Source organism: Poecilia mexicana, unplaced genomic scaffold, assembly GCF_051168715.1.
Source record: "Poecilia mexicana isolate PSO_F unplaced genomic scaffold, ASM5116871v1 scaffold_5, whole genome shotgun sequence".
NCBI classification, from domain to species: Eukaryota; Metazoa; Chordata; class Actinopteri; order Cyprinodontiformes; family Poeciliidae; genus Poecilia; species Poecilia mexicana.
The window spans coordinates 20,179,044-20,323,222 of NW_028263374.1; the positions used below are offsets into that span (position 1 = coordinate 20,179,044).

Genomic DNA, 144,179 nt, shown 5'->3' on the forward strand with positions numbered 1-144,179 from the left:
AACGCTGCACATATGCACGAGCATGTACACTGTTTCTACACGAATACACATGATTATGAGACATACAGAGTAGAGCAAAATGTTCCCACCCGCATGTGTCACGTTGTATCTGTGTGAATGTCATCATTTGTGGTCTTCACACACTGCTGTGTGATTTAATATAAAACAGACATATCAAAGGACGGACAGAACCACCCTAGCAAATTGCATTGATTCAGTCGTGGTTCTTGATGTACGCTTTTCACTCGAAAGCAAAATTAAATTGACTTCAAGCAGGTTTTAAGCAGGTATGAACCTTGGTGCCTTTGAGTCATGCTTGGTCATTTTCACACTAATTAAACAGCAGAAAGGTAAGAAACCCTGTCTGAATATTTGGAGCAGAGGTTCCTATAGAAATGTTACAACACTGACTTTAACTAGATTGGCTAAGTGTTGATTTCTACCACGTGTGACAAACATCCTGGTGGTGATGACTGTAGATTGGAGCAATGTGCACCCTTATCAATATTTTGGATTACTATTTATTTGCTGGCTACTGCAGAGGATGGGAAGGGTGGCAGAGAGGAAAGCAGATGGCTGGAGTGTCCCCAGATTTATGGGGAATCTCGACAGATTTATGAACCATTAACTTTGTACTTCTGTAACTCTCTCCTTTGCAACTTGTAAGTCAGTCTTTGGTATTCAAAGTCTCCCTGAAACACATTAAAATTATTATTACTAAATTATGGCATGATTTGTGGTGTCTATAGATATGAAACACTGAAAAGAACAAGGAATCAACTACAAGCAGTAATAGTGACTGTTATTCCTGCCAGAAAGGATCATTTTATGGATCTGGGCAGGATGGCTTTTGTGGGAGTTACAGCTGTTTGCATGTCAAATTTAACGTCATAAGTTTACAACATATAATAACAAGACAAAAGTCTTGAAATGATATAGTTTCATATATATTTAAATACAAAAATGTTTTACACATGGTTTTACATGTAGTTCTCTAAAATGTAATATTTTTAAAATTCCTTTTGTCTCCAGTTTGATCTTGTCTGCACAGGTCTCTCTGGAGTTTGCTTGTACAGTTTTGTTCAAACATTTATGTTTGGTTTGTTGGTGATTTCTAAATGAACCTATGCCTGAGTTGGAGCATAGATGGTGTTTATCTGAGTATTGTGTCTCCACTTAATGTTGAACCAAGAAAAAAAAAAAATCTTGTTTGCAGGAACTTCTAGCTCTAAATGTGTTTGGTAACTGCCTTGGTAAATCTTACATTTTTGGAAAGCTGTGAAGGAAAACCAATATTTCTATGGTTTGTCAGCTACACTTACTTTTTATTTGTATTAACAATACTGGGAAGCAGACTTTCACAGACACTTTGGTACCTTTTGACCTAACAATTTCCTGTCCAGCTCTCACCTCTCTACCCTCATCAGCAACAGGAAAGCTTTATGTCACCAAATCAGTCAGATCCTCAACCTTCCCATTTCTATTTCTGTGCCACTCTTATTATTTGCTGCTGATCCTAAAATCCTTTGACCTGACTTTTGATACAGAAACCCTACAGGTCATAATTCCAACGTGGCAGAAAGGGATTCACTAAAAACACATAATGTGTAGCCGAGTAAAACATGTTATTTATGCTACATTGTTTTATTCTTGTTTCTTTTGTTTGATTGTTTTTGAGGAGAGACACTTCTTGCATTCAGCATTTAGACACGAGACTTGAATTGATTATTTCTCTCCCATGTTAAAATGCATGTTTGTGGTAGATCAGAGAGCAGAGACACTATTTTTACTGCCGTCTTTCACCGTCTCAGCATAGGACAGAATGTACAATAATTTTACCTGAAGGTGAAGCCTCTTCAGGCAGGTAGTTTGCAATTTGCTGCCCCCTACTGAAAAATAACCTCAGGTGTCAGATCATCTTCGAAGCTTAAACTGGCTTTTTGTGAAGGTTTTGTTACACCAAAGAAGCAAAAAAACAAATTGACTGATGAGCCAAGAAGGTATATATTAAATGTTCTTTATTGCATTCTCAGCCAATGTTTGAAACATTCATGTAAAGGATTGATTAAAACATAATATTGATCTAAAATGAATAAAATTAGCATAGCACATTGTAGTGCACTGTGGATCTAATAAAAGGGTGGTTTAATATTAATAATGCCACACAGGAACAGGATTTTTTATTTTTTTTGCACTTTCATTCTTCTTTCTCATTCTGTATTTAACGACTAGGGGGAAAGAATGGGCTTGCTAAGATCTTTGGGCAAGAGTGACTTTTGGCCGCTGCATGTTGAATTTTTCTGTGGCAGCTTTGTCCTGAAGCGCTGCCCCAGAACACTGTGCATGACTCAACTAATCTGCTCTGCATAAGAATAATGAGAGCAAGAAAGCTCCATCTCTGCAGTCTCTACTTATCGGCCTTTTCTGTCCGATCTCTAACATCTCCAACCATCTAGACTGTAAAATTGTATCTGTTATTACAGTGTCATTGCTGCCTTAATGTCATGGAATGTGTCTACTTGTCTTTCATCATATCTGCTTTCTTCTTTCTTTCTGTTTTGCTTCCCAAGTGTCATTAAAGCACATTATTCATTCTCCTTCATGCATAAGAGCATCTGTTTGTGTGTCAGCCTATCATAATCAGCCTCTTTGTGGAAGACTACAAGTTGAAACTGACCCTTTAGATTCACTAAATATGAAGCTTTGGAGAGACACTTATTATTTTTCTGTTTGGTGTTTTGTTTTCAATGTCTACATTTTATTTCTGTATCTTGTAACTTAATTGAACTGTTCTCACAATGAATGCAACCGATTGCAAAGTTTTCTGTTAACTGGCAAAAGGACAATAATGCTGTGAGAAAGACCCGGACTTGGAGTTAAAACTCTGACCGAGATAAAAAGCAGATGAAGAAAATCTTAAATGCGCTCAACCTCACTTCCCTTCTTATTCTGCTTTCTGTCAGATGTGAGTGCATGTCTTAAACTTTTACAAAATCCTGCTTTAATATGACAAATATCCTGTAAAACTCAAAGCAAATAAATTTAGAGAAGGCAATAAAAGGCTGGTTGATATTGCAATTGTTAGGGCCTCATGCTCATCAGAACGAGAAGGCGTTCTGTGTCCTAAATAAGTGTCTTTTTTGCTTATTAGCAACTGCAAAAAAAGCCTTGTGTCAAGATGCCGGTTGGAGTTTTTAAGTGAGTGCCGTGGTCCAAAGTGATTGCTTTTCTGAGTTGGACTTTCTGGCATGCTTTGTAAGTAAGTAACAGCTAAAGGTCACAAACTGATAGACCTTATCCTTCTGGATTTACAGAGCATGGTTCCATCAATCAAGCCAAGTCAACCAGTTGGTACATAGATGGGATGTTTTGTTTCTGAAATGGCACGCTAGCTTTATGCTACATGTGAGAGGATGTACACCTTCCCGCTCTTGTCTCACCGGTAAGCAGAGTGTTGTCCCCAGAGTTTTCTGTTATGTTTTTTGGGGAAAATATGGGGGTGGAGGGAATCAATTGTGAGGTTTTTCTCTTTTTTTTCAGCAGTAATTTTCACCTTATATTTCCCCACATTGTTTCTTTTGCTTGGCAGAAAGTTCCGTTTTGGCCTCATCTGTCCCCTACATGGCTTGTGGGAGACTGAATTAGGACTTCTGGTGGTTTTCTAAAAACAATGGCTTTTTTCTTGCTGCTTTTCCATGAAGACCATATGTGCAGAGAGCAAATGGTTGTCCGGTCCAAAATTACCACAGGCTTTTTGGCCGCTTCTGTGTTTGCCAGTGTAGGTGGGTGAATTATTCTTGATAGATTTTCATTTGTGGTACAATCTTTCTTTTTTTGGATAATGGGTTCAACTGTGGTTTAGGGGATGTTCAAAGTCTGGGGTATAAATAAATCATGCTTTAAAGATCTCCACAGTTTTATAACCTACCTGACGTGTTCTTTGTTTTATTTAAGTTTTTTGCTCATCAATGTTTTCTAACCAAACTGTTAAATTTACACTGAGATTAAGTTACACAGAGGTGGTCTCTGCTTACTAATTGGTTTTGAAATGATCTGGTTGAAGTGGATTTTATTGAGGGGTGTAACATTAAAAGAAAGAAAAGTTAAATACAAGTGGACATCATTCTTTTTCAGATTTGTGTTTGTTGAGAAAAACAATCAAAACAATGCATCGCTTTTGTACCACTTCACAATTGTACGCTGCTTTCTAATGTATGATATAAAATCCTAATTAAAGATATATTTAAGTTTTTGTTTGTAGTTGGAAACAATCCAAGATATAAATGCTTTTCCAAGGCAGTTCAGTTTTTTACTAGGCACAAAGTTCTCTTAGAATAACAATTTCAGCTCCTCTGCCAATGACAGCTGATCAACACTGTAATTATTTTCTAAATCCCTTCTTCCCTTCACAATTTTTGCTCAGCTTTGAACAGTGTCACATTCCTAATCACTACACTAACAGGGAGGAAAATCAAGGCTACTGATTTTTCTTGCAACACTTTTCATCAAGTTTCTCAGTCTGCTTATCTTTTGGGGAGGGGATCCGTTTGAGCCCCTTATTGGACCCCGTCTTTTCAGCACTTGAGAGAAACAGATTTGCAGTTTAAAAAGCAATATGGAGACATTCAAAATAATTTTTATTTAAACGCAGTTTCCTTTGACGTTACACCCAGAAAGGTCACAATGTCTTCTTAAAAGTTGCAAAACCACAACGTGGCACAACGACAAAATATGTCCAACATATTGTGTGTTGAATCAGCTGCAGATGGCAACTCCACATAAACTAAACTAATGCCTTTTTCTGATGAATGCAGGCATAACTGCAGGCACTGCCTCACTTAAACACTACATACGTCTTATGGGTCCAGAAGAACAATGACAAATTCATGACCATATACTGATTCCAAACTTTGCTGGTTTGGATTCCATAAAATCTTGTTTCTAACAATGAAAAATTCCCTCAAACAAACTGAATTGACTCCTCAGTCATTGTCGGATTTTGAGAGACAGGAAAACCAAAAGTCTAAACAATAGAAATAGTCAGTAGAAGTGTTGATGTGAACATTATTTTTTTGTAAACTCCTCTTTCATCAACAAGGTCATCTTTTTAGAAACATTAGCTTTGTAAAAGCAGTAGCATCAGATTTTATGAAGAGGTCAGGATTTGTTGAAAAAAAGTAATTGAGAGAAAACAGTAATCTGTCAATACAATCAAAAGTACTTTCTTAATCCTAAAGGGAAATTAAATGTTGTTGTGACACATATTACTCAAGGTTATTCAAAGACTTATTGTAGATGCCAACGTTGGTGGGCAGAAAGAATCTCCTGTAGCAGTCTGTATTACTGCGGTTCTGAAGAAGCCTCTGACTGAAACAAATCTGTTGTTGTCAAGCAACCTCATGAAGAAGATGCTCAGGCTTATGTGTAATTTCTTAGATTTTATGAAGAATCCTTCTTTGCATTTTAATCTGCAGATTTCCCACATTCGTTCTCAGAACAAAACCACAACCAAGTCCTTGAAGAGATTTCACTCTCCGTAACAAACGTATAGAAGATATGCAGCATCTTACTGCAAACAGTGAAGGATCAAATCTTTCAGAATAAGTACAATCAGTTCTGTCCCTTCCATATTTTAATTGAACTGTAAGCAAAACTCATGAGGGTGAATGGCTGACATTTTAACATGCAAAAAGTTATGAAACAAAGTCATTTTGACAATTTTAGGGAAATATTCATCCTATGCTCTAGGTACTCCTGGTAAACATTTGTAAACTTTGATTTTAGAACATAATCAAAATCCAGACAATTTTAAAAGGTAGCTGAGACTGCAGCATTTCTTGTTGCTTAATAATAAATTAATATCACGTGTATGCAAGTATAACATAACCAACAGGGACTTACCTGAAACTACTTGTTATAAAGTTCAGAAAGAACAAAAGATTAGAACGCTAGTCAGGAAGACTTCTAACTTCAAACTTTGTTCCCAAAGATAAATTCCCAAAATACCAGTGGAAACATGCAAATAGCTGGTCAGCAATTATAAGAAGAGTGCCTCTAGCATCAGTGGGAAGGGTATAAATAATTTTGATGTGCCATTTTTCTCAATAAAATATAATTTTATTTTTTTTTCCTGATAATCCTTTGATATTTATTTTGAAAAATAAACATCTTGGTTGAATAAAAATACATTTAAATCAAAATCTCCCAGTGGTATGAATAGTTATGGACTTAACCGTGCATGCCAAAATGTGGCTCATGTCTTACCAACACAAATGTAAACATGCTAACTGCTGCTGGAACATTTTGGCAACAGACAATAATCATGTAAATAATGACGATTTAAAACATTGAAAAACAGTTCTTGTGCACTGTTCAGTAAGGCAGATGATCCATGAGGCTGTGGGCTTTTTTCCAAAAGCCAGAGGAGCCTTGCCAGAGTGCAGGGCAATTTAAACTCCTTGAAATACCAGAGAACATTTTAAGTAAAAATATTTCAGAATACTGAACAGTAGTCGTCATGGGCTCACAGAAACAAACAAAAACTCATATTTTATTAAAGTTTTTTTTGTTTGTTTGTTAGATTTTTTTTTGCCTTAGAGCTATCTAAAACAGATTTTGGATAACACTGAAAAAAATGAGTCATAAGAACGGAAGACAAATAAAAAGCTGCAATCATGAGTCAATTTTTTTCATATTTATTTTTAAAAATGAGTAAGCAGACAGTTCGTGTGTCCAGTGAATACCAAAAGGTGTGTAGAGCAGTGCTGAACAGTATTTAACACTTTTTTAATATACCTCTATTACAGATTCTTTTGAGCATATCAAAAGTTGAAATATTGTCTTTTTATTATAGCAATTCATTTTAAACACTTTCCAACAGACAGGAAGTAAACCATTGACTACAGCAGTGCGATTAGTGTTAAGCAGCACGCTAGGATTTTGGATGCACACAACTACTACCTTGCAGAAACATGAGTGAAGAGGTGATAAAGTTAAAATGCACCAGCAGCTAACGGGCTGATTAGTTGCTAGAGAGAATGTGACTGCTAAGAGGAGGCGCTTCAAACATTTAACACTTCCTCTGCTTCTTTTAGCTTCTTCTCGATCACAAACTTCCTCCTCTCGCAAACTCCTGAATTCTTCACCTACTTTTTTTTTTTTTGCCTCCCCCTAAACATTATGAGCTTTAATTTCCTCAGATGCTCTCCTCTGGTAGCATTTTCATCAGAAAACACAAGAAAGACAGAAAGTGAAAGAAATTTAAGTGCGTGTAGGATATTTGACTGATTTAGACAATGAGACCAGCTCACTGTCTCCCACCACAGATGACTAGATCAATTCTTTCACCTTCACTGTGGCTCAGACAGAAAAAATAAAAATAAAAATTAAACCATGAGGTTCTCAGTTTCAAACGAAAGGTCAGAGAATTGCAACAGAATCAATAGAATTAATATTGCCGAGGCATAAATGTGTAATAAAATGCAAAGTATTATATTTCATTCATACAAGACTGGTGTAATTTTTCAAGCCAGCCGTGCGATGAAAGGGAGCAAAAAATAAGCAGAGTAGATGAAAGGAGAAAACACTGAAAGAGGCAGAAAGGAAGAGGCAGAGGCTGAAAAGGGAGAACAGTGGGGAAAAAAAAGAGCAAAAAAGATGAGACTGAAAATAAAGGGGACAGATGAGGTCTGAAATGCTCATCTGATGCGTGTCCATCTTCTTCTCTACAGGCGGAGCAGGAAATAAAAATGCAGGGTTGAAGGCACATCTATCTGTCAGTCTCTGTTAGTCTCAGCATAATTACTGTGAAATGACAGATATCTATGACTTTAAGGAGGGCGGCTAGAGGAGAAAGAGGCGTGTTTTTGACTCAGCCGGCGAGTCACAAACATCTATTTGTAGCCATGTGAACAAATGTAGTGTAAACCTCAAAATAAAAGATTTTTAAACCAAGGAAATTGTTTTGTCTTTCTGTAATACCGCAACACTCCAAATGGTGGACATTTATGTAGAAGTTTAGTTTCTTCTTTGTTTTCATGCTGGTCTACAACACCTAAAGTTTAAAAAAAAAAAAACGTCCTCACAGTCTTAGATCTTATATTTCAATGGTAAATTATTACTTGCAGGGGTATGGAGCCCCCCCTCATGTAGCTTGAGCATGAATATGCATTCAGAACGGCCCCTCCAGCTGCTACATCTCAGTCTCATTTGGGTACCTTTTACCTAATAGGATCTCAGCAATTTGCCAGTGATTGTAGAGAGCAAGCCTTATAGAACACGCTGCTATCGTCCTAAAGGCACAGACATAAGTGAGACCATTACTGACAGTTACCAGGACAGGATTTCACCATTTAGCACACAAAATCAACACGTCTTTAAATGTTAATGGCTAAAAATGAGGAAACAGCTGCTTAAGCTTGAAAGTTAAGACAATAATTGTGTTATTTAAAAGCTGTGCAAAACAGAAGCAGACTACATATGAGCATCAACATTTCTTAGACTCGTTTCTTTACAAAACAAAAACGGCACTCTGAGTCGTTTGTTTCCATTTTTTTGTCTTGTGTGGTGGCCTGTAATGCTGTGACGGTTTTCATTTTTGTTTGACTGGTCCTTTAAGACAGCTGGCAGCTCGGGTCAATTAGAAATGCGTCTCCTTCTCTGAGATGGTGGATATTTTGCCATCTGTTTTAAGTTTGGCATCATTGACAGCGTAAGGACTGAGGGCAGCGAGCTTGCCTCTCATTTTTAGGTCAGGGCTGGGAGTGGTCAGCTTCTTCATTCTCTGCAAAGAGTCAGAAAGAAAGATGTGTTAACTTTATACGCCACGATGATCACGACATAAAGAGTTGCTCCGGTTGAAGTTACAAATATACAGAGGTTCCTCTGGGCTTTCACGGTATTTTTTAGGGTTTTCACACAACATGGCAGCTTTTGAACTTTACTCCTAGAATGCCCATGTCTGGCTCACAGATGCTGCAGAAGTGTGGAAGTCTGCTGAGCTAATCAAAGATCACTCTCAGTAGACTTGGTTTGATTGTGGACCAATATTGCAACATTTATTTAGTAACATTTTCAGCTGGTCCGGTTTGCTGTCACACTGGAATGTGTCAAACAATCCAGAGTAATTGAAAAACTTGTTCTCCCCCTTCACCTGTGGTGGCGCTGCACCAAGAACCACTGAAGAAGACATGAACACAACTTCTTTCTTCACAAAATGTAAACACAAATGGAGCCGTGTCAGATTTTAGAGGATGTGGGACTTCTCTTCTGTCTTTGGTAAAAGACCACAAGCCATTTCTCTCTCTTGCATTATATTCTTCCATTTGTTTTGGTTGTATTTACCCAGAATTCCATACATTCTAGTCCACTTCCTACTTTTGGTCTGCTTGGCATCGACATGCATATGCAACTGAACTGCGACCTAGGTATTGAGGTCGCAGTTCAGTTGCATATGCATGTCGATGCCAAGCAGACCTGCATGGCACGTCTGCTTGGCAGACCAGAGTTTGCTTTTTGGTCCACTTGAGTTGATTTAAACATTCACCTCCCCAAGCAAACCAGACTCTCTAGGCAAGCACACTAAAGTTTGATTAACATGGACTAATGTGACTACACCCTTAAAGTGCATTGATTATAATATGTTACAGTACCTATTTATCTTTGGTAGAACAACAGGTATAGCTGTTATTCTGACACAAATTTATATATTTATTAAGAAAAGACAATTTTTATGTATTAGAAAAAGATACAAACAAAAGTCCCACCCCTTCACATGTGGTATCATTGAAAAGCCCTAAATGTCCTCTCCAGATACCAAAAGGAATTAATTCAGTAGAATGCAGGGGGTGGGAGATATTCAAGTTTAGAAATGTCCTCTACAGAGGACAAAAATTAACTACTGGTAGTCAGGAGGATATAGTAAATGTATTGGAAGCCATCTAGATAAGGCAAATATCTACGAATTTGCCTTAATAAATTCATCTTTTATTGTAATAGCAAGATTTTCCACATAAAAAAATAAGAAAAATCCAACCCCTTTTAGAGTACATTTGTTCAGGATGGAATAATTTTACTTATTTGCTTTTTTAAGTTGAACAGATCTTCCAGGGACATCTCGTATAGTGTAAATATGACATTAAACAAAAATCCACTGTGAGCCCCTGACTATTAAACTAGAAGAGAATCCAAGTATGTTTTGCCTATGCTCAATGAGCAGGATGTTAGTAGAGAGTACAGCATCATCAAGTCTCCAAAGAGTCATTAGACCCCATCTATATGCCAACCAGCTGTTCAGAATAATCTGCCGAAAACGTTCTGGAAGGTTATTTTGATGTTCTAATATCAAAATATTACTAGGTGGACTTTTCCTGAATTTCACTTTATTTTGTTTAGCACAAAATATATGGAAAAAACACTTCATGCCTACTTTTAAAGTATAGTGGAGGGACTGTGATGTTGTCGACCTCTGCCAGAAAACTGAATGTAGGTTTTTTTATTCAGCAAAATAATGACATAAAAGACACACATTGTCAAATCAACACAGAAATGTTTCACCAGATGAAAAAAAATCAATCTATCAAACCAATTTTAGTCCTCTGACTAATCTCCTATGGAAGATTGTACTACAGAGGACATATAACTATGGACAACTCTAAAAAGATTGTTAAAAAATAAACTATCACAGATCCCTCATCTCCAGCCTCGTGGTATGTTATAGAAAATAGCAAAGTCCATTGGCCGTAAAAGGTTTTATGAAGTATCAACACCATGTGTAACTACAGCAGTGCTATAAGTGATTTTATTACAAACAGTTACTGCAATAAAATATTATTTCATTTTAGGGGTTTTACACATCTCCGTCAGTGGTGCCAATAAATAGGGTCAACGTGACAAATGTAATAATAATAAAGGAGAACAGTGATTGTCCTTTCTTGCTAAGATTTCTTTACCTCAGAAAAGGTCCCAGGAGTTTTCCAGATCATCCAGATAATGCCCAGTGGGATACACACCATGGAGGACATAGCCATGAACCAGCCGATACCGTAGCCCCAGTCAGGATAGATATACACGTTGTTGTATTTCAAAGGCTTGTATTTAATCAGGAAGAACAGGAAAATTCCCTGCATCAACAAGAAACACATTGTTTGCAAATCATATTGAAAACACGGTTTTAAATGACAAGGAACTACTTTCTGTGTTTAAATACTTTTAATGTAATGGCACACGTAGTTCTTGGTTAGTCACTGGTGGATTTGGGTATAGATTAATAGGAGACAGGAAGAAAAAAGGGGGCACAGAAGTTACTGGATAAAACAAGTTAGACATAACAGTAGATTTAAAAATGTTACATACATTTATTTAATAAATTCACTAATTAAGGGATTAGTAAAAATATCAGACTATTGGTAACAATAGACAAATTGCAAACAGTTAACATATTTTTAAGCACTACTGATGTATTTTTTTTTATTTTATTATCATTTTTATTTTTAAAATAACTGTACGCTTTTTGAAACTAACGCTCCATGCGAACCAAGCTATGAAAAAACAAATCTAAGTCATTTGCCACTTGTGTGCTCATCTCTGCGTCGTCTGCTCTTATTCATGCTCTTACTCACAGCACAGATGCCCGGGGTCAGGATCATCCAGCACCATTTGATCAAGACGAAAGGTTTGTATCCAATCATGTCCTCAATATTTAGGTAGAATCTGTCGCCTCCTGCAAGAAAACAAGTCTCACTCAGGAGATTCTGCATGCATCATCAAAATAACGACATGACTGATGCCTCTTGACAGCTCAACGTTGTGTAAGGCTACGTTTCTGACTTGATGTGAGCAAAATGTTTTTTGAAAGTTAACATCAAGAGAGCCAGAGGCGTTTTGTGATGTTCTGTGTAACAGCAAACTTATTTAGCTGAATTTTATGTCATGAATTATACAATTCATAACAACAATAATGTTCATGTACCAAAGAATTTCTACATGCATACTTTCCTTTTAGTCATTACATAATGTCCATACAGTATTAGATAACTTTATATAAGACAAACTTTAGCAGCAAGTCAATATATATATATTTTTTATTTTTCTTACATCCTAATAACCTGATTTATAATTTTATCATAATAAATGTATGCTGCATGTATTTCTGTGCATTCTCCAGCAGAGGGCAGAAAAACAACATTCTTCCAGTAAGGAGAGTGAAACTTGCTTTGCTCAAGTCTGTAACAACCATCAAAAACCCAAACTCGGCAACATGAGTCAGTGGTAATACAAAAAAAAAAAACTAGTTGTATTTCAGCTTTAAAATCTCATCTTACCATACACCCAGCCGATACATATGGACTCGAATATGGCCACAAACAGCAAACACATCCCGCTGGCTGCATATGCATCAAACAGCTGGAAGACGTACATTCCTCCCTAACGGAAGGAGACAGGTGTCAGCTTTTCACACGAACATCAGCTGGGCGAAACACATAGAGGGATTCTTACCTCCGTACACATGATGAGTCCTATGAAGAAAGAGACTATGGACATGCAGAGAATCAGCAGCTCTCTGCGGTAACCCTTTCTGAAGGTCTCTGGGTACATGTCCACAACGGCTGTCACTAAACTCTCCACACACACAAACTGAAAAACAAACAAATCAACAAATACATTCACAGACACAGTTGATTCAACTCAGTTTATTTTGTGGCACAATGTATATTGTGTTAAGTATATGATGATGTAAGGGTATTAATAAGTAATACCATAAAAAACATGACATAATGTACAGATAACATACATAATAAACACAGCAAATTAAAGTGTGACTTATTTAAAGTAATTGTTGAAACATTAAGTGATACAACTTTTACTTGTAAAGCATAACAAGGTGGGAAGACTCAAAGAAATAAACAATTATAAAGCTGAAGAGCTGAACATTGTGGCAGTTTACGCTGGCCTGGGTCATTTTCTTTCAATAAATCTATCTAGTTATTTCAAGTTCTTTCATTAAAAATAATTTGCATTTAAAGCTGACATAAACTAATTAAATTTAAATGAAAAAGGAGAAACAATTTGCTTTCAGCTTTTCTCTGGTCGGATGGAGCCACCAGTTATTGATGCTTCTCCCTAAAAACCTAATTATACTAAAAAATATAAAAAAAAGATACATGATGTCAAAATTAGCCTGAAAGCATTGTTTTTCCTCAGAGTTCAAGTTTTAAACTATGTAATCTCTATGATTATTATACATTGTCTTATTTGTTCAAAGTGAGGTTTAATTTGGTTTGTACAATCCTCCAATCACAAGATTTATTCTCACCTGACTATCCAAGCCAAGGAAGATCAGCATCATGAAGAAGAGACAAGCCCAAAGTGGAGACAGAGGCATCATAGTCACAGCTTTGGGGTATGCAATGAAAGCAAGACCAGGACCTGAAACAAAAACAAAAAGATGATTCACTGTTACCTGGTTTCAGGACACAGTGAAAGTTTTGCTTAAGTTTTCATTCTATTGTATCTGATTTTGTTTGTAGGTTTGACAGCCTTTTCGCACTTTTGATTGAGACATTGGAGTTGGATGTCATTTATCCATCTATTTTTTTACACCCTTGTCCCTTTGTGGGGTCGGTTGCTGGTGCCTATCTCCAGCTAACGTTCCGGGCGAGAGGCGGGGTCACCCTGGACAGGTTGCCAATCTGTCACAGGGCAACACAGAGACAGACCTAGGGACAATTTAGACAGACCAATTAACCTGACAATCTTGTTTTTGGACTGTGGGAGGAAGCTGGAGTACCCGGAGAAAACTCACGCATGCACAGGGAGAACATGCAAACTCCATGCAGAAAGACCGGGGCCGGGAATCGAACCCAGAACCTTCTTGCTGCAAGAAGGTTCTGGGTTGACATCTGGGATGTCATTCATGTTTTCTCTAATTACTAAACAAATGTTCAATGTTTGACCATATCAGGACAGGATCGTTACTTTTACCATGACTTTACTACATTTATTTATCTATTCTGCATCTATTTTTTATTTTAAATTTGAGTATCAAGTGACTGTCAATGCTCACTGAGTGTCCCTCAGACAATTATTTAATAAATTAATCAAAAAACAAGCAATCAGCTGAAACCTCTGGGAAGTTGAATCTTTATTAGTGGGATTTTGCATTAGGCACTGTTGACATTCAAATCCTCTGATTGAGAGTGAGAGGGTGACAGCAATTGGAGGACCCGGGAGTGGGGTAATGGGGGGGTGGGGCGCTCATGCCACCCCCCACAAGTTGCTGCCCTGGGCTTTTGCCCATATCAGAAACCACAACTGATTCCTTGTATGACCTCAGGAAATTAAGATTGTCTTCACATCTGGAAGTCCGGTAGACACAGTTCCTTTAGTGACCAAAGTTTCAACATTAGTTACATTTTCGGCTGGTGCAGTTCGCTTTCACACTGCGCTGTGAAACAAACCAAACCCTTTGAGCAACTTGTTCCCCCTCTCTCCTGTTGTGGCACTGCACCAAGAACCACATAAGTTAGTGACACAAAAGCATCAGAAGATATGATGGCAACTTCTTTTTTCCCAAAATGCAAACAAAAATCGAGTGGCGTCAGATTTTAGCGGTTGTAGGATTTCTCTTTTGTCTTTAGCAAAAGATCATGAGCCATTTCTCCAGCTAGCCCTAGATTCCCACATTTGCTTTGGTTGTATTTACCCAGCATGCACTGCACAGTAGTCTGTTTGCTGTTTTTGGTGTCTGCTTTGTGTTCACATATGCATTCAAATCCCGCCAGCGTTCATTTCAACCAAATTGAGGCAGACCAGAATATGCTTTTTTGGCTCACATCAGAGCTCACTTACACATCCACCACTCCCCAAATGAACCAGATTTTCTAGGCAAATGGACAAGAGTTTGATTAAAGTGGACAAACAGGCCTGGTGTAAATGCACCCTAAGTCAGAAGTGCATAATGTGTCTCCTCTAAAAGCCTAATTCATTGGTTGAGCGACAGAAATAGGAGGATCAACATTATGTTGTTTGGGAATTATTTTCGGACAGTTGTGTAAATAAAGTCTTATCTGAAGCATTAAGTTCATCCTAGATGTATTTTAAGATAAACGTCTCAATTCTTCTCTGCTCCGTCACGTTCTCTAAATTATTCATGATGAGTTGAATAAACCATGATGCAGCATTTTAAACACTTAAGTGAGGAGTAATGAGTTATATAACCATGGAGGGTTAATCTAGTTTAGCACAATATCATATATGAGCATCAAGACTCACTTTGAGGTTTACCATATCTACAGATTCACATCATTTTTTCTGAAAGTTTGATATCCTGTTGTTATTTTTGAAGTATCATTTTACTTTATGCTCTCTCACCAGATTCAGCCACAGCCTCGATGGGAACATTTTGTTCATAGGCCATGAAACCCAAAACAGAGAAGATGGCAAAACCTGCCACGAAGCTGGTACCGCTGTTCAGACAACACAGCATGATGCAATCCCTGAGGAGTAGAGCGAAGACAGACAGAAGAGGTGATAAAACGATTAGCAAAAGAAGTACACTTTTTGTTTTTCCACTCAGTGCCTTTTACTCTATGTTTACACACATATTATTACCTGTAGCAGTTGTTGTTGTAGGAATTGTAACTTCCAAGAGCAGTGAGACAGCCCAGGCAGATGGCATAGGAGAAGAAAATTTGGGTTCCTGCGTCCACCCACACCTGTTAGTAATATCAAAGGTAAAGAAACAGCATAAATGTAAAATGAACACATTGAGAAATGTTTCACTTGGGTAAAAATATAGTCCTCTTAACACCTGATGCCTAATATAGACGGACATAAATCCACCTGCTTTTCTGCAAAAATGCTAGACATAACTAAGGAAAATAATATATACGTAAATAGCCTAGGTACACAAGAAAGAATCAAATAATTTATTGTTGAGTCTGAAAATTAATTCTGGAATCAAACCTCAACCTTTAAATATTACACATTAATCTACTCAAATTACAGGTTCAAACTGAAAGACAGTGAGGATAAATTCAAGACCAATACATAATCTGCAAGCACAGATTATATATTCTGCTAGGAGAGAATGAAGGGAAGAGGCTAAGAGGGTTGACACACATTTTTATTCACATCTTTTTGGTTCTATAACAAACATATCTTCCTGTAGCTCTTAACCTATTTATTTTGGAAAGTCCAAGTTTTAACCGTCTGAATGAAAACTTCATATGATATTCTACTTTACATTCTAGATTCTGCATCCTCCAGGCCTGCAATGAGTCAAAATGTAACCATTCAACTCCAGCAGTCAAAAGAAAGAACATTACATTTATGACACAGCAAACTTTTCTCTCAGCTTTATATATGAAAGTGTCATTGATATCATATAATGTGATTTCAGTTTGCTACAGATACCACAGGTCAAGATTTTGTTATAGAAGAGCTTTGATGTGAATTTAGCAACAACACAATGGAGAGCAGGAAAGAAGCAAGCACATGTAAATAAGCAGCCAAAGACCAGGACGCAAATAACATGACATGATAAACAATATCCTCAAGCAACGTTTATTATGATTCACGGTGGTTTAACAACTTATTTTAGAGAACTTTTATTTACTAAAAAATGAATATGAATTAGGTTATATTGGAACAGTATATTTAGCTCAGAGCGCTGAACAATGAAGCGATTAATTCAGTTTTAATAGGTGTGAGCTGAATTCAGACCTGCCACGTCTTGTCTGAATATAAACAGCATAACAGATTTAAACTTTCAGAAACCACTGCTTTCATTGCCTGTTATTTTACTAGTCTATTGCATAGTTTAATGACAATATTAAGTCCCTCGGCACATAAAGGACGACCACGTTTCTTTCTATGATCCATTTATAAATTATTTAAACACAAAATTAAGACGTTACTGTATTACTCCCTAGGAAAAGATTTTAATTAAATAGTTTCTAGAAATATTTGACAGCTTTTTTTACCCTTCCTTTTTTGTTGCAGCAGTGACTATAATGAAATACTTAATTTTTTTCTTTCTTTTTGATGGACACAGAGGAGCAGTTGCATAAATCATGGATTAAGATTCTGAAGGAAGTCAAAATCTTTCAGTGGCTAAAAATACACGAGTCACTTCATTATTACCCTCTTCCATTGTTCTCTATGGGGAGCCTGAAGTTGAAGAGCAACAGTGAAAGTTTAAAATTGTATTAAATATGTTTCATCTCTGGATGAAATCTTACTATATAAAGCTAAATGAATAATGGAGAAATAGGATGATTTTGTTAAGACTTTAAAATGTTATTTTGAAATGTCTTTATTGCCCAATTCCACTATAAAAGTTAAAAAAAATAAGGGCTGCACAGTGGCACAGTTGGTAGAGCTGTTGCTTTGCAGCAAGAAGGTTCTGGGTTCAATTCCTGGCCCCGGTCCTTCTGCATGGAGTCTGCATGTTCTCCCTGTGCATGTGTGGGTTTTCTCCGGGTACTCCAGTTTCCTCCCACAGTCCAAAAACATGACTGTCAGGTTAATTGGCCTCTCCAAATTGCCCCTAGGTGTGTATGCATGGTTGTTTGTCTCTGTGTTGCCCTCTGACAGACTGGCGACCTGTCCAAGGTGACCCTGCCTCTCGCCCAGAACAATAGCTGGAGATAGGCACCAGCAACCCTCCCGACCCCACTGAGGGACAAGTGTGTGAAGAAAATGGATGGAAGTAAAAAAAAATAACTTTTTGATAAATAAGTTTTATTTTGGCTAAAATAAAAGTAAATTGTGTCTTAATAAAATGTAACTGACCACCTGAGGTGAGCAGGAGATAAAAAAAATCATCTTTGGAGAATGAAAAGTCAAAATCAAAAGCTGGTTCACGCACCAACTAATTTTGAGTTTGGCAAACTGTCATTTTTTTTTTTTTTTTTGAAATTAAAATCTTAAACTAATATAAACTGAGTCATACAGACCTATATATTCACATAATTGTTACACGATGTTCAAATATCAGATTCATAAAAATACTATTTGCAACTCATTTTAAAAGCTTTAATATAATGCACATAATTTTTTCTACTTTGGCACCACATTTTGTTTTTAATGCTTGTGTGGACATCAAATTTGGCCCATCAAAAACACAAAAATGTACATATGTAAAACAGTTTGGTAAACCTAAACATTTGCGTTGGTGAAACTCATTCTTGGAGCAGCGCGGGACCCAGGACCCACAGGATAGCATGGGGTGCTAGCAAATTCAAACTTAATGCAGCATGACTCTTTGAAAACTCTCTCACATCACCATTCAGCGACTAATCTCATTTCCCCACAGAAAAACAATTAACAAACGCAAGGTCTTTGCTCCCTCCTGGGAGTAACCAGGGTAACTTCTGTGACCTCACAAACACAGGACTGTTCCTGTGGAAGAACGGGCTTTTCTCTCCTAATGTTCATTAATGTTCCCTTTAGTTCACCCTCGGCTGATGGCTGCACAGCGAAGGGAAACCTTAAAGGCCCAGGCTCAGAGCGGATCACTTGTTGATGTTGTGCCTAATTTGGCATTCTTGTGTTTGGTTATGTTGAGACTATGGCTCCAGGAAACTATTCCTGATGGTTCAATGGTGCATAGTAAAGAATGAAATACAAGAAAGATGATCAATGAATGAACTGGAGAGGTCTTAAAGTATATCTAAGAAAACACTTTTAAAGTTAAACAAAATGTTGGTTCAGATTCTCAGTCATGCATTTTGAGATAATCCAGCTTTCTGTTCGTATAACTGGTTGAGAACAAAACATCTGGACCATTGGCGGTCAGTCCTGCTCCCCTCTGTTAAGCAAATTCACACTTCATGCTCTTCTGCATTCATTGCTTTTAAGCAATCAGTCCCTCAGTATTACTGACTGCTGAGTAACATCCACTATCAGGCTGTTCTTTGCAGACACAGTTCCCTTTTCCAATATTGGCATCACTGGTAAAGATTTATCAAATTCTTTCTAAATTGAGTTTCTACTTAAACAGCATTATCTAGAACTTAAAAAAAATGTATTCTTTAACAGGGAATTTAGGAGATTTTATCATCATATCATTCAGTATGCAAGATAAATACAACTCCAGTTTTAAACTTTCTAAGTATTACCCTAACTGTAGATATGGGTGAGTTAAGGCGAGTATTTATTTCCTTTCAGCAATTTACTGATTTATAAAGCATAGCATGTTTGCCATATTTAAATAGCATGTTTTGTTTTGGGGGTTTTTCCGAGTTTGAAGACGAGCTGGTATAAATAGATCTCTGTCACATCACATTCATACCACAGAGAAAAAAGGAAGTCATGCATTAATAATTCAAATTTTTTGACAATCAACTTAAAGTATAGTATAAATTGCTAATTTCATTCAGTTACACCATAACTTGTATGATATTTACACAATGTATATACAAATATTACAAACCACTGCTAAAATGCCAGCTTCACTTATGCATTTTTATGATGACAAAACAATCAATAACCTGGTTGTAAAAGTACTTAACTCTCATGTTGATGTAAGAGATAAAATATATACATTCACAAGGTCTGGCAGTAGTACTAATTTTGTTTAACTGTCTCCTTTGGTGACCCTAATACTTTGAAGAAGCTCCTTTTGTTTTGCATTTCAGCATTGAATAAAATCTTTTGCAGAAGCCTCTCAGCATCCCACACCAGATTGGCAACATTTGCCTACTTTGATCTCTTAAAGTTCTCCAAATCTATTTGATTACGAGGGCGTCTCTTATCCAACACCCTCCGTAATATTATGACAACTAAATTCTGGCAACTTAATTTGAAAACTTTAATCTTCCTCTCATAAAGTCCTTTGTTACTTTTTAATGAAAACTCACAGTGACAGTGCAGAGAAAAATACCCTTCAGGTTAGCTTTCTGATTTCAACTCTTCATGATTTCAACCACTGACAAACACTTTTGTTCCATCTAGAGATAATTATGCCAAAACATGATGGTACTTTAACCCCATAACTGTCTGATAAAGCAGTCAGGCAAAAGCCACTCTTTAATAAAAAACACTGGAGTTTGCCTAAATTCACCTGAATGACTCTCAAACTATGAAAAACAAGGTTTTCTGGTCTAATCAGGTAAAGACTGAACTCTTTGGTGTGAATCCAAGATATCATGACTTTATAAGGGGGTATTTTTAAGTAGAATTTTGAAGAACAATATTAATTTAATACAATTTGGAATAAGACTGTAACAAAACAAAATGTGGGAAAAGTTAAGTGGTTGTGAATATATGCTCTGTGTGAAGAAGTTATTTTCTCTAATGAATTTGGTTGTTTTTAAGTTGAATTGTGTTGTGTATCCGCCACATCAGATGTGGAAAACGATGCAGGAGTGAGTGAGACAAAAAAAAAAAAAAAAGAGTATGAAATGTGTAGAGAAGATGCTAAAGGTCTGAAAGGAAGGGATATTGGATAGAATAGATTAGAGGAAGCGACACCCATCCACACACACATTTCACGTTGCCTTGTAAACAGAACAGAGCACTGATTGTCCCACAGGAAGCTAATATAACTTAAGGTCAAAACTAATGTCCTCCACCCAACAGGAGTCCATTTTATCGCTTGCCCATCACTCTTAATAGCTGTTTGAATTCTCTCTTTTTTCCTCCAGCACCTTTCATCTATATCACTTTTTATATATAGATACGTCCCTCATATTGTACAAAATCTGGACACCTAAAAAAAAAAAAAAAAAAAGAGTTGGTAAGTCAAATTGATCTAAATACATTTATATCTCTACTACGTTAAATTATCTAAAGGGTTTTATTTTTGCTTTTGCTTTCTGTTGTATTTTAGGTTTTAGCACAACATAAATAAACACAAACAATAGTTCAGTGTTTATAAAACACAACAACATGGTGCAGCATAACATCCAAATCTAGAATTACGCCTTGAAATAAAATGTCCATAACACCTTTTCTTGGCAGGAAGTTGTGGTGGAACAGATGGGTTTATCTGAAAGCACATTTTCACATAGACTGCATACTCTGGTAATTATCAGGCAGACACTTTTCCTCGTTATCACATAAATTTAACTCTCCACATGATGTGTCTGCCAGAGTGTGGAGTGGAAAACAAGTGCTTGGATGAAATCAAGTCGAAAACTAAAAATGAAATTGCTAAATTAGAGCCTTAAAGTTTCCTGCCAGGCTGTGATTTGTCAACTTGTTCTCACTCTCAAATCAACATATGAAGGCTTGGTGAGGATTTTTATGAAGCCGCTTTAATGCCACAGACTTTACTTAAAGTTCAATATTTTTGTTTTACTTTGGCTGGATTAAGTATTGACCTACCTAACATGTATTGTTTAATTTAATTACAACTGATGTTAGTTTTATCCCAGAATAAATAAGATTAATGGAATATCCCCACAATGATCAGGATTTGCATGATTGTTCCAACACGCCTGGTTTGTAGGAAACTGGGAAAACCTTGCCAAGCATGTTTTGACATGGCACTTTCTTGGGTATTTTAGTATTAAAAGATTAAGTTAATTGTACAGAACATATAGAAATTATTCATATTTTGTTATGTTACAGCCTTAATCCAATTTTTATTAAATTAGTCTGTTTTCTCAAAATGTTCCAATTTTTTCTCAGAGAGATCAGAAAATGGCTGACAGTCGTTTCCCATCCGGAGAAGAACTGCAGAGAAGAACGGGCCAGACCACCTAAAGGTATAAGCTTTTGGCTTGCAAAACCCCCCAAAAATATTCATATTTTTGGTCTACTTCCTAGTGTAAATATCGTCGTACACTTCAAATAAGACAAAATTAATTAACAAATAACTTTACAGATTGTGAAGCCGTACAGTGAAAACTAAAAGGACATTTCCCATTCTTATGGTAATGGTTTTTGAAAGTTTGGCATGTTAAGAGGATAGACAACAGAAAATGTTAGAGCAGCTACCATTAATTAACACTTTAATATTCATAGAACTGCTTGGGATCTGTTAATTTATTTTAAAAATATGTTTAATATAATTGCTAATTATTGTGGTGAGTGTGTTTTCTAGCTTTAAGTACTGCAGTTGGTTATGATTATTAGACAGGGGTTGTAAGCTGAGAATGCTATGATCTACTTCTCTAATCTGCAGTTGTCAAGATTCAGATTATCAACCAGAATTAAAGCAGTTTGCAAACAGACAGTTGTGAAAATGCTCCAGGGAACTATAATTCTTAGTTAAATGGGAGTTTAAGTTAAATTATCGATTTTGGAATGTAGACTCCAAAAAGGTGTATTCAAGTAAAACTCAATAAAATTACAACAATCTTATTCACCTCCCTGTACTGTCTTCCCACTATAGCCTATTATGTTTTTGACGTTGTCATGACTCAATATCCTGTTCCTGAGTACTCTGTTGCCAAGGAAACAAAACAATCTGCCTTGTCAAACCAGGTCAATGAGACTGAGACTGCGTGCATCATTCTGTGTCTCTTTGAATCATTCATTATTTGTTATCAACACCATGAAATTTCAGACCAACGTATCCCATAAAACTGCAACTCTCACAGAAACTGGTAGCACAAATATCAACAAATGTTTGCAAAGATATTGGGAAACATTATTGTGGCTACTGCTTTGAAATTGTTTAACTAATCACCTTTGGGATAAGGTTATTAACATTTAAAAGTCAAGACAATTGATTTAAACTATCAAAGTTTGAGAGATTTTGCTTTTCCAGGCTTTTACAATGATGCCAATTGATCTAAAACCTTGAATGCTGGTTTCTATGAGGATCAGAGACTAATACCGACTGACTTCTTCTAAACATAAAGATCTGAGTGACCATAGTAGCATGAAAGCTGACATTAACACATAGTTCAACATATTAAATATAAAAAAGAACCCCTACATGTACAGTCATATTCAATAAATTACAATATTACTGAACATTTAATTCATTTCAGTAACTCAGTTCACAAAGTGAAATATTGTTCACTCTAAGACTGATGTCTTCAAGCCTTTATTTCTTTAAATTTTGATAATTTTCTGCTTTAAGCTAAATAAAACATAACATTTAAGATTAGTATATAACATCAGACCAATAAAATAACATTTTAACACATAACTGTGGGATTAATGTACAGAATGTTGATATCTACTTTCAATCTCATAAAAGAGCCTCACCAGAACACACATTCAAACTTATTGAAAATTACTGTAGTTTAGTTGTATTCTTGTAAGTTTTTGTGAGTTTAAAAATAAAACAAAAGCAAATTATCAAATAGGAACACACCGCACCACATTTAATTTATCTTTTTCCAGTAGGATCAGCTTGGTGTAAATGTTCTAGTACAAACTTTCGCTGGCATTATTTTCTGAGAAAGCAGATGAGTGGAGAGAATCGACGCCTACCTGAGGGTCAGAGAGACGTGAAATGTCCGGGTAGAGGTAGAACTTGATGCCATCAAAAGCTCCAGGCAGTGTGACTCCCCTGATCAGGAGGATCAGCAGCATGACATACGGAAACGTAGCTGTTACATACACAACCTGCAGAAGCACATATGCACATCTGTTAACTGGGTATGTCAGATTACAGAGAGGAACAATAACTACAGACCAGTGTAATAGTTTTTCAACAAAACTTAACATGGTTTGCACATATTGTCATGTAGGGCTGGACAATATGTCCTATATCTCCTATTCTTTGTGGCAAATCAAATGCAACTGAGTAGAGATCTCTATAGCAACAATGGTTATCTACAACTAATTTACCATCAAAAGTGACTGAGATTTCAGTTATAGAAGTTGGATTAATCAGTTCTAGATAAAGAATCAATGATCAGGTCTGCATGGTCTGATCACTGGTCAATGAAAATATTTTAAAAATGTACAGTGCATCTTAAAAAATCCATACCATGTATTATGTTAGGCCATATCTCCTGGCCCTTACTGATGCACACTTCAAATTAAACTGAAGCGGAACAAAACAATTGGCCTGCTCCACGCAAAACATCAGAATATTGTTCTGGAGATTATTGCAGTGTTGCAAGATCATCTTTGAAATGACAAAATATGACTTTTTAGATACACCATAACAACTGCAAATGCACAATAATATAATATAATATGCGTTAACCAGTAGTGAAACTTAGATTGGATACACAGTGCTCTCATCATCACTCTTTAAACTCCACCACTCACTCCACTCTCTATCTGCCCGGTTTCAAAAAACAATGACACATGCATCTAGTGACACCATTCATACAGTAGCAAGTCCTTGCTCACCCCAAACCCGGCTCTGTTTTTTATCAAACCATTCAGGTTTTGCAGAACTGTGCTCAACATCTCAAGACTCTCCCCAACAAAGACTGTGGGCTCTTGGGAGGCAGAGGCGAGCAACATACATCCCCTGGCTTTCTGGCACCGAGTCAAAGTCCAATTGAGGACAGAACAGGACAGAGCAGAGCTGGGCCAGGATCCTTGAAAGAAAAGAGGGCTCCTCTGGCCCCCGTCTCTTTAACAGGAGGAGCCCAGAGGAGTGATCCTGGCAGTGTGGGAAAATGTGCAGCTCTTTGAAGCTCGCGCAGAAGTGCATGAGTGCTCACACACAAATGGATATTCATTCATTTAAAAAAGGAAAGGAAGAAGAGTGAACATACTACAAACATGCACTAATGTGCACAGCAGCTCCTGGACACTGTGGTCACATTCTGTACCGGGTGCAGCATTTTCATGAATGACTACTCCTTTTTTTTACGCTTCTGGGAGGAGGAAATGGACTTCATTCATTGAGTAAAGCTCTTAACCAACTCCACAGAAGTTCAGTCCACTTTACCAGCATGAGGCTGTGATTTACTCACTTGTTCAGAAAGACAGAAGACAAGGCATTCTACTTCACTAAATATCCTGAACATCCTTAACTCGAAAAAATTATTAAACCTTTTAAATAAACCTGATCAAACCTTAGTTTGAACAGTGAGTATACATGAGGATTAATCCAAGACAGGCCAGCAGGGAGGGTGTGGGAAAATGTGTCCCCCTTTGCAGCATTACCTTCCTTTAATTTGTCACATAAAATGATTACACTTCCTAAACCTTCTCCCCCTGGATGTCTTTATCTTTCTGGCGATGAAAAGGACAATATTCGGTCTCTCCATGAACTTTTGAAGCACTGCTTGCTCTCTCCCGCTCACCACGGGTAAACATCTAAGCCACCACAAATTTCCTGGTCAAACCTCGCTGTAAATCTAACAGCAGGGCTTAAATGTGAGAATGGCTGGCAAATGCGACCAACAAAAGCAAACAGCTTAGCAGAGTGTTGAGTGAATGAGCTGGAGGGTCCGTAGGAAAGAAAGCAACTCTCTCTCTCTCTCTCTCTCTCTTTTTCTCTCTCTCTCCTGCAACAAGCAAGCTGTGGTTAATTTCTCATTGCGCGAGAGGGAGATAGAGGGAGGCTGAGGATGTACTCTGCATGCTCCTCATGAACGATCCCTTCTCCTCTAGTAAATACAGGAATCAATCTTGGACCGGCTGCTGAAGCCCGGCCATGAAGAACCATTCACCCCTCTTACTTCACAGCCAACAAAAGACACTTTATGGAGTTATAGGCCTCACAACTTAGTTGTCTTTTTTCACCCCTCCATCATGTATCATGTGAACGCATTAATTTTTCTGTACACACCTCTTCTCTTTTCGTCTGGCTCTATCTTCGTCCTCATTCTGGCTCAGTGAATCTGTGAATTTGTATTAAGGGCCGCTAAGCTCTCATAGGAGGGTGTAGAGTCCTTACTGTCCGTCAACGAGACTGCCAGAAGAGACTCAAGGAAATTTAAATGGAAATTGGGACGGGAGGGAAAGAAGTAGGTCTAGCACACGCCTTTTTGTTTCGCGTTTGCAGAAGAAAACTCATCTGGCCTCCTGTTGGAGACTTGTTTTAAGAACAAAAGAGAAAAACCTTTCTATGCATCATCCCAACACCATCAGAATAAGAATGATTAATTTATTTTTAGAAGTTACGATATTAACTGTCTTTTTTTAAACATTTCATGTAACAAACCAACTGGAATGGAAATGATTAAAGCTACTTACTTTAATTCAAAAGTATAGTTTCAGCCCCCTTTACTTTGATACTCAAAATAAAATTAATTACCACAACTGCATTCAGAAGTCACTTAAGTAGTAAATAAAGTCCAACTCTGTACCCGGTCTCTCCCCCAATGGCTGCTAGAAATAGGCATCATGGATGGACGGATGGGTGGATGAATGAACAAATGGATGGATGAATGGGTGGATAACAGAACTTTGTTTAATGCAAACAGCAAACAATCATAGAAGCAGTCAAGAGGTCCATGGTAACTCTGAGAAGGACAGTTACCATGGACTCACAATTCAAGGTGGGGAAATCTGTCACTATGGTAACTATTAGTTCAGCACGTTGCACATCTGGCCTCAATGGAAGAGTGGAAAGAAGAGAGCCATTAGAAGTCACATGGCTTGTGACAATTAGCAGATTGTCACAAGCCATGTGACTTTTCAGAAGGACAATTATCCAAGCCTACAGTCGGAGCTAAAACATGAGTATGCCTTCTGTAGAATGACCTAGTCAAAGTCTGGACCAAAAACCCCACTCAGAATATGTTGTTATAATATTCAAAAATGCTCTTCATCCACCCTGGGGGAACAAATAAGAATAAATAATGCTCTGTGATCTACAATTGGTCTCAGACTGGAGATGAGTGAGATTGTGGTGGAGGGAAGGAGTCCGAAGAAACATCCTGGTCAGACTGGACCTGCCCCTCCACCACACTGGACAGACAGTGGAGCAACCTTCTCCAAAATACTTTTACAGCTCTGCTGTCAAACAGACAAATACAGAAAATCTTTTCTGCACATGTTCTAATTATGGCTTCATACTGCCCATCATCATTGCTTCATCTGCAGAAATGTGTGTATTAAAAATATAGATCTTTTGGATAACATTATTTTACCATATGGAAATTTATATTTTATGTATTTCCGCCTTTCTTACGTTGAGTAAATTGACTGCATGTCATGCTGCTGCTCAAAAATTGCCCAATCCTGTGATCAATAAATTACATCTTATCTTGTCTCAACGTTACAAAATTCATGTGCTATGAATACGTTTGCAATGCACTGAAGGAACGTCCTTTCCAACCAGCTTCCCAATTCTCACAGTAAGGCACAACAGTAAACATACAATGCTTAATCCTACCTTGCCAGTTGACTTGGGTCCCTTCCAGATGCAGAAGTAGCAGATGAACCAGGCCAGAGCCAGACACATGGCCAGCTCCCAGCGCATCCCTCCCATGTGCTCAATACCATCTGATATCTTCAGGACTCTCCGTCTGATTTGGCCCAAAAACACACAGAAAAGTATTAGTTTACAACAAATATTTATCATTTGTAAGGAATGAAAATTAGTAAGACACGTTCAGTTTAGAAGCCCACTGAATTTATTGGAATTAGAGAATGATCACTTTACACACACATTGGATTATTTGCACACGGCAATGCAAATTCTGACATTTTGTTTGTATTATGCAAAAAAAGTGTGAGAACTGGGTTCAGTGTGAGAACTGAACCCAGAAAGAAAAGTCACCAACAACATTTCAGAGAGATTAGCGTTGATGCATTTAGCTGTGCTAAATAAGTAAGAACTCCGAAGGAAGATGATGAAAAATAAATAAATGTGTGCAGCAGCAGAGTAAAAATAGCAAAACCATTTCTTCTGCTGGCCAGCCACATTCCCTGGGCACATAAGTGTGTGAATCTATAATAACAACAACTATAACCACTTTTGCTCTAAGGTCGACAACATCAAGGCTCATGTTTGAAAATATGAAGACAAATCTGGAAGGGCTGACTTGTTTATCCTCAGAAAAAAACAAATCTTGAACATAAAATTAAAAAATGTGTGATTGTTGAAAAGGGTTTTACAGTTCTTCCACTGCCAGCTCCTTCTAAACACATCTCATCTCTGTCTGTCGCTAAGAGACCGTGCATGAAATAAACATTTCTTGAATAAGCTTGTTAAGAATTCAGAGACCAACTCTGAAGGGATTTACCTGCAGCAAAGAAACTCTGTCTTTACTCTGAGACTGAGGACAGAAACATCAGTAAAGACATCAGTGGACTGCAATTTTACTACTACCACTGCAATCTTGGCAATTTCAGGACAATCCAGGAACTATTTTCCTCATCATTGGTATCCTATTTCGCTTGATGATAAGGATCAAGAGGTGACAAGTGCCTATTCTCCCAACAAAAAAACACCTTAATCTATCCGTGGCTCCTCTGCACCCCAAAGAGTGTTTCTACAAACTGTTTTTTGTTTTTTTTTGTTGGTAGAAAAACAAAACAAACAAAAACAAAAAAAATCACCCTGGCTGTGATGCAGGAGAACCACTAAAATCTATCGATAAACATACAAACACGATATTTGCCAGAGTTTATAAAACCTAAATTTCTTGATAAAAACTCCAATGTGGAGAAGATGCTGAGCTCAGCATCCTTAGTACTTAGCAGAAGATTAAGAATACATGAATGGGACAAGACAAAGGGAAAAACAAAATCAAAATCAATTTAGTTCAGGATTTTTAATGTCATTCCAGCAGTATTTAATTATTATGTCTTCATTTATTACAAATTCAGATTATTTTGGCCCCTAAAGCTAAAGCTAACATATAATCAGAGAGCAGCCAAGACCAAAGTGGACTTCACCATGTAAACAACTTTAATCCTAAAAAAAACTCACAACAGCTCATCCGAATAGTCCTTTACGAACCTTTAAACCATTGTCACATCTAAATTGGCCTTTTTTCAAAACAGAAGACAACAACTATTTACATGGGAAAGGAAGTAAAAGGGGGCAAACCATCAGTAGCTTTTCTTTGTGAAACAGATTGACAACAGATGTTATAACATATTTCCATTCATAGTGATTGATATAAAAATCAATAAATAATAGCCATTTAGATTGCTTTTTATTAACAAGCACTCTGCTGCTTGTAAATATAGCGCATTGTGCTACTTAACCTGTTCAGTTTAACACAACTACTGATAAAAAATATGTGTTACATGAGCACTTGGTTCATCTGAGATGGGTTACTCCTATGAGATGGAAGCTAAAGGTCCAAAGCGCATGCATGTTTGACATCATGCTAAGATCACAGCGCCAAATAGTGGCCTGGCATGACAACTACAGCAGATTCAATGTGTCTTTGCAGTCTCATCAAACTTGCAATTTTTCCACAATCGACATCGAAAAATACCATCAGTTTCCAGACAGTGGTCTCAGGTAAACGTCAGCTAAATTAAATGACTAAAGGGCAGCACAAATCTTTGTTGATGCAGGGCATGAACTAAGCGTAATGTCGTATATCAAGAAGCCAGCACCTTCCACGCCTTCAGTAGAGAATGGGAAAAATAATTAAAAAAGAGAAAACATAATAACTGTTTACAGCACCTCTCTAGCCAGAGAGCTGCTATGGACAAGGCTATGAGTCCATGAGTCTTTTACTGATACTTCTTCATGGCATTAGTCATGGGCTGACACTTTATGCTTTTCCTATCAACATCCGGCCTGCTGGGCGTCACTAACGAATATGAACCAAACTTGATAAGCTACAGAGAAAAAAACTAAATTTGTGTCGAAATATGCCAAATGATGTGGGTGCAAAAAAATGAGCATGCCATCTCCAGCGACATGTTGTTTGCAGTGGTGAGTCAAGAGTGTGTTTCCTGTTTGCTGAAGCTCAACCCAGCAACTGCACTGACGGAGGATGAGAAGCAGGAGTCTGTGCCACAAAGCCACACGTCCCTGCCAAAATCTGTGCCACCAAGTTCACCCTCAGGGCTTCTGACCAGCCATTGATCATCCTGACATGTTCTTGGTGGAAACCCATAAAACTGATCCAACACCCTCAGCCCCCACCCCCACCCTCTGTTTTGGTCAGCCAACAGGATAAGATTTGTGTAAATTTGCTAAAGCGGGTGCTTGGATGTATATTAATGACTTTACAGTTTTTTTTATCTCAATGATGATAGCTGGTTGATGTAGAAGTTCAACAAGATAGAAAGAAAATCTAAGTAAACGTATAAAAACTGCTTTCTTAACCTAAGAAATTCCATTGATAACAAATAATTTTGTATTTATGAGCACAGAGGCTGCATAAATACAACAATAATGTGCTAAAACTAAACTGAAAACATTTATGCTAATAAACAAAATGCTAGTGCACCTTGGCACAAGTTTAATAAAATTTGATAACTTCTACCAACATGACGGTTTACTCTGTGGCCTCTTATTTCTAGGATTAACTTAAAGCTACTAAATGTTTTCAAAATTGTTATGAGACTCAGTTTTCTTTTGTTTGAGTGACAATCATCCAAATATGTTTTTTTACATATTGATTTTTAAAGGGTTTTGTGCCTTGGCGTCAAATTAACCTAGTCATGTGTACAAAGCTTCTAGCAGTGGTACAGGAAGTGTGGTCAAATCTATGCACTAACAAACCATGATCTGCTGCCACACTCATGGCTCTAACAGGGAGACAGCTGGCCCACCATAGCCTGCTGGCACAGAAATATGAAAAAGGCTGACTAATTATTAGGGGTGAGGTTAGGAAGGGAGGGGGTCAATGACACAGCTTGGAGCTGTCAGAATCTCAGCTTTTTAACAATATGGCAGATCAGAGAAAAACATGACCTAGTGAGCATTTCTCATCCAGATAGAAGCATTTGGTTCAACAAATGGTGAAAATCTCAGTGGTATAATCCATGCTGTGATGTAGTTCTGTACATATAAGCGGGAGGAAAATGAAAAATAAAGTCTACTCACTCCCAAAACTCAATGACTGGAGACGTTGCATTGGGGTTGGTGATGTTGGTGGCGTTTTCCCCATAGTAATCAACACAGTTTTCTGCAAACACAGCGACATGTTTTCATTTCAATGGCATCAAGTGCACGTGCACAGCAGAATTTAACACAATGGTCTTTTCTGTTTAAATTAGAAGAGATTTGTTTGTCATTATAAGACAATGTTTTCCCCTAACCACCTACCTGTGTTCCAGTAATGGCCACAGCCAGCCCACGGCAGCTCAGTCGTGAAACAGTTAAAGAGGTAGAAAATGGCCCAGGCTAGGATTACTATGTAGTACACATTGAGATGGGCTTCAATCACCTGTGTTGCATAGCCGATACCTGGAAAAGCAAAAGTAAATCAAGAAGCTTGGTGAACCACTTTCTCTCTCTCCTACTTTATCTTTGCTAATTAAATCTCAGTGTAAACAGATAAATCCAGGGATTTCTTACCCTCAAACAACGGGCAAACTTTCCTCCAGCATGTGATGCCACCTTCGCTTGTGAACTGACCCAAGGCCGTCTCCAGGAAAAATACAGGAATACCGCAGCACACGAAGAAGATGACGTACGGCACAAAGAAGGCACCTTCACGCACACAAATAAATGTACCTTACGATTTCAGGAGATGCAAAAGTATTATACAACATAAGTCTAAAGGTTAATTCTCAAATCTTGTACTGAATTATGTGAAGGGTTTAATGCAGGGATCTATTCCTATTCAAATAAAGAGATGAAAGTACTCATTACGATGCCAAGCTTGGAATGCATGGTGACCTTTTCAGACATGAAGTTGCACCCTGCTGTTCAGTCTAATGAGGCAACCTGCCTCTTTTATTGATATGTGTGCAAAATAACTGCAGTGCCTTACAAAAGTAGTCAGGCATCTTTTTCAAGCAATGACACTTAACGTACAAAGTATCAACCAAAAACTTGAATGTGTTTTATTAGGACTTTATGAAGAGCAACACGTGACATAACTGTGAAGTGAAGGAAATACAAGACGTGGCTTTTCATGGCTTCTGTTCTACGCTTTGCTTCATACAAAGGGTCTGGACCCTCAGCTGCATGCCTTCAGCAAACAGTTGTTTGCTCTGGTATATTTTGCTCTGGTAAGTTTTAATTTTACCTTTTGCCAGTGATGTATGTAATGAACCAATTCAAAGCTAAGAAGTCTGCTGGAAATTGCCTGCGCTGTAAAAAACAATCCCCCAATACGAAGAGAGAAGAGTTGCTGTGAACATGGCGGCTGTTAATGTTAATTCAATATTTGTAAGCGTGACCAACACACACTGAACAGCTTTGTTCACTTCCACTTGTGTTATTCCTAAATCTACAGGCAGACTATAATTCTAAAACTGCGCAGAAAATCGATGGCATTGTTCCCACAACTTCTCACTCTGTTCGCTGATCGGCCTGGTAGAAAATATACCAGAGACATAAAGTTCAAAGGGAGAAAATCCAGACGGAGATGAGAGGAGATGACAATCGAGCCGAGTTACACAGAAAGGCTACAGCCAGGCTAGATATTAGTAGTACTCTTCATCAATCTACCGTTTACGAAAGGGACAATCCATTAAATGTCCGGATTGGCATTTGCAACATGACACTCGGTAAACATATAGAAGAAAATGCTTTTTTCAGACAGCCAACTATCGTCCTGGTGGCAGCATCATACTGTTGGGTTAAAATCTCACTCTTTATATGAGTTGTGAGAGACATACTCCGCAGACTTAATGTAACTGCAGCGAAAAACAGAGTTTTAAATCAACTCAGGCGAGCTAAATATAAGGACATGCACACACACACACACACACACTTTTTGAATTTTAAAATATTTGAAAAACTTTTTCAAACCACTTCTTGTGCTCAACTTTCTGTTGGTCTTTCATTTAAAGTCCATAAAAAACACATTCAAGTTTAAGGTTGGAAGAGGCATGAATACTGTTGTAAGGCATCTCACTGTATCTCACAGTTCCACCACTTTGGAGACTCAAAAGCCATGTTCATCCTACAGCCACAGAGATAAAGCTAAGCTTTTATCGCTTGCCTCCTCCGTTCTTGTAGCAGAGGTAAGGGAACCTCCAAACATTGCCCAACCCAATGATCTCTCCAGCCACAGACAGGATGAACTCGATCTTGTTGTTCCACATGCCCCTCTCGTTGTACTCGTCATTGTCGAGGCTGGAACTGGACCCGTCCGGGTCTCTGCCATCCTCTGGTTTACCGTTTATAACAGGCCCGCTCTTCTCAGCTGTCATGACGCTCGGGCAGCCCGCTGAGAAGTAAAACCGACAAGGACTGAACAAAGGTGATGTAAGAATGTTAACAGGATTCTGAATCATAACATGGGAAATTCCTCGAAAGTCTGTATGGAGCAAAACTGCAAATATGATGCAGAGACATTCTGGTGAAAGTTTGAACAAAGTCATAGCAGTCTATTTATCAGAATGCACAAATTTAAGAGCATATAAAACTCTGACTGCAGAATCACACATAATAGAAATGTTAAAATCTTATATATGTTTAAGAAAAATAACAGGAAACAACAATGTACTAACCCTCTTGCTTTTATGGCACTTTTTTAGTCACAAAAAACGGAATAAAGTGTGTAAAACCAGCTATAGGTTTGGAGAAATCAGCTAAAAACATTGCAGTATCTCCATTCTTTGTATCCTGGAGGTGTTAAAATATTAAAACATGCAGCGAAAGAAGAAATACTCACCAATCTCCTATGGAACAGTGGCAAACCTTTTGGCTCCCGCGATGATGCGCACTAACAATCGCCTTTACAAACACGCAGGATGAATAAAGCCCAATCAGGGGGGTGCAGAGTGGAGAGAGGGCACAAAAGAATAAAAAGGAAAACAATCTGAACCCGCAGCTGAATGAGATGGATTTGTTAAGTCTCACGTCTATATAAAGGAAGATCCCAGAGGCAGCGGAGTGACGGTACACAACTTGCACAAGGCGATGGATAACCTGCGACTGCGCTCCCACCCAGCGGGCTGTGCGCTCTCAGGCGCCTCTACTTGGATAAAAGCCATTTGGTAACGAGTCCAGCTCTCACAGCGCAGGGAGAGCAGGACGCAAGGAGGCAGACAGAACGTGGAGACAAAAGTTCAGAGGCATCTTCTTTATGACGGCTACAACACAGAAAGGGCCATTAAATAATGAATGCCAACATGTATTTTACAAAATAAAAAGCATAAGATTAAGGGGGCTCAGGTTGGGAGAGGCAGACCAGCTCTCAGCCAATCAAATGTGGAACAGAGTGTGCGGAACAATCTGGGACCTGTTACAAATGCTGAAATATAACCAAACTTCACGAGTATTGTGTAAAATAAGGATCACACTTAATAAAAACAGTATTTTTTCATCTGAGTGTGTCATCTGTTGTCCAATAAGTACATTACAATTGTTTAAAATGCATTCAAGCCTTAAGGGAAGGGAATTTGAGTTCTAGTAACTGGGTCTTTTAAAATCTGTTAAAATAAGTTAGCATACAGTGGCCACAATGTGGCTTTTTGGGTTTCAGTGAGAAACCCTCTTTGCCCTTCTTGCCTTTAGTATCAATCATTTTAAAACTAAATGCACCTTTTGTCTGCAAAGTTTCATACTTAGAGAAGTGTTTTCCTTAGTTTCTTAATTTAGATATATAGGGTGTCCAGTTTAAGTCCTATTTTATCAGGGGGAGCTGTTCTGTCCTTCTCTGCTTACAAAATACAACCATGGAAATGAATCAGCTCTGTTCGATCGGTCCTTCAGTGTTTTATGTGTCTGCTCCTCCCTCCTGGGCCCAGCTGGTAGCAGCAGGTGGCTATCCTTACTGAGTGTGTTTCTCCTGGAAGTTTCCTATAGTTAGGAGGGAGTTGTTCCTCTTCACTGTCTCCACAGGCTTCCTCAGTAGAAGGGACTGCTGCAAAGCCAAACACTTAATGCAATGAAACAGGTTATCTTAGCCCTTTACCAATTGATATTTAATGAACCAGTAATTTTGACTATATTGTTTAAATATTAGGATCACATTGGACTGTATGTAGTTGGAACATTCTGCACTTTCTGTGTCTGTTTTTGTTATTTTTTCATAGCAATAAAAATAAGACATTTAAATAATTCCTACTGCTTGATTTTTATCTCTTTCAATGCTGTAAATATTCAGCAAAGACTGAATTGAATTAAACTGACTGGACAGTTCATAGCACTGTTGTTGCCTTGCAGCAAAAAGATCCTAGGTTTCAATCTGAGCCTTTCTGTATTCCATGTGCATGTTATCCAGTAGGAGTTAGTGTGTGTTGGTCCTGTGTTGCAACCTGCAACTCCCCAAAATCACTCACTCACTGAGCTCCATAGATACCAGTTTGCAGGTATAAAAAATGGATGAATGCCATTTTTCTCTTGGATCATAAAAACTATTGATAGACTTTTATTTTTAGATGAGTCTGAATTTTTTCTACATCTTCTTCCAACTGATCCCATGACCTGTTAAGACTGTTTTGCATTATGAGCTCCATTTATTTCTATTACAGTATGACAAGGAACTATGCTGTAATCAAACCAATACCAAGCCTGCATCATGAATATATTTGAGTTAAAGTTGGATTTACATTTGCTCAGTTAAATTACACGTTGCTTTCTTGCTGTAAGCTCACTACCAACAAAATTAATTTATGCTTACTAAACACCTACTGAAATCGACACATTTCATCTAATAAATGCAATTAGATTTTTTTTTTTACTTTTCTAGACCACTTTGTCAACACAAGGCAGGTTTTTATGAAACATGAAATTGCAGAAACAATAAGTAATACTGGAAGAATGTCAATATATAGCTTTCTTTTTTTTTATTTGAGGTGATTGTTGGTGTAAGCCTGGTGGGAAGTCACCCCTAATCTTCAAAGAATCACTGACTTTGTTTGATTTATGGATTGTTGTCAACAGTCTGGTTTTCTTTGTCAGAGTGGTTACTCCTCAGGTTTTGCTCCCAGCATACCAACTCAGGACTCTTTGTCTTCTCCTGAAGTCACCCTACACACAAACGCTCAATTTAAACAGAGTTCTGCAAAAACATTCTCATCAGTCGGTAATGATGAATGATTCACCCGTCATAAAGTCCTAAAAACCCATGCTGTTGGGAAATAATAACTTCCCTTTGGGCTTAAAATGGAAGGCTACAGAGTTTGTTCATACACAAGTTGACTGCTCGGTTTCCAGGCGTGATAGACGGATGCAGTAGGAACTCCCCTGCATCTAAAAGCCTGACCTAGTCTCTAAGAATTTGTTCACGTAAGGGTCACTCGTCATTAGAAGCTTTAAGGAAGTGCCCTGCATAAAAAGTATGGCCACCCAAAGTGGCTGGCAAGTACTCACTGTGCTTTTCAACCAGACCAATGTCAAAGCTCACAACAATATCAGAAGGCGAGTTCTTAAGAATGACAGCTAACTATGTGCAGGTACGCTGCTACAAGAAGTAGTGTTCTGATTTGTGAAATTATTCAAATAAAATCAACACTGAACAGCAAACTGTGACACTATAATCCAGAAAATAACTTCTGTATTTTCCTGAAATAATAATAATAATAATAATAATAATAATAATAATGATAATAATAATAATAATAATAATAATGTAATGGGACAATCAAAAGAAAAAGAAAACTGTGAATCTTCAAATGTCTGGTTCATCCTTGGGTACAATCCTATACAAGAATGGGTTGAAAGGCCACTCAGCGAAGAATTCATATGTGCAAATCACATTAAAAAAAACACATTGCCGTTTGAAAATGCACTCAGAGACAAAATTCAAAATCTTTGAAGACATGTCTTGTCTGATGAAACTAAAATTCAAGTATTTCGTGGAAATGACTCTCATTACATCTGGAGGAAGAACACAGATGAAGATTGCTCAGTTGAGAACACCATTCCAACATCATGCTGTGTGGGTGCTTTGCAGCAGGAGGGACTGGTGCACTTCACAAAATAGATGGCATCAAAATGAAAGAACAGCATGTGGGAATATTGCAACACTTTAAGTCTTGGCCAGGAATTTAAAGACTGAGCACAAATGGGTCTTCTAAACGGACAACTCCAAGCTTGCAGCCAGATTTGTTAAAAAGTGCCTTAAGAAGAACAAACGTAGTGTCTTATAGTGGTCATCAAAAAGCATGGTCTTTGTGCCGCAGAAAACCTAGAACTGAAAAAAGGCAGCCTGCAAACTCACTTGAACTAGTTCAGCCGGTGGAATAAATTAATTTCCAAGCAAAGTATCATGAGAAAATTGAGGAAACTAATTGGACAACTGGATAACAAGAATAACTGCATTAATCCTAACTGACCTCTAACAGGAAGTGTTTACTCTGATTTAATTTTTGTCAGTGAGTAAAAAAAAAGCTTTGTGACTTTACATGTAGAGTATGTAAATACATCTTGCATCTTTTCTAGTGAGGTACCGCCAACAGGTAGCAACTGGCAGAACCTAAGCTCATCATGTTGGCTCCCTTACCCTGCAGTAGCAGTTTCAAGCTAGTTTCCCTTGTGTGCTGCATTTTATCATGTTCTACTTTGTTTTTACCAGGTAAACTGCTTCAAGTTCCTCCTTGAACTCCTGCAGAAAGAAAACCTCTGCACCAAGTCAACTACATGCTTGGCACAGAGGCTAGTTACCTGGAACCTTACCCATTGTTTGGCAGTTCCTTCTTTCTGGACAAAATCCTCCACACCTGTCTGCACGCCCACCTATGCTCCCCCATGGTACATCTGAAACCTCTCAAATCCTTGATCTTAATCCAGCTTCTTCTCAGCCTCTGATGCCATTCTGAAACCAGAGACGAAGCACAGTCAAGAAGCTGTTCTTTAGTTGTGAAGTTTATTAAATCACTTCCTTGGTGAACAAAGTGATTGGGAACATAATTGTATCTTGCAAGTCCTAAGCAAAACTGAACTACAACCACAAAACAACATTTATTCGATTAGAATTCATCTGATAAAAAGTAGAAGAACAATGATAGAAAGATCTAACATGTGGGATGTACATCTACTCTGATAACTCAAAATAAAATCTTGTCTTGTAAGAGAAAACGCCGTTTATGACAGTGACATAAATCATGCGGCATGATTTTAGGCGATGTCGGCGATTTAATCAACACATCAGGAGGGAGAAGCTATGGGTCTGTTTCTAAGCTAGCTATTTCCAACTATTGTAAATACCGCCGTCTGTGAGCCCCAAATAGGTATGTTACATTCACAGACAAATTAGCTTCACTAGAACAAGTAGAAGCCACGAATAAACTGGAAAACCATTTCAGCTGCTCTGTTCAATCCTCCCGTCCTTCACTTCAGACGTCTGTTACAGAGTCTCGAATAATGCAAAGGGTCAATATCCGGTAATTTCGCGCATGCGCACAACGCAGGAGGGCAAAAAGGCTCTTCTTTTCCATGCCATCCATAGCCACAATTCCTTTCAGTAAATGGAACCTGGAGATGGATGTAGCCACAGCAAAGGCAAAAACTAACGCAGAAAATCATTAAAGACCAAATCAAAACCATTTTTTCTCGCTCTCTGTGTGGGCTACTCCGTGAATTCGTCGCCATAGCAACTGACAAAAACTCACATGTTGTATGTTTCAGGTTTCAACACCATCACTCAAGCATTTCCCACACAAAGAACAGAACATTCAGTCTGTTAAGTTTTTAGGCTTGATGTTCATTTTGCTGTTATCAATAAGTGATCGTTGCGGTAGATTAGCTACTGCTGCCGCTATTAGCTAATCTAACACAGCTGTCGTTGATTAGTGTAAACACTTCTATGTGATCTGTCAGAGTTGGTGTGTAGGTCGCCTTTTCTTATTTTGTAACTGAACCGAATTCTACATCGCATCTACATCTTATGGTTGTCAAAGTCGAATAAGAATGTATTCTGATCTGAACTCTTTCCATCTCCCTCGCTATTTTTATTTTTTCTTTAATTCAAACTTTTTACTGACTTTGTTATTTAGTTGTCACAGTGTAGCAATGCACTGCGTGCATTGAAGATTTAGACGTTTTATTGACAACTTAACAGATAACACCAATGTCAGCGAGCAGCTTTTTGCCTCCAGGCAGGGAGATGGGAGAGTGATGTCACGCTGCAAGGGGTCCATATCATCCAAGTACCTTCAAAGATCCAATGTGAATGGTGACGTTGTGTAGCATTGATCTCTGATAGCAGTCGGTCTTTTAAATTTGAAGAGTCCTCTGACTGAAGGCAGCTGCTGCATGATAGCTTTACGACTGTCATGACATGCCAACAGCTCAACTCGTTGACACCATCAGTTACTGAAAAGCTCTGCTAGTCCTGCTCATTTGCTTTAGCCGCCCCTCTTTAAATCCCTGTGTAGTCCTATGGTTAGAAAGTTGAGCAGAGAGATGGTTTGAACTTCCTGATATGTCCTGCTCTGCATCCAGGAAGCCTCCATTTCAACACCTCTGGGATTTTGGGACATGGTTCAGGTATTTGAGCTTTTGAGGTGCAAATCAGCTGCTGCCTGTTGGAAAAACAATGCCTTGTTCCCTTGGTGATGCATGACAACATCTTGGTATCTGTACATAACATCTTACACCAGTCAATGGAGTGCACAATAACTTCAGTGCGCTCCACTATGTTTGCTTCCAACACTTGGTCAGCGATGGCTCTGAGATCATGGATTCCACTGGGGTGAAAACCACAGAAACAACAGCAAGAACAAGCTGATTGACAGGACCTGGTCAGCTCTGTACATTGGAGCAACATAGAAAAAGGTTCAGATTCAACATGCAGATGCTCTTTTCATTGAACATCATTCTATTGGACAACAATGGACCGAATAGCTTGGTAAATTTCCATTTGGTGTATTTATTTAAAAGTGAAGTCACTTCTACAGAAAAACACAAGCTGACTGATAAAAGACAAAGTCAAAAACGCAGCTGTTTAACATGCTGTGACGCCAACCTTCTGCTGCCAAGTGTATGAACCTCAGTCTCAACAGAGACACCCCCACATCTTCATATCAACAGCAATTTGTTTGAGCAATTCAACTGGACGCCCCCAGAACATTTCAACATGGGTCACATCACTGAGAAGGCTTTGGACTGCATTCGTGCAGAGTTTTAGCGAACAAAAAGATTCAGTGAGGGAAAGTGAGGAGAAAAGGAGCGAGGGGAAATACCAGACAAAGAGCTCACTGCAAAAGATCCCAAACTCAGGTTCAACAAACTGCCTGCAGCCAATCCACTGCAACCATTCACCTCCCCGTCCCTTTCATCTGCACGTGACGGTGTGCAACAAAACTTATGAGTCCCACAGAAGCATTAGAGGGACAACAGGAAGAGTTTAAAGCAATAACCGTAATTTAGCAAAAGTTATAAACATATCAGCAGACCCTCCCTGTGAGAGTCTTTGCTTGGCAACAGAAGAGTGTTGAGCGGTGACCAACCAGGCCACCCAGTAGTGAGCGAGTCTTATTAGCAGAACACCCGGCCACACGCCAACGGAGCTGAGGGGGATCATTTTACTATGCTGAATATTAAAAGTGTTGGCAACATGTGCAGTTTAATAAAGCAGCCTACTTTGTACAAGAAGAGAATCTGACAAAGCAAAGCAAGAACTTCAGACGCCCACTTTGCCTGGCTTTAGCTGTGGAACAAGAAGTTCTAGTAACAGCCCACTGTAAGCTTGGAAGATATGTTTTTATTCCTTAAAAGTATTGTGAACTTCTAAGCCACGCTTTTTTTCTGAAGCCATTTTAACCAATTTGTTGCCAGACATGGGCCAGCTTTGGGCACCAAGGGGTAAAAAAGTTTTAAACAGAGATTACTTTTAACTATTTTCTATAGAAACTCAGAAAATAAGAGGCTGGAGAAGCTGCAGTTGACCCTTTGCATGTGACTTCACACTCTTCAGAAAGTGGTCCATATCGCTATGATGGAGGTAAAAATGACTTTACGTGTTAACTTTGTAAATGTGGTCACAAAAACATACAGTTGGTTGCCTAAAATTGCTTTTACTTAGTTGATTTTACAGTAAAAATGGTCATAGGGTGTTGTGCAGTCGGCTGCACAAACAGACAACGATGCAAGAAAACGGCCTACTATCATGTAGCCTACCATGTTGCAACTAGACCTATGGACGCACTTAAATCTCCGATGCAGGGGGAATTGCTGTTTATGATATTGTTGTATAAATCACGTAGTGTGATTTCAGACAAAGTTTGGTGATTTAATCAAATCAACAAACATCATGAGGGAGAAATTATGGGTCGGTTTCTCAGCTATCTTATTCCAACTTTTGCATATAGAGTCTACTTGTTTGTCACAGAAGCTTTTCTTTGAGCCCCAACCAGGGGCTACTTCTACAGATAAATTATCTTGACTTGAATAAGTAGAACCTGTGGCTATACTGACAAAAACAACTTGGGAAAACAATAGCAATCATTCTGTTCGATACTCATCTCTCACTTCAGACACCCGTTGGATACTCTAACACTACACACCACATATTTATGCGAAAGTCTTTTTCTGTAGTGTATGTCCTGCTTTATTGATAAATTTTGCACTTGTAAAGCTCCTCCAATGCAGAATAAATGTGATCCTCATATGCCAAAGCCTGATCAGCATCAAGGCAATTACGGTATTTCAGTCTGATCCTGCACATTCCTCATGAGTGATGGATGGTAATAAACCAGATATGCAATTACATATTCAGCCATTCCTGCTTCTGTCTCCCTCTCCGCTCACCTGCCAGGCGACCACGTGATGCATGAAGCCCTTAGCGCATCACTGACAGCAGTGGACCATGGGTAATGAAGACAAACTGCACATATCAAATCAATAGCTGGTGGTCTCTTTCTTTCTGTTCTGGTTTTCTCTTTCATCTATCACCCTCCTCCTCCTCTTCAACTCATTCTTACCTCAAGATGAGATGTTGATCAGTCTCCCCCCGTCATTGTGTGAATTTGCCATCTCACGTATCGCCACCTGACATCTCAGTATTGACAGAATGAACAGGAGAATGGAGCAATTATACCAGTGAGGTTTGGAGGTGGAGCAGTAATCACAGGCCTGTCCAGCTGCTGTAATTGAGGAGCTGAGTATGATTATGGGTCTGAGAGAGATAAATATGACATCGTCTGTCATCAGGTTGTGTCAGGATTTGTGTGTTAACATTACCAGCCCAGGAATCTTGTGTCATAGACAAATATGACCTGTAAACTTTGAAAATATAACAAAAAGTGATTTACAAAACATCATTAATGTCTGTGATTGGAGCCCAGGAGGTTTATATTCCAAAAAAACTCATTTGTCAGTAATTAAACTATGGTATCATGATCTGGTCAGAAGACTGAATTTATCAGCTCATGGAGCAATGTAGTAACATTATAAATACTGTAAAAACAAACTACTAGCATGCTAAGAGTGGTTTAAGGCAGGGTCTGCAACCTGTGGACCTTTGGACCTTCCACAGTTTTAATAATTTTGTCAACAAAAACAAAAAAACAATTCATGTATTTAAATAAAGATTTTAAAAACAAATCTTTTAGAAGTTTTTCTTGATTTTTCAGATGGAATAACTGTTCTAAATATCCACAAAAGTGTTAGGATTTGAGGTTTCTGTGTTTGTTTTGGGTTTTTCTGTGTTTATTGTGATCCTGTTCCCCGTGAGTCTCTGTGATGTCCTGTCTGTCCTGTCTTGATTGATCCCAGCTGTGTCTAGTTCCTGATTACCTTCCCCGTGTATTTAGTCCCTCCTCTTGTCTGTGTTCCTTGTCGGATCCTTGTCGTCTAATGTCAGTTGTTGTCTGTGTCGGCTCTCCAGTAGAACTGTTTAAGTCCTGGTTAGCTTGCTCCATGTTCAGTCTTTCATCAGTTGCTACCGGTATTTAGCTGTGTGCTAATCTCTCTGCCGTGCCGCCTGTGTTGGACTGTTTTTGGGCCTTCAGCATTAAACTCATCATCATCTTCATCACAACCTGGCTTTCTGCGTTCATCCTCACCACCACTATCACCTCCACCCCATGACAAAAAGAATGATTCCAAAACAACTTTTTAGTGTCATAAGGTTGGACACTATGTGTTTCTTTGGAATCAAATTTGTAGGGTAAGATCGTGTAATAAAATCTAAATTTTGACTTTCATTTCAAGCGCTCACAGTGTACCATTAGCAATAAAAAGATATACATTAGCAGAAATAAAGGATTTTTTAACAGCAGATCCTGGTTTAGAGAGTCGGAGTAAGATGAATGGTCAGAATTCTGTTTTCAAGTTTCTATTTAAATCTTAGCTGTTGCCTTCATGCTGACATTAATTAGGAATGTGGTAAGACCTTTCTTTAATTAGGATCAGCTTTATCTTGGTCCAAGAGTCTGCAACTCCAGCAGTCAAGTGCCCCTGTCCTGCAACTTTTGGATGCATTCCTGCTCCAATACACCTTGATCAAATAAAAAAAAAATATCACCAGACTTTTGGAAAACTTGCTGACATGACAAAGAGGTAATTCAGCCTTTGATTCAAGTGTGTTGGAGAGTGGATGCATCCAAAAGTTGCAGGACACTGAGACTGGAAGACTGGAGTTACAGACCCCTTAGTCTAATTTCTCTCTCTCTCCATTGCATCACAACTGACAGCTTTACTTAATATGTTCCTACAACTTGTTTGACACAGAAGCTTTGCAATTCACAGGGGACGCGAAAGTTGGCTCAATATTTTGCCACAGACGACCCCTGCTGGCCAAGATACTTTATTGCAACCCACTGCAGATTCAACTAACTTATAGCGAAACTTTGTTTCCTCAAATGGTACATTATGTTCGGTTAATATGAATCAATGATCATAAACAATATAAGTTCACAAATACAACTTACAGTTGAATTTTTTTTTTTTTAATTTTTGATGTTTAAGGTTCAGTCATGCTTGGATGTTTGGAAAGATTTGAGAATATTTGCAGACCTGAGGCCTGTTTTGAAGACACCAAGTCACCACATGTCACCTTTTTTGTGAATCAACCAACAACATAGCCACTGGTGCGATGAATGCAACGTGTGTGTGTGTTTTCCCATGTCAATCCCACAGTCCTGTTCCCTTCAACAGGAACCATAGTCTCCCCTTATCCCATTAAGACAATTGCCAGCACTGGCATTCAAGCATGTGCCTTGTGGGTGCCTGCATGTGTGCATGAAACCACACACATATGGACCAATGCACACAACTATACCAACCCGTACACACACCGGGCAGCACACGAGTAATTTCAAAATCAGTCCTTTCAGAGAAAAACAGAGTAAAAAGGAAAAAAAAAGAAAAGAAGAAGAAGAAGAAACGAGAGCCTCCAAAACCTCCACCAGTGTTGGCGGATTGTAAAGGACTGTCAGTTACTGCAGCCTTCTATTAGGCCAAAGGGAAGCAGCAGGATTCAACTGGGGGCCCAACGAAGGGCTTTTCTTCCTGGAAATCGGCCCTCGCACATGGACCTGAATGCACTGTGTCGCTAATCTTCTGAGCTGTGGGAGCCCACTCGATATTCACAGACTGTGCCACCCCAGCAGAGACTGCCACGCATGCTGATGCAGCTGCACCCACTGTGAAGCTGATGCTCAGATGAACACAGGGTTAACATCAACGTTTTAGGAGAAAGGAAAACAGATTTATTTAAAAATTTACTTTAAAAACACAAATTTTAATCCTAATTACTGAATACAGGCAACTGAGTGAAGTTTTGATCGGTTTCTTTTAAATTATTCCTTGAGTTCAACAAGTTCAAGTGCAAGTTCAATTGAAAATTTAATTGATTCAATTGAAAAAGCTTTTAAGCTTGCATTCAGACTGATATATTTCAAACATTTATTTATGTTCCATTTGCAATTTCTGTTTACAGCTAATCGAAACAAAATTCAGTTTCTTTGAATTTAAAATTTTACATTAAAACAACTGGAGAAAAAAATGATTCTTAGTAAAGAAATGTGCTATGGTGTAGTAACCCACAAAAGAAGATTGCTAGAAGAGCTGGTTGTTCACATAGCAATGTGTCCAACTATAACAACACAAGGTTGAGTGGAAGAAAGAACTGTGGTTGAAAAGGTGCAGTTGAACAGGAAAAACTACAGATTATCAGGCAAAATACATTAAAGAGTTTGGGACAGATCCACAAGACATGGACTGCAGCTGGAATTTGAGCTTTTAGAGTCAGCACACCCAGATGTTTCAAGCCAAGGACTTAAAGTGTCCCAATTCTTACATCAAATTATTCCGAAACCAGAGACAATGACATGATTCTCTACTTTGGTGCAAAGAAAAATGACTGGACTGTTACTCAGTGGTGCAGAGGCATTTTTTTAGGATGAAAATAAATGTTGAATTTGATTTTGAATATAACTTAAACTGCTTGAGGTTCACTGTGAAGGTTCTGCAATCCTTCGCTGATCAGTTTTTAGCTGATCTAATTTTTCTACAGGACTTGACAATCTTTTTGCCGCTGTGTGTATTTGTAGGAACTCAAGATACTAAAAATATATCCTGCTGTCAATATGATGACTGCTGACTGGTCATATGCATGTAAGGTAAACCAAACATTAAAACAGCATGGAAGCAGTTCAACATCTCTGTCAACCATAGTGGACAGCCATACACAAAGTGGAACAACTTCAAGAATCAAGATTACAGTAATGTGGACTGTGTTAAATATGGCTGATGAAGTGCTGCCCTCCAGTGGACACATAGTGACATAAGCGTCATTATCGGATTACATGTGCGGGGCTTCCTTTGGTACAATATGTGAAAATATATTTTCTTTAGTCACATTAACACGAGACAGAGTAAAAGCAAGGCAAACGGTTAGAAAAATTATAAATTTTATCTGAATTTGAATCTTAATAAAGAGTGACATACGTAGTTCTTTTTCTCCTTGGCCCAGGTAAGACACCCTTAATGTTTCTGTTTCATAAGTGGATAAATGTGAGGTTTGTAGCTCATGTGGATGTTCAATCTGTGCTTGGCTTCCTCCTCGTTCACACGAAATAATTTACTTCACTTTGTCCATGAAGCTTCCTATTTAAAGCAATTATCTTTTGTCTCTCTTTTAATAAATCCCTCCACTGTCCTTTTTAAACAATTTAAGTTTTGCTTCTGTCATGAAGGACCCACAAAAAGCATTTTATTAGCGGAATATCGACAAAGAAACATTTGTAATGGAACCACAGCTGGTGTGTTACTCTAAGTTTGTGTTTGATTGGCTGGCCAATTTCTGACCTGTTCTTCCTGGAAATGGACTCTTCTCCACTGAGATGGAGTCAGTGAACAACTCTGAGGAAAGCTCTCTCACTGGATCCAGGAAAAGAGTCGATTGCACACTTCACCAGGTTTTATGTACTCCATTTGACAGCATCAGAATTTTATTCATTTATTCTTATCAACAGTTTACCTCTCAGATCATTAAACACATCAATATGCTGAACTGATGGCTCATCTAAACGTGGCTGACTTGTTGAAGAATGTGGATGCATTAACTACTTATATGCTGCCAAGAGGGAACAGTGTTTCTGCAAAAGTTAAAACTGCAATGAGTTGGACCTTAAGTTATTCTCTGGATAACTTTGCCAGCAATAGGCAGTTGTCTATTGCTGGCAAAGCTAACTGGGGACAAAAGTAATTCGAGAACTGACGACTTTTCCATTCCCAACTTTTTCGCTCGTGTTCAAAGTTAGGTTTCATTCTAAATCAAGGCATAAAATCCTTTCTTTGGCCTCTCAGAAAGAGATTAGATTTTGGTAATCGTGTTTTTAGTTATTATTGCTTCAGGTGCATGTTTTATAGTTGTTCTTTTATCCATAGTGTGGATTACAATTAGTATTGTTTTGATTAGTTTCTGTTAGTGTTTCATTTATGTGGTTTTTGTTTTGTTAGTATTGAACAGATAAGTTTGCCTGATAATAAAAAAAAAAAAAAAATCTTGAGCTTACCGCTTTATCAGATTTGTTTCTAATGTAAAATTAAAAAAATGTTGAGAAACAAACAGAAACCTCCTCGTTCTCAGTAAAATATATGCAGCTTCCAGAAAAGAAAATTTTCAGATTAAATATGATGTTATGACTGAATGTGTAGGAATCCTAATATAATCTAATACAGATATAAATTCATCACACTTCTCTAATTTCAACTTCAGATGCACCTCTGATGTGCTCATTTCTAATCTTGCCCATTCTGAGCACTTAAACTATGTGTGATCTGCAAAGTAACAAGCGAGGAGAACAGGTAAGATTTCAGACGACACTTCTTTTGTTCCTTCAGATGCTGCTGTGCTGCCTCGTCGTCATTAGAGTTTCACAAATAATTAACTTGCAACCGTAAAACACCTGAGATGCTTTTAAATTAAACCAACAAACAGCAAAAACAAAGTCAGAGTGAGGCGCGACAAAATCAGAACAGGACATGTGACACGGGGCGAGGACACACCATGCTGGTCATGCTGCTCTGGGAAATTTATTAAATGAGTTTTCTTTTTTTTTTCTTTTTCATTACCGTTATTAGTAATATGATGATTATGTTTTCACTAGTGCTCCTGTAAGTAGAGTGATAAATGGGTCAGTCAAGCAGCAGGAGTCACAGTCCATCATCATAGTCATCACCACTATAAAATCCTTTTCATCGTATTCTAAGAATTCTCAGCATCATTTTTACTTTTCGTCAGGCTAGAAAATAATTTACATCACATTATTTTTACTGACTTTTGAAACCACAAACATTCCAGCAACACACTCTACAACTGAGGGGATTAACAATCAGAAAAGCATGACTTTTTGCATAGTATTAAATGAACAAAGACATTGAGTTCTTTATTTACAATTATTGTATAGATAAAAAAAATATCATAGAAACAAGATGAACACTTAATTCACTTACCCATGAATGGCTAAGTATGCCAAAAAGCTATCTGTTGGCATTTCTCTTTTTCTTTGTTCCACAAACTGCATGCTGCTAAATACAGTACATCGAGGCAGGTGAGTATATTGCAAAAAAGTATCATTGATATCATCGTCATCATCATGGTGGGTGTCATCATAAACATAATGACAGGTTGTTACAACACATTATGATTTGGATGTGTCTCTGACAGGAGCGGTGATTGATTACAAACAGCCAAAGTGCCGCGTCATCAGTATGACTCATTGAGTTGCATGATGTAATCAGGAGGAGTTCATGTTTTCAACATTTCTGTCCTCAGTGGACCCATAACTCTATTTACAAGAATCAGTTTAACTTCAGTTTCTTAAAGCTGAAAGTCCTCCTCGATGTAAAAATGGTTCGAGAGTGTTGGCTTAAGTCTTTTTTTTTTATATACGGAAAATGCTATATCTATGTTTTTTTTTTATTTGTTTCATTTATCGCTTGTAATTTTTACAGACAAAAAAAAAAAAAAAAAAAAAAAAAAAAGTGGCAAACACCAGAAAAAATAGCAAAATAAATTAAGAACTTCTAAGGTAAATATCAGAACCCAGACTGTTTTCTTTCAAATTAAATAAGACCGATTTTATTCAGATGTTTTTCGACATGCCTGAGCTGACCAGTAAAGCTTGTGCACCCTCTTCAGATAAACGGATTGGCTGAACAATGACAGAGGAGGAGGATGCAAAAACAAAAACAAACAAAAGAAGATAAAGCTGCTCAGAGAAATGATTGTTTACGTCGTCTACAGAATACTTTTTAATTTATGTTAAAAACGAAAAAAATAAAATACAATTCTTCAAGTTGCATAATGAGCCTACTTTATGACATCATGCTTGCCACTGACTTCGGTTAGGTAGAGTAATAATACTAGAGGCTAGTTAAGTGGCCTTGTCCTTCTGAGTGCAAAAATATGGAAAAATGTGCCTTCTGTATGCGACTTCTGATAATGTCTGATTGGTCAAAGTACAATAAATAGTTTACAACTAGTGAGTACAGTTGAGATGCTAAGAGTACTGTATATTCTGTGACGGCAGGAAGACAAGCTTGGTTAAAACACACAAAAGCACATCTAGTTACACCACAGACGTTTTCATTCATAACCAGATAGTGCAGGAAATCTTTTTATGTATATAGATAGAAAAAGAGTCAAAGCAACATTCCATTTTTGTTGTTATTAGTTTTGTTTTTTTTGTCAGTTTTTCCTTTTTCTTTAGATGTTAAAAATGCCAACAGCATTTAGGGGCTGCTTGTGTCTAGATGAAAAGAAACTTAAAAAAAAAAAAAAAAAAAAAATCAAAAATAAATTAGAAAATATCAGCACAATATATTGCAAGTTTGAAACAAATTTCTAAAAATGACTGGATTGCAGCCTTTTGATGGTCACATACATCTTTAAAACATCAAGTCCTTTGAACAAGCAGGTTTACCTAGACGACAGTTAAATAAAAAGGTCCTGATATCAACCTTTTACACAAGCACTGACTCCAGGTCAGCATTAAAGCAAAGCAAAAATAAAACATAATTAATAATAATAATAATTAAAAAAAATCTAATCAAATCAAATATCCTCCTCTGTCATAAAAAGGAGGCCTTCGTTAGGAAACACCAAAGGCAAGCCGCTCTTATTTGATCCCAACAATCATAAAGAGTAATACTAAGATTCCACATGTACTGTACTATGCATCCCATTATATTTTGGTTTCTTCTCGTTGTTTATCCTCTAAAAATATCTACATTATTTGACAATATAGCAGGCAAGTTTCAGCACATGGTTTTTCCCGTAATAACACAGCAACAAAATTCTGAGCTCACCTCCTCTAAGAAACCAGGAAATTCATCTCTACGAGGTTGTAAACAATTACATTCTGTTTAAGACATAAATAAGTCAAAGTAATTTAAGCCATTGAAGCGGAAACAAGGCAACATGCCAACAAACAAAGATAAACTCTCTCTAAATAGATTTTATGAATTTATATGTATAGAATATATCCCACAAATGCTATCACCATCATATTATTATTAATATTTTGCATTTCTCTTTTTCATCAGGTGCAAAACTACTGTGCAAGTTCAGCCCTACCACCTCGATACACATTTCTGCTTATGGATTATGTCATTTAAAAAATAAAATAAAAAATTTAAGAGTCCGGTACATGTTCATGCCACACAGAGGAGGGAGGGAGGACTCAGAGAAGCTTTCTTTACATGTGTAGTCCGCTGCGATGCTCAGCCCATCAGAACCAAACAACTCCGATAAAATGAAAACCCTTTTTAAATAAAACTTGGGTAATGTACATTCATGCAGGATCAATAAGAATAATAACAAGAATAATCAGACTCAGAATAATAACAACGGTTTTTAATTTAATTTAAACTATTACTGTATCTCTGTTAACAATGTTATTATTGAAGAGAAGGAGTTTAAGGAGAGTATAAAGTCTGTTTGCACTCTGCACTCCTCGGCAGTCTCCCTCCTCCTCGTCCTCCCCCAGGTGTCGCTGCGGACACAGTTCATACGCAACGTGCAGTCAGCTGCGCGTTTATACAGTACATGCTAACCGGTACAAGCATAGTGTCATACACACCATCAAGGCTGCCACCATACACATGCAACCACAAAAGCAGGATGGCTGTGTAGGTCGTGTAGCTTTGCGGAGCTTTTTGGATTGTGTTTTTCTTTTTATTCTTGTCATTTCACAAAGATTCGCCCGATGTTGAACGGAGGCGAGAGCATTATTGGCTTTAGCTTGCAAGGGGGGAGATGGACCAGATCTGTGTCGGTGGTGAAACACGGTGCGCTGGGTGGAGGGGAAAGGCGAGGACTGAGTGGCCATGTGTCAAGTAGTGGTAGAAGTAACAAATAACGGGAGAGCCGGACGAGGCGCTCCGGGACCATGAGGGAACAACGTGAGTGGTCAGAGCGGCGTTCAGGACGGGGGTTAGAGGCTGGTCTCCAGGCTGTGGAGAGGGCTGGCGGGGCTGGAGGAGGCGGCAGATTTACTGATGTCGATGGTAAGGTTGATGCCACTATCAATGGCGTTGTTGTTCTTGTTAGGAGACGAAGGCTGGCTGGAGTACTTCGTCCTCCTCCGGGCCGAATCATCATCTGTGTCGTCGATGAGGGGGATGCTGGGCGTGGAGTCGTCTATCCTAAACTCGGGGTGTGTCATGAAGTTGTGTATGGATGTTCTGGAGTCGGGTTTTTCCAGGCCTTCATAGAGGGAGCTACGGAATGCATTCACAACTCGAATCTGTTGTGTGAGAAGATCAAAAAAAAGGAAGGGGAAGAAACCATGAGCGGTGATGCTACAGATCAAACAAAAAGAGCTGCAGGGAACCTCGTAATGAGAGAATAGGTGAAAAAAGAACAGACAAACAAGAAAAAAATATTTATTTTTAAGAATATAAGGTGGAAGAGAAAAAAGTGAAAGAGAAACAAGAGAGAAGGCAACCGGAGTCTGTTTTCTGCTTGCACAAGATGACTACAGGTCACAAGTCACTTAATTTTGGCGTGCACTAAGAAAAACTGTGAGGAACATAATCATAAAGAACACAAGGAAATCAGACATTTCCAGAAAAACAAAAGCAACACAAACGCTCGTTGTAAGTATACGCTTTAGTCCAATGTGCTGTATACCTAGAAACAAGCCACATTAATAAATGGAATGCTTACAGAAAAAATTGAAGGACAATACCACATGCAGTTTTGAAGAAATCTGGTGGACGAGGTCAGTAAGAAAGAAGTTGGTTATATCAGAGAAATCCAATGAGGCGGTTTAAAAACTTCTTGAGGGGCAGAGGGGGGTAGGGGGCACCAGACCGCCGTCTGGCTGAATATCCACACAGACTCTGAATGAGACACACAAAACACTCAAATATAGCACAGCGTAGCAGAGGCATTGTCCCAAATGGAGTGAGTCAAATCTGCATGAGGTTGGCTCAACCTAAGCATTGCAGTGAAAATAAAACTCACACCAACAAAACACATCCCAGAAATAAAATAGTGGCATTTAGACGACAAGCAAACACCGTAGATTAAAATATTATGAACACACACACAAGATGTAAACACAAAGTACATGCAACAGTGACAAAACTGGACACTGGCACAAGAAAAGCCGACATCAAACGAAAGGAGGTGAATAATGAAAATAAGTTTCATTGTCAGAGGTCTGACGGTTGAAGCATGTTTCTCACTCCATGCATAGCTGAGTAAACACTCAAGTATAAGCCCGGCTGTGTGCGAGTGTTTAGTGAATCACATGTTCCTGTTTCCGAGAAATAACTTGCAACATGGCGACCTTGAAACCATACAGAAACTGAGCTCTGAACAATCCGAAAAGGTAACATGTCCACTTAGTTACATCAGACATTTTTGGCGTTGGTATAAAACAAAGGGAATAACTGATTGTAAATTATTATTTCTAAGTAAACGTAGATCGGCATTACATTTTCTAAAATTTAAACAAGTTTCTTAAGTTGAATTTTATAATCCCCTTCCACCTGTAAAGGTTACCAGTACCAATTCCGATTCATCTTTTTGTCAATCTTAGGCTGATCTGACATGTGGTTGCAGGTGAAGTCCCAGCAGGATTTAGAATAAAGCAGAAGCATGGAGGGCAGAGAGCCTTTTTGCTGGATTGCTAGACTCAAACTTTAATATCATCCAACGGTGCCAAGTTGCCACTAGGCAGAGTTGAACCTATTTGCTGCACTTTTGCGATGAGCTCTGGAGGAGTCGAGATTTTTATTTTGTTTTATTTTTTGGCACTTTCACAGTTATTTTAAAGTGTTTTAAATGTTCCTCTGAATATCACAAAGTTTAGGAAAGCAGTTGTTTTCTTACATATTCCCTGGTTACTACCTACACTGCATGTTCTATTTTAAATTTTGACTATGAGTGTCACTCAAAGTTTGAGCCACAGGGCTAGGAGGATGTTGTGAATTACTAATTAAAAGTTTTTTTTCCATCTAAAAGGTGAATTATAAAAATCCTTAGCTGTACCAGTAGGTGTGACCCAAGTCATTTTGTTTTCAGAGTTTTTCAAAGTGACAAAAGAAAGTGATTCTATGTATGTATACCAGGGCTAACAATAAGTGTAGGATCCTTTATGTGAATTTAAGTTGTGGTCTGAAGGAAAAACTAACTTCATTGAGGAATTTTAAAATATTTTAACATGAAATGCAGAAGACATGATATGTAGCAGATGTGTTGCCACCTTTAAATAATAAATTGGAAAGAGAATTCAGGTTTGTGAAATTTCTCTTTTAGAAATTTTAGCATATTAGACCTGCAAATTACAGCACAGTGATAGCAGTGGTAGTAACTTCTTGCCTCGAAGTTTGAGAGTCATGTGGGTTCTGGAAATTAGCGCTATTACATGTAATATACAATAACACTGCTGCAATTATGGCTTAGTGGGTGCAAGAAGATGCAAAAGCTAAAATAAAAAGTAATAATGAGAGGGATCTTTTTGAATAAGTTTGGGCCAGGAAATATGTCCTGTCACAAACTTGTCATAACTTGTCATAACCCTGTCATAACCCTGTCATAACCCTGTCATAACCTTCCAACTCTCCAAAAATGGAGAGTTGGAAGGTTATCTATTTTGGTGCTTCTGCTGGGAACCTGTCTGATAATATGGCAACATGACAATCAACCACAGCAGGATTATTAAGGAGAAGAACAAACTGGCTTACAGACAAAATCTGCAAGCAGCTTTCTGTTTTATCCAGCAAATAAGGAATAAGGAATAATTTCTCATTCTGGTGGTTTTAAGTTAAACCTATTCTTTTATTTATATATGCATATGAGTTTCACTTTAAAGTGTCAATTACGCTCAGACATGGCTCAAAGCTGAAAATAGAGATGATCACAGATCTTCGGATCTTATATCTTGAGCTAAGAAGAAACATTTTTCTGAAAGCATTCGAGGTAATAAAAAGGACATCCTTAACCACACATGCAGCCGCTTCCTCAGCGTTTATTGAGTTAATAAGATATATAATACACAATACAATTTTGATTTGTCTCGAGTTGTTGTTATCTGCCACTTATGTGGCAGATAAAACAACATTGCCACTTATACTTGAATGTTCTCCCAGTCCCTTTGAGAGTTGATTGGAATTAGTTAATATTAACGTCCGTCGAGACATAAAAACGAGAGGAGTGACAGATGTGATGAAGTATGGAGGATGAGCAGAGGGAGACAAACTCACAACCTGAAATGTCACGCCGTGGGTATCACTCTTAGTCCTGTGCTCCTAGCACTCTGGGGAAACAAACACACATTGACCAATGAGAGGACAGTACAGCCAACCATGGGAGGAGATATCAAGATGAATTTGAAATCCAGTGTGAACATCAAAAAGACAGAATAAGAGAGAAAATGAAAAAAGCAGCAAGAGAGAAAAGGACAAATCTTCAGAGATGCCAACGTCACAATGGAGGCATTGGTGGCATAATGTCTAGTAATTTAAGTTTAAAAAAAAGAGCTTGATGAGGACTGGATGGCACCCCTGAAGCAAAGAGAGCAGACAAGCAGACTGACAGAGTTCTGACTCACGGCCAGTAGTGGGAGGAGCAGTAGCAGCAGTAGTGCTTGTAGGAGAGGAAAGGGCATTGGACAAGGACACGTGACTAGGACTAGAAACATTGGTTACATCCTGGTTCTGGCTGGTGGTGGATGACTGGCGTCTCAGAGCCCCAGCCCCCTGAAAGGAGGTGCCGCTCTTGAAGGTGTTGACTACTTCAATCTGTGGAAGAAGAGCGGGACAGGAGAGGACAAATGGCTGCTCAGAGTGACACGAACTGAATGGTAACACATGCTGGCTGGTTGGGTAAAGGGAGTACAACTTTGCAGTCATGACACATAAGGGTGGGGGGAGGTAAAGGTCAGGGTGGAGTATCCCCACAACCAAGTGGTGAATAGGAATAAAAGGCCATCTTACAGATAGAACAACATGTACCTGTCATGGTGGTCATGAACATACAGGACTGTAGAAGTTGTGATTCTTCCAACATCTGCTGCCAGAACCAGACTGTGTTATGACCTTTAAAATGGTCTGGATTAACAGTTCTCCAGGCTTTCTGAAGACTTAAGTTGCTTTTTCACGCATTTTTCAGTCTTTGTAACATTTTAGTTTGTTTATTCTTTCACTTAACAGTGATCTATTAATCACTGAGGCAGAATAAGGCTCCGAAGCTATGAACCTGTGTTGTGTCTAGACATTTTGGTCAATTTAGTGAGAATGGGATCTTAGGTGGGAAGGTAGAGGACTTTGTGAAAGGTGGCCACACTTTGTTCCCAATTCTTTAGCTGAATCTATGAAGGACATAAAAAATAATTCAGTTGTGAAATATAATAATATAAAAAGTTGTTTTTTGCTATGAGAAAGAAACTTTGCTTAAAGTAGATGATCAATTGAAGGATTATGCATACCGTCGCTCCTGTGTCCGAATGTTTAGTTTAATTTCAGATTCAGATTTGAGATTTCAGATACTGGACATTAGCTGTAGATCCTTTTTAAAAGCCTGACATGTCTTTTGTCTTTCGCTTGCCCACTTTGTAGGCTATGAACACGTACAAAGGCTGCGGACAAAATAAGTGAAAAAGCAGACAAGTCTAAAACAACTGTGAAAGAACAACATAAAAACAGCGTGAACTATTGATTTTTGATCAAATAAAATTTAGACAAGTCAAGTGCAATTTGATCTATAGATTTTTGTGTAAACAAACGTTTGTCTCAAGTGAACATGCTATGGCATAACTTCACACTAGTGACACATCGGTGAGACGAAATCAAGTGTAACACAAAAGCAGAATAGAGTTAGCTATCACAGTGAAACCGGTGTTAGAGAGCATCACAATGACAACAGTTCAATGATTATTTTCTGTTCCTCCGATGGTCCACAGTGCTTCCATCCACCCAGGAAAAGTTGGATCTTGATGTTCCTAAATTTGTTATCTTGAGACAAAATGACTTTAACGTTGTGCCATTTATGTCTTAAATATTATGCAGAAATATAGAAGAAACTGGATCTTTGACGCTGACCAATAAAGCATCTAGAATCATGCTATTCTGCTATTAGCCCCTTGAAAACAAAAACTATTGGCACATTTGTTTCTGAAAATAAGTGCCAAGGGGAAGGATGAATAAAGTAAAAGGAAGCAAATTTGTTTTGTCTTTTCAGGTATCAAGTCACACGAAATCCTGAAGTGAAATAAAAATCTTACCTGAGTCTGGATGCGGTTTAAACCTCTGAACCAAAGTATTTGACCTCTCCGTAACTCCCTCTCTGCGTGGTCAATCTCCTCATTCTCTTCGTTTACGTCTTCCTCTGGCAGCTCATCTTTGTGAGTCAACTGGCCCGCCCGACGCAGGAAACGCAGGTGGCTGTTGGGTATGGTGGCAATCACCTGCACAACAAAATAGGAGAGCATTTTTTTTTTTAAGTTAAATCCAAAAACTGAAGCAAAAGGCAAAGAATAAGCAGTGCATGAACAGTAGGCCATCATTCATTTGAGTTACCTGTCCCCAGACCAGTTCTCCCAGCCCCAGAAAAACACACCACAACCACTTTTCCAGGCTCAGAGGCTGACAGCTGAATGGCTTTCCTCCAAACTGCACAATCACAATCTGCACAAAATATTGCACAGTATGAAAAATAAAAAATGACTTTCCAGACACCTCAATATGTGAAATATCCTTAGTTGATAAATAAAACATTCACCAGTAGAATAAAAAAATATATTGCAGCAGTTTACCTGTATAGCAAAGGTGCCAAAAACGATGGAGCAGAAAATTGGGTTTCTGAAGATCCCGTCAAACACGTTCCTCTCTCCGTGTATTTTCCGAGCATTTATCTCATTAAACAGCTGCATCATTACAAATGTGTTGAATATGATGGTGTAGTGCTCGGACGGCGGAGAATGGAGAGGAGCGTTACGGCCACTGTCGATGTCAAAGATTTTCTCACCTGGTGGAAACAGAGAATATAAAATAACTTCTTGAATTCTGAACGGGTATTGTAGCACGCTGTATGTGAACTGCGCGTACCAGCAAACAGGAGCGTGAAGATGAGAATGAGCTGATAGACGGCGTGTCCCAGGATGTTCTTGGTCATAGTGCTGGAGATAAGAGGCTTATTGCGACCATACGGTTTTCTCCTCAACAGGGCCTCTGTGGGGGGCTCCGTCGCCAAGGCCAGAGACGCAAAAGTATCCATAATCAGGTTAACCCACAACATCTGCACCGCTTTAAGTGGGGAGTCCTGTGGGAATCAAACGCAAACTCCCACTGAGAAAAACAAAAACTCCAATAAAACTGGAAACATACAGTGGAAACTGAACCTTTACACACAACACAATGATGTGTTTGTGTCATCATTCTGACACAAAAGCATCGTTTTGCTCAGTTTGTAGGACATTCGATTACTCCAGTCACCATACTTAAAACTACGGATGAGAAAACAGAAACACAATTCTAGCCCAACCAGGAGAATGCCATCACCTGCTACACTATTGCCAGAAAAGGAGATTGACACCCAATTAATGCCTCTTACCTGTGTGATGCAGGCTCCAGTGAAAGCAACGATGACGGCCACGACATTGACAGTAAGCTGGAACTGAAGAAACTTGGAAATGCTGTCATACACATTCCGGCCCCACATCACTGCCTTGACGATGCTGCTGAAGTTATCATCAGTGAGAATAATGTCTGAAGCTTCTTTAGCCACGTCTGTTCCAGCGATACCCTGAAAGAGCACAAAATGACCAACAATGAAGAAAACCGTTTTTAATTTTTCTTTTTTGTTCTGGGAACATGGATTGGTTTTAGGAAGAAATTTGATTAACAATATGTAAATAATTGGTAATAGTTCAAAGAGATTATAATTTATTTTTATTTAACAAATGCTGATTAATTTTTTTTTTATTTTAAATCCTAAAGTTTAGGGTTTATTTTGTAATTAAAAGATTGAAATGGGTAAGTAGTAAAATCCAGAAATGCATGTGTCTTCTTTGAGTTTCTTTGAGTGTGGCAAAATGAAAAACAGTTCTTAAGAATTATTATTAAAAGCCTAAAATCTTATTAAGAAGTAATGAATGAGGCACAGAGAAATCCTCAGAAGCCCTAAAAGTAGCAAAGTAAAAAAAACTAAATGCTCTGTTTTAGGGACAGCAAAAAAAAAGTATTTTAATCATTTTTTTAAATTCTCTTTATTTCAATTTAAAAAAGTAAAACTAAAGATGCACTACACACAAACCACAAATGATAATTGCTGAAGAAGCTGGCTGTTCCCAGGGAGCTCTAGCCAAGCATATTAATAGAAAATTGAATGGAAAGAAAAACTGTGGCAGAAGCTACTTACCCATTTCAATCTTTTAATTACAAAGTGTTGAGATTCACAGAATCCAAGTGCCATGTCATATGCTTTTGTTGGTCCACTTTTAATTCATCAAGTCATAATTTAGCACAGGAAATATTAGAGCCCTTCATGCTTCCCTCTGGTGCAAAGTTTTATGGAGACACTGATTTCATTGGCTCTGGTTTACACTGGAAAAAGTCTCAGTATTTGTTTAAAGACCATGGAATCACTGTGTATGGCTGACTCACCTGCAATCTCACCTGGCTATAATGCTATGCCACACTGATACAGTAATTTATGCAAAGCAAGCCCCAACCAAACCCCATGTGCATATACTGTCCAGTGCATAGACGTACTTTTAGTAGGCTGATATTGCCATTTAAGAAGTCCCTTTTAGCTTTATGTCAAATTCAAACAGTGAAACAGATTCTTGAAACAGATTATTCTGTGTTTAATAGTGCTACATAAATTATTTTTTTTCTTTTTGAACTGAATTGCAGAAAAAAAAACTTTTTAATTAATTTGATTAAGCTGTGTGTTACTGTCACCAACAACTAGAGGGCGCTCCAAAGCAGCAAATATAAAGGGATAGTTCTTGAGAAAATTCTAAATAATGCAGCAGCGGAAAAGACATTGGGAGATGTTCACTGCAAATCAGGCTCAAATTAATACATGTAATTAAAGAGAAAACACTCAAGCAAACATAAATCCCATGCTAGTTTTATTACCATCGCAAACCCGACATCAGCTTTCTTTAAGGCAGGTCCGTCGTTGGTGCCATCTCCTGTCACAGCAACCACCTGCCTCTGATCTGCCATAGTGCTGTCAATAATTCCTGTCAAACCACGCAGAGCAGAACAGTTCACATGATACAGCCAATCAGATTATTAGTTATTGGGTCTTATTTAATAAAAAGAGAAAACACACACCCAACATCTCAAAATCTAAGTTTGAAGTAAATTCAGCCACAATTCAATTTCCCCAAAATGACGCCACAAACTTACCTTTGACAAGTGTGTGTTTATCTGTTGGGGATGATCTGGCCAGGACCCGGAGTTTAGGCCACACCTTGTCAATACGCTCCTGCTCCACCTACACAAGTTTCATGATGCGCACAAACATTTGAAAATGGACAGAGAAAGTGGTTGAAGTTTAGATATTTTTCCATCATTTTCGAGGCTGTCTCTTTTTTTTTTTCCTCCCAGTTATTTTGGCGACACCCTCTGTACCTCGCCTTTCTCATTACGGATCCTCCGGTTGAACTCTTTGCCATCAATGCAGAGGAAATCCTCTCCTGGATGGATGATCCCACACTTGATGGCTATGGCTCTGGCCGTGTTTATGTTGTCACCTGTCACCATGCGCACAGTGATGCCTGCACGCTGACACTTCTGAATAGCATCGGGAACCTAAAGGGCAGAGATATGGAGCTTGTGATGCACGCACTAACTGTTAAAAACTGCCATCTTATTAAAGCATCAAAATTATTGTTTTACTTCAGTCACAAAAAGTTATCGGAGTTGTGCTTCTGACACGTTATATAACTTTTTTTATCATGCTATAGTGCTGTTTTCAGTTTACATCTACTCCAGAAGGATATGTTGACTCTGTCAACCATTTGGTGGTGTGGGTACAGTTGGTCTTACAGCTGAAATGAGCGCACTGCAAAATAGTAAAGCTGCAAGCTGGTGAGGAAAACATACAATGTGGACCTACGGGAAACTACAGACTATCTTCTGAAAATTAAAATATGAAGAAAGGTACCTGATACATTCGATTATATCAAACTAGAACTATTTTCTTTAATTTTTTTTATAACTGCGTGCAGTGAAGTTTATTGTTTCCTTGTAAACAGGACTCTAAATGGTTAAATGTTATACGATATTGTGCACACAGGGCACAAAGAAAAATCTGTGTTATCAACAGCTTGCAAAACAGTATTAATTCAGAAATACATCTTCTTCTTGGCAAAGGTCAGTGTGGGAGAGTGCTGCTCTCCAAACCCACACATAAACAAATGTGTGCACATAAAGTAATGAGAGCCCACATTGATTTTTACAAACACGGAAGACTCTATTTCTATGCACAGAAATGTGCAACTACACACAGTGGAGTGAGGAAGGTTATCCACAAGAAGGAGGTTGACCAAGCAACAACATGTTTCTGTTTTGACTAATATGTAGCAAAAGAAACAACAAAAAACAACATTCTAGATAATAAAACCTACAAAATTGGAAAATATGAAGAAGATCCTGCTGCATTCATTTTCCATTTCGTCTTTCATAAACAAATTACTGCTTACCCATGAAAAACATCTCTCAATATTGAAGATCCTTTTTCTAATTTTTAAGCAGCTTTGGCTCTATTGAATAAATGTAGTTCACATTTGTCAGAGGATATTTAGTTTTAAAAGAACTGTTGTTCCAGTTCCTTGAATCAACCTAAAGTAACTAAGCTATTCAAAACTACACAAATTCCCTTAAAAGGACAAAAACATAGTATGTTTTATACCATTGAAAATACAATTTTTGGTATCCATTTATCAAACTGCTGCAATATTTTGAGGTAAGATGTAATTTTGGATTACTAGCCACCATTTTTTATGTATGTCCACCAGTTGATATTGATTTATTGATCAATAAAGTTTGTCAGGGGGTTTCGCAGAATCATCTGGTGTAAAAAAAAATACATTTTATAAATACATATATATAAAGATTTTGTGAGGCTTGGAAATATATGTATATAATCATTTATATTTGGTAGAAAATATAACCATTGTAGATCATAGTTTACATTACAGGGAAAATGTTAATTTTCTTGACATCTTAATTCTGTTTGTGGCAAGTGCATTATTTCCAAATAAAAATACCATAGGTATTCCAGTTGAATTTCTTTTTTTAATATTATGAATGTGTAGTTGTTGTCAAGGTGTTAGGCTGCTGTTTGTCATCTTATTAGTCTTGAAGTTTTTTTTTTTTTTTTTTCACTACAGCTCTATTTGACTTAGCATCTGACAGAGGAGAGAAAGGAAAGAGTAAAACGGATTCTGACCCGACAAAGGAGGAAGGTAGGAGTCTAGATGTTATACGGAAAAACAAGCCTCTTGAGTACCTGATATGGATCTGGTTACCGTCTCGTTCTCCTCCATTTCTCTTTACTCATCTCCCCCCACCTCCATCATTCTTACATCAATCTTATTTCTAATCTATTTATCTGTCTCAGTCTCTGTTTCTCTTTATATTCCTGTTCCTCTCGAAGTCCTTGCTCCCAGGAGCACCCGTATACAGAAGCCAGGGATCATAACAACAAAAAATGTAAATTTAGAAGGAAGAGAATTGCTGCTAATAGAGAAATAACAATGTTTACAAAGTTGTTTGACCTTTTATTCAGGAGGATTAAATCTTGAAAAGACTAGACAGAAAAAGTGTACTGTAATGCAGCATTTCCTTGAACTGCTTTTTTTTTTTTAAATGTCACATAATGTACAACTTCAAAACTAGCAAAATTGTACAAATGTTGAGGATTTATAGCTTTGATAACCTGAAAGGAAGAACAAGAACAATTGTAGCCAAGCAATTCTCCTTCTTGACAATAATTGTTTACCTTTCCGTGCATTTTCTGTTTCAATTGCACAAATATACAAATACACAAATCCCTGCAAAACAACTAGATTGATGCATAAAGTTGTATATTTTTCACAAAGTGTGTTTATATTTGTTTGTGTTATTACTGATTTTTTTTATTGTTAGTCCTAAATTGGCTCAGATACTTACATAAATAAAAAAGAAAGGATAACGATAAAGAAAAAGGGCACAATCAGATGAAAAAGACCAAGAGCAATAAAAAAGAAGGTGAAATTCATAAAATAATGGAAGGTGGAGAGAAGAAAACATGGTGGGGCGAGGTTGAGTAAGAGCCGTTGCTTCTGAGTGACGAGAGGGTGGAAAAAAAAGATAAAAGGAAAGGGTTTAATAATGCAGCGGTCAGCTAGGATCCTACGTTTGTACTATCACTGGAGCTGTGTAAAGGAAGGTCAGCTAATCCATTACACACAAAAAATACAGCACTCTAATAAATACATTACACTTTTTCTTTAAGAAAAGCCTATCAGAAAATATTTTTGTGATAACCATAATCCGAATTCTTTAACAGTGAGATTTTCATACAGTAAAAGTTGGAAAACAATAAAGTCCGTCCTCCCATGAATCCTCGCAAGATACAAGTTATCAGCATCTGAACGGTGATGAGCACCAATCACCTTCATGGAGTCGAGCACCAGTGGGTGCTGCCAGTTGGTCAGAGAGGTTTAGGGTTAGGAGACTACAGTTGTTGAGAAAGACAGCCCTCCAACCCACTGCAGTACTTGGAGGGGTTAATAAATTGCGACACCCCACTTTGGCTAAAATATTCCCGAGGTAGCTCTCAGTTCCATCTAGCAGTGTGGAAAGTGAAAGACTATCTAGCTTAGTGTCTAACGTTGTAGCTGAAAACCAAAACCAATCACATATTTTTCATCAACAAAAAATGCCCCTCATTTTTTAAAAATAGGCTTCACAGACTGATTAAAATATAATTAGTAGTAGCTGAACAAATTGCTTTATTTCCATATTGTGCCTATTAAAATGTATTCATTTTTTTTGGATATTTTACCTATTTATTGCTTTTACAAATCAATCATAATGAACAAAATTAAGTTGTTTTTTTGACACAACAAATGACAAAAGAAAGCTTTTTTAGTATTACAAAGGGACAACTGATTACTACAAAAATAATAATGAATAAAAGAACATAGATATGTGACTGCAAAAATATTTACTAGCTTCAAGGCAGTATTTACTAAATGCACCTCTGGCTGCAATCAGCACAGAGTTTGTGTGGATGGGTCTCAACCAGACCTGCACATCTGGATGCAGATGTTTTACTCCATTCTTTCTTGAAAAACACTAATAGCTCAGCTTTTGTGGGGATCAGCTATAAATGACACTTTTCAAATCCTTTCACAAATTCTCTACGGAATTAAGGTCTGGGCTTTGACTGGGCCACTCCAGAACATACACCTTGCTGTCTGAATGCTTCAAGGCTTTATCAATGGCTTTTGAACCAGCATGAAAGAAGTAAATTTATTTGTTTGAGTAGTTCTATGACATAATTTATATTATTGTGTTTATGTTTAATGCTTTTCTACAATATCTATTAAGTCCTTCGGTGAATTGCTCTGTTTTTAGAGTGCTTAAATAAAGTAGTCCTGGCTTAGAGAAAGTATCAAAAAGTACAATGTGCACCTAACACCTTACCTTTAACCATTGTTTCTCATCAACAATTTAAACCCTCATAAAAAGGTGGGACATCTGGGATAAACCTGCTAATTTCTGATTGCATAGACACATTTTTCCTACCTCTGGTCTGACAGGATCCTCGATTCCCACAACGCAGATGGCTGTAAGGTCAGTGAGGATGTTGTTCTCATCATCCCATTTGGGCTCAGGATCACTGGCAAAGTCACGGTACGCCACACAGATGGTCCTCAGGCCGTCACAGGCCATGGGCTCAATCACCTTCTTCACCATCTCATCCTTGTCTCTAGGCCGGAAAACTCTGGGCTCACCAACTTCATTCAGAATGTGACTGCATCTGAAACAAAACAGTAAAGCCTGTTAAAAACCTGAAAAGTGTCTTTAATTTGTAAAATGATAGCACTGTAGAGTAAAGATCTTCACTAAACCTCAATAAACAAACCATCCATTCAAACATACATCCATATAAAAAGTATTTTGATTCAGTGAAAAGCTACAAGAAAAATACCCAAAATTAACCAGCAAGCAATCCAAAATGTGGACAGATGCGGTGTAACGAAGAAAGGTAACCAATAAAGTATAAACATAAAGAGTAAAAACAACCCAAGAAAGTACCAGGGTTAAACCTTGTATGGGTTACATATTGTCACACATCATATCGCTATTATTTTTGATTAATATTAGGTGTAAATGAGCTACTAAAGGGAACAAATAGCCTCCCTTCCCATCATGTAATCTCATGTAGTATACAGTAAAAACACAATTTTGAAATTCCACTGAAAGCTCAGCAAAAAACTGTCAAAAGTCACAAAACTTTACCTGAAGTTTTAACAGCATGTCTTCTTTAAACTCAGTTAGTCTAAATAAACAGTACCAAACAACTACACCATCACTAAAATATCAGCGTTACCTTACTATATCCAATAAATCAACAATTTATTTGTTGTAACAATGCTCCTTGTTTAAAGAGAAACAAACAGGCCTTTTCAACAGGCTTAATTTTTGCGCCAAGTACCCAGAATACTGGACTCACTTCTTGAGAACAATTTCAGAGGCTCCCTTGCTGTACATTCGGAAGCTCCCTTCAGGAAGTTTGATTACAGTGCTCATCGATTTTCTGACAGAGTTGAAGGTGTAGACTTTATAAAGCTTCTCCTCTGGGATCTGGTTTCTGATTGGCTGGTAGTCCCGTTTCAGGTCCAGGACCAATCCCAAGAGTCCGCACTCAGTCTTGTTTCCAACTTGCTTGGGCAGACCACCTTCCTTATCTGGGGGCTGAAGAAAAACACAAGTGAAACACGTGCAACACTCTTTAAGTGAACTAAATCAAAACCCCAGACAAGGCATAAGAACCGCTTTGTTCAATTTCATTCAGTGATAACTGACTAGCAAGCAGGTGACAGGGTTGACGTATGGGAGAGCAAGAGATGAGACAGATAGAATCAAATTTGGACGTTCTTATTTCAGGCGAGCAGCTCAACCCTTCATGTAATTACATGTTTAGAAACATACAATTACTGTATATGGCTCAGTAAACATTCAAATGTATAACCAACAAAATAAAGCAGCATCTTAGCCATTTTCTTCTTCCTTTGCTTTTTCTGCTTATTGCTGTACTACATCCTAGATTCAACACCATTCGCTTTCATAAACAAAACAAGGTAAAAACATTATTTCTTCAATTACTTATTCACTCAAGTACTTCTCTCATATCTATTTCTTATTTACGTTGTTAGTCAGTCACTTGCTTGACAAATAAAGAAAGCCACTGCCTTGTAGAGCACCAGCAGAGTAGATAGTTTAAATGGAGCCAAACAGAAATAAAAGTGAGATCAAAAGTGTAAAATATTGGTATTAACAGTAACAATGTAAGTGTGTTTGCACAGAAAAAAAAAAGAGTCTTTTCTGACATGTTGAGACATCATCAACTGTAAACGTCACAAGCTTATGGGACTACAATGTAATATGCATTTTTAAATGACTGTAATTGCAATAAAGAAACACAAATCAATAACTGCTTGGAAGAAACATAGCAAATAAAGTTATTGCAGCAGAAGGAGTCTAAGGTAAGCAGTTAATAATCACCTCATAATTGGTTTTCAGTACAAGTAGAACAACTTACATTGTTTTTTTTTTGTCAATACATTTATTTAATATGGTTTATATTCCATGTTATGATAGTTAAATTGTCTTATATTAGGATGTCTAACATAAAAATGTAAAAATGATAATTTTTGTTATATATATATATATATATATATATATATATATATATATATATATATATATATATATATATATGCATATATATATGCATATATATATATATATAAACGTGAAGAAATTGTTATGTAGTGCTTTTTTTTCAGCTCTAAAGCTGGTAGGGGACTTCCTCCACAGTCTTACAGTAAAAGACGCATGACGTTTCACTGACCAGTTCAAATCATGTGTGCATGTGGCCTGTGAGGTTCTACAGTACATGGCGGACTGCTGTGTGCTCACTGTATGTGCAAGCGAGTGAGTGTGGTCAGCTTGTGTGAGGCTCAGCGTTCCCATGGTAACGCTGGGCAAAGAACACTTGGCAGTTGAGACTTGAGAATAGAGCGACTGAGATTTCCACCACTTGGGGATTCTTTTTACTCGCTGGCTCCGATTCTCTTAAAACATTCTCTCTCATTTCACTTCACACATGTCCTCAAATCTTTTCTGCTTTATGGTTTTTTTTCCCCCCAGCATTCCTTTATTAGTATTTCCTGAGCCTTACTCTATTTGGAAGCTGTCTGGGTCCAAATATCTGCTGCTGTGACAGAAAACTAAACGCATTATCAATATTTCAGACAAACTTGAGCTTTAGTGACGCTGACGCTCACACGTCTGGCCTCACAAGACACACTGATGAGCATGCAATTCACTCTGTCGCTTTTCATAACACTTCTACACACAATCACACATTCTGAAGCTGATTTAAATCACAGCCTTACTGTTCCTTGTCAACACAAATAATTAGGCAAGTTTAGACGGAATTTATATTTTAAATGGTTTTTATTTATATTATCAACGCAGTGTGCACTGTGAGGTTTCTATTTTAATTTATTTCACTGCAAAAAAATTTAATTATCTTTTCCGTTTCATTTATCTTTCTATTTTTACTATTTAAAATCGTAGGTGGCACATTTAGTGAACATTTCAAATCACCTTCAGCTTATGTCAGTAAGTAAAACTATGAAAAAACAACAAAAATACGCTCAGTTTCTTTAAGATGTAGGAATACTTTAGCAAGACCTCGTTGAAAACACAGTAAGTTAAACATCAGTGAGGCAGCCGCAGTTTTTCCATTTCTTCAGCTGAGAACCTGCGTGTACAACCGAGGAGTTGCAAAGTCCTCTAAAATCACATTAATCATTAAAACCTAAACACCAAACACGTCAACTCATTTAATGTATCTGGTTATTTGTTTAGCTGCGTGTCATAAACACAGACAAGAAAATAAATATTTTATACTGAGTTTGTGTTAAATAACTGAATTAATGCCTCTTCCTAATGACCAGTGATTACATCAGGAAGGGACTGCCTGTCATTGGCTAATGACAGGATGGAATAAATGGCCTCATCAGCATTGTCTGGTGGGGTTTCGAGGAATCAGCTCTCTGCTGAAACATCCAGTTAAACAACTAAGCCACAAATAGCCACATAGTCCATATTGAAGCTTTGAACAAGCTACAGAAATATAGTTGATACAGATACAGAGGATATAGACATTGCCACGTGACGACTGAGGAAAGAGAAACATATTGAAATAGCGATAATAAATACGGGACACAAACAAACACTGCTTTAGGTTTCCAAAGACCTCGTCGAGATTTTTTTTTCTTTATGCTAGTTTTACGCACGAGGATAGTAGCTGGCAGGAAACGCCAAGCGTTGGCATGACAGAGCTACTGCTGGCATGTCCTGGCCTGGATGTGGCTTAGGACCAGCTGCCCTCTCCCTGGTCCTTGGGTGATCCTGCAGGCAAGGACATATGCCAGAGGGAGAGCTGGCAACTTTACTTCCTATTCCACCCAGGGCTCTCCTTAATCCATACTTCATGTTCCTTCCTTCTCTCTTGTCATTTTCTTCACACACCACTCGGCGATTTACTGCCTTCCTTGTACCTCAACGTACATTTTCCTCCTCGTTCTCATTTTTTCACATCTCATTCCTCTTCTCTTGCTGACTTTTCCCTCAACCTTATCAATTTCCCCTGTCTTACAAGGCCCCCCGACCCGTTAGCCTCCACTTCTGTCTTGGTTGCGTATTGCATGAAGGACAAGAATACACTGTAGCTTTCCATACAGTTAGACCAGCCAACCAGGCTAAAGCCTTGGGTGTGCTGGGAGCACAAATAAAGCCTAACAGTCTATTATAAGAATGCTTGTCATGCGACTGCAGTTTCTCTCTTTTCTACTGTTTTTCTTTATCTAAATCTCACTGTGCTTCCCAATGCATCATCACGTTACGGTCTTTTTCAAGGCTTTTCCATACCCATTTATTACCATTTATTTTATGTGTCTTAACATTACTCACTCTACAACTAAAATACAAAACTTCAGATACATTTTTATTAAAATCAATCTCTGGCAAGAAAAAAAAAACCCACATTGAACTCAGTACATTAGTATTTCTAAATTTCTGACTGTACTCCATCACTAATAACACAATTAAAGTTGCTAACATCTTATGTTTGATGACATTACGACTCCACAAAATAGAAATTCTGCAGACGTTTAACTAAATCACCTAGCAGCCTTCATGCTGAAAGTGGATAAATTTTTGCTATCATATTGCAAAGTCTAACACTGCATACTTAAACTGCTCTGTGATGACTAATTGGTGATAGTTACCAAGGTCAATGAATGTGGATCAATTGTAGCAAGAAAATTAAGATGTAGAAAAAGAGAGAGAAAGTCCATTAAAGTTGTGCTGCTATTGAAACTGGACCTTCACGGTGGTGCAGATGGTAGAATTGTTGCAGGAAAGTCATGCGTTTGAATCCCGACCTGCCGTCTTTCTGCCTGTTTTCAGTGCGCATGTTCTCTCTGGGTTCTCCAGGTTCCTCTGACAGTCAGAAACATCAAAGTTAGGATAATTAATCTCTAAATTGTCCTTAGGTATGTATGGTATTCTTGCCTGTTTGTTGTGTTTTGTTTTCTTTGTCCCATGACTCCCTATGTTGCCTTATGACTCCCTGGCAATCTGTCCCCACCTTTCACCCTTATCGGGTGAAAGGTCCTTCACTCCTGTGGCTCCTGTGGCTCCCACTCCATTTTATAGTCAAATTTAGGCTTTTATTATTGATCTTTAAAGTTTTACATGGCCTTGCATCCTCATATTAATGTTGCCTACTTAGAAGTTACACTGCAGTCAATCAACCAGTTTCTCTTAACTGCTCCAAGATCTGAGATGAATTATAGAGGTGATCAAGCTTTTGCAGTGCTTGTACCAAAACTCTGACCAGGCGGCAACCCAATATGAAAAGGTCTGAGAGTATTGAATCTTTTATATCAATGTGTACTATTTACTTTTTTTTTTATGGGCTTTTAACATTTGTTTTAATGACATATGCTATAGTACTAATAGCCAAACAAGAAGCTGGAGCCTATTTTAATTACAAACTTTAAATTGCTGTTTGAAGAAAGACCATATCAATTATTTTATAATAGTTCTACTTCTATCTACATGGCACAATGTTTTATTATTATTATTATTATTATTATTATTATTTTATTATTATTTTTTTACAAAGCACTGAGCTTAAAAACAACACAATGGGAATGAATGGGGAGCATTTCCACCTCTCTCTTCAGTGACCGAAAAAATGACCCGAGCAGGTGGTTAAATCTACGTGAAACTGAGCTCGGAGGACATTCACACAGCCGTGCTAAACATACCACTGTGCTGCAGGAACACACACCTGTGGTCTGAGTGCTTACAGCAGAGATATGACAGATGTGTGTATGAGTGATAGGTCCATATCGCTGCAAAATACACTCTGTTTTCCACAAACTATTTTAATGTCAATAAAATAGTTCCGGACCACTGGATGTGATGTGCTGCTATGTGAAATTAACTGATTCCACTGAAAGCTGTTCATCTTTGTGTACCGTGAATGAATGAAATACTGTGGGGAAATGTGCGTTCCTACAGTGACTGTGGAGTGTGATCTCCCATTCAGATTGCATAGATAAGGGTAAACTTCAAAATAAACAATATCCGTTACAAAATGTTACCGTGACTATAGTATTTTGTGGTTGTGAAGCTTTTTTATGTGTAAATTTTTCCTCAGACAACAAGGCCTTCTCCGGTTATTATTGCACCATGCATGTGCTGATTGAAGGGACAGTGATATAGGAGGAGCTGTATTATGATGCCATAGAGCACTACAGGCATTGATATGGTATCAAAGCCTGCCTCTTTTGCCTTTGTGCCTTTATGTGGTGGCCATCAAAGGCTCCCATAGCCATTCTTGCATCCCACAGGACTGGCCTCTTATATAAGAACACACCAGCAAGCATACTGCAGAGCTGGAGTGGCACTGAGGGAGTGGAGGCGGCTGAGGGAGGGAAGGAGGAACAACCGGCATATTACTCAGAAATCTCTCTTCTGAATCTTACTTTTTGTCTGTTTGCCCCCTAATGAATCTGTCATTTCCCATCATACTTTTCTTTTGTTCCATGTGCTTCTCTATACTTCAAGTAAAGTAATATGATGGATCCTAAAGGACAGAGTGATAGTTGCCTATTACTGTCAATTCCTGGCAGTAATTCCTTCAAAAACAAACAGATGTAGCATACTCCTGGAAATAATTATGCAGGCCATTTTTGTATTTTTATGTTGCTTTGTCAAGTCACCGTGCAAATGCAAAACTAATAAAATACAAAGAATAAAGGCAGTATTTTATGAAATTATTATTGGTACAAAATTATCTCCCTCAACGTCAAAGGAAATTTAGCAGACATTGCTGTGATAGGATTGCAGAAATAAAGGCAGTTTTGGGATCCAATACCACTGACTTAAAATAGTAAAAATTTAACTCACAAATCATTTATATTTGTTACTTTTGTAATTCTGTAGAGGGCAGGAAACCCCCCCCCCCCACACTAAATCCACTAACTCTCACAGACTCACAGCTAATTGATCAGCTTCTGGGCACTTATGCTAAAGTCAGACTCGCATAAAAGCTAGGCTTGACTGCATATGGTTAAAGTTGGATTAATAATGTTTGTAACAAAGACTCTTCCTATAGGTGGGCATTGCTAACTCCATGGGTTTTAAGGTTACCCTAAGGTCGTCCTTTACTTTGCTAAAGGTAAGCTTTTTCAAGAATGAAGAGATTAAAATAAAACTCTTTTCAGTATCTAAATGTGCAGTGCTGCAATCTAGCTACAAAGGTCTGATGTAATGCTGAAAAGGCTTCTCAAAGAATCATATATGAGTCTAAGGGAACCACAATCATAAAATTATTCAGTATTTTTCAACCATTCTGTACACAAAGTATTTCATTTGACTCTCATTTTCTTATTTAAAGAATATCTGTTGACAGCTTCTCATCACAAATGACTCACTACAAACTGTTGTTTACCAAACTACAGACAATATTTTCCATTCAATGATTCTGCGCTCAAACAATCTGTGATCTGTCAATCTGTTATTTTAAATGTGAAACATAATACAAAGATTATAGAATAAGGTCACAGAACAATTCAACTGATTTTTTTAATAAAACTTATGTACTTGGTGTGAGTCTATGTGCTTCGATGCCCTGCAACTTTGCTGCTGCTACACTTGAATTCCCTCACTGTGGGACACTACAGGATATTTCTATTCTATTCTTTTTATGCTATTTTATTTCAGCTTTGACAGTCAAGATATTTCAGATTCTGAACAGAACAAATCCCTTAAAGCAAAAACAGTCTTTTCTTCAGCTGTCTGTCTGATAAATCTTTGCTCACCAAGTCTTTGTTTTGAGCACTTGGTAGACATTGAACCACATAAGACTTTTAATCATTGCCTTAATTGTTTAACATTGTTGTGATTATTTAGAGTCATTCTTCAGAGTCTGTTTCTTCTTACATGCAGGTCCAGTGAGCTTAAACAAAAATCTCTGCCTACTGCTCTCACTGTAAACAAGAGAGCATCTCCAGCACTTAGACAGATTGGATTCAATTACAGTCTGCTACGCTCTGAATATCAGATAAGACAAAATTGCACAACTGTTCTCAAGGTGACAAGTTGAGTGAATGCCTGGTGAATCTAAAGCAGCAGCCAAGGACAATGACTGCATACTTTTCCAAGATGAGAACACTGCAGACCTGGTCTCATTATAAGGCCTCAGAGCTGAGACTGAAGCACTTTTCCCAGGACATTCAATTCTTACACATCAGAACGGCAGAATATCAATTACCTGTGTTTGTAACAAATATTTAAATTATGGGCCAACATGATAACTGGGTAGCAGAAACTATCAATATATGAGCTTACCAGTATCTTTGTGGTGTAGGCGCTGTTGATAGAAATGGCATTGATCAGTAAATCCAGGGATTTGGGTGGGATTACACCAGGGTCTGGAATTTCTTTGTAGTGCACATCTCCTACATAACACTGCACGGCTGTCATGCGGTTGGTGGTTAGCGTGCCTGTCTTGTCGGAGCAGATGGCGGTTGCATTGCCCATTGTTTCACAAGCATCCAGGTGACGCACAAGGTTGTTGTCTTTCATCATTTTCTGTTGGCAGGATAAACAGACACATCTCAAAACAGTTGAAAACACAAACCAAATTGTTCCTTAAAATAACCCATCTGGCACATGCACCACTTGATATTCATTGGTGACAGTTGTAAGATGATCACGTCTGCATTTCAATGTATATTCAGACACGTAATTGGACAGTAGAAAAAAAGAAAGAAAAAAAAATCATCACAATATTTAAAGTGATTTGGATGCTGTGAATTGGTGTTTCGGTATCAGAACGCAAAAATTAACATGCTGAAATTTCCACACACAGAAATAATTATGGGACATGTATACAATTTTTTAACAAGATAATTAAAATTTATATAACCAAAAACAAAAATTCAAACTGTCTGAACTGCAAATTATTTTTACAGTCAAGAGCAGCCGACTAATTGCATGCCATACTCGGTGCTAGTTTTTCCTTACCTTGACTGAGTATGCCAAGGATATGGTCACAGCCAGTGGGAGACCCTCTGGCACAGCCACCACCAACACAGTCACACCGATGATGAAAAACTTCACAAAGTACTGGATGTAGATGGGAGTGCACTCTGTCATCCAAGGACGCTTCTCCAACACAAAGTTGTTGATGGCAAAATACAGGACCAAGATGATTACAGTAATGGCTGACATGAGCAAACCTGGAAGACATGAAGAAAAGGCATAATAAAAACATAGAAGATTGTAAAGCCCCCTGACTAATAATCCAGGTGATAAGGCTGGTTGTTTGTTCTGTGCAATTAATTGTAAGGCAAACTCTTTATAACTATGGAAGTTGATGCCTTTGTGTTTGCACTGGTTGAAACATTGGGTCATTGTAACATATGTACACATTTTACCACATTGCATCATAAGAAATCCATATTAGGTCTCTATCAACTTCTGTGGAGCATTAGTAATGAGGTCTAGTACATAAATCTTTAGTGTCTGGTAACCTTCGATGATTTTAGTTGAATGTTAGATCTAGATGCTCAGCTCTGCTGAGATAATACTGTTTTTCAGTGCACCTAATAAAACACCTAAATTACTTCCTCACAATGTCATCAATTGTCAAAGAGGCCTGATATTAAGCCATCCATTCTTTCGTGTTTGAACAGGGATGAACTTAAAAGCTGCAGGACAGTAACTCTCATTTGCGCCAATCATTTATGGCAGGGGTCCCCAAACTACGGCCCGCGGGCCAAATCCGGCCCGCCTCCACATTTGGTCCGGCCCCCTGATTTATGGTAAACTGATTTATGGTAAACTATTTAAAAAAGGAATCATTTTCTTATTGCTAGTCTGGACATGCACCAAATTACAACCAGAAGGTGTCCAATTCCATCTGGGTACCATCAGATTTTTACATCCTTTTTGTTACATTGACCAATTAATGAGGAGAACTTTGGTGATTCCAGGAAATCTAGATCTTCTCACTGGTTTAAATATAAGAGATCCCTGCAGCCTGTTTTGATAAGAACATAATCAACAGTGGACTTATATAATTCTGCAGCTCAAGCCACAACAATGTGTCCCATTGTTGGTGTGTGGTAACTGTAGTAACAAAGTATTCAAAGTATTTGTCCCATTATCGATTTCCTTATGCTTTGTTTTGTTTCAGCACTTAAAACCATTGTAAACAATTTCAATACCAGAAAAATATCACTCTAGGAAAAACAAAATGAGAGGGAAAAAGATATCTAAACAAGACTGAACCCATGTGGAAAAGGTAATTGCCATCTAAGAATAAAAACTGAGTTGTGCAACATTTGGTGGCAACAACCACCTTAAGATGTTTGCACGAATTGACAATCAGTCTTTCACATCACTGCTTAGGAATTTTATCCAATTCTTTGCACAATTGTTTTAATTGAGCAATAGTGGAAGGTTTTCAAACATGAACAGCCAGTTTAAGATCAGACCACATCATCTTATTTCTAGTGAAGTCTGAACTTCGACTAGGCCACTCCAGAACCTTCATTTGGTAGCCATTTAGAAGTGGACTTGCAGGTGTTTTTTCATCATTACCTGCTGTGTAACCAGCTGCGATTGAACTGAAAGTCATGACCTGATGGCTGGACGTTCATGCTTCTATCAATTATGTCAAGTCCCAATGTTGACACATCCCTCCACTTCCTGTGACAATCGTGGTTTTAGTTTGGCGATGCCCCACTAATGCAAGGTAAGCTGTAAATGAGCTGTGAGCACACCAGCAGATGTAAATAGCCCACTATGTTATCCTCCAAATGAACATTAGGCAAAAGGAGACAAAGGGGCAAATTGACACAGAGCCGGAAGAAAAGCAGTGCTGTGCTTTTAACTGGCTGGCTAACAGCCATGTATATGAGTGAATTCTTTACAATCGCTTCATTCAGTCCAAAGAAACGCTGACGGACAATAATCATTCTCAGTCTACTCCTGTATTTGTATTCACAAAGAAAACAGTTTAAGATCCTGCTCTAAATACATCATTGACCCAGGTGACTGAACTATGCTGTTTATTTACTTTAACATGAGACAATAATACAGTGGACTAAACTTATTATAAAGAACAAAAAGTATTTTTCAGTTAAATATCAACAAAGTGCTCATCTCCTCTCACATGACAGGAGAAATTACAGTAAATGGCAGAAGACCAATCATCAGGAGGCAGGTGCTTAATCGGCTGCTCAGTCAGCTCAGCCTCACTGGCTTTGTGGCCCATACGTCCTCATGTGCCCAGACAACAGCATATGAGGACGTATCGCTCCTTGTCGGTCTTTACATAAATCTTTGCAGTATTCTGAAGTTTTTTTGTTTGTTTTATGTTCCTTTCCGGTCAAAAAACAAAAGGTTAAAATATCTTCAAAGTGGTGAGGTAAGGCTGTTATGTCCAGATATTCAGTAGAAACCCTGTATGAGGCAAAAGCATAATTTTTATGCTAATCCATTCATGGTATTTCAATGTGCTGACACCATGTCCCCATTCTATCAGTCAGGCAAACACTAATATCACAAGATATTCTAAAAGCAAGCCCTACTTTAAGGAACTCTCTAAAAAAATTAAATAAATCATGACATTTTTTTGGGACATTGTTCAGCTATAATCCTACCGCATTGCTGCTTCAAAGACATCCCCACACCAAGTCAGAAACATTAGGAATACTCGCAGTTGTAAACTTTTACTTGGCATCAACATCTCCACATCACTGCTTAAATTACACAAAATAAAAAACAACAGATGAGAATAAATGAATATCGGACCTAAATCAGTCACAGTCACTGTTAAAAATCAAGACCCTCAAGTCCAGCTCTCTCAAAAAAGTAACAAACAGGCTTTCAGAGTTCAATAATGTAGACACTTTAGTCTTCTTCTGCAAAGTCTTAATTCCTTCAAGCAACTGCAAACTAGCCCCATTTTGTACAACATATTTGCTTGACAGACAGGATGATGGTTCTGCACCTTGTTGTTACTGATTTTCTGCCTGAATGACTGATGGATATGTCTGGGTGCAATTTGCTGTACCTGCTTTGCCGATCTGGACAGCTAGTTTGGTCAGCTTCCCCTGGAGCACAGACTTCTCTTTCTTTGGAGCTGACACCTTTTTCCGCTCCTTCTCGTCGGCCTCCCCGCCTTCAGCACTCTTCAGAGGTTGCATTTCCATGGCAGCTGCTCCATCCGGCTTCTTCACTGTAAACAGCGCAAGAAAAAAAAAAGGAAAAAAAAAAAAAAAAGAAATCCATTGTTAGTGACTGAATGAAGAAAAATGACACGATTAGAAGGATTTACACTTAAGTGCGATACTTTCTCTGGAACACTCAGTACCGACATGGAAATTGTAATTCAAACCATCAAAGAATAGAAGAGTCCAAGACAGGAGTGTGAAATCCACACAGCATCTAGAGGCTTGTTAAATAGTGAAGGAGGATCATTTAAAAGAACATATTTCACGTAATTAATAATATGCACAGAAAGATGTGTTTTACACAGAAATGCCATTTAACCCAAAAAATAACAGGAATACACTCAGAAAAGAAAAAAAAACAACAAAAATCAAATATGGTCATGGTTTTAATTGTAACAGAACTTGTATTTATTTCTGTTTTCTTCTTGCCGTGTACATTTCTGCAAGTCATTATTTTTGTCTTTTTTGATTGCTACTAAAACTATTCAAGCCCTCAGGACTTTATCAGATTTTCTAACATTACCCCCACACACTTCGGGGTCTTTTAGTGCTCCGTCTCATTTATGCAAAAGGGCCAACATAACATAGTACACAACTGAGAAGTGGAAAAATACTTAAACATGCTTTTCAACATTACAAATAAACCTCTCAAATGTGTGGAGTGCAATTGAATTCAACAACAACGAGTTTATAATATTTACATCTCCATTTCGGTGCAATTCCAACTCAGCTAGCTGGGCAATAGCTACATTTTATTGCCTTTTCTTCTTTGCAGACTAGTTCGAGCTCAAACTGAATGGAAAATGCCAATGAATATGAACAGGAGTTTTCAAGTAGTTTAGCACCTTCTTCCATCTCTTTGCTGATTTGTGGCATCCAGCAAACATGCTTTCTTCTTGCCACTTTCTTCAGGGCAGATTGTTGTAGTTGATGGCTGTTATTCTGTCAAGAGCTTCTTCTACCTGAGATGTGGATCTTTACAGCTTCTCCACGGGGCTCTTGGCTGCTTCTTTAATTAATGCCATCCTTGCCCAGGATGTCTGTTTAGTTGGATAGCAATAACTTATTAGGTTTGCAGCTGTCGTCTATTTTCCGTTTTTAGATGATTGACTAAATGATCTGTGAGATGTTCAAAGCTTTGGATTTCCATAACCTTTAACAGGCTTTAAACTTCTCCACACATTCCTTGGTGTTTGTAATGCCGTTTGTTCACTAACATTTTCGAACAAACCTCTGAGACCTTCAAAGAACAAGTGCACTTCCTTGTGTTGATCAATCACATGTATACGACACCGATACATTATTGTAGCTTGACAAAATTCACTTTGTCATCTCCTACACTGCCAATATTCAGTCTGTCCTGTGCACAGTCATCATCGTTTGGTTTGTCTCATCCACAGAACAGGAAAGTCCAGACTGCAAACAACAATTATGTCTGCAGAGAGGACCATCAGGACTGACCTGTCCTCCATCCAGGACATGCACAGGTCAGGAAAAGGGCAGCTGACAGCTCTGCAGCCCCCTCATGTCTCAGGCACAAACTATTTTAACTTTTACCTTCAGGTCAGTGCCACAGAGAACCAAGCAACCAAGGAGACAGTTTGTCTCCCCAGGCTGTCTTTCTGATGAAAACACTGAATACTTTGCAGCCACAGTAGTCAGCTTTCCCGATGTAAGCATATTATACTATGACAAACTGCCTTTTTTAAAAACTTTTTATATCAAAAAGGCTGTACATACTGCTCTTTTCATATATATATATATATATATATATATATATATATATATATATATATATATATATATATATATATATATATATATATATATAATTCAATATTCACACTATATTGAGACAATATTCAATATAAATAATACAAAAATTATGTCTTTGCCTTAGATCTTTGACCACGAGACACACATGTCTGAATGTGACAATGGCTCTTACAAATCAGGTCATTACATCTACAGAAATTAAATCATTTTCCACAGCAACATCATCACTGACCTATTTGCAGAATGGCATTTATTGGTAGAGATGTTTAGAAGATTCTCTTTTCAAATTGTATAACGTCATTATAGGAATATCATCACCTGCTTTAATAAATTGAAGCTTTTAAAAAAAAAGGGAATATGCTGGAAACCAATAGCCATAAAAAAATAAAAAAATAAAAAATGTCCAGACCATCATGGTATCAAACACCATATTCTGAAACACATGATGATACATGTACAGACCCATTCAACAAATTAGGATAATCCTGAATTTACTTTAGGAGCTTTATCACCAGGTGAAACCTTATGTAGATTAACTACACACAGATGGATGTTTAAAAGCATTTATTAGTTAGCTTTGATGATTTTCCACTTACAGGTAATAAAAAAACATTACATTTAAAATTGGGATATTACATCAGACCAAAAAAAAAAAAAAAAAAAAAAAAAAAAAATCAACTATTTTTAAAATAGTGAAACATGTCTCCTACCTGTTTAAAAGTTATTTTCAAAATGGTACAAACGGGCCTCATCTTAACATCTTAAAATAGAACTGCTATTCTAAATTACTGAATATGACTGTGCATTACAAGCACAATATATCACCTCTGCTGTCAGCTAAAAAGCAATTGATTTTCTGTCAACCTTAAGCCATATAAAATATTTAATGGTGTGGCAAGGATGAGGTACTCTGTGAAAAAGAAATTATGAATGATAAAAAAATAATGATAAAAAAATATTGCTCTGATAGTAAAAGAAGGTGGAGACAAAGTAACAGACTTCTGCCGTTTCCCTCTGACACACACATCCTCTCCTTCTCTGCTAATGCACTCTATTACCAAGAATCATCACAGATTAATTCTTCTACCACAATGAGGCATGCATTGATGGTCATAAAAACACAAATTTAATGTGGCACATTTGCCTCAGTCAGTGGTTGTGCATTTTATTTTTCTGCATACGTGATTCTCTTTATCTAACTTTGATTAAGCAAATGAGAGATTGCCTAAACCTGTAAGTGGTTCAATACCTTTTTTAAACAGATGAAATACCTTCATGGAAATTTCACCCAATTATAAACCAGACTGATTTATTATTACTTTTCCATGATGCCACACAAGGAAGCGGTGCATTTGAAATGCTGCTTTATACCATAATTTCCGGACTATTGAGCGCACCCGAAAATGAGCTGCACAAATTAACTTTAAAAGAAGAAAAATAAATACACAAATCAAACTCCTGTAGGTCACACTTGTTTATAAACCCCAGTTATCTACATAAAAAGGTTTTTATTGTTATATGTAGTGTAATTTTATTTATTTTTTTCCAAACAGTACCTGCAACACAAAATAGCTGATTATAAAACTATTTGATCGTAATCTTAATTTTCTTCCTGGACACTAAAACCACTAAAGCTGACTTATCTTGCATTTCCTACACACGCTTCTCTGAGCACTTCTATGGGTTGCAGCAAAGTGGCGCGGCAAGTAGCGTAAATCTGGGTTCACACACACTTTTTCAGATTCTTTCACTGTCGCTCTCAATGTCACTTTTGCTCTTGAGCTTGTACTGTCCTCTTCATCATGCAGCAGTCCAGCCTTTCAAAACTACTAGGTAAAAAGCTGTATTTTCACCGCATTGCAGTGTTCAAAGTGTGTGAAATAGTGCAGCATATAGTCCGAAAATTACAGTACATGCACAAGTGTGCTTCTACAAAAGAACCTTACAAAGCCACCACATCATCATGTAGGCCTTCAGAATTGTTTAAAGGCATAATAATTTTAGGCAACAACAACTTTCAATGAAGCAAAAAACAAGTAAAAAAAAAAAAAATCTCATTCTGGTATTAAGCAAATACTAAAACTAGCTGACCTAAAACAGGAAAGGTTTAATCTGATTCAGACAGACAGTGAAAAGAAATGTGTTTCTACACAGTGCAGGTAGCTAGTTTTAAATCTATATCCAGAGGATTGCACAAAAAACCCAAAATCAATGTGCGTACATCTGGTTACAGGATTTAAAATATTGAGTTTTTCTCTTTCAGGGAAATATTGACCTATTTCTAATTTCATCTTACATTACAAGAAAAAAGAATAAAATGGAGGATAATTTTCTTTAATGCCAAACCAAACTATGTTAGATTATACATAAACAGATATAAAGCATTTAAAGCAGTATTTATTCCAAAATCGATGCGAAGTGAAAGATTTGTTTTATGTTTTCAGGGTAAAATGGAGTAGTTTGAGTGAACTTGACACAGAATTGCAAGGCGACAGGCTGCTGTCCTACCAGAAAGAACAAGATGAGCCGACAACAAAATGAGAACGAGGGAACATTAGACCACAGACAACACATCAGTGACAGGCAATGAGGGAGTTAAAAGAAGGGTATTTTGTAACCTAAAGTGATTGTGGGTAATAAACCTTGGTCAAATAATGTTTCTGATCTCATCTCAGAGTCTAAAACTGGGCACAACCAGTGAAAGACTCCAATGTCTTCAGATTACATACTGAATTAGAACTGCCTAAATCTATTTCTGAGAAGAGTGTGGATGAAAATAAATAAAGGACTGAAACGCAGGGATTTCCGCCTGCTTTGACCCAGGGCTTACACCACACACCATAAACGAGGACAACATACGAGTGGAAAGAAGTAGAAGGAAGAAGGACAGGGTTAAACATGTGATTTAGTTACCTTTAATCTGGTTGCTCTCCATATTGCCATCTTGCATTTTACCTATGATGAAGACATACAGGACAACAACAACAACAAAAATAACCAAGACAGACAGGTCAACAAACCGTCACCACAGAGATGAAACAAACAGTGAGACAGGATAATGACTTTTAATAACATCTTTGTGACAGTCACATAAAAAAAGCTTGTGATACGTAAGTGATGTTATGTAACAGTTTGCTACAGCCTCTCAGAAGTATGTCAGTAAGAAAAAAAAAATCCAGTAAGCATAAATTATCTATCAATAAATTAGAAATGAATTAAGAACAAAAGTTTCTTTGGCTACTCAAAGGGTCAATTTGTCTAATTTGGGGGGAACAAAATACTAGAATATCATTAGAATGCTGCTGAATTTATTTTTTATCTCAGTAATTCAAATAAAAAAGTGAAACTCATTACGTTAAAACCAGATATTCAGATGCACTATAAGAATACATATCAAATTATTTTCTTAACATCACACCAGATTAAATTGTCCTGTCAGTTTTATTATAAATATTTTTCCAATGAGATTTTTTTTTTACTCTTTCCAGATATCTAAATATATTTTCTTAGTATTTTGCTTCAACATTTTGGGCATGTGCTTTTTGCAGTAGTTTGCTGAAATTTTGACCCATTCCTCTGGAACCGGTGTAACAGAATGATGTTTATAAACCACTCTAAAAGTCATAAACCTTTTCACACTAACTTTCTATGCAACTCTAATTCAATTACTTTTCATCCTTATCCTTCTTTTTTACAATTTATGTGTATGTTTTGGGTCATTGTCCTTTAGGAAGACCTATTTGCAGCCAAGTATTAATTTCTTGGCTGATGTCTTGAGGAGATGTGCCAATATTTTCATTTAATTCTCTTTTCTAAACAACTACACCAAATGATGCTGCCATGTACTGTACTTGGCAGTCAGGATCATGTTCTTAAGCAAATTCTCTCCGTTTTTATTCTTCCACCACATCACACAATGAGCCAATGTGTTTGAGATGACACCTTCACATACGTCGACAGGTGTTCCTCAAATACTGTGAATTAACTTTTGAAGCATAACACATCTTCCAGCAAACAGTGGCTCAATCAGGTGCTTTACGCCTGAAATATATAAAATTTACATGAAACAAAAAGGGCTTGAGTTCACTGATCAGTTATCAGTTATCAGCCACATTCATTTAAATTAATAGACAAAATACAAAAATGATATTACTCTGTGTGTTATGGGTCTACAGAATAAGTGTTTCACTTTTTTAATTGAATTACTAAAATAATATTTTTTTTGCGTGATATTCTATTTTATTGAATCATATATTAAATGCAGCAAAATGGAATAGCAAAACAAAACCTGAGTTTTAATATAAATATTTTTAAACAATATAAACCATATGAGTCAAAGTGTATATTACATGATGTTTACGACAACCAGCAGAAAGAGCATTGCACTGAAGACGGTGAGGGAATGTACAGCACAAACATAAGTACACCATATACAAACAGCAGACAGCATGCAAAGGAAAGATCAGAAAACACATGCAAATCACATTCAGAGGAAGGCAAACTGGAGATGTGAACACAACAAAGAGAGAAAAAGAGCCTGAAGTAAAAGCCTCCCACATGATGAAGTTATGCAACAACAACTGGGGGCATTTCAGAAGCTACGTTTGGGGACACAAGTGTATTATGCCTTTGGAGTCTACTCGACAGAAGGGAAGTTAATTACAGTTAAATTAAAAACCAGCCAACTTGTGGGTTAATTAATAAAGATGCAAAGATATGACAACTAATTTTAGTCTACAATGTTTACATGTTTTTATACGAAGACAATCAGAGGTCTAACTACATCTATTTTACAATGTTTTTCAACGCAAATGTCGAAGAAGTGAATGCAACTGGAACTGAGGGCTAGTATACCATGGCGAACCCATTTTGGTCAAAAGTTGCACATTAAGCCAGCTTCCTAGAGTAACAATAAAGCTGAAAATAATAATAATAAAAAAAAATGTTGCATTTCATCCCAGGACAGAACATGGTCACCCCTCCCATCTTTACCATAAACATCTTGTAGAACCACTCCAAGAACCCAGAAAGGAGAAACATCAACGCAACACTAAATGAGAATGATGCTCCTGCATCTTATCCTGGTGAAAATAGAGGATCAGTGCTACATGACCTCCAAGTTCACCAAACAAAATGAGATGACCCTACCAAAGAACTTTGAAACTGCTTATTACCTTGCATACTGATATCTAAATTTATGTATTTATTTGTATCTCATTCTTATTATAATTTGTCAGCATTGAAGGCCTAAACTGCTTTCATTACTTGTAAAAAATACATAGTGATGGATGGAGTAATCTGTTACCAGTGTCATACATAGAAACTGAAGGCACACAGGGACAATAACAAGAACACAACACTAATTTCTACAACTAAATCAGGCATGCATGGACAGCATGGACACAAAAAGGTCCCAAATAACTAAGGGCAGAAATCAGCAGAAGGTAGGCATCCATGATAGGAGGCAGTCGGAGAATGAAGAAGGACAGAGGACAAGTCAAAAGTCACAACAGAGAGAGGTCAGAGATCAGACATTGTGTCAACCTACCATTAATTAGGCTGGCAGTGCCAGGGGCATTAATGCCTGCAGCCCCATCCGTGGCTATAGTTGCAATGGGGTGGTTTGGGGGATGGGAGCAGTCTAGCCAGTAACAATGAAGTTTCAACGTGAATGAACCAAAACACACAGATACACACACGCCCCCACAAACACGCCCAACCATGTGCACACACAAGACAGTGAACAGAAATAACATGGTTATAGCAGAATACAGAGATTCAGCATAATATGCAGACTTAATGATTAGTGTGAAGCATAAATATTTATTTGTAAATGCATTATTTAATCTTTTTTATCCAACAGCTATGATCTCGTACAGGAATTATTTTTAGGTAAATAAAACAGTGCAACAGTAAACAGACATGAAGCATGAGATCTAAATATGTCGAAAACTATATCCACTAAGATATATATATATATATATATATATATATATATATATATATATATATATATATATATATATATATATATATATATATATATATATATATATATATACCTGAGGAGGTATATATATATATACATATACATATATATATATTAACTGTAAAAGTTAACACTGGTTGATGTAGTAAATAATATAATTATACTGAATGTGTCCAATTAGGTTTAAATGATTACATGGTCATTTTAATTTGGTTTTAGATAAGATAAGCTTTTTCAAACCATGTTATTCATGTAATGTCTATAAGCATCACAAATCATAATTCCATTTGTTGCATAACCAACAAATAACCAGATTAAAAATTAAAATCTTCAATGTAAAGTAAATAAAACAAGGAAAAATAGCATAACCAACCAATTAACAGACAACGCTTTATTTGGCAATAAAGAATGAACTATAATTTCTCCTGGTTAAAAAGAAAAAGAAAAAGAATAGTGGCCATTCAGTAACTAATACGTAACTGTGCTTTTCTAAATACATTCTATTACTTATGTCAACTCTGCACTGTTGACAGAAAAATGCTGAACTAAAATATGTTTCGGTCTCAGTTTGATTATAATCAAAAGTAACAATTAATTCATCAGTTTTAAGACTACTGGGATCTTTCAGTCTAAAACAAATTAACAAGGAATGGAAGCTGGAAGACTGTCTAAATTGAAATAAAATGTTGCCAATTCATTTTAATTAAACTACAAGTGAAACAAAGACACAGAATTTGTTCATTTTCAGATCCGAGAAAACCTCCAGAGATATTAGATTTTAAATTTACTGACTACATTTAGTCTGAGTAACAGTAAAAAAAAAAAAAAAAAAAGCTTCAAAGCAGAGCAGACAGCCTTAATGGCTTGTGCTAAACAAGAATAGAGGCGACAATGTTTAAATCTGCTTCTGCTGCCGGTACATGTTCTGTACACCTGCAAGGCTGTCACACTCATGTCATTGTTCTATAATAAAGCACTGAGATGAGTCTGACAGTCTGTTCAAAGAGGACCGATGTGAGCTAGTTAGTTTGATGAGTGCAAAGCTTGTTATATAGCAGCAAAGGGTTATGCTCTATGAAATATGTAAACTGTTAGCACTTAAAAAGATGCAGTGTTGTGATTATAAAATATCTCTTTTTAAGTTGGAGGAGTGGCACTCGGCTCCAGGAAAGGAGTGAATAATCAGTGGGATTTATCGGGAATCACATGTAGGAATAGCTAGGTACAACTCCCAGGGGTCAGAGAAAGGTGATACTCTACCTGTGTTCTGATGTCCATCTTCCACTGCCTCTCCTTCGAGGAAAATTTGGAACAATAAGAGAGTAAGGACAATGATGCACCTGAACCCACAGAACCTGGATACTGCATCAGTACCACCAAGACTCATCTCATACAGTACGAGTACACATTCATCTGACTGCAATGCAGTGTATCACACAAATCCCTGTGGTTATACCTTAGTGCTTAAAATGTATCAGATACTTAAAAAACACGTATATAACACAACGAGCTACACAGACTTTCCATACATAAGGTAATGAAATGACAAAAGCTGATTTGAAGGATATGCTGCAGAGTAGCACTGTTAAAAATTAAAAACACAAACAAAGCCTCAGAATGACTAATGTTTAGGGATATAATGATTTTACCTTTCTTCTCTTTCTTCTCCTCTTCCTCAACACCAGCCCCAAGAAGGGTAAAGATGATTCCAGTCTGCGAGTTGACACCAACTGCAGTCACCACCATACGTCCTGACCCCTCCATAACATGGGTCCCTGAAAGAAGGACAGCGTTGTCATAAAAACACTACACATAATCTATATTTCACTGATTATCTACAGGCCTGTGGAAAATATTTGCTCCCTTACAGGCTTCTTCCATTCTTACGTTTGTCTTACTTTAGTGTTTTAAATCATCTCTCAATTTTTTTTAAACAAAGATAACCTGAATGAACAGAAAATGAAAGATTTTTCTAAAAAATATTTAAATTATTAAACCTAACCCGATTTAAAGCTCTACAAGTAATTGCATTGTTGATGTAAATTGTAAAGTGTAATTATATTTTATCTCACCAACCACACCCAGGTCTAATTACTTCCAGACTTGTAGATTTAAGAAATCATTTAGATATAACCCTCCTCATATAAAGCAGGTGAAAAAATTACATCATGCTTTGATTGAAAAATTAAATTAATAAACAACTAGTCTGGAAAGGATTACAAGGACATTGTTGAAGGGCAAGAACAACAAAAAAAACACACTCCTATTATTTTGTATGAAATGATTCATGTTTGTTGTTTCTGGTTGTTCAAACACAAGTAAACTTGGTGCAGAGTGCAGTTTTTTTTTTTCTAAATAAGGACATCATATAGACAGTGAAATATGGGGTGGTGGAAGTGTGATGGTCTCTGGCTGCTTTATTGCTTCAGGACCCAGACAGCTGGTGTTATCATGATTACTCGTCTCTAGCAGAAAATCTTAAAAGAGAATTTCCAGCAATAAAAAAAAAAGAAAGATAATGAAGGATTTGGAGTGGCCTACTTAATGTTCAAATTAAATCTGAATAAGATATTTTTGCTTAACCTTAAACTTCATGCTCAAAAACCCTCTGAAGTCACAGAGTTAAAATAATTATGCTAAAAAGAGGGGACTGACATTCATCCCGGCAGCATAACAACTAATTTCTAGTTATTGCAAATGATTCATGGCAGTTGTTGTGATGAAAGGTGGAACAACCAGTTATTAGGGTTAAGGGGAATTATTTTTTTTCCACACAGGCCAAAGTTGGTTTGGATAGCTTTTTTTTCTGGAAAAAACAGGGTTCTGTTCAAAATTCTACTTTGTATGATGATCTAAAACGTTTAAGTTTGACAAAACATAAATAAAAATTGGAAATATTTCTTCTTCATAGAATGTTCTTAAACTTTGAATCTCTTAAGCTTTAGGATATATTCAAAACTTCAAACTAAAAAATTTAATCGGTAAAAGTCCTACAGTTTTCAGCACTACCAAAACATTTAAATATTTTGAAATATGCCTTTTTGACATCATGACAAAGTGAATGTGTTTTAAAAGCTTCTTGGATATAAAAAAAAACACCTTCTAGAGATTTTGTTGTTGTTTTTTACTAATATTTAATCAGTGCTGTTACAGGAAATTATGAAATACGCTTTCTGCTTTGCAGAAAGATATGAATCAGAAAAATGTTAAATGTCCTTATTAAAGAAGCTAATCTACATTAAAGTTTTCAAAGCAAGAGTGAATAAATGTGCCAGATACAGATATGTGTCGACTGCAAACTACATTGGCTTCTGTGGAGCGGTGGCACCTTTACACACACTGTACACACACACACACACAAATTCATTAACCTTCGTGAGACGAAGTTGATGTGGGTGAGTCTGAGGCTAATTAAAGCAGCCAGCAAAAAGGCACACGGCTAATCATCCAAAGAGAAAAAAGTTTAACGTGACACCAGATTAGCCCACATTTTTGTTGTCTGTGATATTCCTGGTTTCATATTATTTATCTAATTTTCTTATTATTTAGAATATTTATGCACCAACAGGAAAGTTTACAATGTCGTTGCACATCTTCTGTACAGTGATAATAAAGGCTAATGAACTGTAAAAAGAAACATACGTCTGTGAATTATGGTGATTGAAGTATTATGATACTAAGTTGGAGGTAAAGACTAACAAAACAATATTTTGTATGCTACTTCCACCATCATCTTCTATGGATTTTTAGTTTAGAGTGGACAAAAAAAGAAAAAGAAAAACATTAATTACCTAATTCATAAAGAAACTTTATGGATCAGGCCAGACGGTGATTTAAATTTACTTTCACATTAGAAAAAAATTTGCATCATTTTAAACCCAATAAATACTTGAATAATTAGAGAAGGAAATCAGTATTTGATGATTTGTTAGTTCTTTCACATAAAAAGAAATAAAACTGTCTCAAATGTTATAGTAGCTTAATTAAAAAGGAGTGAGGCCGTACATAAACCAGAATATAACCATTTATCAAAATATGAAAATCACAAATTTGATTGCATGTCTTTGAGTGAAATAAGGCTTACAACCTAGCCAGAATTATGACTCCCACAGAAAATACTGATTGTATCTTTTTCTATTTCTGGCTCTCCACCACCAGGAGAAAGAGCAAAGAGCTGTAAAGAGATGTCGGAGGCAAGACAGACAAATCACCACAAGACTGCAGTGGGCTATTGAGTTAAGCAAGAAGATTAGTGAGACAGTGACGCCTCTTGGTAGTTTTTCAAGACAATAGAACAAATTTAAAATGACCATGATTTGCCACAGTATGGAGCTCCATGTAAAATCCTGTTTTGTGGTTTAAAATAGGATTTTAAACCATACAATCAAAGGAGCTTAAAACACTGCAGGAGCCACATGTCCAAGTCTGTTTTAAGATTCATTTTTAGTATCCGATTGATTTAAAGTAGTGCTTTCTTCAGACCAACATCAACAGAGTAAAGTATGGGGGTGGAAACATGATGATATAAGCTGAGTAGAAAACAATTTAATGTAAAAGCACACTGAAGATGAGTCATATTTATGTCTTTTAAAATTACACTGACCTAAAACACACCACCGGTGCAACAAAATGAAAACTGCAGAATGAATAATAAATCAGAGTCTCTGGGTAACCTAGGCAGCTTTTAGAGTTCTGTTCTACATAAGTAACTTTGGATAAACATGGAGCTTTAAGCTGCCAAGCAATAGCGAGGTAACCAAAATAACTGGAGATTTCCTTCAGAGGAGAGGACCAACATTCTTATAAACCTAGAGAGCAACAACTAGGAACATTTTACAGTAGCACTCAGTAGGGCTGCACGATGACTGTATCATCAAGCAACATCAGCATGTCCAATATTCATACAGCAAAGTATGTTTATATTCCAAGTGTTAGACACTTGCATTTTGCACACTAATGTAAAAAGTACTGAGCCAGTTTGGCAAAGTCTCACAGCAGCAGATCTTCATGCCAGACACAAAGGCATGGCCCAAGATGCTAAAGCTCACACAGTGATGAAAGAAGAGATGAGGAAAAGAGAAAAGAAGAATACAGGCACATATATATCACACTGGATATCATCATTCCAATATAATACAGTTTTCTCCACCAAGTATTAAGAAATGTTTGGCTTCGGAATAAAATAAAAATGTCATTCAATGACATGCAAACAGATGAAATATTAATGAGCGCTCACTTCCTTGAAACTAAGAAAATCCACAGGTGATCATATAATTATTCCTCCAATATATCTATGATGTACATATAAAAAGGGTTCCTACAAACAGAAGAAAAATGCTTAAACACAATCCTTTTCAGTTTAGTTATTTGTTTTTGCTTTGTTTGAAGGTAATATTAAACCACAAACTAATTTCACAGCAGCTTGGCCTATACCTTCCATTAAGGCGTGACCGTCTTCCTGACAGGACTGGGTTTCTTGATCAGTCTATTAGATTTACTGAAGTAACTGACTTCATATGGCATCACATTATAGACCAATTCCCCTTGAATAAACTCTTTTTGACAGCTGGAAACATGGAGGTACTAAAACAAACCCCTCCAACAAAGTAAAGAGGGACCTTTCAAAGGATCAAGATGTCTCTCATTTTTTTTAGAGCGTAAACGATTATGTGAGATTAGTCTATAACCCTTTAAATCTATTTTATGTACATGTTAGGCTCCTGTGATGAGTGGCAAATTTACACAGGCCTACCGACAGAAAAACACAAAACCATTGTACATTTTTCAGAATAAATATTTGTCAAGTGTAGTGTATGATCTGCCTGATACCATCTAGTATAAGTTACAAACATACCAGATAACAACATGGGGTCCTTGTCTGCGGACTTCTTGACGTGATCGGATTCTCCAGTCAGCGATGACTCATCGATTTTTAAGTCATTGCCCTGGATCAACACTCCATCAGCAGGAAGCAGATCACCTGCAGAGCAAAACAAATTTTAAAGTATTAAATATTGTTTATATCAATGGAACTAGAGATGAAGAAGTAGTATTTTTGCTTTCTCCATAGATCTATCTGCTATTAAGTCATTATTCAATTCAAGCCTAAATCTGTATACGTGAAAAGCACTTTATGGCTCTATTTTACTCTCTATTTTAGTTTTTAAAACTAAAATGGCAGGAAAATTAGATAATTTTCAAACATATTTAAGGTGTTAAATGGCTAAAGCTGAGGACCATCTCACACTTACCATATTTAATCTGTGCAATGTCCCCAACTACAATGTCGGCAACAGGCAGCTGTATGACCTGGCTTCCACGGACCACCTGAAACTTCTGCTCCTGCTCGATGCGGCTCTGCAGTCCACGGAACTGCTTCTCCTTCGACCAGTCGTTGAAGGCCGTCACCAGAACCACACACACTACGGACAAGAGGATGGCAGCGCCCTCGATCCAGCCTGCGTCTGCCTCACCCTCATCCTCCACTCCACCGGCTGCTGCACCGCATGCTGTAAAACAAAGGAGAAGCAAGACACAAATGACATATTCATCTCGGGCATTCATCAACGATCGGATTTGACCTGCTTGTTCAGATTATTGCTATAGCCGAAAGGGTCGATGTTGATTATTTCTGTTACCTGTCTACATGTGCAAATCCTACATCTACGAACTGTGCTACACAAAAGGCGAGTATAAAATTAAAACAAACTCTGGCTTAAATAGCCCCATGAGAATCCTCATCTCATTGCCTCATATGCCCTACTTCAAATGCGGCTCTGCATCCTACTGGCTGCACACTGGTAGACGAGGGTATATTGGGGAATGAAACAAGGCCTATTCCCAGTACTCTTTGTGCTTGTTCATGTAATACTCCTGGAGCCATTGTACTCTGGACCAAAAGAAACAAAAAAACAATAAATCCCTTAAGACTCTGCTGGAATTCATTTTTTTCTTTTCTTCAAACTAGATGAGTTCATTCTGTCTAGCTTGATCACTGCACTACAGTCAGCAGAATAGAGTGTGATCTTTGTGCACTGTCCTGAATACAGTTATCAAAAGTTAGCTTATTCTAGATCATTTTGGACATTAGCGCTTCTGGTTAATGATGCTCTATATGCCTTCACATAAAGTTAAATGGTCAAAAACTAGCTCTCTTAAATATTTTTGAACAGTTTTTTAAAAATAGAAGCAAGAAACCGTTTACATGCCCTGTATCTCTTTGTGTTGCCTCGTGATGGACTGGCAACCTGTTGGCATCAGCCCAATTTATGTAATTTGTTGGTTTATTATGATGTTTTTAATTTGTTTGTTTAGAAATGTTGATGTCTGCAGCAGTTCTCTTTGGAGTAATGAAGCAATATACAATCCAACATATTAAACCAAGATATTTACTTCAGTTTTCTTTTTTTTTAGGTATTTTATGGGAATTAAAAATGCCATCTTGCCATCTTTTACTTGATACTGACAATTACAATGAAGCTAAACAGCATCCTCCCAAAAATGATTCAAATTATTTCAAATAATTTGAAAAAATGTGTGCAAAACAAATACAGATGGAAAAACATTTGCAACAACAAAACCTTTCCAGCAAAATATTCTGTAAATCAAGGTGTTTCTAAAGGGAGCAGGAAGAGGAAATGGCTTATCCAGTCCAGTCTTCATACAAGTTCTTAATCAAACTAGTGATTCGATATACAGGAATATCTGTCATGAACGTAGGACCTACCACAAAGGCTTGGGTAATAACATATCTTCTCTTCGGCATTTTCAGCTTCATCTAAGCTTGTAAATCCCTTAAAATGATGACTGAACCCCTGGGCAGGGAAAATGAAGTCCATTACTGTGATAACGAAAGAGGCGATGACTGATGCAGCTGACTCAGCAACTCTTTACTGTCTCTGTCTTCATTTCCTGTTTCATGGCTCACAGAGCTGATGTATGGGTCCTGGGAGCTCAAGGTTATTTCTCCACTCGAAACTTCATTAACCTTTCCAGTACCTTTCCAACATGCGTTTAATACAGTCATAATGTGCACAAATGCTCACACTTTGTGGGCAGAAAAATTAGATATGTGCTTGATGAGTCACTTGACCTCTTAAGGCAGGTGACAAACAAACTAGGACCTGCCTGGCCTGTTAAAAAGAGAGTTTACACAAATGTGGCTGAGAGTGTATCAGTCATGATTACTGGTGGTGAGTCATCGGTTAAATTCCCTGCAACACCGAGAGCATCAGAACTAATGATGCGCGTTTCTCTAATTTTAAACCAACTGGGAGCAAGCTTCACAGGAGGAGATGCCACAGCAGCTGGGTAACTCACCATCTCCACCGGTCTGCCCAGGAGGGTGGTAGAAGGAGAGGCCCAGGGAGATTAGAGCAGCGATCTCCAGGATGATGAGGGTGACATCCTGCAGTGCTTCCCATACCAGCTGTAGAAATGTTTTTGGCTTTTTTGGAGGTATCAGGTTTTTACCAAATAGTTCTTTTCTTTTGTCCAGGTCCGTTTGAACACCTGCAAGACCTGAAAAGGGAACACAACGGCTGTGAGCATAGGTGGGGACATTCATTTAAGGAAAAAAAACAAAAAAACATAACAAAAAAAACATAATAAATATCTAAATGCTAAGCTGTAAATGAATTTCCTGACACTGTTGCTGGTAAACATGTTGATCCCAGACAAATGTGCTCTCAATCACTGCTCTTGATTTTAATTTCCAGGCATTATTCTTTTGCACTCTTTTAACCCTTTATAGTCCCTCCCCTGCCACAAACACACCAACTCTAATTACCAGATTGAGTCATGGTGGGCCACGGATTTCTGCATTCCTTATATAATTCAGCTCAAGCGATAAGGGCCTTTATGCTTTGACCTTATCCACCTACTCATACACTGTGGTCTATTGTGCATAAATATCTTTAGTACGTTAATGTGAAGCGCCTCATGCTGGCTTAAGGCACACTTTACTTTTAGAAAGCAGTTCAGGGATTTTCTTTTCATATGAGCTCAGCGTTGAATTAAAAAGTATAGTTTGGCAAGACCAGTGACTGGTTTTTACAGTTGAAAATTTATGGACGAGTTAATATAATCAAACACTGTTTTAATGAGAAATTACATCTACCTTTAATATAATCTGGACAGTTATCAGTTATTTGGAGTAATTTTATAATAGTAATCTATCGGTGCACATAATTGACATTTTCATTCAGAATGTCCTTTGTTACTAGTTGAGCATTTCTTTAATTAGTTGTCATTAATTGTAAAACCTTGAAGTGCAGTCTTTACATACAAAATAGTAATGTTATCCATTTCTTTACCCTGTCAAGTCAACTGTGGTTGAATAAATTATAGCTGGTAAAGCAAGGAGGACTTTGGTGTGTTGGCTATATGACTGTACTAAGCAGTTTGAGCAAAAGGAGTGGATTTGTGACGCAAATTTAACACTGGAAAAATAATTGATGGTCTTAATTGATGGTTCACTAGAGTCCTTTCGATGAGGGCATAGCGTATTGCTTTTTAATTATTTATATTCATATATGTCAATTGTAAAAAACAATTCACAGTACATGCCATTAGTTTGATGGCTTTATAGTCTGAAAATGGTTTTTGCACTTGGGTTTAGTCTTTTTAAAATAAATTATGGCCCTGTGTGTAAACACTGTAATTGCACCACATCAAAACAATTGAATTGGTTCTAAAACTCTAAAACCAATGCAGTTGTTACACAGTGTATATTGTCTCACTCATATTTGGACAGATGACTACATCTGTCAGCTCCTACACCTTTTCAAACACCCCATGAAAACACTCAAGTGTTCAAATTGTTCAGTAAGCAAATAAGACAGATGGGGTTTGAGCAGATGACTGAGCAGTGCCATGTTAACGTTAACGAGATAAATATGGCTAAACCCAGTTTGTCCTAGCATAAAGGATATATTGGCTGAGACAAAATTACCAAATGATGACAGAAAGACCCACGACTCTGTTCACTTAGCTATTAAAACACATAATAAATAATCAAATAAAAGAGGTATTTTATTTAACAACTGGACATCCTGGCCTTACAGAGAAGAAGTAAAAAAGATTGAAGGACTGAAGGTCAAAACATATTGTACAGTCCATCACTGCAAACTACATTTACATCACATTTTAAGAAATCTCTGAATATTATATTAAGTTGCAATACCAAGTCGGACTCTAACTGTAGCCAACATAATTAATGTTGCTTTTCGGTGCTAAATCATTGTCTTGCTGCTGACTGCACACAAAAGCATTGGCAAGTATTCACGGGAGCTCTCTCTCTTTCTCCCACACAACAATGCACGTTACAGCTGCCTTATGTCATGCATAGTGCGTCACAGGGTCTCCCAGGATTGGCCCGGGATTGCACCTGATAACATCGCTGCTGCTTGACAACGCTCACATCTAAATGCATACGACAGGTGAGAGGACTAGGTACTGTTGCAGAAAATAACCGGTGCTTCAGCAAATCAGACGAGGGGAAGGATGTTGGAAAAGAGCAGGAACATTAAAGAAAGGAATGTTAACATGGCTCACAGTAGACAGAAGGAAGGATGTCTCCTAGCTCCTGTGTTGTGCTGGTTACACATAGATCAGTCTATAAATAGGATCATTAGCTATTCACTTTTAATTATTTCTATGAGACGACCTGGCATGCTCTTCCATTGATCTCCACAGAAGCCTTCTTTACATAACATGTAAACATCTCTGTGTGAATGCATGTGCGTGTATGGCCGGGTCTGTGAGTCGTGACTAGCTACTTGGGCTGTTTTGTGTGTAAGAGAGCTGCGCCAGCATGCCTGTGGTTGCTTACACTATCACATGATAACATCTGAGCTCTTATATTTGCCAATTACCATTGGTCAGATACACACACATAGTGCAGGCATACACAGTGCCTGCACAGAAAAGCATAGATGACAGACGAGTAATGTTTGTGAATATCCGTGCACAGGCACATATAATGATTACAGATATTAGGGTGCAATTTTTTCAAAGTCCCTGCCATTTTTTTAGTTCTGTCTAGAAGACATCAAATACAAGATCTCTTTCCTTTCCGGCCACATTCACAAACATTCACTCCTTAGTGGAAAAAAAAAAAAAACAACCCATAGAAATATCACTATTTTAACCTTTAATAATCAAGAACGGTATCAATTGAAGGGTACCTTTGAATTAAAATACATAGTTGATGCTCTCGCTTTATAAAGCAATCTATGTTGGAATCATTATTCATCGTGTATTATGCTTCACTGTGTTGCAGTTTGGAGTTTCTCACCAATATTCAAACCACATACAAGAGAACAAAGAAAACTTTTTTGCTGTAAAACAATAGCAATAAATAATAATAAATAAAAAAAAGTGCTGTACTTGTGTAACTTTCTTCAATCAGCAATGCACATTTCTCCATATTTGAGTACACTTGTGGATTTAAGCACATTTTAAGAAAATCCAATTCCACAAGCAACTGGATTTTGAATTCAGTTTTTTACTTTTCCTTTAATTACTACTGTGTGATGTTTGACTCTGGAATATTGTTCAGTAATGCTACTTTACAAAACAATTTACTGATGTCCCCTAAAATTGTTTGAGGAAAGAAAATACAACTATAATTTAGATGCTTAAATGCTACTAACAGTAACTACAAAACACATTTGTGGGGTGATTAAAATGCAAGATGCTAACTAATATGTAACATATAACATAGGACATAGCACCCGGTTACTTTTAGAACTGCCTTCATCCTGTCTGGTACAGATTTTCAACAAGATCCCTCAAAGATTTTCATCACAAATATTGCATTTCTAAAATATTTTCATTATTTTATTTTTTTCAATAAGTATTTTGATCATTATTGACTTTTTGTTCCAGTGTTGCATAAAATATGGCCTAACATCATGTAACGGAGAAGAGCACACGTAAAACCCTTTAAATCATTTTCTCACAAAACACTTATTGGTCTTTATTCTCCTCCATTTCTGTAAGATTTCTGACTACCTACAAAACTGTTCTTGGAAACCCAGCAGAGTGTTATCTATATCTGGTTTGTCAAAGGCAGCCTTCCTAGTATCCCATTTTCAGACAAAACTTTATGCCTTCATGCTTGCGTGAGGCAAAATGGGATCTTTTTAATTCAGAGGGAATATGATGGCATATTTTAACAGTTGCCCTTTTTTTGTCAGGGGCTAAAAATAGATCTCCATGGAAACACTATGCATCCCACTCAGAGAACAGAAATACCCACGACTCTGAACCTTGGAGAATGTGTGAATATGTAAGTAAGTGCCGGTTTTGTGTGTCCGTTTTTGGTGAAAGGGAATGTGTGGGCACATGTGCACATGCAGAAAAACACAGAGAAGACTAAAGTGATGTGGTGATATCTCAATTTCCATCAACAGCACAGTTATCAGGAAAATTATACAAAATGTTTAATTTAGTAAAAAAAAAAAAAAAAAATATATATATATATATATATATATATATATATATATATATATATATATACAAATTAGAAACTGCTCATAAATATTTCTGAAATGTCTTGTTAACTACAAAATACACCAAAAATGTCTCCCTTCCCTGTCTCAACTAATTCTGATTTTTCAGATTTGGGAATGGTCAAGTTTTTGGTCAAGTTTAGTATATGTTTGATTCTCTTGGTTACATTAAAAAAATTATCAGCTCAGGCTCTCTACAACAAGCTATTACATTAGTCTTGATCTTATTATATTAATTTATTGAATTGTATCCTGCCTATTTGTGTTCTTGTGTTAGAGTCAGCTTATTCTTGTTTTATTTCTTCCTCTAGCCATATTTTTTGTTGCTGTTTTTAGCTAATTTCTTGGTCACATTTCTATTCCCTGCAAGAAATTGGCAGTCAAAATCTTCATTCCTTGGATTCAAATTTTATTCCTGATTTGATTACTTCATAAATATTTGTTATAAAATTGTCATTTTTCACTGTAACATGACTTCTTTTTTTTGCATTTCCCGTATTTTAAATTTCAGGCATCCCATTTAAAGAAGCTGGTTTACGAGATGCGCCAGGATATTCCAAGACATAATTCAAATTGCATGGTTGACTATTATATCAAGTATGGATCCAGCAGGCCAGACTGATGTAATAGAAACATGTGCTTGTATGACCTTCAACCACTTGGATTATTTGTGAGTCGGTGCATGGGTGTGTATGTGTGGGTGGATGAGTGTATGTGTAAAAATAAGTGTTTGTGTTGTGTGGGTGTATGTGAGCCAGTTTGTCACCTGGAGGTGCACGATAGTGAGAATGGTGGAAAGCCTGCAAGACTCAGCACGCAAAAGCCGCAAAGCACAGGTGGATCTGGCTCTAAAGGTAACAGCAGCCTCAGGCAGACAGGCAAGGTATCAACCCAAGAGCAGCCACACCACTACCTCCCACTTTGCAGGTCAAACCTAGGACCCAGTCCCTTCAGGGGCCCAGGACCTCTGGCAACAAGCCAGCACAGCACAAAGCAGGGAAAACCCCCCACAAAGTGTCAGGTACCAGCCCAGAACAGCAGCAGGACCCCAAAAGGACCAGATCATGGGGGGTACCTGCATGGTGCTCCACAACGCCTGCAAGGTCCATCGTCCTACACATCAGTGTGTGGTGTTGCAGCTGGTGACCACTGAATGTGTGACCACTAAAGTGGTGCTTTAATTGAACAAACAGCGGAGAAAATAGTCAAACTATTTACTGTGACAATGAAAAGTTTTGTCATGGAAAGAAGTTTAACACAATAAACAGTATGATAAATGCCCACCCCTACAAACTTCACAAGAAAAGACAATAGTTCCTTTACTCAAGGTGGGAAGAACAAGATCAAAGTTTTGTGTCTTGACATAAATTTTCACAGTTCTCAAGAATTCCAGTGCAGAACATTCGGGAAGTCCTCTCACAGTAAGTTTTGTATATAATAGTTGGTACCACACAGGAAAAAAAGTTCTATATGGAATGTGTGTAGAACAAACTGGAAGAATCCCCAAACAAGGAATCCTAGTACAAAATGACAAGCTTAGATTCTGGCAACGTATAAGAAAGAGAACAAATTTCTCTGTTTTTGAGGACCATGCGTAGGTATTTATGTTAAGAATTTTCTTGCCAATTTTTGCTTTGTTTTAATGATTAAGGATAAACTTCAGCACAATCCCCCACTCTGTGGTAGAAGGCCATTTCTCTTTGGGACGAGTTGATGTCAGTTGTCGTCATCACACCAACTCATGCGGTATTTGACCGCTGGGCATTGAGCGGTCACAGTCACAAAGGCCAAAGACTCAAGCAAATATACTGCATTGCATGGAAACAAACAAGTGATTTCATGTTGAGTCACTGGGTCACTTGGACATATGAACTCATATGAACACAACATACGTGAATAAATCATTTCTCTGCCAGAGGACAGCCCTTTTTAAATGTTAATGGAGAGGAAAGTGACAATGTGCTTTGTGATACAAAGCCACATTATAAATGTACTGTGGGTGGTAGCACATAAGTTTTACTATAGTATTTATTTATTTTAATAGAAGACAAACAGATGTGAAAGTGTAAGTAACACCCCTCAGAAATCTAAACCCGGATCCCGGCAAATTAAGAAAAAAAATTCAGAAATGAAGGCTTAGCCAAGAGACAGAAACGAGAGTGGGGATGAGTGGATAGGGTGAGTGGGGCTATGATCAGGACAAAATAAGTTCTTTTGTCAACTTATCTACTTTATCGCTATATTTTTTGATTTTTCCAGATTCCTCTAGTTGTTGTTTTTCAAAACAACAACTAGTGATAAATCTAGCAACTCTTTTTCTGTGTTGTTGGAAACTTTTATGGTGACAATGCTCTTCAGCTCAGCTGCAAGAGTTGCCTTTAGCCTCTCCCGCTTCCTCCGTACTGCAGGCAGTCTGACACAGTCATCCGTTCAACGTCATACCTTCACCAACAGTCAGAAAATATCAAGATATGCACGGAAACATCAAAATAAAACCCTAAATAAGACAATGTTGATTTGGGGGTTAGTTTCATTTTAAATATGCACTGCTCTGAACCTTAAAAACTAAAATCACACATTCTGACAATCACCAACTGACCTATAAGACTTGTTACATGTGGAATAATAGACCAATTAACAGCTTCATTTGAACATTTGAACCAAATACTGAACCGACTAAATAAAACTTTTCTTCTGTGCTTTCTTCTGCAAGAGAACACAAATAAGGACGGTCTTCATCTGTCTTCCAAAAACCAAATTAAATGTATGTTGCAATGCAGAAAATAAAGTGAGCCTGTGTGTGTGTATTTGAGCCTGTGGGGGCAGCTGCACAAGTGGGTGAGTTTTGCTGTCAGGTACTGTGGTCCAAGAGCCTGACTCATGTGAGAAATGGAAGAGTGGACTGAAAAGACCAAATATATGGCCATCTCTCTCTCACACACACACACAGGTTTCTCAGTTTGTTACAAGTTTGGCCCATTTCTCTGGACAGAACAGATGCGACTAATTCAGGTTAGCAGGCCTCCTTGCTCACACACACCGTTTCATCTCTGCCTGCAAAAAGTTATAGGACTGAAATCAGGGCTTGTGAAGACCATTTCAAAACATTGAACTTGTTGTCTTTAAGGCACTTTGTAAGTCATTTTGTGTTATGCTTAGGTTCACTGTCCATTAGAAAGACCCATCCATGCTAAGGACTAAACTTTATGGCTAATGTCTTAAAATGTTACTTTAATATTTCCATAATGTTCTTTCTTTATGATGGTGTCCATTTTGTGCATTATGGTACTGTCAGGCTTGCAGGTGCCCCCATTTCCTCTATTCATCTATTACCAGGTTGACTCTTACATGTCACCACCAAAATGGATGCAAGAAAGACACCAGTGTCCTTACGACACCATGTTTTGTACCAAAATACCAGGATTTATGGAGGTGCATAGGGTGTTCCTGATGCCTCGTGTGATTTCTTTTAAATTTTCCATGATATGATAAAGGAAGCAGTTTGAGAGATGTTGCTTCCAAATACCTCAGATTTTGTGACGTAACCAATGAGAATCCTATAAGGGCATGACAACATCATTGCAGCTCCTCCTAATAATTTAAAGGAAGTAAAAAAAGAAAATCTTTGGAAAAAAAAGTCTGTTAATTGTTCTGGTATTTAGCAGAAATAATTTTGGTTAACTTTACTGACCTACAATAAGTTCAGTTTAGCCTGATTTCATGCCCAACACACCAAAAAAGTAATGTATTTTTAATACAGTTTGTGTTTATTTGCAGGTACCAACTGTAAATGTTTTTACTCAAGCCTCTGCGATGAAAATACAAAGAGTAATAAAATCCTTCTTACTGCCTGCTTATTGACTTTATTAGTCATTTGTATCTTTTTTTCCACCATCTGATCTTCAAACACTGTAACTCTAACCAGACCGACTGCCCGACATGTGGACAAAACTTTAATGAGACATCTGTTTACTGGCAGTCTGAGGGCACCAGAGGTGTGTTTGTGCGTGGTAAAGAAAAGAAAAGAGATAGTCAGGGTTTGTTTGGACACGACTGCTTGGTGATAAAGACAAAGTGTAATGGGGTCAGTAACATCATCCTGTAATTCCAGACTGGTCAACCATGTAGTCAGCATAGGCTATCCAAGAATCACTCCTTAGTTTTCATCCATTCATTATCTTTCACTCATTTATTCATCCATGTTATTCCGCTAAATTCTCAATCCGAGGAGAAAAAGTCTCCAGGCATTGCACAGCTCTGTGTTACTGAGTATGTCGTACGTCAGTATCTATAAACCATAAAGTTGCAAGATTAATTGTAATTTTAAATACATTTTTTTTAGGAAACTACAAAGACATGAATGGCTTATTTTCTTTTGTAAAAAAATATTTAAATACTACTAATAAAAAAAATTAAAAAAAACTGCGCTGAAAAGTGATCAAACATCAACTAATTTTGGCTCCACGGCCAAATTTCCAGCCATTTCCATAGAAAACACAAACCAAATTTTTCATCTGCACACAAATAAATTCCATACAAACACAGGCTCATCTCAGCAAGCCTTCCCCCAGGGAGTGAAAAGAGAGAGCATCCGAGGCCAAGAGGCTGAAAGGGAGAGTGACAGTGGTCTATCTGCGGTCTCCCATCTGGGTGTCAGTCTCTGGTTTCGCCCAGGGGCTCAGATAAGCACAACACAATAGGGACAGCTATTAAAATTCAAACTACCAGAGAGAGTAATGAAATAGTCATGATAGGTAAGGGAAATCAACACACTGAGATGCACACCGTATATACGTGGCCAGGAGTGTAGCTGAAGTAGTAAAAATAAAACGCTTTTGTTTGTCCTGAGAACAAGGAAAACAAAAGGAAATCTAAAAAAAATAAATAAATTAAAAAAAACTAAAATGGACGACAACAATAAATATTCTCAGAACTAGCGGCTCTGAACTATATTACATTCCAAAAAAAAGAAAAAGAAAAAAGAAAGAAAAAATTCCTAATTTTAACAGATTCAGATTAGCTGCACCACTGTTAATTCCTCAGAAAGGACCACTGGAAGGAATTAACATGGCTTTATTTATTTTATTTTTTTTATTAACAGGTTTACAGAATGATTCTAAAGATGAACTGAGTATTGTTTGCTTTTTAAAAAGCGTGCACAAAGTAGCCAATAATGACAAAATGTAAAAAAAAAAAATAATAATAATAATTTGCAAGAAAATGTTGATATTTTAAAATAAAAGACGATATATGTTCACACATATGTTCAAGGACCTTTGGTAGGAATGAGAACCTCAAGTTTTCCTGGCTATATCTCTACATGCTTGGCACATCTGCCTCTGGGTGCGTTGTACTTCTTTTGTCTGCAGCTCATCGAAGCTCAGTCAGGCTGGTTGGGCAGCATTGGTACAGATTCTTTTTGAGTCTTTCCAGGAATATTCAATTGGATTGAAGTCTGAACTCTAGCTGGGCAGTATCCCATTTTCTGCCATAAAATAAATGTCCACAGCATGATGATGCCACCACCAAGCTCCAGAGTAGGGATGGTGTTGGCCAGGTGATGAGCAGAGCTTTTTTTTAGACATGACACTTGGATTTCAAACCAAAGAGTTACAGTTTGTTTCATCAGATCAGAGAATATTGGTTCTCTTGATCTGACAATCACTAAGGAGAGTTTTGATTCAGTTCAAGCTGACTGCCATGTCCGTCTGGCAGTAAATCTATTTTATTGATTAATTGCATATAAACATCTAATTTTTGGAAAAACTTGCTTTTCTTTCACCTAAGCACTCCTTGGGATTTTGTAGTTTAGCGTGATGTCAGCCTGCCCACGGCCAGCCACGTTGTTTTTAAAACATGTTTTACAGCTTGTGTTTAGTTGGACTTTGACTTCGGGTCAACTTTCAGAAGGGATAATTGACATAAGAATTAGTTTTCTTTTTTAAAAACATGTTGTATTTGTATTTAAGAAAAAAGAAAGAGAGATAGAGAAAAAAAAAAGATTAAAATCAAAATTCGGGATTTTATTTTTGAGCCATATCACCCAGTCATATTTAGTGCTAAATTGGTTGAACGCACTAGAAATGTATGACCCTCTGGGTGGGTCCTCTGTCTCCACAATGAAAGCTCATCTTAAATAACCATTTGAACGTTTGGCACCTGCCTTATGATGACAGACCTGGAAATAGCTCAATTCAGATCCCATACTCTCTCAGACTAGTTGGGAATATTGCACTCTAGATCAAAACAAAAAAACTAACTCAGGGTGTATTCATGAGTGACACATTGGTCTGCTTTAAAAAGAGTTTGCTTCCCCCAGACTGACCAACTATAGGAAATGTAGGTTGTTACGTCAAACGAAAAAAGGCTGACCAAGGGACTTTTGCAGTGAGAATACATTTTTAAGTAGAACTTTGTTTTTTTCTTTCCAAATATTTTGACTACTGGGCTTTGACTAACAGCAAACAAAACAGTTCTTCCTTCATAAACCGAACTGATATTTAATGCCAACAGACAGTATAACAAATTATTACAAAGTAAAATGTCTTTTTATGAACTACAAGCGTTAGAAAAGGAGTGGGGCAGAAAATTACCCTTTTAAGACAGCCTGGACTTCCAAACAGTTTTTAATTGAGAGAATAGATTATGACAAAAGTCAGAATTATGTCTTTTTGTACAACAAACAGGTTTTGATTTTTGCTCTTTGATTCTGTGCCTTTGGCTAAGTGTTATCGCTGCAGCAGTAACCCTTTTCTCCCAGGCAAGAATGAAAATGCTTAGTATTAGATGCCATTATTCCACTCATCACGAGACAAATAACACAAAGCATACTTGATTGTTCCTTTGACTGATTTTTTTTCCCCAACAAACTCAAAGTAGTATTTGCTATGCTTAAGTAAATGAGCACCATATCTGGTGCAACACTGTATCTGTTTAAGAAATAGTGACCATTTCTTTAGGATAAAACTGTATCTTGGTTGTTCTGCACCACACGGGGGGAAAAAAATGTTTTGTTAAAAAAAACAGAGTGAGAAAAGAACAAAATATAGTCTTCACTCTCAAATCTGCAAATCCAGCTAAAACGTGAGCAAAGCTACTAATTTCTAATTGCTTTGCTTTGCACAGTCTCAGATCAGAATGATGAGGGCAAACAGTGGACTCTATCAAGGCAACGTGTAATTTCCACAATTTTTGTTATACTTAATAAATTCAGGCATAAACTGCACAGCCACAAAGACTGTACAATCAGACTGCTGTGATTCAGAGACCAGGCACCATAAGAACAGGCTAGTGAAGTCTGGCTTTACCTCCATCAATCATCTATGGGGCAGCTGACGTCACTGATGGCCGACATTTCTGTGTGACTGTTTATACTAATCTGTCTCTAAAAATATGTTTGTCTGCATATTCTGCCTTGATTTAGACCAGACATGATGCTTAATAGATATGTGGGTAATAAATGTATTTGTCTAACACTATGCTTAATCACTGTCAGCTAAACTAGCCCCCAATGTAGCTCTCAAGAGACCATCATCAAACCCTTTTATGGAAGTCCAGATTTATTGCACATAATCACCCATCTCAGAGGAAACATTCTGAAAGTCATTATTTCTTTTTAACTGGGTGTGTTCAGCATTTGGGGAAAAATATCTGCTGCTGTTAAATAAGGCATGACAATGATAGTCAACTGTCAGCAACAGCTTTATTAATATATTCTTGCTTAGTAAACTAGAAACACCCACTGATCCCACTGACTAGACTTTAGACAACAAATGTACTTTGTAAATATACTTCTCCCATTTGCTATAAGCTATGAAGTAACTTATTCAATATTAAAGTGATCATTTTTCCTAAAGTGAAACCTTGCTCGAATCCTGTTTTAAATTTTACTGAAATGTATCAAAGTGAATACACAACAAAAATAAATATCAAACTGCGAGCCATGTGAATCCATTCAACCTTCAGTATGTTACCTAACCTATCCTTATCTTACCTAACAGATGAGGACAGATGCGCAGTTGCAAGTGATTCTCTGCTTCATTCAACTTTTTCCATTATGAGACCATTGAAAAATTAAGGAAATATATTCAAACTGGATTAGAAGTTTTTTTTAGTCACATGTGAGAAATGAGCAAAAGGGATATTTACAAAATAAAGTCTTAAATACCTTATTTTAATCCAATGTTTAGGTATGAATTCATACCTAAACTCTTTGGCACAGGCATTTCAGTTACCATTAAATGAAACCAGCTTAGTGCAGAAAGTCGCATATAAAAAGTGCAGAACCCACAGTGTTCTGGCTATCTTTTTAAAGTGGCACCAAAACAAAGCATATTCGAGGGCTCCTAGTCGTCAGTGAAGTCCTTTCTGGAGAAAGAAAGACGGAGTGAGCGAAAGTTTTATGTCAATAGTCCTTAACAGAGATAATGTAAGAGCTGAACTTGATTCCTCACTTGAAAAGACAAGTTGAGCGTCAACATCACTGGGTCCAAGGAAATAAAGCTGAAGGCCCTACCACATTCAGCCAGCACCAAATACCATTTGAGTTTTTCTTGCAGAGTTTATAGCCAACATATGAATATAGTCTGTCAAAATCACAAGTATTTGTTTATTCATTTATTGAGAATCAGCTCCCAGCCAGGTGTGTCGTGCATTTTAACTTCACGCTGCATAAGTACAACCTCTACACATCAAAGTGTTTATCAAAATGATTTAACATTTTTTAAAACCAACTGACAACACAATATTGTTTAATAACAATTATTAAGCTATTTTATTAGAATATAATAAATGCATTAACTGATCAAATATTTCTAAAGCTCATGCATATTTGCAATGAGCATTGTTTAATATGATAAAATATATTAAATGAAACCTTGACTTATTTGTAATTTTAAAAAAAAGATCCCATAAAAACCAAAACATTTGTTTCTCTTGATTTAAGCTAGAGCTTGGGCTTTCGCACATGAATTTTTATAATTACAGAAATAAAGCTTAACAAATTAACAGTGAGTAATGCTCACCTACATACTGATGGGAACTGCAATTTAATTCCCACCATAAAATACTACTGGATGACGGGAATGTTGAACACTACTTTTGCAAGTAAATTTCACATATCCTAGCTGTGATTCTATTTTACACAGTAATCATTACATGTAATTGAATAAGAAATTACTTTAAAAGTAGTTGTAATAATTTACTTCTGAAGTAACACAGGCAAAACACTCTGGGACAAAATGTATTTAATTCCTTTGCTGTGCATTTATAAAATGTCTGCTGTGCTTGTGAAATGTTTGGAAAACCGAATAAATGAATTGTTCTTTGTTTTTTTTTTTCTTTTCTTTTTTTTTCTTTAAAATCTACATTTTATGCAGGGATATCATGATAAACTCAAAATTGTGATATTGCCACATTTTAATGTTTGGGTTTTTCATAGTTGCATAGGAAGACGTTGAAATTCAGTTTGATTTTAAAGGGGCTTTAAGACATCTCATTTCTTACATTGATACATTTTGTATTGCAGTGTTGACTGCTGTGCCAAAATACTGCAAGTCTCCCTCAAGGTCAATACTTTTACACTGCAGAGATCACCTGTGTGATGTATTTATACGTGTACGCACACTCTGTGCCGACAGTGGTTTTGCTCAGAGGAAAATGGCTGTGTATCACTTATAATTGTCCTCTGAGAGTCATTTCTTTCTCCTTTTCTCACTGCATCCCATTTCACTCTACGGGTTCCCCCCCCCCCCCCCCCCGACTTCTTCCAGCCCCTTTACAGAGTCACAAGGGGAAAGAAGGAAAGGGAAGGGCAGACACGAGAGAGGAGAGGAGAGGAAAGGAGAAGCAGAGGAGTTGAAGAGCGGGAGAAATTGTCCTTATTAAGGAGACTGCAGTTCCATGTGAGAGATCCCTTGTGGGACAGAGATTAAATAGACTGCGTCAGAGGGGAACATGCGTGAGGTGCCACAACTGGAGGATGCGATTAGTACGATCATTGAGGAAGGATGGATGAGGATGGATGAGAGGGGATAAAAAGAGGTAAAGACAGAAAGGTGGGATTAAAAAATGGATACGAATGGACAAGGAAAAAGACAGAATACAATAAATAATAGCTAAATGTGTGTGAAACATTAACAGAAAGGAGGGGTGTGAAGATATAAAGGAAGGGCAGAGGGTGGCAAAGCAAAGGGACAAATAGTTTCCTGAGCTGTGTACATAATTCAGACGCAAAACATGAAGTAAAAAAAACACCATTTAACCACTGTGTAGTGAAGTCTGTCATCACAGCAGAATGGCACTAGCACGATAATACAAAAGAAAACAATAACAGAAAGCATGTCCAATCTATTAAACGTCTTTTGATTCCCAACTCTGCAAGAAAACCATGTTTTATTATTTAATATCCAATTTATTTGCAGATGCTCAAACTGACCTGCACATGCTTACAGTCTGTGGGAATGACATTGGAAAAATACAACCAACTGAAAACAAGTGTAAACCCCCAATCACTCAGCATCTTTATCAACAACGTGACCAAAATAATACATTGACATTTGAATTCCATAGGAAAAATGAAGCCAGGGAAAATAAAGTTTTATAAAGATGAAAACAACGCAACCACATGGCGTAGGAGTCAGTCACACAGAACGCGACGATGCATTTGTAAATCAGACATTGATGCATTCTGAGCTAACACATAGCTGACCTTGTTAAAATAAGCTGATGAGGCCAAGATCTCGCACTTCACCAGCAACTGAAACTAAATCTTACTTAGCAATCAGCCATTTCTCTGATACATTTAAGAAGCCCATTTAATTGTTTGTCTTTTGCTGGCCTCATTTAGCACAACCATGTCATGCATCAGAAAACTTACGGTGATGCAAGAAGACTCTGTGGCACGCATCACAAGTTAGAGCTATCTAACCTCAAATTTCCAATGACTCTTGATGGCCATAGATCATTTGTAAAAATTATGTTATGAACTTCGTAATTAGTTTTGCCCTCTGAGTTATAGAGACCTTTGCTCAATGGTGCTCAGTTTACAGTGGCGTTTTAGATAAGCCGTTTAAATTTGGCCTCCAGATGGAATCATGTTGTTCCTCATGCTTGTTTTAAAATGTTTTTCCTCAAGTTTTACAGAGGATCCTTTTCAACTCATTTTGCTTTGATGCAAAGGATGACTTTTTATGATCACCAAAAGCCACACTTATCCCAAGTTTTGTTTTTGCTTTTGCTCTTCTTGAAATTAGGTTATAAATCCCTATTATGGAGATTAAGTTTTGACATCTGTTGATAAAATCCAATTCATCCAATGTCAATGTCTCAAAGCGTCAGAAAAAAAAAGATTTCTGAAGCGTTATCGCAGGCATAATCAAAAATCGGTTTTGTTAAAAAAAGAGGTATTGAGTGTTATGCTAGTCACGTCATGTTTATTTGCATTGCACATTTCAGCCACAAGGCAATTCAAAGTACTTTACACCATAAAATATCAAATTGTCACCATGTAAAACAAGCAAACAGTACATTTTGTCAAATGCCATTATCAAAATCAAACAAATACACATCAAATATGTTGGTAAATGTTCAACTTTTTACTAATCAAAGGCAATTCTAATGGCTCGATTTATTAAAGGAACTCAGTGATTCAGCTGTTTTGTGGTTTTCTGGAAGTTTGTTGCAGATTTGTGTTGAATAAAAGCTGAATGCCGTTTCTCTATGTTTGGTTCTGGCTCCAGGGATGTAGAGCAGACTAGAAACAGAAGACCAGAGTGGTTTGGAAGATAGACACAACAACAACAGGGGTTTAATGTAATTTGGTTCTAAGCCATTCAGTGATTTATAAACTAACAAAAGTATTCTAGGGATCAATGATTACTGTCATTACTAACACAAAAGGCAGGGCATTAGCAATTCCCTTCTTGTCACTTGCTAGATAAATGACAAAGGGATACTTCAGATTCTACCTAAATTTGGTGCAGTCTTTATTTCTCTAAACACAGATTAACATCAGTCAACAGTCAAGGTCACATGAAAACAATGTGCTACTTCTTCAGCTCGATGTGCTACTTTCCCAGCATTTCTTCACATTGCAACTAACTCTGTGAAAGATGTGCGAGTAGAAGGGAGACATGGTGAAGGTTACTGATGTAGAGCAGGTCTATTTAGGCTACACTGCACACTGGCCCATTGGGATGCCAGCGACCGACCAGCTCACGAAAATAGAAATGGGAGCGAAGGAGAAAAGGAAAGGAAAGAGACGTAAGGTGTCGCAAGTGTAGAGTGATGGGAGGTAGAAGCAGATAAAGGGCAAGTCAAAAGGTTGATGGGGAGAAGGTCTGGGGGAACCAAAGGGAGAGGTTGGGAAGTACAAAGGATTTAGGTGAGTAGATATTAATACTAGAATATTCTAATGAAGAGAAAAAATTTGTTGCTTTCCGTAGTGATATTCTAAAAGACACACTGTGACTTATTGTGAAGGACCAGGTATTAATTGATCTAAAAGCCAGTCCTGGTTGGCCTGTCTAAAATCTGACATGTTCAACTGTGACTCTTAGCATTGATAAATTCCTGTTTGGAGTGAAAACACTAGATTTGCCAGATCCAGACAAGAAAATCTAGGTCGTAATCTGACACCAAAACATATTGCCACCAGGGGACAGTGGTAGATTATATTTCACATATCTTCAGTACTCCAACTCATTTATCCATTCCAATAATTCACAAGTTATTTCTAAGCAACTAAATCCCAAAAGAACGTTATATATCCCTAAGATAAATGAGTTGTGAGATATTTTGCTAAAGAATTTGTCATTGTGACAGAATACATCACAAAGGATAAAGTAGCATATTGAAATAAACAACACTGTCAGTACCCACACAGGGAGTCTTTGTGTTCAGAATGGCTATTGTTCAGACAAGCCTTTAAATGCCTGTTCAGTACTTCAGTAACTACTATGCTTCAGCCACTGCATTGTGAGGAGGAACCTGTTTCAACCACAACAAAATGTCACAGAAGCTCAGCGTCCAAATCGGATGCCATTATAATGGGACTGACTGGCTGAAAGATGCAAAAGGACAGTGGAAGACAAGCCTTCTGAAGCAGAGAAAAGGAAACGGACAAATACCGCAAAATCTACATTAAGCTAATGTAAGCACAGCAATGTAAATATTAATCTCTGCTTTGGATGAGCAGCGTACAAAAATATTCACATCCCTTAGGCTTGTTTGAAATTTGTCACAATAAAACAACAAACTTGAGCGTGTTTTATTTCTTCAAACCAGGGATTGGAATTGACAACTACAAAATTCCCACATAATCTATGCCAAACAGATGCTTCTCCGTTGTCAAGTCTCATTCTAACTGGTTAATGTCTGGTTCAGTTTGCAGCATCTCCGTTATGGTCTGTTCCTCATTATCATGGACGTGAATATGGGCGGTAACGTGGGTGGGCCGTGAGCAGGAGTTGTGGTTAGCTCTCCAACGATGTTAGCAGCGACACTCAGCAATGGAGAGCCTTGAGGTTGTGGTTTTAATCGATTCAAATAAACCCCAATATTTCTATTTGTCTTCTGGAGATCCCTTGCTGGCCCAAACATAATTAAACACTTCAAATTAGCTGATTGTTTTGCTACTTATAAAAATAACTATTTTGTAGAAGTTCATTTTTTAAACATATGCATTAAAGCCTTTTTAATTTAGGTAATGCAGTCAAAAGTTGTGAACCACTATCCATGCATTAACTTTATTTCAAAGGAAATTTCAAACAAAGAAAATAATGCACATCGTGTCAAACTAATATTATGTAGTTACGGATTTTTATACCGGGCAGCACAAAGCCATTGTTCCAACAGAACGTTGACCGGAGCTGGACCATTTCTCACTTCTTCATTGCATGCATGTTCTTCAGAGAACTATGCTGCTTGCAAGACTGCATGTGTCGACATGTGTTCCTGGTGCTGCTCATTATTAAACTCACAATTACGTTCCTCTACACTGTGTCGCTCTCAGACAGACGTTATGTCTGCATTTGTTTATTGCAGGAATGTAAATCACAGGCCAAACATTTCAACCACCACAATGTTCTGAGTTAGAACCTCTGTCTTTAAGTAAGATTATTTCACTTATAAAATCTTGTTATAATCTGCCAATAGAACTATGACTTTTCTCCACTAGGAGCTAGACCATAAATACTTTTGTGTTTTTGCAGTGTAAGAAGGGCTACATAAAATATCGAAAGATAATAGGTTAAGGTACAGATCTAAATTTGTTGCATTTAGATCAAGATTGGTTTTATTCCAATCTTGTGATGAAACCACAAGATTGTTTTTTGATCCAACCCTTACTCTGTTCACATAACGGAGTAAGGTTCCCAAACAGAACAAAAATTACAAAGCTACATATAAAAGTGTTTGGCACAAACTTGTAAAAATATGTGGTAAGTTGTGTGACAAAGGTGTTTTTGTCTTGTATGCAGATTTTTTTTGTTAAAAGATTGTTGCATGTACCCATATTCCTTCTATTCCCTTTTGGCAAAGATCTTGATGAGTACGTTCTTAGTCTCTACCACAACATCAAATAGTATTGATGACTTAAGTGCTTTTTCTTCATCCTGGTTCAGCAAAAATAGAAGTGCTTTTATTTCTATTATAAACTTAATGTGCCCTACCCAAAGAAACCTTCCAATGTATTATTACTGCGTTAAACATTCGCTTGATGAAATAGTTGTACTGTTGGTACCAAGCAGTTCACTCTTATCAAAGAATCAGGTCACATTCACAACACGTTCTTGGAAACTAAAATCTAGGTTGACAACTTAGCTTCCAACCCAAGACAGAATCAATGCCATTAACCTGTTGGCTGTCTGACAGCAAAGCCAAGACATCACCTCACCGTTACCTACAAGGTGACACGTGCGTAACATCCTGCCTGCAGGTGTATGGTACAAGGAAGGGGAATACTAAGAAGAGCAAAGAATCAGAGCCAGAGAAACCATTGTCCGTTCTGCATTTTCCCTGAATTGTGGCTCTTGAATGTCTGGTTTCTTCATTGCAGTCAAGCATAAAATGTACAAGAAATACTTAAGCATTCTCTTCAGCAGCTCGAGATACATTTAACCTCTTCTTGTGACAAAGATATGGTAGGTTTACCATTTTTGTTACTTCAGATGCTTTATGTCTTCATGCCTCATAGGATAATAAATTGACCTCAGTGAGGGCATTTTATACAGGGTCAACTGCAGCCTCCTGAGACACAACTTACAAACACATGACAACAAGCATCATCACATATGTTCTACAGAGTAAATATAAAGAGGTACAGAGGACTGTTCTGAATTGGAAACCAGTGGAAGTTTTCAGACAAAAATCAAACATGGCAAAGATGCATCACATCTTGATAATGTACGATCTCAGAAAGAGACATTAAGAAGGTACCACAGAAGAGAAAGTCTGTGTGTCCATTAAATACATCACAGAATATGAATGGAGAAGTTTTGCCATTTCCATCATTGTCTTCTTTGTTTCTTTTTGCTCATTCAATGGGGGGTCTAGACTGCTCGTAAATGTGCCCACATGTTCAACTTTTGTCACCGTTTGCGTCTCGTGTGTTGTGGAAAACATTTGCTTGTTGCTGTTGCTTGTCGCTCCCCTTGTGTCGAGCTCAAGTTCCTGAAGGCCGACTAAAATGTGTTGCCTTTGTTTTGATCTACGTGCAACACATTGAGTTGAACATCTCAAAAAACTGATCAGGAAGTTGACCTAGTCTTCCATAGAGATATTCAAAATGTTCAAAGGTTTTAATACTGACATGCTGTTCAGCTATGAAATGTTAAGCTGGCATATTTAATAAGGATCCTAATCTTTTTGGATTTGTTCCTCCATCTTTCACCATCTTGCTGTCATCCTGTGATTAACTTTCTTCCTGATTGCAGATACTAATGTTCACTCCTGGGTCTAGGTCAGTTGAGTTAACTTTTAACAAATCAGTCAAAAAATTCATCATGAATAGAAGAAAACATATCTAACAAAACATTATTTTCGATCGAAGCAAAACATTTTTGTGTTGATTTGGTCACATCTGTTGTATCATCATTACCTTGTTGTAAAAGCTATTCTAAAAATCTCCAAGGTTTTTCAAAGAACTTAGATACCACGCACTTTATCAAGCATCACAGATTCTCCCCCTTGGGTATTAGGCTCTTCAACAAATACTCATCCTTTCGCTTCACAGCAGACCAATTTGAAGTGTTTGTGTTACAGGCATCTCAATCTTACTTCATCTGGTCAAAGCACATGGTTCCAATTAAAGTTCTAGTAGAGAATGGTGAATGTCACACATTTACGTGTGACTGTAATTGAAAACTACTCTTCTGGCATCACTCCTGGTTGGCATCTATATTTGTCAAATGATCATCGTGGAGACTCACACAAGAAACAGATCACAGTCTTTGCTGCAGGTTTCTAACACTTTGTTTTGGAGATTTTTCACTACTCTAACCCATAAATCACTGTCCATGGTAGAACATTGACATGCCTCATCAGATCAAATGGTTCATGGCCTAAAAAACTAGTCTGTCTATTGCATACATATGTTCCAGGTAAACAAAAGGTCAAAACAAAAGGATAATTTGTTCCTAGTTTATATGACCTAATTAGAAGTTCCTACGCACTCTATTTTTGCAAAATTACTTTAATTAAATTGCTGTTAACGGCTTTTGGTCACCAATGATTGCGCCCCCAGAGATTGTGATGAAAAATACTTTGGTTCTTTGCTTTTTAACTTTCGCAAAGATGACCCCGAACTTCTCTGCATTCTTTTGATCGTTAAGCTTAATTGAATCCCAAGCTTTGTTTCCTTTTAGAACAGCTCAGAACAGCAATGTTTCCACCACCAGTCTCTAAAAAGAAGCAGATTTCTAATCAAGGATCCCAATGTCTCCATTCTTAGAAAACCGAGCAGTAGCCCGACAACCCATCCAGCCCCTAAATGATTAATAGGAATCACCAGATGGCCTTGTGCTGTTATCAGCATTACCTTCAAAGAAACCCATCCATAAATATATTCTGGGTATCCCTTACAAGAAACCAGACTGCTGTGTAAGTTCAAGATTAAGAACTGATCATTTACCTGAGTCAAAATTCAAAGCCATTTTTTTCCTTTTCAGTTAAATTTTGGTTATTTCTGTAATGAATCTTTTGTAACTGGAACAGTTTTTAATTTTTGACATTTCATAGCAGAATATTTCAAAAACAAAATGGAAGTGCAAAGATGCTAATAAAACAAACAAAAAAAGATGAGTATTAATTAAAATGGAGACCTGAAGGGGGAATAAATGTTCAACATTTTAATTAGTTAATAATTATTTCTGAATATATTTGGTCTCCTCTGTTGTGTCTATATGACAATGATGCATGACTGGAGTTCGAAAGTCAGACTTCAAAGTAAATTGAGTTGTTCAAATATCACACAATTATGGTGATTACATAAGAACATGAACAGTAAAGAGAATTTGGCTAGAGGTGACTAAGCATATGGGATTATAGCCTCCCTGTGCCAAAATACATTTATACATCACATTAAAAAAACACACACATATATATATATATATATATATATATATATATATATATATATATATATATATATATATATATATATATATATATATATATATATATATATTGCAGAACATTAAATAAAAAAAGAAAAAATACGTTTCTTGCTCTTTTGATTCCAACCACATTCAGTTCACAGTGGCAAACCCTGCAGCCCACCCCACGTGGAGCAGTACCTTTACTTTAATAAATCTGCACCTGATTGGCTGAAAATCAAGATGACCAGAGATGGTGGGATGCTTCTGGTGGGGAGGGGAGCGATGTGGGCTAAACTGTCCAGAGATATTTCTGTGCATACTAAACAGATTTCTCACTCACTGCACAGCGCAAATTTTTCATATGCACCTAAAATGGGATCCCCCAGCCTCATGTGTTATTCTGATACTGTGCTTACGTATTCTCCAAATGCTTCATGAACACTTCTGCAGCTATGTACCTCTATCACAGGTTGCATTTAAAAAAAAACAAAAAAAACACAAGCACATACTAATGTAAGGAATTAATTTGCATAGCTACATACTACACAGTAGTGCACGAACAGTATTCTCTCTAAACATAAGATGTTTAATGTAACACACCACCACCACTACTCATTTCATGTGCACAAGTAGAAAATATAGATTTACCTTCAGTGGGTGAGGTTTTCAATCGCTTGCACAGTCCCTCCACTGCCCCATAGTCCTCTTGGAGCTTGACCACTGCCTCTGTGCCACGAAGCTCCATCAACGATCGCAGCTCCATAACAGAGCAACCAAAGCCAGCCTCATGGTTGCCCTCATTTCTTTGGTTCTTGGCATAAAAATCGCTATTGGACATGTCCCCCATGGTGTCAGCTTTCAAGTCAGTTGGATTAGTGTTTGTTATTGCTTATTGAAGAAAAATTGCACAACAGAGCTCAGTCTGATTAAAAAACAAAATCTAAAAATAATTTCAAGCAGGCAATAATGACTAAAAAAAAATAGAAGAAAATGCAAGTAATTCTTGGGGATAAAGATTATTACAAAAAGAAATAAAAAAAAATCCAAGGATGAGACGCCTCTGTTTCAGGTTAAGCAAATTTTAACAGATGAAAAATAACACTAAAAAAAAAAAAAAAAGAAAACTAAAGTCCAGGAAAGAGAGCAACGGCACAGGGGAAGGAAAAGGGGGGTGGCAAATCACAAATGGGGAGCATCCAGGTGCTGGACAGCCCAAGTGGTTAGGTCCTGAGGAGGGCAATGATGATGGTCTCAGGTCCTGTAGCTCTCAGGCTCACCACGGCTGCAGTCCAGACCCGCTCCATGTGTGGCTTCCCATTACTGCTCTTCTGCTTTTGCCTTTGTTGCCTCTCGGTCTCTACGTGGTGGTCCTCCCCATCACTGCTACAGAGAAAGAGGAAGAAAAGAGAGGGTGTCGAATTCCAGAAATGAATTCGGAGAGGTGAGAGAAGGAGCAGGAAGAAACACAGAGAGAGAGAGAGAAAGAGAGCACAGGAATGAGCGTTGTGTTCTCAGGGCAGGGGTGAATGCAGCAGTAGATGGTGCACAGCTGAAGGACAGCCTCTCCTGGCTGCTGCAGTAACTGTGCCTCTGCTGTCTCTATCTACTGCTGCTGCTGGTGCTGCTAACCTCATTCTGAGTACACACACTAACTGACAGAGAGTGAGCGAGGACATAAAAGACAAGGAGAGATGAGATTGCTCCTTTCTGGTGCAGAGAGGAGCCGAGTTGTGCGCGGGTGGGAGGCTGGGGCTCCTCTGACGACAGAGCAGGGATGCAGGACGTAACGCTGCGCTGTCACAGGGAGGATGGGCTGAGCCACGAACCCGCTGCTGCTGTCTCACCAATAAGTAAACTGCTACTGCACTCTGCAGTGACTGACCTTTTCTGTGCAGTCACTCTCTGAACGACACATTCCCCACGATTGTCGTCAAGTAATTATTGGCATTAATCAATCTGGACCAGTTATCCTGTCCTGCAACGACAACGCTATTAGAAAAGCTAAGGAGGCAGAATGTACTTAACTGAAAAAGTTAATTCAAAGCCATTTAGATGCATTTATAGAACAAGCTATAGATAGATCTATAAGATAGAGCTTAAATACCAGAATAATATTAAATATCTGTAGATTAAACTTAAGTCTACCTGTTCACAATAAAGCTACAATAATCTAATACTGTTAATCTAATACTATTCAACAAGACGTTATCTTGTGATCATAATTGTAGAATTTTAAGCTTCTCTGACCCATGTTGTAATCAGCTATGTAGCTAAATATCTGATCTTTTTTGGACTCAAAGCTAGCTATGTTTAGTATCGCTGGAGTTTGAAAACAGGAACCCAAAAAGGTCAAAAAAGCTACTAGAAAGGAAATGAAGGCACAGATTAACAGATTCAGGAAGTTAATTGAATAAATGAAAATTTGGTTTATCTTTTAGAAGAGCTTAAGAGGACGTATTATGCAACATCAACTACATATCAATGTGACTTTAATAATGTCACCGTCTCATCAAAAACACACCCGGAGAAGTGGTTTTGATTCATTCATGCATGTGAGAAATCCCTGAATGTCTCATGGCAAAAATTGTACAAAGATATAAAATTTTTGAATTTATAAGTTTTTAAGCATCACAAACAAAAACTTTCATGTTAACAGAAAAATTACAACATATTTAGAGCAACATGTTAAACCAGTCGTGGATAGTTACTAAAGGTATTACTATTAAAAATAACAGAACTGAGTAACATCTGTATTGCAGGTCAGTGCTTAACAAAATTTGTGATCAGCCACACAAACTGATCAGTGTGTTTTTATGCACAGTTTGCAAGAATGGCATCAGTGACTCAGCATTTGCCCCTCTAATCAAGTCTTCACCAGATTATTTAAAGGTTCATCATTAGTAATATTATTCAAAGTGAACCTTTACCTCACCGTTGCCCTTTATCACCACCCACCCACACAGAGGGGGACCTGGAATCAAAGCTTCCAGTTTTGTATTCTGCAGAACCCTGCAGTGACTGGAGTGTCTCTCCATCATCTGTAAATAACTTTGCTTTGAGGTTCTCTAGAAGCCACAATGTTGCAACACCAACATACACTTGACCTTTTTAGATAACAGATCCGACAAAAGAGCAGAGAAACCAAACACAGGCCGACTAGTGTGAGCTCGCAAATACGAAATATCAGTGGAAACAAAAAGTGACCACTCTAGAACACACTGCAGATTTGTTTATTATTATTATTATTATTATTATTAAAGGATGAGTGGATACAGCCACCAGCCGAATGGAAGGACGAATTATACAACATTTAAAAACTACAAATTGTTAATGTGGAGTCTAATATGTTTTCAATAAAACTGTGCTGATATTTGAGAATAAAAAAAAAGAGCAATGTTTTCATACTTAGCTTGTTGAGGCATTTTTACATGAATACAACATAAAAGCGCAGCTGTTGGGAAATCCCCTCTGGATGTTTACATTCAGCTTGACTTTGTTTCAGGTTGAGTATTCAGCAACATCCAGAGCGAGCCATGCATCACACAGCTGTTGAAAATGGCGTAAGCTGATAAAGCTTTGATTTAGCCCATCTTCAGTTCTGCACTGTAGCTGCATGAGAAATCTTAATGTTCCCCAGTTTTTTATGTTTTGGTGCAGTTGTTTCCCCCCCCCCATTTGTGGGACAATAAAGGATACCTCTATTTCTATTTAAAGTTGCTCTAGTTTAAACTCCAGTCTCAACCAAGTCTCCACTAGTTTATGTTATAACAATTAACATAATATTCAAAACCTTTTAACTTTTCCGTTTTATGTTGAATACGCATTCCTTTAAAACCAAGAAAACACTTCAGATCTCAGGGTAATCTGATGACAGTGAAACCATCTTCAACTTCTGACAGAAGCTCAAAGATCTCCAGGTTATGTTATAAAACAGACAGACAGAACTGCAGCAATATATGACCTTGACACAGTAGGACGGTCAGAGTTTGCCAGCATGTGGATAAACATATGTGGAACGAAGGCAGATGCACAAGATGCATTATTGCTTATTAATGTCTGACCCATTTTGAAGTGAAAATGTCAGACAATGATAATAAGCCAAATCAGCATTTTGTAAAGATGGAAGCTAATGTTTTGCACACGTCCTCATTACTTTTTCACCATATCATAATTTTAGTCATATATTCTAACTCCAACTTAGATAAAGCAGAATGTTTTCAGCACAGCATGTGCTACATGTATAATGAGGGACGGTGTGGCCTAAGCAGGTCAAAGACCCAATGTCGAGGTGTGGATAATTAGTAAGTAGCTTCTTTACTTTAGGCAAGATGGGCCAAAAAAGGTTTTGCTGATTCTGATGGTTTTGTGGTCATGCCCTAATATCTTAGCAAGTTCAAGAGTGCTGAATCAGTCATTTTTGACTTTTCAAATATTTTTGTTGCAAAAACGTCAACAGGGTCACAAGAGACATTTTGAGGGGAAAAGATGCAAATTTTCTGCAAAGTTTTTGAGAAGAATCAAGCGTGAAGCTACCCGTTATATTCATTTCCTCCAACTTACCCAAAGTATCTAAAAGTACAAGATGTTCAGGGTTCAGAGACATTGGTCCTTACCGCCAAGGTAAGGACGGCTGAAACCCAACCTCCAACAAACAAGACACATAAGCTAAAGTGCCACAACTGGGCCAAGAAATATCTGAAAACAGATGTTTTTTAAATGTTTAATGGACTGATCAAATGAGAGTGACTTCACAGACCAGATGGATAGACCAATGGCTGGATCAATAATGGCCACAGAGCTCCACTTGGAGTCAGACGCCAGCAAGGGGAGGTGAGGTACTGGTATGGACTGGAATGATCAAAGAGGTGCTGGACGGATCTCTTTAGGTTGACAATAGGTTTAAAATCAAACCTTCTGCCAGTTTTTTGAAGGTGCTTTCTTCAAGCAGTGATACAGGATGTCTGCATCTTTCATAAAAACAATATTTTTTATCCAGGACAATGCTCCATTAAAATGAATCCAACTACTGCATCTCTGCATGGCTAACCAGAAAAAGTGCTAAAAGACCAAAAAAAAACTTATGACATTGACCCTTTCCTCAGCTGATCTGAACTTGTGGGCATCTTAAATGGAAGATTTACAGTGAAGTAAAACAGTCCGTCTTTGAAATAATAAGTACAATTCCCATAAATAAAATAATAATTGTGAATACTAATGTATCATATGTGCATGAGCAAAATGGTTAGGAATTACTTATTCATTTATTTTTGGAGTGTTAAGCCAGTACAGAACTGTACTGCTCAGATTTTTCTTTAATTTTTTGTGTTGTATCTAAACAGTCTCAGTCAATGTAGAGGGTTATTCTGGATAACAAGTCCAAACTTTATGCCAACCAAAGCTTCTGTGATCTCCAACAGGTGATTAGTGACAAAATGACAAGAATATAATCCCAGGCCATTAGAAAAACGGACTCAACAACAAGTACAGTGCCATGTTTTCTGTAGATGCAGGATATGTTCACATATGTGCGGTTGCTAAAAATATGCTTGCATTGACAGATTACCTGAAAGCAGACAAGGCTTAAATCACAAAAAATAAAGGACAGAAGGATGACAAGAGCCTTTATTTTAGTATTAATCTCCAGAAATCTGTTGAATGAGTTATTTTCAGATTGAATATAAGAAAAATGTGGAAGAAGGAACTGTGCAGGTTATGCCACGACATCTGCTAAGTAAAATCTAAGTATGGTTGTTTACAGTAGAGCCTTGCTTTATCAAAATGAAGATGGATAAACAGCGATGATAGCTTCATTTGTTTGAATTGCAATGATTTGTAGAGAAGATTGTAAAAAAAAATGCACAAAAAGGAAATGGTTGACTGTTGGGACATTTAAAGAGAAGGTGACAAAAGTTTAAAAGCAGAGAAGAATGATTTGCATGGCTGACATGATCATTCTAAGTCCAGTCATTTCAACACAGTGAACTTCTCTTCACAATGTAGCTCCTACAAACTGTTTCTGTATTTCAACCCCATCCACCACGACAAAGGAGTAATCACAAAATATTGAAAATAATGCTGAAAATAATATATTTGGTATGCCGGACCTCTTGGTGGCACCTTGTTTCTTATTTGTGAAAGTGAGGCGTATGCGGGATTGAGACAAATGGAGCTTTGATATCATTGTTTTAAAAAAAAAGAAAAAATACTTTGCTCATATGTTCACATCAAAACATGAAACCAGCGTTCTGATCCACTCCAGAACGGTTTAAAAACGTATTATTTTTGGCCTCCTAAGATGGCGAATTTACGGGGATGTACATGTATATGATAATGTTATCATGTTATCTACATGTAATTATATATTAATAAATTGATGTATGTAGCAACAAAGGGTCACCTTAGTAAAAACAGGGTGCTACAGTGTATTATGATAGTTTTATAAATTAAAATAGGATACAATAGAAACCTACTGTTTTGGTCTTCCTGTAAGGCCATCCTTGGATCTGGTACATGACATTGTTAATATGATGCCAAACCATTCTCTGTACCATCTTTCTTGTCAGTTTCTAAATAAAATTCCACATGCTGTGCTATCCTTCTGTCTGCCTACCTGCATATATGCCAGTTCATCTCCATAACTGTTGGCATCATCCCCATCATTTGACAGTGACTAATAAGCAACACCTGAGCAAACATCCAAGGACAAAGTGCACATTTTGAAATAATTAACAGCTTTTCAGCCAAAAAGCAATGCATACTGTATTTATTAGGACTTGTCAAACTAAACGACAAATGGGACACCCGTTAAATAAACAGCTCTGTGGCCAGACGTTGACACCATATGACGGCAACACATATAATATGTATGCCTTTTTAAATGTTAAAAGGATGATCTTGCTAATTGAAGCGAAAATAAGTTTACTATTCTGCCCAAAGAATTTATGTTACACCGGTAGTTTTTGAGACAAACTCTACAATGTTAACTATATAAGCAAGTAAACTAATTTTTACACATAAAAATCTGGTTCTTTGTAGAAATAACCGCTTTGCCAGCAAGCATTTTTTGTTTTGGTTGAAAATGTATCTAATTAATACAGACATCTCAATTAAAATCAGTACGTTTGATTTAAGTTTTTTATTTTAGAGGCGTTTAAATGAATATGTCAGGTATAAGTTTATATCTGTTTTAGCCGAGATTGACAAGCATAAAAGGAAAGTAGTGGAATAAACTGATCTCAACCTCTCTGTTATTTACCATGCCTTCAACTAGGTGAGCCATATGTCAATACTTGGTCATACATGGAAGTAATATCGAAAATGGAGATTTTTATACGTACCAATCCTGGTTTTACCTTTGTTTCTTATGAATTAATAAACTTCTTGGATTAATACAAGCAATACTTTATTCCTCATCATTTTCTGCAATATTCTGTGCAAGGTTATAACTGAAAATTACAACTTATGCTAAAGAAATGCTTTTTTTTTTTTTGTTTGTTTGCTTGTTTTGTTTTAACAGAAAAACTTTAGCACCTTTGCAAATGTGGGCTGTCAGCATTTCTGTAAAGATTGTCAGCAGAAGAAAGCTGGTAAAAGGTCCTGGTAGACGGTTGTGTTGTTGACTGTGGACTTCAGAAAAAACAGTGGACCAACACCAGTAGATAACTGGAGCCTTCACACTGGACTTCAAGCAACATGGATCCTGTTCCTTCCCACTCTTACTCCAAACTCTGGCACTTGGTTTCCAAATGAAATGCAAACTTCAGCTACAGGTCAGTTCTTTCACTCTTCCGCCCAAATAAGACACATTTGACTTCAACTATACTTCTGGAGTGTTTTGACATGAGCAACCTGACCTTTGTAGCCCACATGTTGGATTTGTCTGTGTCCAGCGTAGGTCCGCTCCCTCTGAAGCTCCCCCTAATTCTTGAAGAAATTTAATAAATTCTGCTTGATGGGGCTTTGGTTCTCCCTGTTGTTGCACTTTTTCCTTCCACTCAACTTTCTATGAATATGACTAGACAACACAAAATGAACAACCTGCTTTCCTTTTATTTTGAGCACTGTCCCTGTGTGGCTCACTCTCCTTTTGAAGGGTGCAAAATGACTGTCTTCTGGACATCTGTCCAGTCAGCAGTCTTCCCCATGATTTTGTAGCCTACTTACCCAGACTGGGACACTGCTTAAATGCTCAGGTAACCTCTGTAGGTGTTTCAACTCAATTACCTGATTAGGGTGTGACACCATGAGTTTCCAGGGTTTAATTTTTATTCAACATTCTACTTTTGTGAGATTTTTCATTATTTTTAAGCCATAATCAACAAAATTACAAGATACACTTGAGATATTTCACTCTGCATGATGAAAAAATATGGGTTTTACTTTCTAAAACGACTAACCAAAATATTATACTTTACTATAATATTCTCTCTTTTTTTTTAGAGATGTACCTGTACACCAAACACAGACGTATGATGTAATCATAACACTGTCACTGCATCGCTTCCCTTGTGTTTCATGCACGATCCAAGTTTGCTGTCCTAAATAAGCCTCACGTAGTCTTTAACAGTCTCACTGTATCTGTCTCTTAATGTCCTTGAACACAGTGAGAGGGGGCACAGGAATAAACTGTGCCTGCACCACCACAGCATACAGGCACACAGCTCCCTCTGCCTGTGAGAATGAACAGTGCAGATTTGTCTGCACAGCTGCTTGCTTATCTCACCTTTTTTGTATGGTTTTGATTTCACAGTGCGACATTTGAGGGTATAACATGACAGATTTAATTTCAACGTGAATCTAGAAGCAGTGAACATCTTTTACATCATAAGCAGCACAATTTATGCTGCCATAGTATACCAAGTCAACATCTTACTGTCATAAGAGTTCAGTGTATGCTGCAAAGCTTTTTAATGAGACTGTAATATATATTAAAACATGCTAGCAGTGTTGCGAGGGTGACTCCTGGTCTACTACTTCAGAGTCAGTTATTTCATGGCCATGAAGAATGTAACGATCTTAATTTTAACTAAGTGAAGGAGAAATAAAAAGAAAATGTCCATGACATCTAGAAGTGTTACATAAGAATTTTACAATCAGGGTTATACATGCAGTATCACCTGGAAAATATTAAAATGTGTTAAGAAATGAAACAGTGGAAGGGAAAAGAAACACTTGCACCACATTAAGGGAATTCCCTGATACGTAGTAGGATAGAGAGCAGCTGCAATGCAGTACAGTACTGAAAAAAAAAGAGAACGATGTTAACTGAGGTGAGCCGTTACATAACAACCACATGGAGAATCTTCTCTCAGCCACCATCGCTGCTATCTATTTGGGTTTAAACAAGCCGTCACGTTAACCAAGAGTAGCATGGACACTGGTGAGGAGAAGGTTATTTTACACCACAGCTCTGCGGAGCAGAAAGGTGGAGAAGTCGGTCAGATAAATGTTCACACAAACATTTATCCCTCTGCTTGTGTTTTGAAAGGCTTGGACAAAGCAGTTTCAAGGCTCGTTCTGTGTCAGAGAAAAGAGGGAACTGAGAAGCTTAAGTGAGATCTGACAAAGATTTGCCATAGGTGACTGATGGGCTTTTATTATTTAGTAGCACTTTGGTGCTGTGATCCAGCTTACATGTTCTGACTTGTAAGGTTTTTGACTTCTGTATTCTAATTGTTTTTTCACAGAAAATACCCTTTTTTTGAACAGTACTATATAACTAAATGTTGATTGATTGATTGATTGATTGATTGATTGATTGATTGATTGATTGATTGATTGATTGATTGATTGATTGATTGATTGGTTGATTGGGGGACAGAGACCAGAGTACAAATAGGTCTTTTATATCAACGATCCTGAGTTTTTAAACCCAGAGTGAAAAAAATGGGATACGTTGTTTGATAATCTCAACGCGTCTCGTTCATCTATAGTTTGAGGCTTCCCCTGTTGTATTCTGTTTCTGAGAAAGGTTATAGTGCATGGTTACAGTTTAAATAAAAACACAATATAGACAGATATAATATCATCCCTACATTACTTTATTACTGCTGTTTTAAACAATCAGTGGTGCTTGTGAACCACTTAGTTGAACTTTCATCTGCACCAGCGGCAGGAAACGGTTGTAAAACACAGCAACATTTATTAAAACCATCTGAGTGTTAAACAGCTATGTTTGAAATATTGTTTTTGGATTCACTGACAAATAAGTGCCTGTGAGAGTAACTGTAAGTAGTGAAATGAGGATGAAGACATTGGAAGATGATTTGGCTGAAGATCACAGACAGTCACCTTGTCTGATGTCTACCAAGTACCGGCACCAGTTAAGCACAGGACCCAGGTTGGTTGACATCACTGAGCGATATAAAGCAGGTATTGTTTAACAGATGCAATTCTCAGTATTGAATAAATAAGACCCATCTGATAACATAAAGTAGATAAAAGAGCTCAAAAAGCCAAATATGATGCCACAAACTATAAGAAAATCAAGAATAGGCTGAAAAGGATTAAAAAGGGATTTTTAAATCTTAGGAACTTCAACACAGACTTTCCCTAACTGGATAGGGGGTAAAATTGGGTGTGTCCTCAGTTTTAAGATTTTTTTCTTGTTTCTTTTGTGTCCTCCTGAAAAGTTGTCACTGTACTCTTTTTAAATAAGTTTAGTAGGTTAGCCATTCCTGGGAAGGTATAAAGTTAGTTTTCCCTACTGGCAGTCAAACTGCAGGTTGAGTTGCATCAAAAATATGTTAATGTGAAATAATAATAACTGGAGTGTTAGTAGGTGTGTTAACCCCAGTCTTGTAGTCATGAAACAGAATCCAATCTGGTAGTTTGAACTCGAAATCTTAAAAATCTGTCAAGACTGTGAAAGTTGTGAAGTGTGTCCTCAGCTTAAAGACCTCACTTGCCTAAGTTGGGTTATTGTCTATGATTCAAAAACAAAAGACTAAATAAAACTGGATCCACTGCCAAAGCCAAAAGACTGAAAAGCTTACCAAACAGAACACAAAGGCCCATCATTTACCATTTGCTAAAGCAATTTATTATTTTATGGACTGGGAAGGCACAACTGGAACTTTTTGAAAAGTGGGTGCCTGGCAAAATCTGGCTTAAACACATACAACAATTCAGAAAATTATATGTATATCAACAGTGGTCTTATCATAACTGAAGGGAACTATAAGTTCTGCTGTCTGACATACAATTATGAAGGAGAAAGCCCCGCCATCAGCTTGTGACCTTAATCTCAAGTACCCTTGGTTTATGCAGCAGGACAATGATCTAAAGCATTCCACTAAGGTCACCTCTCAATGGCCTATAAATAAAATCTGAAGGGGTCTAAGCAAAGTCTGGACCTAAATCACAATCTGTACATCACAAACGGTCAATATGGCTGATTTAAAACAAATTTGCAAATAAGGCGCCCTAAATTTCACTACAGTGAGGCGCAAGACTCCAGTTATTATGAGCGCTACATGAAAGCTGTTTCTGCGACGGGTGTTAGATTATGGGGCAAACATTTTTCCCGCACAGGGTCAAGATCGCTAGCATTTAATGCTATTGTTTAAAAGTAGCATTTCACTTTAATGAGAGGAAACATTTAATTATGGCAACTAAAAACAAACATGTCTGTAAGTGGTCAAATACTTTATGACTCTGTATGTACATAACATTTCTCTGACTTTGTTCAACTTTAAGGATCTGCTTACTCTTTTTCTTTCACAAAAATATATAAATAAAAACAAAAAAAGCATGTCTTAAATGTTGATGACTTTCAACAAAGTAGATCAGAAACACGTTTTGAAATGCATTTTAAGCTGCATGGTAAAAATGATCATCCTTGGTGGAAAATGACAATGAGGGGAAACAAAACTTAGGTTACAACTATAAATTTGTTTATAGTCACTTTGTTTAATCCTGTTATAAGAAGTGGTAACAATCGTTCTCATCCCATTAGGGTTTTGAAGTATGTTATAAATACCACCGCTGCTCTGAGTTACTATGTTGTATGTTTACATTAGCATACAACGGTAAGACTGTCCAGTTAAAATATCTCTACACATAAAATAACTTATATGCCAAACACTTGCCATATGTTTGTGAAATGTTTTAGATTAAAATAAAAAGAAATGTTTTGAATACATGTTTTTTTTGTTTGTTTGTTTAGTCCTGACAGAGCAAGTGTGCATAGGATGTTTGGAATCAAATACGGACTACACAAAAGCTCTAGGTTTATGGATATCAACAAAGGCAGTTGCTATGCAAAGACTTTGTACAAAATGAATTTAATTCAGCAGCACAAAAAAAGTCCAGAAGAGCAAATACAGGCATATTGCGTCCTTCCAGCAGTTCAACAAAACACGTCACACTGCTGATGTAATATCAATACCAGCATGACAGTAAATAAAAAAGCTGATAATCTGGCTGCAGACTCTGGGCGTTAATAGTTCATTTGTTGATTTAAAATGCCTAAATCAGGACAACGAGACACACATTGCTGCTCAAAGAATAAAAATAGGCCTACATTTTTAAATAGATATAAAAACATAGTTGTTATAACTACATAGTTGCTACAACTACGTTATAACAACGTAGTTATGTTGTTCTAACTACATTAATATAAAAACATAGCCTATATGTTATGCTATGTTACAATAAAAGTTGAGGTAATAAACTAATAACTTTCAAATAGGATGGAATGGTTCCAATATTTGTAAATTAAAAATATTTATCTTTAAATATTTTTATTTAAGATCAATGATCAATCAGAAAAGTTGTATTCAGTTATAGATTTTGCATCTTTTGCAAAATTTCACTAATTTCCAAAGAGGTTACCAACAGTATGAACTTATCAAGGAGAAAACTTGAGGAAAGGTCTAACCTCTGCAAATGTCACAGAAAAGAAAAAAAAACTGCACATTCACACAAGCCACAGTTCAAGTCACAGAACACAGAAATGTAGTCTGAGTTTCCATCAATTTCTGAAAATCTACATGTTTTTTGTAACACAAATGTAAAGTTTTTAGAATTATCCACAAACAAAACTATTTAATTTTGAATTCTCTGAAAAATGTTATTTCCCACCAGTCAACATCCTCCTGACTTTAAATCATGTCCGGGGAGGAGAGCTCTGACATCCATTTCAAGATCTTTTTTGACTTTTTAACTAATAAAACATGACACCCTCTTTAGGCGTCCAGCCAGTAAGGATAAATGAGAACACCTATTCCAAGAAGACCAGAGCAACCTTTGCAGGAAACACTGGACGGCATTCTTGGATTTCACGAGTTGGACAATGTTGACAGCACACAGAAATACTGAGCTCTTCATTAAAAATGTGATGTAGTGAGTATTTAGGTAATAATAGGAAAGAAAAATTACAATAATTGAATTATTACCCTTTAACTATGGTAAAAATATAAAAAACTTCTGGTTGGAAGGTAATGAGTAAGAATTTTGTCTTTGTTAGCCTACAGTCAGCTGTCTCTTGGAGGTTAAATTTAAAAAATGCTCCTTGCAAAAATGAGCACACTATAATAGTTTCACAAACAAAAAAAGCAAAAGGAAAGGAAGGAAAGCATTTTTGGATGAAAAGGACAATATGCAAGCCCAGCAGAATTAACCTGATTAAAACACTAAGGGAAAGTGTTGCGGAGCATAACAGCATAGAAGTCAACAATCAAAGTCAACATAAGTCCATTAATTATAAGGCAGGGAAGAAAGCAAGTGTCAGGACAAACACATCAAAATAATTTGTTAGCAAACAAAAGAAGAAAGGTCAAATGAATATTTAAAGCTCCAATACGTAACTTTTAACAAAACTGTTTTTTACATATTTGTTAAAATTATTTTGATGTGATAAGACAGATAATCTATGAATAAAAATCTATCTCCTCTGCCTTCCTCCTATGGTCCAACCGTCATATGAACAAATGCACTGCTCTGTCTGATTCAACCAATTAGAGCCAGGCAGAGGGTCTTAGTGTTTTAAATCATCCTGTTACACCACAATATGTAATAATGCAATAAAATCGAGCTTCAAAATGTAATAAAAACAGTATTAAAACCACTTTACGTAATAATTGATGCAAAATGTAATAAAATCCTGCAGCACATTTTGTAACATTTTAACGCCTTATGTAATATTACATAATGCGCCAATTATTGCAAAATGGTGAGGTAGCTTTTAGAAATAATTCAACAACACTATGAATAAGATTGAACCATTGTAATAACCACAACATGTGATTATTACATTATCACATATTGTAGCATTACAACATAACCCGGCATTACTATGGCTTTCCAAGCCACCCTTTGCTCTCTGCTACACTATAGCTCCTTCCCAACAGGTAGCCTGCCATGAATGCTAAGGGTAGCTAGGAAAGCCAATGATGATGGCAGATAAATGGTCATCCCGCAAGGGAAAGTTGTTTCTCTTCCATTAGCACATTGAGTGACAAGGAGACAAGCATGGTTGACAGTACTACGTCACTCCTCCATGCTCTGATTGTTTTCTTTTTGAGCGGTTGAGGACCTTGGTCTTTTCAAACTGTCTCATTACATACTGTCACGAAAAATATACTTTTGTAAAATTTACATACTGCAGCTTTAAGAACTGGCGACAAATTAAGAACAAGTAAGAGGTGACTGGAAGTACTGTGAAAGACGGACAGATAAAAGAAAGGATCAAAAAAAAAGAAGTAGAAAAAAAAAGAACGAGAAGGATCTATTTATGTGTCTTTTTATAACAAGGGTCTCAAACTGCGTTCTTGGAAGGCCACAGTCCTGTAACTTTTAGATGTCTCTGTGCTTCCTGGCGCCTATAGCTCTGTAGAGCTTGACTCCATGCTAATGAGGCAGATTCAACATTTATTTCAAGAGATGCATCTAAAAGTTGCTGTAGATGCAACTCTTAGATGCAGTTTGAGACCACTGCTTTGGGGTCTAGTGAGCCACATTAACAGCTATGGTGGGATGGAATTGGCCCCCCAAGCCCAACACATGTGCTCACATGTGCAGAGCACACAACATGTGCTGCACATGGTTGTGAAAGTGGAATTCAAAAATGGAAACAACCAATTTTTACTCTTTCAAGTATCCAATCTGGGGTACTATCTTTATTCTGGGTTGATAAGAGTCGAAGTCACAAAGTCAGCTTTGTGTTTGAAGTTCAAAACACGTATTTAGCTGTGAAACATAATAGCTGCCATGCGCAGCTGACATTTTATACTTCAGAGGCCGGTTTACTGTCTCTACCATAAATACAATACAGCAGACGTCCATGTGAGCACAGGGAACCACTTTACCCTACGTAAAAATACTAGGACAGCTTCCAGTGCTGTAGAAGAGTTCTTTTGAAAGAATTCACATTTTTTCTAAGCTTTAAAGGTTGTTTTTTTAATTTAAGAACATGAACAGAGTGCTGCTTAATCTTGGAGCATTGAGCAAAGCTCTTTTCAAAAATGAGTGACTGCCATGAACAGAGACTGTTGAAAGTGGTTTCTGCAAGAGAGAGTCAACAATGTATCCCCTCAAGGAAGGCATACATTTTTTCCCCCTTGCTTTATATTAAACAATGAAAATGGGAAGCCGCTGTTAAAAATCATCAGAGCTGACAACTTATGAGAATGTTCTCATAAGTCAAATCAATTAAAGTTCATAATTTTTTTTTTCCAAAACTGCAGGACAGGCAATATTCTAAGATGAACTGAAGACACATTTAAATTTTTGACAAATATGCAAAAAAAAAACAAAAAAAAACAAAAAAAACATTTATATAAAAGTTACCTGCTTCATGAGAATTTTAGATAGATATTAAATGCCTATTTTACTTGCTCACATGTAATTGAAAATTGACAAAGGAAAAAAAAAATAGGTGTTTAGAAATGTTAACATGAAAGCAAGAGATATTTTATTGTATTAAGTTCAGCAAACTAGAATCATTCTAATCTCAGTCTTGTGCTGCAGAAAGGTGAATGTATCAATGGACTGATAGATTTGATTAATGACTGACTGATTGATTAATAAATTAGATGAATGATGTGAAAGTCCTAAGCCACACACACACCCCATACTGCAAGGTCAGTGAACGGTAGATAAAAAAGTACTGTGGCCCTCTCCCTGCTCCAGATTAGCCCAGAGAAATCATGAGGGAGTTATTGCTCTAATTAAATTCAAGTCAAGTGTTCAAGAGGGAAACTACGGACAAGAAATACAAAAAAAAGAGTTTTAGAACGACTTAGTGTACCTGAAGATGCTAACAGAGTCATACATGTGATGACTTCTAGCAAAGTTTAAATTAATTTACATGTGACAGATGTAAATTAAAATACTCTGTTTCCTACTACTTGGATGTGAAGCAGATTTGCATCATAAATTGGAATTCAATCAAAAATAAGTTTCTCCATAATATCACTGAACTCTGATTCAGAACTGCACAGCATTCTGGGGAATGTAGGCTTTGGTTGATCAATTTTTCACAGCCAACTAAACAAGGTTGGTGGCATCAACTCACTCACTCAATGGCTAAAATGTGCACATTTCAGATTTTGGTACCATGCCTCATAACCGCTTAAAATAAAAAAACAATGACATCGGTTGAAAGGAGAAAACAGCTTGAGAGGAAATTGAGGATAAAACAGGAAAGGTCACGTCACCAGTTTGGCAGTAATACAAATATTTAGGACATAAAACTAGTCAATTATTGAGGGTGACATGAAATGCTTATATCACGCAATGTTTTTCAGTCATATTGGCCAGTCCTAGTTTATCACATTTCAAAGAACCTGAAATAAAGCTGATGCAAGCAACATATTTGGCCAGTTGGATGAACTTTCACCGCATAAATTTGGTATGGATTTTGGGCGATGACATTTTTAATCTTAAGAAACTGGAACGATGGAAAACCAAGAGAATAGTAAGAAAAATGTGGGTTACTCACAATCAATACTGTCATATTGATTTTAACTATTACAACATTCACCCGTTTTTTTGTTTACAATTCTGCAGTCCTACATCCTGAACCAGTGGTGCTCATCTTAGCCAAACCCCTAAAGCATTAACATAAGTTGTTGTGACTGATGCCACCATCAGCTACTAGCTGAAGGTTAAACTTTGGATGTATGTGGTTGAGGAGACATATTTGATCAAAGAGTCACTCTGATTGCTAAGGAAACTCTCCCTACTCCTTGTACATCAAAATATCTGTCAGGTGATACTCCTATTCCAAGTGTTATTTAATCTCCTACATTACAAGGAAAATTAAAATTTAATTCAACCAGTCCAGACAAGGGAAACACAATTCTATTTCATTATGCTTCTTTAATAGATATGACAAGACAAATACTGGTTACTTCATCAGTCAAGGGTCAGACAAGTCACAGTTTGTCCTTCAACTATTTTCGAAAAACTGGTCATGGTGGAGCAGATTTCTCCATCAAGCAGACATTCACAAATCACTAAACCAATCCCTGACATTTGTGCAGCTTAGTACCTCGGAAACCCTGACCTGTCGACTGAAAATATCAGAGATCGACTGACGAGTTTCAAATTTATAGATGACCTGCACTCCTTCTTGAGTCACTACCTCGTAAAAGTAAAAGAGTAAATGTCACCAATCATCCTCCATCAATCTGTGTGCTTTTTTCACTTCAAACTAGAAGAAAAGGAGCAGACAAAAGCTGCCAGTGCTCGTCCTTGACATATGTAGCCTCATAAAAAGTTCTTCCTTATGATAAAAGTCTTCTTTGTCTGTCAATATGCCGCACAGAGGCAGTGATGACACAGCAAAAATGTATGCTGTGCACCACTCTTGACAAAGATATAAGGGAGCAGAGAACGGCAGATTTCAACTAGTATGTGTTAGCTAATACCCGATCATCTTAGATCATCTTGGAAACTAAAACAATAAACCACATCTGTGTCTTCAAAAGAGAAATTAAAGCTTTGATTTAAAATAAAAGAAGAGCTCAGTTAAGGATAAAGTTAACTGCACTTTATGTCAATATATGAGGTTTATTCTTATTGAACAAGGATTTAATATAATGGAATAACTGTTCTCACAAGGACAGTCACACAACAGTAAAATCTTTTCTTACTTCTGCAAAAAAGAGAAAAAAGTTTTTATTCACTAAAAAAATGACACTACTTCTGAGCCATCCCACCATTGTGGTGCAGAGGAGCTGATGTTGGAGGTCACACGTCTCTATTCCCTATAGGCAATACATTTCTTCTGACAGTTTGTCTAAAGTGTGGCAGGATGACTGACCACTTGACTGTCCGAATGAGGGCGCAGCTTGGTGGGGATATAGAAGACCGATTAGTTGTCTGACAATCTTTACTACATTCTAAATGTCTATTTTTGCTTCAGTAGGCTGCACAAATATCAATAAGACAATTAGCAAAAAGCTTAGCTAGGTACCATGACCATGTGTAAATCCATCAGTCAAGCGCAAAAACAGCTAACCAGTCAAGGACATGACCGGTTCATTGGCCACAGAGAAGGGGAGCCAGACAAGACAATTGGACAGCAAGCACATCAGGAAGGAGAGGTGATAATGTTCCCAATTGATTCAGTCACCATGCCAGATTAATGCAGAGGAGACAATGAACATACATGATAAGCTACGGCAGTGAAACCTGCTGCTGTGCCAGAACCAGTCAGTAAGTGTGACAGAGAGCAGAGACTGCACCCTTCATGCTGCCAACAGATGGCCTGAATAAAACATCTCCATCTAGAGGAATGAAGAGACAAGGGCATTTGATTACTTTTTCATTTTTTTTAACAATGACAACAAAAATTAGGTTTGTCCTCAAGAGAGGATGTAAGGAAGAGGTGTTATACGCTCATCTGCTCCTGCTCTGCACTGTGTCATGCATATGCAGGCAGGTCATGCACACAGATCAAACATGTTGCCCAACAGGATTTCTCATCCCTCCACTGCGTTGGCTACGTATCACCTGCTCCTCTACCATATAAGGTGCATTTACCCAACTACGCTGTTATCCGTGTTTTACCTACCATCACACAAACAGAGGGAACAATCTGTACAATTCAGATTCTTCCGACAGCCAGGTGATTTATGCCAGCAGAATCAACAGCAACAAATGACAGCAGCAGACGCACGCAAGCTGCTGATTGAGATTTTGCACAAAGAATAGGCATACTCACACAGCTGAAAGGTTACCGCCACCAGCACTGTGATGTGAAAATCCTCCCACCTTAAAATGATGTTGGAATGGCACATGCGGTGGGGCACCGGCCACCACAACAGCGTGCTTTATGTGTATGAGTGTGTGTGTGTGAATGAGTGTAGGTGTGCGTGTGTGTGTGGAGACAAGCTAAGCTGCACTCTCACTGCTACTGCCTCAGCTGGGGCTGTCTCAATGCACAGCCTGTACCATGTCGGCAGCCAGCAGGGGTGGGCATGAGTATCAGTAGAAGTGCGTGTGCATGTGTGTGTGTGTGTGTGAATAAAACTGCATAGCAGAGATACGCTGTTTATTACGTGACAAAGCTTTTTACTGACTGGATAAAGGAATAAAGATTGACAGATGGAAGGATACATTGATTGAAACATTGGTTAGTGTGGAGGAAAGGAGGATCAACAGGACAGAGAAGCAAAGACAGGAAAACAATCAAATGTGAATCCAATTCTCCAGAGTTTAAAACTGCTATTTACATACACTGTAGAAAAAGACACACAACCTTTTATTTTGCTGTCTGATATTAAATCAGACTGAACTTTTCCCGTTTTAGATCAGTCAGAATAACAAACATTTTTTTTTTGTCCTTAGAAAAATGTTATTCACTTCGTTCCTCTTTTGGGCATCCTTCCACATGCTTCTTTGAATAGTTTGTTGTAATTTTGGTGGCACTTAGAACTAATATGACTGCATTTGTAAACCTTTATTTTACAGTCCACTAATTATGATTTTAACTACCTGATTAAAGTCTTTAGATGTTACTTTATTTTGTTCACATGATGCTCTTCCCTCATGATGTCATCTATTTATGAAGTGCACCAGTCCCTCTTGAGGCAAAAAACTAGTTTTTCTGTTTGCAAACATCCTACTGTTCCTCCAAATGTAACAATATTTATTATGGAAAACGTCCAATTAAGTGTTATTAGACTACAAGGATAACATATTACATATTAGCAAAATGTAATCTGTTTTTTTATATATATATTTTGTCGTCTGAGTCCTTTGATGAGTAGACTGTAGGTCCACAGAAATCGTCTCACTAATTAGATTCAGCCAGCTATTTAGAAAGTATTTTATTTTTGTTTTAGGGTGGATGTAAATATTTCATACCAAGACACATGCAACCCTGGGGCATAGAACCTGTTTTGTTCCTGTGCAGCAGGATGGCCTGACATTCCCATGCTCCTTACATACCATTTGTTTGAAAAGATGAGTACAGCTCTGTCAGGCATCTGGAAATCAAGGGGCAGGTGGGTTGAGTTGTTGTCTTGAACTAAATTCCCAGCTTAGTCCCCAATTAACTGGAATTTTTAAAGCTAACCAATCAGTAGCTGGCAAAGCCATGACATTATCATTTGTATTCTTTGATTTAACTATTGAAAAGTATACATATCTTAATTTAAGACTTCTGAATCTTCAGTAAAACAAATGTCACACACATTGCACATTGAAGTCACTTGCAGATACAAGTAAACCTTAAGATGGGGGAACAAAATGAGGATGAGACAAAACAGACAGTCGCTGCTACAAAGGAGCGAAGAAAAGATGGGGGAAAGAACCAAGAGAGGAAAATAAAAGTGTTAAAATAGAAGAGAGATTAAAGAATAAGTGTGAGGTAGTAAAATCCTAAAGAAAACAGACAAAGAGGAAGTGAGCCAGGGAGTGAAGACATAGTAGAGAGTAATAAGGAGAGGAGGCACCTTTTAAGGACATACAGCTCAAACAAGTGTCAAGCAGTTTGGGATTCCCAAAATAATTTTTTAAACTAGCATACTACACTCCCTAGTAAATGTATTAACGACAGAACATAATGTCTGTGAATCCCTATGTTTATGTGATCGTCTCAACCATCCCTAAAAAAAAAAAAAAAAAAAATCCAATCCCAAAAATAACCAAATATTCTTCATAAAACATCCAAGATTAAAAATAAAAACATAACCCCTCCTTCCGCACAGAGTGCCTATGTGTTGGTATCATGTCACTATCACACGTTGCATTGCGTCACTTAAAGGGAAAGAAGGATAGGAGGGGAGCAGCGAGAGTCTCACTGCCTCAAAATGCTCCTTTTCTAAACTGTGCCTACATTTTTCTAATTATTCATTTATCCTCGCCCCACCCCCTCATTCTTCTCTCCTTTGGTATTTCATGTGTATTATGTAAATATCAAATGCTGGACATCACCAGAATCACAAACATCTCCTTGCCATGTCAGGGTATTCCCACTAGGATAAATGCACGTTAAACAGGGCTTAGCTTGGCATACAGCGGCTTGTGCTACAGAGGACAGGACAAAGCAATGCAGAGCTCTCAGATTTGTTTGTCAGTCATGCACTTGCACAATCTTTCCTGTTAAAAAGAATTGCCTGTCTGGATACATGACAGGTTTTGAATAAAAAAATAAATAAAAGAAAAGTACTGTTCGGCATAATATTTTCACTAGAGAATGGTGGAAAAGCAGACGCTTTCTCAAAGAAATAATAGTTCTGCTATGATGGCTGCCAAACTATGATGCTTGATTTGGAAGCCTAAACAGTTGCAAATATTCTATTCTGAATAATATTAATTTACCTAATCTTATGTCAGTTCTTTTACGAGATGGAAACAATTTAAGAAAATTAAATATTAGCTTAATAATTAAAACTATGAATTATCTTATGATGTGTAAAATCTAATTTACTGATGGGATTTACTGGATGTAGGTTGATTCTTCAGTATCTACTGAGCTTATTGCCAGCCACTTATTTAGACACATTTGTTTAATTGTGAGTTGCTGTGAATTGCAAAGCAGAGAATCATATGGCAGAAACTCTGTGCTTATTAATCTTCTACGTGGGGTGAAGTATCCTTGTAAAAACCAGCCTACACTTTGCTTCATACCAACTGGTTCTGGAACCACAGCTCCTGAAAAAAGATTGCTTGCTGGGGATGTGGACTCTGTTGGAAGGTTAAATTTTTACCCAATTCACGCATGTTCAAGGAGAGTCAATAACAGATTGAGAAAACCTTCATTCAGATGTGACATTCAGATGGTAGGGTATGGTGAGAAATCTATTATAAACAAAGCACACATCCATGCCCTCTACTATCTATATTTCAGGCTGCCGGTGCTGCAAAAGTACTGGAGGTATCTTCTTGGTATATTTTGGCCCACTTTTGATGGCTGGAGCCTCCTTACAGAAGGCATACAGTTCATCACCCTTCTCTCCCCTATGGAGGATCAGATCACAACCTGGTTTATCTCCAGTCTCTATCTAAACCCTCGGTAAGCAGAGAACTAGCTGTGATGGCCTGAGGAACTGTTTCAGCTCCACTGAGTGGCTCCTCACTGGTAAGACATTGGCAGCATCACAGACTACATCAATTTCTGTGTAAACAACATTGTGCCCATTATGAAGGTATAGTGTTTCTCCAAAAACAAGCTTTGGGTAAACCCTGAAGCCCTCATCAAGGAAAAGAAGAGAGCCTTAATATTAGGAAACAAGTCTGATCTGACAGCTGTAAAGAAAGAACTGCAGAGGACGCTTAGAAATAGAAATAACATCTACAGAAAGATGATGGAGGATCAGCAGAATGCTATTAGAATGTTTTGAAAGAGCCTGAAGACATTGTCAGGTCACAAGTCAAATTCCCAGACAATAGGAGACTTAGTGTCTGCACACATTGAGCTGCTCTTAAGTGAAAGCTCTGCATGTGTGAAAGTGAACATGCGCAGAATCCACGGCTACAAGATTTGTTATGTGCAGGCATGGACAGGTAACAAAAACAACGGTGGATAGCATCGTCTTGCTGGTGGTGGTAAGAAAGGTCGATGGCACGATGCGAGAACCTTGCTTCTGTTGGACTGCCTCAGGTCAGCTGTGGCTACAATCCAGTAGCTTGCCACCATCACAGAGTGGATGTGTGAATGAGTGGGGATGACAGCACCATACAGTAGCGTGGCATGACAACTACAACGGATTCAAGGCATCGTTGGAGTCCTAACATGGAACTTTGCCTCAAGTAACATAATAAAATACCTGCAGTTTACAGACGGTGGCATGGGATAAATGTAGCCTTGAGGTAGATGAGCAACCTGAACCAGTTCTATACCTGGTTTGACCCATCCCTCCCTCAGTACAACACTTCAGCTGAGGAATGAACTATAGAAGATCAAGTTGGGACAAGCAAGGTACATTTTTCTACCATTTATATGATTTTTAGGAAAGCATACCTAAAATGGTACTTTTTCTTAGTCTCTGTGTGGACATTTGTTTGGTGACAAGCATATTGTGGGTTTAAATCAATGAGTCTACAGTATAATTTAATATTGCCTAATTTTTTTATTAATTAAGTAGGTTGAAAAAATTTATTATTGCAACAGTAGTTTCACTGAATGCAGCAAAAGAGACACAGAATAGGATATAATAAGAATAGAATAGAATAGAATAGAATAGAATAGAATAGAATAGAATAGAATAGAATAGAATACTTGCAAGTCATTATTGCAGTGCCTCAGTAACTCACTGTTGAGTTCGGTTGAGGTCTTGGTTCCTCTATAGTAATTTAGCTTAGTCAAGAAGCATATGGTGGAGTAAGGAGAGAGAGAGAGAGGAGAAGAGAAACTGGAAGCAGTGATGGGGATCAGAAACAGTCCCTGAATATCAATGCACCATGTCTAAGAGAATTCAGGGCTGCAGTGCACCAAAAACAAGGAACCTGGGAAACAGAGCAGAGTAGGATCACAGGCAGCTGGAACTCAAGTACCAGTTTTACATACATCTCCAGGATGACCTGTGGCTAATTTTCATAAATCACAGTACACCATACATAGTCACTTCTCTGGACTTCCTGTTTGAATTCATTTGTCAAATTGTTTACCTGTGATTAAATATAAAAAGAAAAGGTTTGCAAGTAAGAAATCATGCAACAGTGAACTTGTCCCACACACCTTTTAATGATAATTTGCACATGCCTCATTAATATGATGGACGTGTTGCTTCCCAATCAAGTACCGCAGGCGGATGACTTTCGAGGAAGCGCTGCAGGGGTGCCTTCCCACTACAATAAGCACACATTTATTTAGATTTATTTAGATTTAGATTAATTAAGCTGAATTATGTAATTCAGCTTAATTAAAATAAAGCTATGGGACACATCCCTTCAACAATACCTCCATTTCCTTTCAAAGAGAATCTGATAACCAATACAATTCCATGGTTACCTCAGGTCAATCCCATAAACTCATTAGTAGCCACCAGCCAACAACCATTAGCCTCATTAATTGCGGAAGCCTCCTAGCGCCTGAGTGCGGTGGCAAAATGAGGCTGCAACATACTTGTGTGTGGGCATGTACAGAAGCATGCAGATAATGAGCTCACTCCCAAAGGTATGTAACCTTTCTCTTTATGAGGTCAACATCAGTAGTTGCTGTTACACTATCAGGCCAAAAGTGGGCGAGTGAGAGTTTGCCAAGGCCTAAAGCGCTCCCGCTTCCAGTTATGTTAAAGTGAGGCTCCCTCATAGCTAGGGACTGGGCTTGCTGACCACACAAATATGATTGAGCCATTGACAGGTAACTGTATAATGAGGTGATATTATATAAATAGATTAGTGTCATTTTCATAGTTGACTTTTGCAGTAAGTCTTATAACAGCGTATCTGGAGCTGTATGGGTGGATGAATCGCTGGATGGATTGGAAGCAAAGCAACAACATTCCAGTTTCCACTGTATCAAGCTAGATGTTACTGTGCACCATCAAAATGTCAAAAATATTTGTTTCTTCAGTCATTAACCATTTTCTCAAATTATCATATTATTAGATAATAAATGTATTATTAGGTAATAAATATGATCAATCAAGATAAGCATAGTTTAATGCTGAATTAATGAAAGAATGATGTTTGAAGCTACTGAATGCATGTGTACTTTTATTTATGTCACTTTTGTCCTTTGGGAATGTTCTGTTGATTACCAATCCCGTCTCCTTCCCTTTCTACTCTCTGCCCACACATAATGTATGTTACAATAGCTGTAAAAGTGGTACAAAAAATAAAATCAACAGGGGTTTTACAAACTTATTCATTGAGAACTTTTTCAAGAGGGGAAACCTTTTGCAAGATGCTGCAAGCACCATATAGATCCAGGTCATACATTTCATCTCTGCATGTAATGAATGATTAATAGATTGATTATTCTGCCAGTTATTTTCTCAACAAATCCATTAGTGGTTTAGTTTAGCAAATGCCTGAAAAAGTACAGAAATATGGCAATTAAATGTATGAATTTGGTTTAGGGAAGATAAGCTCAACTGTTGGGATATGTTAACTCCATTTCCCTAAAATGCATGGGTGAGCCGAGTAACAAGTTGGAGAAGCATACTGTGACTCATGCAGTCATAACCAGCATTACAAGCAATGATATGAGGGACCATCATTCTGTCCTATTTTCCTCTCTTGTAGCTCTCTCTCCAACACTGTTTCCTTTGCTCTCTTCTCAGTCCTTGTTCTGAGAATGATGGAGAGCTTCATACCTCTCCCCAAGGACAGCCATGAGCAAAAGACTAATGGGAACACACACATACACACGCGCACACACACGCACGCACCCATGCCTGATAGCTGCGCAAAAGCCCAAGACACCTCCACATACACACATACTACCAGAAAGCCAGCAGGCCAGGAGAAACTCTCCGACATTTGGGGTGAACTGTAGTGCAGCTCGTTGCATAAGAAACCCACAGAGACAAGGGTACACAGTGGATAGTGGGACATTATATGATGACATTGACAGGACATAAAACAGCTACTGTGCTTTTTTATTTTATGAAACTAAGAATGCATATATATAGAGAGAGAAATACAAAAGGTTGCCCAATTTTGCTTTGTCTATATTGCAGAAAACTTGTAACTTAAACTACATTTCACATGTACAAACATATTCACAGTGGTCTGGGAAAGAGTTTATTCCCTTCCTGATTTCCTAAGTTTGTAACACTTCGGTGTTTCAAAACATCATTAAATATTGTCCAAAGACAACAACAGTAAACACAAAATGCAGTTTTTAATATTAAGAGTTTTTTTAAAAGGAAAAAAAAATCCATGACTAGGCGGCAAAAGTGACTGTTAATTTTGATGATTTAAATCATTCAATAAAAATGATGATGATAATTTAGTTTTTATCACCCAGCTTAATGCATCCCATTAGCCTAATTATTTTGAGTGAAGTATGAAATATGCATGAGATTCAGAAAATATCAAATGTAGTCCGCATAAATGCACTGTAATACCTTGTAATTATACAAGAAGAAAAAAAACAAAACAATTATATGCCAATGGTGGTGAGTTCGAGTGCGACACCTAAACTCAGCACCCCATCTTGCGCATGTAGCCAGTCCTTCATCCCTTAAACATGTCCGCTCTAATACTGGTCACCACAGTAGAGCTTTCCTGCTCGCATCCATCCCCATCGACAACTCTCTAATGAAACGTATATGAATTACAAAAACATGTACATTTCCTGTGAGATTAATAAAGAATTTTATAGCTGAACTGAATTATTCTGTACAGAGTTAATTACTTTAAGTTGTTTTCATTATTTTCTGGATATGAAGCATCTCTTGGAATATCACAAAACCATACGATTTGGATTATGTATTTAAAAGCCATGGGATAATGTGATCTTATCAACACTTTTTACAGTTGCTTGAGAAGAAAAATTAGCAAAAATACTCGGCAGAGGATGAATTTCAAAATCAAATTCATCATTTTCCCCTTTCATTGGCTGCATTACAAATCCCTATAAAAACATCGAAGAATGAGAGCACAAACACATCTTTGAGAGGTTGTCAACTCAACATAAAAACAGATGAGACAAACATTTATGTACAAACCCAAAGTTGTTTACAGTTGAGATAAACCTATGCAGAAAAACATCACTTACTTTAAATATGAGTTGTAGTCCTTTAAGCCTGATTTCAGTTCACTTTTTTTTTTTTACAGAATCCTTACGCCTTGTTTATTTGTATTCCTTTGCCAAACACTTCAAAACAGAACTGTATCTGGAACTTGTTCAGCCTGAAAGGAATTTGTTGAGAAACAAAATCAACCAAGCTAGATGTCCGTCATTAATCTAGCAAAGACGCTTGTCTTTTTTAACAGCCCTCTCCCTTTCATCGCCCTCCAGACACACAATACCTGCTAAATAGCTATATATCCTGCCTGCATGTTTTTTTTGTTTTTAGAAAGAATTAATCTCTTGTTTAGATGAACTGTGGAGATTCCGCATTATCAAAAACTATAATCAGTCTTTTATGCTTACCAGTTACCAAAATGTGCTCAGAAGCAAATACGGTTAAAGTTATTGAAAATACTATTGTACATCTAAAAAATATACAGACTTTAGTTTAACAGAGCGCTACAGGACACTGATGCTGCTGCTTGCAGTGTACTAATTGTAATAATTTTACAGGAATAATATGAAGTAAGAGTAAATATGGCATAAAAGCATAAAAACTATTGTTCATTTTATTAAAAATGATCAATTAAATCATGTTAAATAGAGTTCACAACTGTCAGACACTTGTATTCACTGATTTTTGTCTGACTTTTATTAGAAGAAAGAATATGTGTACGTTAAACACCAATCATCAACTAGCGTGGTAACAGATGACTGACACTTTAAAGGTAGAGGACTCTCTTCCACGTGGAAAATTAATCATCTGCAATGGGAAATATGCTTAAAACATAAAACTGCATGAAAGAGTCTTGTTTAAAAGCTATGTAAAAAACCCTTTACAGTACAATGTCCTTTTTGCCCAAAGGTTGATGTCTGCGACCAAGACCGACCGGTCTTGAGCCCTCCAGTCCCATTTTCCTACACACATAAACATGTTTCACGGGGTACAGCTACTGCAGTCACATAACATGTTCCTGTTTTCATCGATTGCGGTGGTAAAAGATTGAAGGCAATTGAAGAAAAGCCTAAAGTTTCATAGGTGCATCAATCAAACAAACAAAAAAAGCAAAGATACTACAGTAAACTCAACTTGGCAAAATCTCAACAATAAGCTTTACAGATGAGTGTCTCTCTCCTGGAACTGTATTACCAGCAGACACATGCAGCATTCTGAACTATGACAAACAAACCAGAAGCGACTAATAAAAATGATCAGACGGGACTCTAATAATGCACCAGACAAATTAAATACTCAAGTGGATCTGAGTTGCTTTACATACAAATTTTCAACATTATCACAGGCAAAATTGTCCCATTTTAAGAGCACGTTCTTATAGAAGGAAGCAAGGTGGATCTCTATATGTCCTTATTGGATTATCTATGAGAGCTTCGGTCGAAAACTGATAAATATTTTATAAAGAACAGGCAGAACATTTAGATTGCCAATGGCACACTGCTGGACCAGGCAGGATAAACTAGGTTCAGGCTATTCTTTCTCTTCTAATTTAAAGTCATATTTAAACCACTTTAGTTTTTCAAATAACTGTGCAATTTGATAGTTTATGTTACATGTAGTATAAAAGTCCACCCAATTTCCCTTCAGCGCTCTTGAAGGAGGTGGAGCGATGCGTGACGTCATTGTGGCCAAAACGCTCCATGCAGTGGGGACACCGTCACCTGCTGCTTCATTTTCCCAAATGCACAACCACCAACATAACAAAAATGTTTTATAATTTGACGTGTTTTAGTGTACCATGTCTTTGTTCTTTTTCATGTCTACCTGGACAATGAGTCTGATGAATAAATCTATATGACAATGAGAGACTTAAACCACAGAGGAGAAACTGAACCACTGCAAAAATGCCAGGCTCCAGTAACAGTACAGTGTTTTGTTTAAGACATTGCATCCTAGATGCCAACAAATTGGGATGGTTGTACATGTAGCTATTAACCATATTGCATTTCAGTGAAAGACAACGTTGTCGTTATCTTCTTCTTCAGAGCTTTCTGTCCGAGCAGCAGATTCTCGCTCTGTGTGACCAGTTCAAATGGGTGTGGTGGGACGATTGTTATATTTAGTTCCGTAGCAAAATCTGATTCACTGTTAGAGACGGATATGCAAGCAGTCAGATAATTTGTTCACAATAACATCGCATAGCCTTAGTCATATGTCTTGGAAAGAAGAATTCAGATTTTTGGCATTGCTTCATAGCTCCGTTTAGCAGGTGAAGAGTCGTAGCTTTTAATATTTTTTCATTAAAGTTGGAAATAACTTAGATCAGCAATTTAAAACATTGGATAAATCTAAAATACAATTTTCCCTTTATTAGACCTTTACTGTAAACTTCAACTCTTGAGGATGAAGAAAACCCTTTAAGCTCATACTACAAATCTTGATGACTAATCTCTAGACATAGGCAATAACAACAATGTAATAGTAACAATTTAAATCCATAAGTATATGAAAGTGAAACTGATCAATACTGATTTAGAAAAAGGGGATGGGCACAAAGCTGTTAGAGGATAATGATTGGGAGTGGAAAGCACAACAGATCAATACTGTGTATGGTACTATTCTGTGAATTAGTCGATACATCACTAATTATGCCAATATGGTTTTTGTCATGTTATGATAGCCTTGAGTAAAAATGTCCATGGTTTCACTGCATTAATGTATTATTTAGACATTTAAAACTGAAATGTTGCACCCTTTAGTTCCTACTACATAACTTCCCAATGAATGGTCTACATTTTCATCTTCGGAGAGAAATAAGTGTCAGCTGCAGAAGGGCATCAATATAGGAAAGGGAAGGATGACTCAACTACATATTCTGCCTATTCCAGGACTTTTTAAGGCATTTTGCTAAAGGGACTTTAAACCTCAGCCAGGATGGAAAATTGGAAAAGTTTTAACTTTTAGACTTTGAGTCCTGAAACTAGCCCATGCCTAATTTGAACTATTCAAAGATGAAGAAGTGTAGGAATACCCAAAGATTACATCATTAACACAAAGTTTATTTTGGATCATTTTTTCTTAGTATTCATCTGCAATGTCTGGTTGGGTTCTCAATAACAGTCACAGTTGTGCTAGTGGCCCCTTGGGAAAAGAATTGCCCACCACTGATCTATAGCAATGTATTAGCTTTCAGAGTGCACTGTGGTGGAGTAAATACCATTAGCTATGTGTTCACATGCCTAAAAAGGTCTTCTCTAGTAAATATATGGGTGAAAAAAGGCCAAATTTTATTTTCCGAACCTATTTATTCATTTCAAATGTC

At 37.4% G+C, this 144,179-nt stretch overlaps 2 protein-coding genes across 3 annotated transcripts; both read right to left on the bottom strand.

Moving 5' to 3' along the window:
- Positions 1-8,421: 8,421 nt before the first annotated feature.
- On the bottom strand, positions 8,422-33,133 carry slc6a11b (solute carrier family 6 member 11b). The gene is made up of 14 exons (XM_014975182.2): positions 32,913-33,133; positions 31,316-31,450; positions 31,064-31,204; positions 30,842-30,923; positions 27,215-27,347; positions 23,395-23,529; positions 15,610-15,713; positions 15,370-15,494; positions 13,313-13,425; positions 12,496-12,633; positions 12,321-12,423; positions 11,619-11,719; positions 10,950-11,120; positions 8,422-8,782 (listed from the first exon to the last, which is right to left on the bottom strand). The coding sequence occupies exons 1-14, from the start codon at positions 33,121-33,123 to the stop codon at positions 8,639-8,641; spliced, it is 1,836 nt and encodes a 611-aa protein (XP_014830668.1). The 5' UTR covers positions 33,124-33,133; the 3' UTR covers positions 8,422-8,638.
- A 14,166-nt stretch (positions 33,134-47,299) lies between these two features.
- atp2b2 (ATPase plasma membrane Ca2+ transporting 2) lies at positions 47,300-115,733 on the bottom strand. 2 transcript variants are annotated; one of them, XM_014975102.2, is made up of 22 exons: positions 114,411-115,733; positions 91,973-92,173; positions 89,905-90,162; positions 89,508-89,633; positions 85,303-85,428; positions 84,914-84,946; positions 83,213-83,305; positions 80,578-80,619; positions 75,729-75,893; positions 72,671-72,885; positions 71,993-72,235; positions 64,506-64,747; positions 63,575-63,809; positions 59,408-59,587; positions 59,183-59,270; positions 58,907-59,013; positions 57,375-57,566; positions 56,870-57,083; positions 56,578-56,789; positions 56,342-56,449; positions 56,047-56,229; positions 47,300-51,060 (listed from the first exon to the last, which is right to left on the bottom strand). In XM_014975102.2, exons 1-22 carry the CDS (start codon positions 114,607-114,609, stop codon positions 50,749-50,751), a joined length of 3,774 nt encoding a protein of 1,257 aa, XP_014830588.2. In that variant the 5' UTR covers positions 114,610-115,733; the 3' UTR covers positions 47,300-50,748. The 2 variants fall into 2 exon arrangements, with proteins under 2 accessions (XP_014830588.2, XP_087861843.1); XM_088005717.1 differs by lacking the exons at positions 83,213-83,305; positions 84,914-84,946 and adding an exon at positions 54,473-54,565.
- Positions 115,734-144,179: the final 28,446 nt, after the last annotated feature.

Excerpts from the sequence above, each read along its gene's own strand:
- atp2b2 (XM_014975102.2), bottom strand. The coding sequence starts at position 114,609 with ATGGGGGACATGTCCAATAGCGATTTTTATGCCAAGAACCAAAGAAAT. Across the intron at positions 80,620-83,212 it reads CACTGCCAGCCTAATTAATG|GTAAAATGCAAGATGGCAAT; the intron begins GTAGGTTGACAC and ends TCTTCATCATAG. Across the intron at positions 72,886-75,728 it reads TGTCCAGATCGGCAAAGCAG|GTTTGCTCATGTCAGCCATT; the intron begins GTACAGCAAATT and ends CATGTCTTCCAG.
- slc6a11b (XM_014975182.2), bottom strand. The coding sequence starts at position 33,123 with ATGACAGCTGAGAAGAGCGGGCCTGTTATAAACGGTAAACCAGAGGAT. Across the intron at positions 23,530-27,214 it reads GACCCAAGTCAACTGGCAAG|GTTGTGTATGTAACAGCTAC; the intron begins GTAGGATTAAGC and ends GTGCTTCTGCAG. Across the intron at positions 12,424-12,495 it reads GACTCATCATGTGTACGGAG|GGAGGAATGTACGTCTTCCA; the intron begins GTAAGAATCCCT and ends TCCTTCCGTTAG.